The following is a 134,524-nucleotide window of genomic DNA, read 5'->3' on the forward strand; positions in this document are numbered from 1 at the left end:
TTATCACAGGACAAGAAATGAGGCCTCCGAAAGTTAACCGGAGGAAAAAGATTTTTTTGAAAAATCCCTAAGCCCCGGGGTCACAATTTCAGAAAAAATCTGACGTTTGGAAATTCACTCAAAAATGGTGCCAAACGCTTGCAAATGCTCCCCTGAAAGCTTTGGCTGTCGAAACAGAAGGCTTTTTATCACAGGAGAAGAAATCAGCCCTCAGAAAGTTAACCGCCGGAACAAGATTTTTTTAAAAAATCCCTAAGCCCCGGGGTCACAATTTCAGAAAAAATCTGACTTTTGGCAATTCACTCAAAAATGGTGCCAAACGCTTGCAAATGCTCCCCTGAAAGCTTTGGCTGTCGAAACAGAAGGCTTTTTATCACAGGACAAGAAATCAGGCCTCAGCTACTTAACCGGCAGAAAAAGATTTTTTTGAAAAATCCCTAAGCCCCGGGGTCAGAATTTCAGAAAAAATCTGACTTTTGGCAATTCACTCAAAAATGGTGCCAAATGCTTGGAAACGCTCCCCTGAAATGTTTGGTGATGGAAACAGAAGGCTATTTATCACAGGAAAAGAAATCAGCTATCAGAAAGTTAACCGGCAGAAAAAGATTTTTTTGAAAAATCCCTAAGCCCCGGGGTCACAATTTCAGCAAAAATCTGACTTTTGGCAATTCACTCAAAAATGGTGCCAAATGCTTGCAAATGCTCCCCTGAAATGTTTGGCGGTCGAAACAGAAGGCTTTTTATCAAAGGATGAGTAATCAGCCCTCAGAAAGTTAATCGGCGGAACAAGATTTTTTGGAAAAATCCCTAACCCCCGGGGTCAGAATTTCAGAAAAAATCTGACTTTTGGCAATTCACTCAAAAATGGTGCCAAATGCTTGCAAATAGTCGCCTGAAATGTTTGGCGGTCGAAACTAAAGGCTTTTTATCACAGGAAAAGAAATCAGCTATCAGAAAGTTAACCGGCAGAAAAAGATTTTTTTGAAAAATCCTTAAGCCCCGGGGTCACAATTTCAGAAAAAATCTGACTTTCGGCAATTCACTCAAAAATGGTGCCAAACGCTTGCAAATGCTCCCCTGAAATCTTGGGCGAGGGAAACAGAAGGCTTCTTATCACAGGACAAGAAATCAGACCTCCGAAAGTTAACCGGAGGAAAAAGGTTTTTTTGAAAAATCATTAAGCCCCGGGGTCACAATTTCAGCAAAAATCTGACGTTTGGAAATTCACTCAAAAATGGTGCCAAATGCTTGCAAATGCTCCCCTGAAAGCTTTGGCTGTCGAAACAGAAGGCTTTTTATCACAGGAGAAGAAATCAGGCTTCAGAAAGTTAACCGGCGGAAAAAGAGTTTTTTGAAAAATCCCTAAGCCCCGGGGTCACAATTTCAGAAAAAATCCGACTTTTGGCAATTCACTCAAAACGGGTGCCAAACCTTTGCAAATGCTCCCCTGAAAGGTTTGGTGATGGAAACAGAAGGATTTTTACCACAGGACAAGAAATCAGCCCTCAGCAACTTAACCGGCAGAAAAAGATTTTTTTGAAAAATCCCTAAGCCCCGGGGTCACAATTTCAGCAAAAATCTGACTTTTGACAATTCACTCAAAAATGGTGCCAAACGCTTGCAAATGCTCCCCTGAAAGCTTTGGCTGTCGAAAGAGAAGGCTTTTTATCACAGGAGAAGAAATCAGGCTTCAGAAAGTTAACCGGCGGAAAAAGAGTTTTTTGAAAAATCCCTAAACCCCGGGGTCACAATTTCACCAAACATCTGACTTTTGGCAATTCACTCAAAAATGGTGCCAAATGCTTGCAAATGCTCCCCTGAAATGTTTGGCGGTCGAAACAGAAGGCTTTTTATCAAAGGACGAGTAATCAGCCCTCAGAAAGTTAATCGGCGGAACAAGATTTTTTTGAAAAATCCCTAACCCCCGGGGTCAGAATTTCAGAAAAAATCTGACTTTTGGCAATTCACTCAAAAATGGTGCCAAATGCTTGCAAATAGTCGCCTGAAATGTTTGGCGGTCGAAACTAAAGGCTTTTTATCACAGGAAAAGTAATCAGCTATCAGAAAGTTAACCGGCAGAAAAAGATTTTTTTGAAAAATCCTTAAGCCCCGGGGTCACAATTTCAGAAAAAATCTGACTTTTGGCAATACACTCAAAAATGGTGCCAAACGCTTGCAACTGCTCCCCTGAAAGCTTTGGCTGTCGAAACAGAAGGCTTTTTATCACAGGAGAAGAAATCAGGCTTCAGAAAGTTAACAGGCGGAAAAAGAGTTTTTTGAAAAATCCCTAAGTCCCGGGGTCACAATTTCAGCAAAAATCTGACTTTTGGCAATTCACTCAAAAATGGTGCCAAATGCTTGGAAACGCTCCCCTGAAATGTTTGGCGGTCGAAACAGAAGGCTTTTATCAAAGGACAAGTAATCAGCTATCAGAAAGTTAACAGGCGGAAAAATATTTTTTTGAAAAATCCCTAAGCCCCGGGGTCACTATTTCAGAAAAAATCTGACTTTTGGCAATTCACTCAAAAATGGTGCCAAACGCTTGCAATAGCTCCCCTGAAAGCTTTGGTGATGGAAACAGAAAGCTTTTTATCAAAGGACAAGAAATCAGGCCTCAGCAACTTAACCGGCAGAAAAAGATTTTTTTGAAAAAACCCTAAGCCGCGGGGTCACAATTAAAGCAAAAATCTGACTTTTGGCAATTCACTCAAAAATGGTGCCAAACACTTGCAAATGCTCCCCTGAAAGCTTTGGCGATGGAAACGGAAGGCTATATATCACAGGACAAGAAATCAGACCTCGACAATATAATCTTCGGAAAAAGTTTTTTTAAAAAAACATCCATAAGCTCCGGGGTCACAATTTCAGCAAAAATCTGACTTTGGGCAATTCACTCAAAAATGGTGCCAACTGGTTGCAAATGCTCCCCTGAAAGCTTTGGCGATGGAAAAAGAAGGCTTTTTATCACAGGAAAAGAAATCAGGCTTCAGGAAGTTCACCGGCGGAAAAAGAGTTTTTTGAAAAATCCCTAAGCCCCGGGGTCACAATTTCAGCAAAAAACTGTCTTTTGGCAATTCACTCAAAAATAGTGCCAAATGCTTGTAAACGCTCCCCTGAATGCTTTGGCGATGGAAAAAGAAGGCTTTTTATCACAGGAAAAGAAATCAGCTATCAGAAAGTTAACGGGCGGAAAAAGATTTTTTTGAAAAATCCCTAAGCCCGAGGTCACAATTTCAGTAAAAATCTGACTTTTGGCAATTCACTCAAAATGGTGCCAAATGCTTGCAAATAGTCGCCTGAAATGTTTGGCGGTCGAAACTAAAGGCTTTTTATCAAAGGACAAGAAATCAGGCTTCAGAAAGTTAACCGGCGGAAAAGGAGTTTTTTGAAAAATCCCTAACCCCGGGGTCACAATTTCAGCAAAAATGTGACTTTTGGCAATTCACTCAAAAATGGTGCCAAACGCTTGCAAATGCTCCCCTGAAAGCTTTGGTGATGGAAACGGAAGGCTATATATCACAGGACAAGAAATCAGCCCTCAGAAACTTAACCAGCAGAAAAAGATTTTTTTGAAAAATCCCTAAGCCCCGGGGTCACAATTTCAGCAAAAATCTGACTTTTGGTAATTCACTCAAAAATGGTGCCAAACGCTTGCAAATGCTCCCCTGAAAGGTTTGGCTGTCGAAACAGAAGGATTTTTATCACAGGACAAGAAATCAGGCTTCAGAAAGTTAACCGGCGGAAAAGGAGATTTTTGAAAAATCCCTAAGCCCCGGGGTCACAATTTCAGCAAAAATCTGACTTTTGGCAATTCACTCAAAAATGGTGCCAAATGCTTGCAAATAGTCGCCTGAAATGTTTGGCGGTCGAAACAGAAGGCTTTTTATCACAGGACAAGAAATCAGGCCTCAACAACCTATCCGGCGGGAAAATATTTTTTTGAAAAAATCCCTAACCCCCGGGGTCACAATTTCAGAAAAAATCCGACTTTTGGCAATTCACTCAAAAAGGGTGCCAAACCTTTGCAAATGCTCCCCTGAAAGCTTTGTTGATGGAAACAGAAGGATTTTTATCACAGGACAAGAAATCAGCCCTCAGCAACTTAACCGGCAGAAAAAGATTTTTTTGAAAAATCCCTAAGCCCCGGGGTCACAATTTCAGCAAAAATCTGACTTTCGGCAATTCACTCAAAAATGGTGCCAAACGCTTGCAAATGCTCCCCTGAAAGCTTTGGCGATGGAAACAGAAGGCTTCTTATCACAGGACAAGAAATGAGGCCTCCGAAAGTTAACCGGAGGAAAAAGGTTTTTTTGAAAAATCATTAAGCCCCGGGGTCAGAATTTCAGAAAAAATCTGACGTTTGGAAATTCACTCAAAAATGGTGCCAAATGCTTGCAAATGCTCCCCTGAAAGGTTTGGCTGTCGAAACAGAAGGCTTTTTATCACAGGAGAAGAAATCAGGCTTCAGAAAGTTAACCGGCGGAAAAAGAGTTTTTTGAAAAATCCCTAAACCCCGGGGTCACAATTTCACCAAACATCTGACTTTTGGCAATTCACTCAAAAATGGTGCCAAATGCTTGCAAATAGTCGCCTGAAATGTTTGGCGGTCGAAACAGAAGGCTTTTTATCAAAGGACAAGAAATCAGCTATCAGAAAGTTAACCGGCAGAAAAAGATTTTTTTGAAAAATCCCTAAGCCCCGGGGTCACAATTTCAGCAAAAATCTGACTTTTGGCAATTCACTCAAAAATGGTGCCAAATGCTTGCAAATGCTCCCCTGAAATGTTTGGCGGTCGAAACAGAAGGCTTTTTATCAAAGGACGAGTAATCAGCCCTCAGAAAGTTAATCGGCGGAACAAGATTTTTTTGAAAAATCCCTAACCCCCGGGGTCAGAATTTCAGAAAAAATCTGACTTTTGGCAATTCACTCAAAAATGGTGCCAAATGCTTGCAAATAGTCGCCTGAAATGTTTGGCGGTCGAAACTAAAGGCTTTTTATCACAGGAAAAGTAATCAGCTATCAGAAAGTTAACCGGCAGAAAAAGATTTTTTTGAAAAATCCTTAAGCCCCGGGGTCACAATTTCAGAAAAAATCTGACTTTTGGCAATACACTCAAAAATGGTGCCAAACGCTTGCAACTGCTCCCCTGAAAGCTTTGGCTGTCGAAACAGAAGGCTTTTTATCACAGGAGAAGAAATCAGGCTTCAGAAAGTTAACCGGCGGAAAAAGAGTTTTTTGAAAAATCCCTAAGTCCCGGGGTCACAATTTCAGCAAAAAACTGTCTTTTGGCAATTCACTCAAAAATAGTGCCAAATGCTTGTAAACGCTCCCCTGAATGCTTTGGCGATGGAAAAAGAAGGCTTTTTATCACAGGAAAAGAAATCAGCTATCAGAAAGTTAACAGGCAGAAAAAGATTTTTTTGAAAAATCCCTAAGTCCCGGGGTCACAATTTCAACAAAAATCTGACTTTTGGCAATTCACTCAAAAATGGTGCCAAACGCTTGGAAACGCTCCCCTGAAATGTTTGGCGGTCAAAACAGAAGGCTTTTTATCAAAGGACAAGAAATCAGCTATCAGAAAGTTAACGGGCGGAAAAAGATTTTTTTGAAAAATCCCTAAGCCCGAGGTCACAATTTCAGTAAAAATCTGACTTTTGGCAATTCACTCAAAAATGGTGCCAAATGCTTGCAAATAGTCGCCTGAAATGTTTGGCGGTCGAAACTAAAGGCTTTTTATCAAAGGACAAGAAATCAGGCTTCAGAAAGTTAACCGGCGGAAAAGGAGTTTTTTGAAAAATCCCTAAGCCCCGGGGTCACAATTTCAGCAAAAATGTGACTTTTGGCAATTCACTCAAAAATGGTGCCAAACGCTTGCAAATGCTCCCCTGAAAGCTTTGGTGATGGAAACGGAAGGCTATATATCACAGGACAAGAAATCAGCCCTCAGAAACTTAACCAGCAGAAAAAGATTTTTTTGAAAAATCCCTAAGCCCCGGGGTCACAATTTCAGCAAAAATCTGACTTTTGGTAATTCACTCAAAAATGGTGCCAAACGCTTGCAAATGCTCCCCTGAAAGGTTTGGCTGTCGAAACAGAAGGATTTTTATCACAGTACAAGAAATCAGGCTTCAGAAAGTTAACCGGCGGAAAAGGAGATTTTTGAAAAATCCCTAAGCCCCGGGGTCACAATTTCAGCAAAAATCTGACTTTTGGCAATTCACTCAAAAATGGTGCCAAATGCTTGCAAATAGTCGCCTGAAATGTTTGGCGGTCGAAACAGAAGGCTTTTTATCACAGGACAAGAAATCAGGCCTCAACAACCTATCCGGCGGGAAAATATTTTTTTGAAAAAATCCCTAACCCCCGGGGTCACAATTTCAGAAAAAATCCGACTTTTGGCAATTCACTCAAAAATGGTGCCAAATGCTTGGAAACGCTCCCCTGAAATGTTTGGTGATGGAAACAGAAGGCTATTTATCACAGGAAAAGAAATCAGCTATCAGAAAGTTAACCGGCAGAAAAAGATTTTTTTGAAAAATCCCTAAGCCCCGGGGTCACAATTTCAGCAAAAATCTGACTTTCGGCAATTCACTCAAAAATGGTGCCAAATGCTTGCAAATGCTCCCCTGAAATGTTTGGCAGTCGAAACAGAAGGCTTTTTATCAAAGGACGAGTAATCAGCCCTCAGAAAGATAATCGGCGGAACAAGATTTTTTTGAAAAATCCCTAACCCCCGGGGTCAGAATTTCAGAAAAAATCTGACTTTTGGCAATTCACTCAAAAATGGTGCCAAATGCTTGCAAATAGTCGCCTGAAATGTTTGGCGGTCGAAACTAAAGGCTTTTTATCACAGGAAAAGAAATCAGCTATCAGAAAGTTAACCGGCAGAAAAAGATTTTTTTGAAAAATCCTTAAGCCCCGGGGTCACAATTTCAGAAAAAATCTGACTTTTGGCAATACACTCAAAAATGGTGCCAAACGCTTGCAACTGCTCCCCTGAAAGCTTTGGCTGTCGAAACAGAAGGCTTTTTATCACAGGAGAAGAAATCAGGCTTCAGAAAGTTAACCGGCGGAAAAAGAGTTTTTTGAAAAATCCCTAAGTCCCGGGGTCACAATTTCAGCAAAAAACTGTCTTTTGGCAATTCACTCAAAAATAGTGCCAAATGCTTGTAAACGCTCCCCTGAATGCTTTGGCGATGGAAAAAGAAGGCTTTTTATCACAGGAAAAGAAATCAGCTATCAGAAAGTTAACAGGCAGAAAAAGATTTTTTTGAAAAATCCCTAAGTCCCGGGGTCACAATTTCAACAAAAATCTGACTTTTGGCAATTCACTCAAAAATGGTGCCAAACGCTTGGAAACGCTCCCCTGAAATGTTTGGCGGTCAAAACAGAAGGCTTTTTATCAAAGGACAAGAAATCAGCTATCAGAAAGTTAACGGGCGGAAAAAGATTTTTTTGAAAAATCCCTAAGCCCGAGGTCACAATTTCAGTAAAAATCTGACTTTTGGCAATTCACTCAAAAATGGTGCCAAATGCTTGCAAATAGTCGCCTGAAATGTTTGGCGGTCGAAACTAAAGGCTTTTTATCAAAGGACAAGAAATCAGGCTTCAGAAAGTTAACCGGCGGAAAAGGAGTTTTTTGAAAAATCCCTAAGCCCCGGGGTCACAATTTCAGCAAAAATGTGACTTTTGGCAATTCACTCAAAAATGGTGCCAAACGCTTGCAAATGCTCCCCTGAAAGCTTTGGTGATGGAAACGGAAGGCTATATATCACAGGACAAGAAATCAGCCCTCAGAAACTTAACCAGCAGAAAAAGATTTTTTTGAAAAATCCCTAAGCCCCGGGGTCACAATTTCAGCAAAAATCTGACTTTTGGTAATTCACTCAAAAATGGTGCCAAACGCTTGCAAATGCTCCCCTGAAAGGTTTGGCTGTCGAAACAGAAGGATTTTTATCACAGGACAAGAAATCAGGCTTCAGAAAGTTAACCGGCGGAAAAGGAGATTTTTGAAAAATCCCTAAGCCCCGGGGTCACAATTTCAGCAAAAATCTGACTTTTGGCAATTCACTCAAAAATGGTGCCAAATGCTTGCAAATAGTCGCCTGAAATGTTTGGCGGTCGAAACAGAAGGCTTTTTATCACAGGACAAGAAATCAGGCCTCAACAACCTATCCGGCGGGAAAATATTTTTTTGAAAAAATCCCTAACCCCCGGGGTCACAATTTCAGAAAAAATCCGACTTTTGGCAATTCACTCAAAAATGGTGCCAAATGCTTGGAAACGCTCCCCTGAAATGTTTGGTGATGGAAACAGAAGGCTATTTATCACAGGAAAAGAAATCAGCTATCAGAAAGTTAACCGGCAGAAAAAGATTTTTTTGAAAAATCCCTAAGCCCCGGGGTCACAATTTCAGCAAAAATCTGACTTTCGGCAATTCACTCAAAAATGGTGCCAAATGCTTGCAAATGCTCCCCTGAAATGTTTGGCAGTCGAAACAGAAGGCTTTTTATCAAAGGACGAGTAATCAGCCCTCAGAAAGATAATCGGCGGAACAAGATTTTTTTGAAAAATCCCTAACCCCCGGGGTCAGAATTTCAGAAAAAATCTGACTTTTGGCAATTCACTCAAAAATGGTGCCAAATGCTTGCAAATAGTCGCCTGAAATGTTTGGCGGTCGAAACTAAAGGCTTTTTATCACAGGAAAAGAAATCAGCTATCAGAAAGTTAACCGGCAGAAAAAGATTTTTTTGAAAAATCCTTAAGCCCCGGGGTCACAATTTCAGAAAAAATCTGACTTTTGGCAATACACTCAAAAATGGTGCCAAACGCTTGCAACTGCTCCCCTGAAAGCTTTGGCTGTCGAAACAGAAGGCTTTTTATCACAGGAGAAGAAATCAGGCTTCAACAACCTAACCGGCGGGAAAATATTTTTTTGAAAAAATCCCTAACCCCCGGGGTCACAATTTCAGAAAAAATCTGACTTTTGGCAATTCACTCAAAAAGGGTGCCAAACCTTTGCAAATGCTCCCCTGAAAGCTTTGGTGACGGAAACAGTAGGATTTTTATCACAGGACAAGAAATCAGCCGTCAGCAACTTAACCGGCAGAAAAAGATTTTTTTGAAAAATCCCTAAGCCCCGGGGTCACAATTTCAGCAAAAATCTGACTTTTGGCAATTCACTCAAAAATGGTGCCAAACGCTTGCAAATGCTCCCCTGAAATGTTTGGCGGTCGAAACAGAAGGCTTTTTATCAAAGGACAAGAAATCAGCTATCAGAAAGTTAACCGGCAGAAAAAGATTTTTTTGAAAAATCCCTAAGCCCCGGGGTCACAATTTCAGAAAAAATCTGACGTTTGGAAATTCACTCAAAAATGGTGCCAAACGCTTGCAATTGCTCCCCTGAAAGCTTTGGCTGTCGAAACAGAAGGCTTTTTATCACAGGAGAAGAAATCAGCCCTCAGAAAGTTAACCGCCGGAACAAGATTTTTTTAAAAAATCCCTAAGCCTCGGGGTCACAATTTCAGAAAAAATCTGACTTTTGGCAATTCACTCAAAAATGGTGCCAAACGCTTGCAAATGCTCCCCTGAAAGCTTTGGCTGTCGAAACAGAAGGCTTTTTATCACAGGACAAGAAATCAGGCCTCAGCTACTTAACCGGCAGAAAAAGATTTTTTTGAAAAATCCCTAAGCCCCGGGGTCACAATTTCAGAAAAAATCTGACTTTTGGCAATTCACTCAAAAATTGTGCCAAATGCTTGGAAACGCTCCCCTGAAATGTTTGGTGATGGAAACAGAAGGCTATTTATCACAGGAAAAGAAATCAGGCTTCAGAAAGTTAACCGGCAGAAAAAGATTTTTTTGAAAAATCCCTAAGCCCCGGGGTCACAATTTCAGCAAAAATCTGACTTTTGGCAATTCACTCAAAAATGGTGCCAAATGCTTGCAAATGCTCCCCGAAATGTTTGGCGGTCGAAACAGAAGGCTTTTTATCAAAGGACGAGTAATCAGCCCTCAGAAAGTTAATCGGCGGAACAAGATTTTTTGGAAATATCCCTAAGCCCCGGGGTCAGAATTTCAGAAAAAATCTGACTTTTGGCAATTCACTCAAAAATGGTGCCAAATGCCTGCAAATAGTCGCCTGAACTGTTTGGCGGTCGAAACTAAAGGCTTTTTATCACAGGAAAAGAAATCAGCTATCAGAAAGTTAACCGGCAGAAAAAGATTTTTTTGAAAAATCCTTAAGCCCCGGGGTCACAATTTCAGAAAAAATCTGACTTTCGGCAATTCACTCAAAAATGGTGCCAAACGCTTGCAAATGCTCCCCTGAAATCTTGGGCGAGGGAAACAGAAGGCTTCTTATCACAGGACAAGAAATCAGGCCTCCGAAAGTTAACCGGAGGAAAAAGGTTTTTTTGAAAAATCATTAAGCCCCGGGGTCACAATTTCAGCAAAAATCTGACGTTTGGAAATTCACTCAAAAATGGTGCCAAATGCTTGCAAATGCTCCCCTGAAAGCTTTGGCTGTCGAAACAGAAGGCTTTTTATCACAGGAGAAGAAATCAGGCTTCAGAAAGTTAACCGGCGGAAAAAGAGTTTTTTGAAAAATCCCTAAACCCCGGGGTCACAATTTCACCAAACATCTGACTTTTGACAATTCACTCAAAAATGGTGCCAAACGCTTGCAAATGCTCCCCTGAAAGCTTTGGCTGTCGAAACAGAAGGCTTTTTATCACAGGAGAAGAAATCAGGCTTCAGAAAGTTAACCGGCGGAAAAAGAGTTTTTTGAAAAATCCCTAAACCCCGGGGTCACAATTTCACCAAACATCTGACTTTTGGCAATTCACTCAAAAATGGTGCCAAATGCTTGCAAATAGTCGCCTGAAATGTTTGGCGGTCGAAACAGAAGGCTTTTTATCAAAGGACAAGAAATCAGCCCACAGAAAGTTAACCGGCGGAAAAAGATTTTTTTGAAAAATCCCTAACCCCCGGGGTCACAATTTCAGCAAAAATCTGACTTTTGGCAATTCACTCAAAAAGGGTGCCAAACCTTTGCAAATGCTCCCCTGAAAGCTTTGGTGACGGAAACAGTAGGATTTTTATCACAGGACAAGAAATCAGCCCTCAGCAACTTAAGCGGCAGAAAAAGATTTTTTTGAAAAATCCCTAAGCCCCGGGGTCACAATTTCAGCAACAATCTGACTTTTGGTAATTCACTCAAAAATGGTGCCAAACGCTTGCAAATGCTCCCCTGAAAGGTTTGGCTGTCGAAACAGAAGGATTTTTATCACAGGACAAGAAATCAGGCTTCAGAAAGTTAACCGGCGGAAAAGGAGATTTTTGAAAAATCCCTAAGCCCCGGGGTCACAATTTCAGCAAAAATCTGACTTTTGGCAATTCACTCAAAAATGGTGCCAAATGCTTGCAAATAGTCGCCTGAAATGTTTGGCGGTCGAAACAGAAGGCTTTTTATCACAGGACAAGAAATCAGGCCTCAACAACCTATCCGGCGGGAAAATATTTTTTTGAAAAAATCCCTAACCCCCGGGGTCACAATTTCAGAAAAAATCCGACTTTTGGCAATTCACTCAAAAAGGGTGCCAACCCTTTGCAAATGCTCCCCTGAAAGCTTTGGTGATGGAAACAGAAGGATTTTTATCACAGGACAAGAAATCAGCCCTCAGCAACTTAACCGGCAGAAAAAGATTTTTTTGAAAAATCCCTAAGCCCCGGGGTCAGAATTTCATCAAAAATCTGACTTTCGGCAATTCACTCAAAAATGGTGCCAAACGCTTGCAAATGCTCCCCTGAAAGCTTTGGCGATGGAAACAGAAGGCTTCTTATCACAGGACAAGAAATCAGGCCTCCGAAAGTTAACCGGAGGAAAAAGGTTTTTTTGAAAAATCATTAAGCCCCGGGGTCACAATTTCAGAAAAAATCTGACGTTTGGAAATTCACTCAAAAATGGTGCCAAATGCTTGCAAATGCTCCCCTGAAAGCTTTGGCTGTCGAAACAGAAGGCTTTTTATCACAGGAGAAGAAATCAGGCTTCAGAAAGTTAACCGGCGGAAAAAGAGTTTTTTGAAAAATCCCTAAGCCCCGGGGTCACAATTTCAGAAAAAATCCGACTTTTGGCAATTCACTCAAAAAGGGTGCCAAACCTTTGCAAATGCTCCCCTGAAAGGTTTGGTGATGGAAACAGAAGGCTTTTTATCACAGGACAAGAAATCAGCCCTCAGCAACTTAACCGGCAGAAAAAGATTTTTTTGAAAAATCCCTAACCCCCGGGGTCACAATTTCACCAAACATCTGACTTTTGGCACTTCACTCAAAAATGGTGCCAAATGCTTGCAAATAGTCGCCTGAAATGTTTGGCGGTCGAAACAGAAGGCTTTTTATCAAAGGACAAGAAATCAGCCCACAGAAAGTTAACCGGCGGAAAAAGATTTTTTTGAAAAATCCCTAAGCCCCGGGGTCACAATTTCAGCAAAAATCTGACTTTTGGCAATTCACTCAAAAACGGTGCCAAACACTTGCAAATGCTCTCCTGAAAGCTTTGGTGATCGGAACAGAAGGCTTTTTATCACAGAACAAGAAATCAGGCCTCAACAACCTAACCGGCGGGAAAATATTTTTTTGAAAAAATCCCTAACCCCCGGGGTCACAATTTCAGAAAAAATCTGACTTTTGGCAATTCACTCAAAAATGGTGCCAAATGCTTGGAAACGCTCCCCTGAAATGTTTGGTGATGGAAACAGAAGGCTATTTATCACAGGAAAAGAAATCAGGCCTCAGCTACTTAACCGGCAGAAAAAGATTTTTTTGAAAAATCCCTAAGCCCCGGGGTCACAATTTCAGCAAAAATCTGACTTTTGGCAATTCACTCAAAAATGGTGCCAACCGGTTGCAAATGCTCCCCTGAAATGTTTGGCGATCGAAACAGAAGGCTTTATATCACAGGACAAGAAATCAGCCCTCAGAAAGTTAACCGGCGGAAAAAGAGTTTTTTGAAAAATCCCTAAGCCCCGGGGTCACAATTTCAGAAAAAATCTGACTTTTGGCAATTCACTCAAAAATGGTGCCAAACGCTTGCAAATGCTCCCCTGAAAGCTTTGGCTGTCGAAACAGAAGGCTTTTTATCACAGGAGAAGAAATCAGGCTTCAGAAAGTTAACCGGCGGAAAAAGAGTTTTTTGAAAAATCCCTAAGTCCCGGGGTCACAATTTCAGCAAAAATCTGACTTTTGGCAATGCACTCAAAAATGGTGCCAAATGCTTGGAAACGCTCCCCTGAAATGTTTGGCGGTCGAAACAGAAGGCTTTTTATCAAAGGACAAGAAATCAGCTATCAGAAAGTTAACAGGCGGAAAAAGATTTTTTGGAAAAATCCCTAAGCCCCGGGGTCACAATTTCAGCAAAAATCTGACTTTTGGCAATTCACTCAAAAATGGTGCCAAACGCTTGCAAATGCTCTCCTGAAAGCTTTGGTGATCGAAACAGAAGGCTTTTTATCACAGAACAAGAAATCAGGCCTCAACAACCTAACCGGCGGGAAAATATTTTTTTGAAAAAATCCCTAACCCCCGGGGTCACAATTTCAGAAAAAATCTGACGTTTGGAAATTCACTCAAAAATGGTGCCAAACGCTTGCAAATGCTCCCCTGAAAGCTTTGGCTGTCGAAACAGAAGGCTTTTTATCACAGGACAAGAAATCAGGCCTCAGCTACTTAACCGGCAGAAAAAGATTTTTTTGAAAAATCCCTAAGCCCCGGGGTCACAATTTCAGAAAAAAATCTGACTTTTGGCAATTCACTCAAAAATGGTGCCAAATGCTTGGAAACGCTCCCCTGAAATGTTTGGTGATGGAAACAGAAGGCTATTTATCACAGGAAAAGAAATCAGCTATCAGAAAGTTAACCGGCAGAAAAAGATTTTTTTGAAAAATCCCTAAGCCCCGGGGTCACAATTTCAGCAAAAATCTGACTTTTGGCAATTCACTCAAAAATGGTGCCAAATGCTTGCAAATAGTCGCCTGAAATGTTTGGCGGTCGAAACTAAAGGCTTTTTATCACAGGAAAAGAAATCAGCTATCAGAAAGTTAACCGGCAGAAAAAGATTTTTTTGAAAAATCCTTAAGCCCCGGGGTCACAATTTCAGAAAAAATCTGACTTTCGGCAATTCACTCAAAAATGGTGCCAAACGCTTGCAAATGCTCCCCTGAAATCTTGGGCGAGGGAAACAGAAGGCTTCTTATCACAGGACAAGAAATCAGGCCTCCGAAAGTTAACCGGAGGAAAAAGGTTTTTTTGAAAAATCATTAAGCCCCGGGGTCACAATTTCAGAAAAAAATCTGACGTTTGGAAATTCACTCAAAAATGGTGCCAAATGCTTGCAAATGCTCCCCTGAAAGCTTTGGCTGTCGAAACAGAAGGCTTTTTATCACAGGAGAAGAAATCAGGCTTCAGAAAGTTAACCGGCGGAAAAAGAGTTTTTTGAAAAATCCCTAAGCCCCGGGGTCACAATTTCAGCAAAAATCTGACTTTTGACAATTCACTCAAAAATGGTGCCAAACGCTTGCAAATGCTCCCCTGAAAGCTTTGGCTGTTGAAACAGAAGGCTTTTTATCACAGGAGAAGAAATCAGGCTTCAGAAAGTTAACCGGCGGAAAAAGAGTTTTTTGAAAAATCCCTAAACCCCGGGGTCACAATTTCACCAAACATCTGACTTTTGACAATTCACTCAAAAATGGTGCCAAACGCTTGCAAATGCTCCCCTGAAAGCTTTGGCTGTCGAAACAGAAGGCTTTTTATCACAGGAGAAGAAATCAGGCTTCAGAAAGTTAACCGGCGGAAAAAGAGTTTTTTGAAAAATCCCTAAACCCCGGGGTCACAATTTCACCAAACATCTGACTTTTGGCAATTCACTCAAAAATTGTGCCAAATGCTTGCAAATAGTCGCCTGAAATGTTTGGCGGTCGAAACAGAAGGCTTTTTATCAAAGGACAAGAAATCAGCCCACAGAAAGTTAACCGGCGGAACAAGATTTTTTTGAAAAATCCCTAACCCCCGGGGTCACAATTTCAGCAAAAATCTGACTTTTGGCAATTCACTCAAAAAGGGTGCCAAACCTTTGCAAATGCTCCCCTGAAAGCTTTGGTGACGGAAACAGTAGGATTTTTATCACAGGACAAGAAATCAGCCCTCAGCAACTTAAGCGGCAGAAAAAGATTTTTTTGAAAAATCCCTAACCCCCGGGGTCACAATTTCAGCAACAATCTGACTTTTGGTAATTCACTCAAAAATGGTGCCAAACGCTTGCAAATGCTCCCCTGAAAGGTTTGGCTGTCGAAACAGAAGGCTTTTTATCACAGGAGAAGAAATCAGGCTTCAGAAAGTTAACCGGCGGAAAAAGAGTTTTTTGAAAAATCCCTAAGTCCCGGGGTCACAATTTCAGCAAAAATCTGACTTTTGGCAATTCACTCAAAAATGGTGCCAAATGCTTGGAAACGCTCCCCTGAAATGTTTGGCGGTCGAAACAGAAGGCTTTTTATCAAAGGACAAGAAATCAGCTATCAGAAAGTTAACAGGCGGAAAAAGATTTTTTTGAAAAATCCCTAAGCCCCGGGGTCACAATTTCAGCAAAAATCTGACTTTTGGCAATTCACTCAAAAATGGTGCCAAACGCTTGCAAATGCTCTCCTGAAAGCTTTGGTGATCGAAACAGAAGACTTTTTATCACAGAACAAGAAATCAGGCCTCAACAACCTAACCGGCGGGAAAATATTTTTTTGAAAAAATCCCTAACCCCCGGGGTCACAATTTCAGAAAAAATCTGACTTTTGGCAATTCACTCAAAAAGGGTGCCAAACCTTTGCAAATGCTCACCTGAAAGCTTTGGTGACGGAAACAGTAGGATTTTTATCACAGGACAAGAAATCAGCCCTCAGCAACTTAACCGGCAGAAAAAGATTTTTTTGAAAAATCCCTAAGCCCCGGGGTCACAATTTCAGCAAAAATCTGACTTTTGGCAATTCACTCAAAAATGGTGCCAAACGCTTGCAAATGCTCCCCTGAAAGCTTTGGCGATGGAAACAGAAGGCTTCTTATCACAGGACAAGAAATGAGGCCTCCGAAAGTTAACCGCCGGAACAAGATTTTTTTGAAAAATCCCTAAGCCCCGGGGTCACAATTTCAGCAAAAATCTGACGTTTGGCAATTCACTCAAAAATGGTGCCAAACGCTTGCAATTGCTCCCCTGAAAGCTTTGGCTGTCGAAACAGAAGGCTTTTTATCACAGGAGAAGAAATCAGCCCTCAGAAAGTTAACCGCCGGAACAAGATTTTTTTAAAAAATCCCTAAGCCCCGGGGTCACAATTTCAGAAAAAATCTGACTTTTGGCAATTCACTCAAAAATGGTGCCAAACGCTTGCAAATGCTCCCCTGAAAGCTTTGGCTGTCGAAACAGAAGGCTTTTTATCACAGGACAAGAAATCAGGCCTCAGCTACTTAACCGGCAGAAAAAGATTTTTTTGAAAAATCCCTAAGCCCCGGGGTCACAATTTCAGAAAAAAATCTGACTTTTGGCAATTCACTCAAAAATGGTGCCAAATGCTTGGAAACGCTCCCCTGAAATGTTTGGTGATGGAAACAGAAGGCTATTTATCACAGGAAAAGAAATCAGCTATCAGAAAGTTAACCGGCAGAAAAATATTTTTTTGAAAAATCCCTAAGCCCCGGGGTCACAATTTCAGCAAAAGTCTGACTTTTGGCAATTCACTCAAAAATGGTGCCAAATGCTTGCAAATGCTCCCCTGAAATGTTTGGCGGTTGAAACAGAATTTTATCAGAGGACAAGAAGTAAGCATTCGACAACTTAACCGTAGGAAAAAGGTTTTTTTGAAAAAATCCCCGATCAAAAATTTCCAACCGGTTGCAAATGCTCCCCTGAAAGCTTTGGCGATGGAAACAGAAGGCTTTTAATCACAGGACAAGAAATCAGACCTCGACAACATAATCTTCGGAAAAAGTTTTTTTAAAAAAACATCCCTAAGCCCCGGGGTCACAATTTCAGCAAAAATCTGACTGGGCAATTCACTCAAAAATGGTGCCAACTGGTTGCAAATGCTCCCCTGAAAGCTTTGGCGATGGAAGCAGAAGGATTTTTATCACAGGACAAGAAATCAGCCATCGACAATTTAACCAGCGAAAAAAGTTATTTTTGGAAAAATCCCTAACCCCCGGGGTCACAATTTCAGCAAAAATCTGACTTTTGACAATTCATGCAAAAATGGTGCCGAACGGTTGCAAACGCTCCCCTGAAAGGTTTGGCGGTCGAAACTGAAGGCTTTACGTCACAGGACAAGAAATCAGCCCTCAGCATCTTAACCGGCGGAAATTTTTTTAAAAAAAAAAATCCCTAAGCCCCAGGGTCACAATTTCAGCAAAAATCTGACTTTTGACAATTCACTCATAAATGGTGGCAAATGGTTGCAAGTGGACCCCTGAAAGCTTTGGCGATTGAAACAGAAGGCTTTTTATCACAGGACAAGAAATCAGCCCTTGACAACTTAACCGTCGGAAAAAGATTTTTTTGAAAAATCCCTAAGCCCCGGGGTCACAATTTCAGAAAAAAACTGACTTTTGGCAATTCACTCAAAAATGGTGCCAACCGGTTGCAAATGCTCCCCTGAGAGCTTTGGCGATGGAAACAGAAGGCTTTTCATCACAGGACAAGAAATCAGCCCTCAGCAAGTTAACCGGCAGAATATTTTTTTAAAAAAAAATCCCTAGGCCCCGGGGTCACAATTTCAGCACAAATCTGACTGATTTCTGCATCCCATAAAAATGTCCTTCCTGAGATTCCTGAGATTCCAACCGTTGGTCTCAGTTACCCTTATGCAGCTTACAATAAAATAAGGTAAAGGTAAAGGTACCCCTGCCCATACGGGCCAGTCGTGTCCGACTCTGGGGTTGTGCGCCCATCTCACTTAAGAGGCCGGGGTCCAGCGCTGTCCGGAGACACTTCCGGGTCACGTGGCCAGCGTGGCAAAGCTGCTCTGGCGAGCCAGCACCAGCGCAGCACACGGAAACGCCGTTTACCTTCCCACTATAAAGTGGTACCTATTTATCTACTTGCACTTAAGGGTGCTTTCGAACTGCTAGGTGGGCCGGAGTTGGGACCGAGAGACGGGAGCTCACCCCACCGCGGGGATTCGAACCGCCGACCATACGATCGGCAAGTCCTAGGCACTGAGGTTTTACCCACAGCGCCACCCGCGTCCCACAGTACAATAAAATAGATTCATATAATTAGCTATATATTTATCTGGAACTCCTCCAACCAGTCCTCTGCAGTGGCTCCCGTCTGTGGAATGCTCTCCCCAGGGAAGTTCGCCTGGCGCCTTCATTAGGCCTTCACCTTTAGGAGCCAGGCAAAAATGTTCCTTTTTAACCAGGCCTTTCGTTGACCTGATCAACATCCCATACCTTTTTAAAATGTGGATCTTGGGGGGGGGGTTATTATTGGGTTATTGCGTTTATCTTTATTTTATATACTGTGATCTTTTTATGTGAGGCGTGCCGTATTTTTCCATGTATAAGACTAGGGGTTTTTTACCAAAAAAATAGGTTTAAAATTGGGTCCTGTCTTATACATGTGTAGTACTGAGTGATGTTTTCTTAATTTGGAGTCCCCCAAAAATAGGAGGCGTCTTATATATGGGGGCGTCTTATAGACGGAAAAATATGACAATAGAAAAATGACATTTTATATTGTATGTTCTTGTTCTTTGCCATACATAACCCAGGGATTTGCTGTTTAATCTTTCTTTCCTTGTGCTTGATGACTTGACATGCCATCTTTTAAAAACAATGAATAAAATTTTCTATAAACGCAAACAAAAAAGAAAAAAAAAATGAGCTCCCCGCTGGGGCAACACAAGCTCTGGAGAATTTGGGTAATGAGCCATGGCACTAGAAGGAGAGATCCACTCATCAGCACACAGCCTCTAAGACTCTCACCGAAGCCACAAAAATCCCCAAATTAAATCCAAATAAGGAGAGAGAATTCAAAGAGTTAGTGGAACAACTTTTGAAAAGTGTCTGGGAGTGAAAGAAGGGAGTCCACTTATCCAAGGCTGGTATTGACAGATCCCCAACGCAAATTCAACCCTGCTTCTTGCCCTTCTATAGCCTTTCAAATGACAAGTATTTGTTTATTTAGTGACAGCACACCATAGTATGTAATGCAGATGCTTTCAAAAAATGCATTTTGCTGCCACCACGTGGCCAGAGCTGGTTTCAGTTATCGCGTCCCTCGAATTCAGCTTTCTGAATTGACACTTCTGGAACTCCCTGATCCAAAATGCTATGCTACTCACCTCAGTGATGTTTTGAAAGCAGCTCTGTGTCCAGCAAGAACACAGCTTGGTAATAACACGTCAGGTGATGAGTGTTCAATTGGCGTATTTGTAATTGAGGTATTCTCTTCAAAAATAATGCATTATCCAGACTCGGGAGGCAACCCAATGGGTCCCACCACAACTTCCACTACTGCTTGAGGTCCCTCTTCCTTCCAATTTCTTGATCTCTCTTTCCCTCCCTACTCTCCTGACTTGGCTTCTAGCTCTTGATGTTTTTGCATTACCTGGATGTCAAGACGGATGAATGAAGCAGCGAGAAAACTAAAAAGGAGGTGCAGAATGCCAGCTGGTGGAGTACAGGTTTCTGCCACGGCTGCACCTAACCCAAATAAGGATCCTGTGTATTTCTGCATTTTTATGTTCTGTCTGTAGTACACAGCCCAGAAATCTTTAAATTAGGGATAACACAGGTAATTGCAGGGATAACACAGGTTCACCTGACCTGCTGGAAGAAGAAGAAGAAGAAGAAGAAGAAGAAGAAGAAGAAGAAGAAGAGGAGGAGGAGGAGGAGGAGGAGGAGGAGGAGGAGGAGGAGGAGGAGGAGGAGGAGGAGGAAGAGTTTGGTTTTGATATCCCGCTTTATCACTACCCTAAGGAGTCTCAAAGCGGCTCACATTCTCCTTTCCCTTCCTCCCCCACAACAAACACTCGGTGAGGTGAGTGCGGCTGAGAGACTTCAGAGAAGTGTGACTAGCCCAAGGTCACCCAGCAGCTGCAAGTGGAGGAGCGGGGAAGCGAATCCAGTTCACCAGATTATGAGTCCACCACTCTTACCCACTACACCACCCTGGCTCTGGAGTTCAGCATGCAATGGAGAAATTGGAATTCCTGGCCCAGATTTGCACCCATTGCTATTACATGGCTAAGTGGTTGTGTGGTGCTCACTGTGCACTGTTTGGTGGCTATATTATTTGGCTCTATGTCTGCATACACACTTATCGAGCAATTGTAGATCGTACAGGATCATTTGTAGATTCTGAATAATGCCAGCAGTTCTGCATGTACTTGCCAGTGCTAAGAAAACATTGTTGTTGAAATCCACCAAAAGTGAAATCCCAAGATTATGAAGAGTTCTTCAAATAGGGAACAGCAAAATAAGAGACAGGGGTTTGATGCAGCATGTTGTACTTTGGGATGATTTTGAAACACCACCACCTGGCAGGTACATTGGGATTTTAAAACAGCATGCCTTGTTGTTGTTTGTGTGTCTGTGTAGAACTGTGTTCATGCTACAACTCATGTACAAAACAACAAAAACTGCAGAAGGTACAAAATCCAGCTTCCTGCTAATCTTACCTTTTAAAAATATGAATAAATAAAAGGCAAATTTCTAGTCCTCATTGGCTTTGAACACTTGAAACTGTATAGACAACGCCTGATAAAATCTCAGACACCAGACGGGTTACTAAATAAGATTTTTGGTGGTTGTGGGTGGGGCTTTAACGTCCTTGGAATGCCCAGACAGAACAAAATTCCAATGCATCTGAACAGAATCAGAATGTTATGCAAAAGGAGGGGTTATGCAGATGGGCTCTGTTTGATCTCAAATCATCTTTTCTTGGCAGTTTTAAAATTGCGTTAAATGTTTTTGCAGAGTTACTGGTAGGGCTGCACTTGAAAGAAATTGAGAGATTGTTTGGGGGATGGGGAACGCTTAGAGAGCACACAAGGAACAAACTAGATAGGAAGTTAAATACAACAAGCAGCTTTTTAAAATGCAAGGAGGAGGAGGCTGATTTTTATCAGGATCACAGCAGATTGGAAGGACGTCTCCCCTGTTTCAGTCACAAGGAAAATTCCTCCTTTGAAACTACTACAGTATTGGGATTGGAAAGCTACTATCGCTGCTCAAGGGAACTTCCCTCATTGAAAGCGTTAAGCTGCTCACACACTCACCCAGCTGCTATTTGCGGGTTTTTTAAAAATGGTGCCTGTTAAATGCAAAGACGTATTCAATGTCACTTCTAGTTTCGGCCTCACTGAAAACATATATACACAGTAGCAGTTCTGTGGTACCAAATACAACGGCAAATCCTAAGGTGTCAAAACCATAGGATGGAAGATAATGCAATCATGATGCAATAAGCAAGTAGCATAATAATCAGAGAAATCCCTTTATCTAATTGCTGCCATAGATATTTCATACTCCACCACCAAGTCCGGAACAACATCCATCGCCCTATTGTCTTGAAACTGATAAGAGGCTTCAGCTCTTCATTGGGGTGAAGCAATTTGGGCCCCTTTTTGCAAAGCTTACGATTTTGTGGGCTAGTGATGAAGGAGAAAGAACTTGCAAAGCACAACAATGCCAGACACAGGAGCTGAAGGACAAAGTTGTAGCATTTATTACCATTTACAAACTGTCTTATTGATACAAATGTTTTAACCAATAACAATATATGAATATCAGAATATATTACAGCACATTAAAACATCATACAGGTTTGCAAACATACAGAGCGATTTGGCTTGTACCATATTAAAAAAATGTACAAAAAAGGTTGTTGGGGTGGGGGTGGGGAGCTCAGAAGAGAAAAACGTGAGGCCTTCCGTCGCCTTGGTCATTTCACTCAGTATGTACAAAGTTAATGCGCAGGTGGGAAACACCTTTTGGGTGTTTGAAGTCCAGAAAATCTTAAAACATGGCGCAATGCCAGTAGCAAGACCAAAGTTCGGTCTCGGCCAATGAGAAAGAGAGGAGCAATAGGACTGGTCAATAAAATGTGCGTGTGTTGCTGTAAATTCTTCCTGTTGGCCCCTCGGGGCCTCCTATACTTCCTTGTAAGGGGGTAAAAAAACTGGTTATCTTATGGGTTGGCGGTTGGAGGCGCCAGAACCAAATCCAGGCCACTGGGAGGTGTCGCCTTCACCCACACCAGTTGCCAACCTAGAGGCAAGAGATGCAGAGAAAGTGGCATTTTGCCAGCAGGCTGTTAGAGGAAACTGCCTTATTATACTGACCGTGGGTGCACACCTTGTTCGGTGTATTGTCTACACCAGTGTTTCCCAACCTTTGGTCTCGGGCAGCTTTTGGACCACAATTCCCATAATCCCTGACAACTGGTCTTCCTAGCTAGAGGTGATGGGAATTGTAGTCCAAAAACAGCTGCAAACCCAAGGTTGGGAAACACTGGTCTACACCAGCAGTGGCTCTCCAGGATTCCAGACAGAAGCATCTCCCAGCCTTACCTGAAAACGCTGCGGATTGAATCTGGACCTTCTGTCTGTAAGGGGATGCTCTACCACGAAGCCATTTTTAAAGGAGAACCACGGTTGTTATGTTCCCTACGAGGTGGTGGCATAAGGCATGCCTCTCCCCAGTGACTTCTGTTCCCCCAGATGAAGGAACCGTCACCTTCACAATAGAGCTTGTCAAATCAGGGTGTGGGTGGGTGTGGGTGGGTGTAGTTGTTACGAGGCTTCCCCCTACATACACAGACACCCTTGACATTATGGCATTGCTGCAAATGCTGCTTAGAACGGTGTGATAAAACTGCAAGTTTCTATTTTTTTTTAATATAAAGAATCTCAAGAAAACGAATGCTCAGCCTGCGGCCAGGACAAGCAGCAAGGAGCGGGAAATTATAAAGAGCAGATTAGGAAAAAGAGCCTTCCTCACTCTAAGAGGAGCTCAGCTGTAGAACAAGTTGCTTTTGGGATGCTAAACTTTTGGACATGTCTTCGGTTTCAGAGGAAGTGGATGTGCCTTCCAATGGTTATTAGCCACAATTACAAAACTGGAACCTCCAGGAGGCAACATCCCTTTCACTACCAGGTTCTGTCGACCACAGCTATGGCAACAACCCGAGCAGCAAGGTTTTGTTTCTCTCTGTCTGGAAGATGCCTTCCTCACTAGGCGGCAAACCGCCTTGGAAAGCAAAGGGAAACTAGTGAAGTGATCTGTGACACGGCGCAGGAAGAGGGCTATCAGAGGTGCCAGCTGTTTACAGAGAGAAAAGTTAACCAAAAATATCTCACTGGGCTGCCACACAAACCTAAGCAGCTCTTTGGTCAGAGTGTCGGGACAAGTAAACCTTGAGTCCGACCCAGCAAGACGATTCAGATGTGCTGGTCCTCTGTGAAGTGGGACTGGAAAGGAGGGTTTGGGGGGTCCTTCCCAGGACTATGATTTTTCCTCCTCACTTCAAATGCAGTATGTCAGTGGCAAGAGCAAGGGGAAATGTATTATTATTATAGTGTCATCCTCCAAATGTCACGTTGTGCAAGGCCTCACATATCCCTAGATCAGCTTCCTATTCTTAGCAGTGGCTTCTGCTGCACAGTGGTCCTGATGCAACAGCAGACTTGGACCCATCCTATTGCACCGGCAGATGACCTGTATCCCAGGTGTGTCCCTCCCCTTGATGGAAGACACTCTGATCCAGAAGCGAAAGAGGAATATATTTTTTGTGTTATTCCCCCTTCCCTCCACAGCCCTTGCCTCCCAATCTGCTGAAGATGGTTGAGGATCCCCTTAGAACAGTGTGGGAGGTAGTGCAAGGGGATGTTGGAGAAAGGGTGAATTAAATAAAAAAATAAAAAATAAAAAACACCTCCTCTCCCCCTCTGCTCAAGCAGGATCAAAAAACCCTTCCATCAGCACAGGTACACAAGTTTGGGTGACATGGGGTAAGACTTGGGAGTCCAGGTGCGTTGCCAGGTTGCCAAAACATGTGTTCTCCGCTGCACATCTTGGTCTCAGTGCACGTTGAGCACAACAGATCCCCCTGCAAAAACCTCCGAGGTTGGATTGCCTTTGTGAGGTCGGCCGCTCTTGTGAGCCAGCCGGTGGGGGGCGAGGAGCCTATCAAAAGTTCCTTTGACATTCAGGAATACAAAATGTGCTTGTGTCAAGTTAGCCCTTCCTAACTTACATTAAAAAAAGGAAGATGATCGCCCTGGCAGCTTTTGCCAACTTGTTGCCCCCTCCGGACTACAACTCCCATCAGCCGTGCTGGCAGGGGCTGATGGGAGTTGTAGTCCAAAGCATCTGGAGGTGAACAGGCTTGGCGAAGGCTGCCCTCTGGGATCGCTTTTCTTCCATTCAGAAAAAAGGGGAGAGGATTCAAGCTGACGGAAGAATAGAACTCTTCCCGCTGGAAGTTGTGCGTTTCCACCTGGCAGTCTTGAAAACACAAGTCAGCAAATGAAAAGACATTGTCTTCCCCCAACCCCACCCCACCCGGTTAAAACCACAAAACCCTCTTTTGTCACCCCAGCGGATCAAGCAGTAGGTTTCCTTTTCAAAGGCACTGTATTTATTTCTTTGAAACTCGTTTTACAAGCAGGGTGAATGAGAAAAGGGAGGCTTTGGGGGGAGGAGAGAGATGCAGCACAGGATCCCTCAAAGTCTACAAGTTGTTTCTCATCTCAAGAGCCAGTTCAAACAAAAAGTTGGCATGAGCCAAATCAGGCCGCCCCCCAAGCGCATCTGCTTGCGTAACTATAACGCAAACAGCTGCAAGAATGTGGGTCTTGGCTGCCCCAGATCTCACGAACTCAAGATATGCATGCTCCCAGCCTCCAAGATGGGCAGAAGTTTCCATGACCAAGTTTTATGGACTCCTGGTTTCAAAGTTACTGCTACTCCCTGAAAGCACACACGTGGGCCAGATCAACACCGCAAATCTAAACTGTTTCCAACTGTCATTGCTCCCAGCCAAGAGCCAAGAAATCATTAAGTGTGCGCAAGCTGGTTTTTGGAGAAGTACCCGCCTCACGTAACCATCTGTCTTTCGACCAGTGGAGGTGAACCTGCTGGTCTGTAACTCCCATCATCCTTCACTGCAGGCCATGCTGACTGGGGTTCATGGGAGTCAGGAGTCATACACCAGGTCACTGCAGGTTGTTCGCCACCCCTGCTCTTGACCATGGCCAGCCAATGTCCCTGGGCGGTTCACATTTTGGGTGTGAAAATGCTCTGCTCATTCTTCCCCAGTATACTACCTCTGAATATGGAGGGCTCCACTTCTGTCTTCTACGACTTCAAGCCCTGAGAACTGTAGGCCAGTAAATGGCCAGTAGCTATCTCTAATGACACATCCACACGGAGGGGTGTATTCAACTAAGTCCTGTTCAGAGAAAATCCAATGAATCAAGTGAAGTCCTGTCTATTAGCTTCATTCAATCTTTCTGCTCTGAGCAGGGCTAGCGTCAGATACAACCTCATGCCGTTAAAGCGCATGACATCCCCTCAAAAACCCTACAAATGATAGGTGTAAGAGTCAAAGGTAAAGGACCCCTGGATGGTTAAGTCCAGTCAAAGGCAACTATGGGGTTGTGGCGCTCACCTTGCTTTCAGGCTGAGGGAGCCGGCGTTTGTCCACAGATAGCTTTCCGGGTCATGTGGCCAGCATGGCTAAACCGCTTCTGGTGCAACGGGACACCGTGACGGAAACCAGAGCACATGGAAACATAGTTTACCTTCCCATCGCAGCTGTACCTATTTATCTACTTGCACTGGTGTGCTTTTGAACTGCTAGGTTGGCAGGAGCTAGGACGGAGCAACAGGAGCTCACTCCGTTGCAGGGACCCTAAGCACCAACCTTCTGATCAGCAAGCCCAAGAGGCTCTGCAATGCCATAGTTGCCTTTGACTGGACTTAACCGTCCAGGGGTCCTTTACCTTTTTTTACCTGATAGGTGCTACAATTCCCAGCACACTCAAGAAAACTGCAGTTTCCAGGATTCTTGGGGTGGGGCGGGGAGCTGTGTGCTTTAAACGTGCGTGAAATAGGTGGTGTGAATGTGTCCTAAGAAAATGCCCTCTCCATAAAACCACCCCCCCAAAAAAAAAAAAAATCCCAGGTCTGTTGGCGGGACGGCTGAAGTGGTTGGAAACAGAAGTGAAGATGAGATCTCCTGAGATACAGGCAGAGACGTCTGGCACAAAGGAACAGAATTGAGGGGTGGGAGTGGAAGGAGTCATAGTTCAAAATGTCTGGAGGACTGACCAGGAGGAAGCCAGCTTAAGCTCAAGGCACTATGTCCACCGTAACAGCATCACTGGCAATGCCACACCTGTATGGGTTTTGGGGATGTGACGCCAGTAGTGGTTGGCCTCACCAGATGCAACATTAAAGGTAAAAAGGTAAAGAACCCCTGGACGGTTAAGTCCAGTCAAAGGCGACTATGGGGTTGTGGCGCTCATCTTGCTTTCAGGCCGAGGGAGCCGGTGTTTGTCCACAGACAGCTTTTCGGATCATGTGGCCAGCAGGACTAAACCGTTTCTGGCACAACAGGACGGAAACCAGAGTGCACAGAAATGCTGTTTATCTTCCTGCTGCAGTGGTACCTATTTATTTACTTGCACTGGCATGCTTTCGAACTGCTAGGTTGGCAGGAGCTGGAGCAGAGCAACGGGAGCTCACTCCATCGCAGGGATTCGAACCGCCAACCTTCCGATCGGCAAGCCCAAGCGGCTCGGTGGTTTAGACCACAGAGCCACCCACGACAGTTGCCACCTGCAACATTGCACTGCTGCGGGCATAGAAACAGGTGGGAGAGGGGAATGTGCGGAACTCGCTGCTCTGAGGACATCCCAGTCCACATGTTGGGTTTGAAACGCAGACAGAAGAAGCGGCCCCAGCAACTAACAAAACAGCAAGACATCTTATCAGGCCTTGCTTGTGATGCGTGGCCTTGCTTGTGAAGCTCAGGGCGCCACGCTAGCCTGGGTCCCTGTGTGTGAGACAATTCGCATTGCATTTCATGGAACCTGTTCTTCCACCAATGGCCCACGGCCCACCTTCAGACCCTGAACCTTGTGGGGCTAAGCTTCTGGTCCTCAGCCCTATCTCAGCTGCCCCTCTGTTCCTAGCTGCCATGTTTTGTCACATGGCTGCTTGCAAATCAGCAGTGGCTGTTGGCCTTTCGCATCATTAAAGGAAGGAGACGGCGGCATCAACCCTTCCGATGTGTGCGGCTGTCCAGACCTCTCCTTCAGGCTTTATAGCTGCATCTCGGCTCTGCAGGAGACCACGAGAGGTATAGATGAGGGAATATGAGGCTAAAGCTGTGTACACCCTACACTTCTAAAGCACGCTCGAAGCACATTATTTCCCTCAAGGAATTCTGGGCACTGTAGTTAGCCACTCAGAGTTAGCTCCCAGCAACCCTTAACAAACTACAGAATTCTTTGAGAGGGTGGGGGGATGTGCTTTCAAGAAGGTGAGAGGAATCTTTGGCCCTCCAGATGAACTCCTGTCGCCTCTGGTCATTGGCAATGCTAGCTGCGGCGGATGGGAGTTATGTTTCAGCAACACCCGGAGAGCCAAAGGTTCCGCACAACTTTAAAGACATTGCGCTTGTGTAGCGGGGGGGGGGCGCTGAAAGGAAGCGTAGGTGGAGACAGCAAGGGTGCCCAAGGTGGAAGGCGTCCTGCCTTCCTCAACTTGGCGCCCTCTAAATTGTGTTGGACTACAACTCCCATCGTCCCTTTCCCTCAGCCTGTGCTGGTTAGGGCTCATAGGAGTTGAAGTCCAGAAACACTGGGAGGGAACCAGATTCCATGACGGTGCATAAGTCAAAGGACGAAGAAAGCATGAGAAAGCCACGTGTGCTTCTAAGACAGGAAGCCTGCTTGATTCAGGACTGTGCGTTTTTCTCTCTCGGGGACTGTGCATTAAATCTGACTACAAACAGAGGGCACAAATAAAAAAGAGTTTTTAACAGGAAGGGACTGCCGCTTTAACACAGATGACATCATGCAGTTACAGGAGCACTTTTTTTTCTTTTTTAAAATTAAAAAAGGGGGAGGACACGTCGGGGTTTTTTGTCTCTTTTTGCCTTTTTTTTCTTCTTAAATTAAATCAGGTCGATTGATAGAAAATAAGTATGTATAATTTCCCCACCCACCACCCACCCCACCCCTCCACTGCCCTTATCTACACATAATATACTTATTTATAAAACTCGAGATCCAGCCAAGAAGGAGAAGGAAGAAAAAAAAAAATGTCCTGTCCCTTTAAGTCAAAGCCGACATGGTGGGGCCGCCATTTACCATTGCCTTGCGCCCCCTGCTGGCCAAGGGTTGCATCTGGTGGCAGTTCGAAGTGCCGTTGAGCATGGTCCCGGGCGCAGGGTTGGTGGGGATGCTCACCGTGGTGGTGTTGGAGCTGGGCGAGCCGTGGGAAGGGGTGGCAGGGCTTGGCAATGAAGAGGAAGTGGTGGCCGGCAAGGTGGCTGGGCTGTTGGCCTTGTCACTGACGGACTCGCACTCTGACGCGCCGCTGGTGTTGGTGCATTCGGAGTTGGGGAGCTGGGAGGAGAGTTTTAGCCTCTTGCAGGCCGGCTGGACACGGTATTTCAGAGGGAGAGGGCCATTCTGCAGAGGGAAAGCGTAGACATAACATTTCATCTTCTACACAGCTTAGCTGCAACCATTTTAAAAGGTAAAGGGACCCCTGACCATTGGGTCCAGTCGTGGCCGACTCTGGGGTTGTGGCGCTCATCTCGCTTTATTGGCCAAGGGAGCCGGCGTACAGATTCCAGGTCATGTGGCCAGCATGACTAAACCGCTTCTGGCGAACCAGAGCAGCGCACGGAAACGCCGTTTACCTTCCCGCTGGAGTGGTACCTATTTATCTACTTGCACTTTGACGTGCTTCAAAACTTCTAGGTTGGCAGGAGCAGGGACCGAGCAACGGGAGCTCACCCCGTCGCGGGGATTCGAACCACCGACCTTCTGATTGGCAAGTCCTAGGCTCTGTGGTTTAACCCACAGCGCCACCCGCATCCTAAATCCCGAATGCTAATTTGTCATTTGTTTTCATTGTTATTTTCAGATGTAACAAACAAGACGTACCCTTCCATCCCACTTGGTGGGTTCTGAATGGAAGATACACTTGCTCCTCATTCTCAAATGAGTTCTGTCTCAGACCTTGAGCCAACTTGGGTCGCAACTCAAATTTCCTCTGCTCTTATTTGTCTCCTATGAATCTACGGAACACTGCCTTACTATGAATGAAGCCATTGATCCATCTTGCTCAGTCTGTACCAGGGATTTCCCCAGCTGGACTACAATGCCCATCATCCCTGCTAGCTGAGGATGATGGGAGTTGTAGTCCAAAAACAGCTGGAGACCCATGTTTGGGTAACACTGGTCTATACGAAGGTACAGCGGCTCTCGGGGGTCTTTCACTGGAGATGTTGCTATGTCAGTGCTAACAACACTGAACTAAATGAACCAATGGTCTGACTCAGGACAAGACAGCTTCCTATGGCCATCTGTCATTTATGATCTAGTTGAGATTCCTGCATTGCAGGAAGTTGGGCTAGATCACCCTTAGGGGTCGCTTCTCTCTACGCACTTACCCGTCGCCAAGGATAGATATATGTTATGTCCATTAGGGTATAGTATTCCTTCAGAGGTTCATCTTCATAGAGAACTTCCACCTAACAGATTTAATAACACAAGTAAAGAAATTCTGAGTTACATGGCAGGCACAGATGAATAAGTACTGGGCACAGATTTAAGTCTCCTGAGCATCTTTCTCACATATATATACACACACACACACACACATATATATATATACACACACACGCACACACACACACATACACACACACACTCTCATATATACATACACACACACACACACACACACACACACACACAAACACTTTTATTAGATTTTCTGTTTTGCAATTTAGAATACTCTTTTAAACAATCTTAAAATAGCAGTGACTTCTCTTCTCTATCCATGGTTCCTTCTGCATATCATAAATCCCTGCATATTTTACAAAAACTATACCAATCAGTATTCAATTATTACATCAATCAAAACTTATTTACACTGTTGAATTTATCTTAATGCTGCCATTCTTCTTTAAACATATGTTCTTCTTGTTCTCTTATTCTATGTATTAGGTCTGCAAGCTGCACATATTCAATCAGTTTAAGTTGCCATTCTTCTTTGCTTGGGACCTCACTCGTTTTCCATTTGGGGGCTAACAAAACACGGGCCGCAGTAGTGGCATACATAAATAACCTTTTTTTGACACCTGGGAATTTCTGTCTGAATTATCCCCAACAAAAAGGACTCTGTTTTTTCTTCTTCTTTTTTCCTTTTTTGAAAAGTACTTTCAACCTTTTTTTTAATTTCATTATAGATTATATACTCTTTTATATACTCTTTTACCCTTTTACAGGTCCAAAGTCTCCTGAACATCTTCATCTTTGTTGCTGTTTTTTAAAGAAGTAATTTTCTAGCCCTTAAGCAGTAAAGAAAGTTTGAAAGCATATGTCCCTTCCCCTAACTAGAAGTAAACTAAATTACGCAGAGCAAGCAAACAGAGACATGTTTTCTCAATCTGCACAGTTCGTTTGGTTTTGGAATTTGGCAAACCTCTGTTGCTAAAAAAAACTATATAAGCCTTCAGAGCGAAGCCAGTTCTTCGGCAGGGAGAAAGCATGCACACTTAAAATGCTGTTTGCACATTTTGCTGTTTCCTTATTTTATAATGAGTGTGGAACTGGAGCTTCCTTGATGTGCAAATAGTTTTGAACATGCAGCATCAACCTTGGCCCAGGGAAAGTGTGATAGCATTTGATAGCAACTCACTTTGTATTTGCTGGGAACATCCATCTTGTTGCGGAGGAACTTAGCCAGGTGCATGATCGTCATAGCGGCAGGGCAACGGAGGAATCTCATGCTGTTCTTCTAGGGAGGAATATGAGAGAGAAAGCGAGGGAGGGAGGGGAGGGAGAGAGAGAGAGAGAGAAAGTGAGAGAAAAGGTTTTATTGGGAGAGGGCTAGGCAGCTGGAGCAGGCAGAGTCGTTGAAATATGTATTGAAGCAGCTGTAAATCTGCCAACAGGCAAGGATACCGGGGAAGGGGGCAGGGGGAGGAGTCCGGGAAGGGTCAGAGGTCACAGGCAAAGGACACCCTCGCAATCTATATACCGTTGGAGGGGGGAGGGAAAGCACAACATCTGTGAGGGGAGGGAAACAGAATCCGAAATTTAAAAAGAGGAAAGGAGAAAGTTGGAGTATACCCTAGCACAGCCACAGAAACAGGGAAAGGGACACAGCAAAGGTGAAAGCAGGAAGGAAAGAAAAATGGACTAAACAGAAAAGAAAAATTGAAAGTCAAATTGAGGGGAAAGGTTGGAGGTGGGAAGCAAGAGGAGGGAGCGTAGGGGGCTTTTGAGGTATTGAGCGCTAACTTGATTCATCATGATTTACGCCCAGAGGACATAAAAATCCCAATTAAGATTGGGGTGCCTTGCGACTGGTTCCTAAATATGAAATATTAATGGAAAGGGCCACCCGATTGGAGGACAACCACCTTGAGCCCCTGCACCTCTCACTTTAGAGATCACCACCTATGGAACAACTCTGGGATCCCAGCTCAGAGGACACGGCTTCCAGGCAGCCCCTGAACCTCTTATTTTATGAATTCAATAATTTGAGGGCATGCAGGGGACATGGGATTCTCCCACATTTCTATAGCATTATTCAAGGGCAGAAGCTACATAGCTCACCTTGTCTTTCTCTGTGTTCCCATTCTCAACAGTCCCTTTGTTTTCTTCTCTGAGAGAGAGAAATAGGGGGAATTAATGAAACACACACACACAAGACCACACACAAGACGGACCAGTTTATCCAGGCCTCTGTGGGTCCAGAACTTTGGTTATTTCTGCCCACTTTAACCATATGTGGAAGATCACAATCAAAAGCAAGGTCCCAGGAGCAGCCAGTAGAGTGGGGCAGAGCCATCCTCCTGGCAGCAGTCTTGCTGCAACTTACCTGGGCTCCAGATTGGCTTTGCTGTTGCACCCACACAACCCCAACCTCAGCCACTGCTTCTGCAGTGCCGTGGTCAGGTGAGCAGCTTGGCAGCGCAGCTTGAGCACACCTGTGTGGCACCGCTCCAGATATGGTTGGATTAGATTCTTTCCCAGCAACAATCACTTCCAACCTGCTTTGGAATTTGCACTGGTAGGAGGTTCTTTTTAAAATGTTGTTGCACACTAAACTAGAACTCAGAAAGAGCAGGACTTCTTCGCTTTCTGCTAATATTTGAAGAGGGCAGGTTGTGGGGAGGGAGAATGGACACACTAGTACCAGCCATGTTTTTAAAAATCTTGGGAGTTCTCCAGTGATTTCTAGGGATACATTTGACTATTTTCTCCAGGAATATTTTACAATAACTTCTCAGAACGAAACAGAAAAGGACCTCTCCACACAACAAGATGGTTCCTTCTGTTTTATCTCTGTGTCTCTCTTCCTCCCTCTGTCCCCTTTCCTGCTCTGCTATCAGTCCCTACCCCCATTCAACCAATATTCTGTACCACTGAGCCTTTAGAAAGTGTTTGAGCTCCTTAGGTCTACTGTACTGTTTATTCTCTGTTGCCGTTTTTCTTTTGTTTTCATAGTGCTCTTTTTATTATTATTCTGTGATAAGTATTGTTCTGTACAGGTCGTACCTTGGAAGCCGAACACCTTGGCTCCCGAACAAATCAGCTACCAAGCAATCGAAACCCAGAAGTGAGTTTTTAGGTTTTCAAACAATTTTCAGAAGCCAAGCATCTCCTGAAGCCAATTGGAAGCCGCACTTTGGTACTTTGGTTTTCAAACAGTTCCGGGAGTCAAAGGGACTCCTGGAACGCATTCTGTTCAAAAACCAAGGTACCATTGTATTGTGGTCTTAGCCTTCATTGTAAACTGTCCAAAGAACAACACTGACTGAGCAATACAGAAGTGTAGGATGTAAGGGAATAAAATAATTAATTTGCAGCACATGTTCCCTAAGCCTAACCTCACCCAACAAGACCTTTAAGCCACAAGGGCGATTCCGTCTCCTGGTGGGTGCAGGGCAAATCAGATGCACACCTCTATTGCGATGTGTGTTTGCACTTCATCTCCATTGCACAGCCTATTAAAATCATGTTTTCATTAGCAATAACATTCAACAGTAGTATAGTGCAGATAGACTGCATCTACCCTGGGAGATTATAATACGCACATGCACACACATATGATTCCTATACTGTCTTTCAATAACAAAGTTTCCTCTTCTTTGTCCTGGCCACATCCTTCTTATTGTATCATGTAAGAAACAAACAAGCAAGCAAATGAAAAGCAATATCGCATTATGAAAACTTTGATTGTTCCCTGCACAGGCCTAGACTTGTTTATTATTAAATCATATGCATCCATTGCATTTTCAGTAACAGTAACAGTAATATGGTGACATATACAATGCCAAAACATAATGTTACACCACAAATACAATTAATATACAGTCGTACCTTGGTTGTTGAACACCTTGGAACTCGAACGTTTTGGCTCCTGAACGCCACAAAGCCAGAAGTGAGTGTTCCGGTTTGTGAACTTTTTTTGGAAGCCAAACGTCCGACGTGGCTTCTGCGGCTTCCAATTGAGTGCAGGGAGATCCTGCAGCCAATCAGAAGCCGTGCCTTGGTTTTCGAATGTTTTCGGAAGTCGAACGGACTTCCAGAACAGAATTCGTCCGACAACCAAGGTACGACTGTACGTAAGTGTGTGAGTGTAATACATACATTCTTTCAAAACATTAACCAAGCATAAATATATAAAATTTGTTAAAATATGTGTGTAGTAAAAAAAAAAAAACAGGGCAAATTAAGAAAATTAAGTGAAATTATTCCCCTCATATTTTTTTCTGTATTACCTGATTCCTTCATAGAACTCTATGGATAAGCTGACAATTTCATCGTCTGTCAGGTTCCCTTTCTCCTGTTCCGAAACTTCTCCCCGGTCTTCATTGGATCCATTAGGAACTACACAAGCAATTGAGAGGAAAGGAGGAGACAGAGAAAAAATAAAAATCACACCTTTTTTGTGGGGTGGTTTTTTTTTAATGAATCACTGTTCACATGTGGGAGGGAAATTCATGAGAGACGCCATACCATCTGCCAGAGGGTATGCTGCGTAGAAATCACGTCGCCTCTTCATTTCATCTGCAGGCAAAAGCAAACAGTTAATTCATTTATTAGCATTTCTATCTTTCACTTATTCTGCAGGTGGGGCTACACATCACAGTGAATAAATAAATAAATGCATTCATGTTTAGCAACACGCTACCATATAATTATTCGTATATTTTAAATCACTGACTGAACGGAAAACAAATAAAAGAACTAGAATTAAATTTGCAAAAGCACAACAGCCATAGTTTCGAAGACTATTTGTATTACTTAATGAGGTAATACTATAGTTGAATATTTGGCCCTATTCTGCTCAGTTATTTATATACTGTTCATCAGCCCTATATAAGAATCAGATGGCTTCTTTTTCTAACTGCATCAAAGTCAACGGAAGCAACTTCTTAAAAACAAAACAGAAAAACAGCCACAAAATCTGAACATGTTCACACCTTTGAAAAGTCCTGGTACCAGCTTGTAGACTATGTCCTGTAGGGTTTTATCTGATCTGAAACATGAGGAGAAAAAGATGGGTTAGCAAAGGTCAATTGCAAGGGGAAAAGTGGGGGAGAATATTAAAATCCCAATTCAAATTCATTTTTGCTGTTGATAATAACAGAAACATAGAGCAAGCCTCTCTTGCCCCAGCCCCACTGTACGGGCTTATTAAAACGAATAGCTACTCTAGTGCAATCCCCTCTGCAAACTGAACAGGAGGCATTGCAGCAAAGGCAAGAAGAAGAGGATTAACATTTCAAAACAAAGCGCTCACCAGTGGCGTAGCGTGGGGGGTGCAGGGGGGGGCGGCCGCACCAGGCGCAACATCTGGGGGTTAGGGTTAGGGGGCGCAAATCCACGGGTTAGGGGGCGCAAATTACTCGCCTTGCCCCGGGTGCTGACAACCCACGCTACGCCACTGGCTCTCACTATCTCTGTTGCTTAATCGGACTTAGGGTGTTCCAGCACACTTGCTACAAAATCTTTTTCTTTCTTTTTTAGTGCCAAGCGAACAGAAGTGTGCCTAACTTTAGAAAATAAGCCTTTAGCCCCAGCATCTCTCATGCAACCAATTCAGGACCAAATTCAGAACTGAATATTTCAGCAGATCAGTTCAGTTGGTTAAGAGAGTGGCTATCAATAAAAGCTATTTTCAGCTACAGGTTTCCCAGTCCTGACCTACACTTTAGCCAAAGTTTTTTTCTTCGTGGTAATGGAACTTACAGCCCAGCCCACACCCCGTACCAGCCAGTCAGGAAGATTCATAGTTCACCCTTGCCTGCCGTGAGAAAACCATTATGCAAAATAAGCACATAATGAAAACTTGTTGTAAGTCACATAATGGGCAGGGGTGCCAGAGTTCAGGTGTTCTTGGCACCAAGTTTTGATTTCATTTAATGCACAGTTCCAGTGTTGCAATACTATTAACTGCTGCTTTGATCTATTGATGAAACATATAAATGTGTCAAAACCCCTCTGAATTTGGATTTACTGGGGGCAAGGGAGGCAACACACAGTTATTTCTGTGTTGAACAGCATGCAGAGTTTGATTTAAAAGGCTGTGTGTGTGTGTGTGTGTGTGTGTGTGTGTGTGTGTGTATACACACACCCACACACCAGGCAGTGTTTGTTTTAATTTACAGCATCACAATCTTCACACCGTTGGGCTGTCCTGAGCGCCCCCCCCCCCATTCCAATTTGGTAATGTTCTTTATTACACATGCATATTGACTTTGTTTTGTGATTTATGGCAAGCTAATGAAAACAAGCTTTGTCCAGGGGCTGCGTGACTGGCAGCTAGGTTACAAGGAAAGCCATTATATTTGCTCGAGTCAATAAGACACTTAAGACATCCAGGACACCCTATTATTCCTGAGCTGCTATAAAGTGTGACGAGTCATGTCTCCGCAACAGAGCCCTGAAGCCACCTGTTGCAACCAAGGGGCCTGGTAAAATAAAATATAAAAAGCCTTCCCCCCCCCCAAAAAAAATGCAATCATTCTAAGAAATCATTGGTGGGAAGGGAAGAGCAACCATGAATCACTGAGCCATTACACTTTGCCATACTGCTGCCTATACAGCTCCTGCAAACCCACCCAATTCTTCCAATCCATAATAATAATAATAATAATAATAATAATAATAATAATAATAATACCCTGCCCATCTGGCTGGGTTTCCCCAGCCACTCTGGGTGGCTTCCAGCAAAATATTAAAATACAATAATTCATCAAATCTTAAAAGCTTCCCTAAAGAGGGCTGCCTTCAGATGTCTTCTAAAAGTCATATAGTTGTTTATTTCCTTGACATCTGATGGGAGGGCGTTCCACAGGATGGGTGCCACTACCGAGAAGGCCCTCTGCCTGGTTCCCTGTAACCTTACTTCTCACAGGGAGGCAACCGCCAGAAGGCCCTCGGAGCTGGACCTCTGTGTCTGGGCTGAACGATGGGGGTGGAGACACTCCTTCAGGTATACTGGGCCGAGGCCGCTCTGCCCCTAGCAGTACATCAAAGCAACCCATCAAAGCATACCTGCTTCACAGATCAGTGCCTTATCAGTTTCCTTGTGAAATAAAGTAAAATACTGCCATGTACTCCAGCATTGAGGCATACGCATGGCTTTTTAAACATCCTCCCTAAAAATCATAAAACTGCTTGGAGATTGGGGACATTCAGGGAAGCTGGAGAGGAAATCACAACTAATATACCCAGCACACCTGCTCTCAGTGGCGCATTTGAAATCAATCAGAGACTGCGGTCTCGCCATGGGGTCGCTAAACCCCAGTGACATTTCACTGCACTTTTAACCTGGCGCGTTTTCTCCCCTCTCGCATGCCTCTTTGCACTGGCAGCTCGCATCTGCCGGGTGGATGGGTGGGCGCATGCATGCGTCTGGGAGCGTGGATGTTTGTGGGCCTAAGAGGAGACGCTGGTGGGAGCTCAGCTTGTAAATATTTTGCAGAACGCTTGAAGTGTTACTAGAGAAATTAATTTGCACAGCGCAGGAGCTAAAAATACAACCAGAGAGATGCATCTGTGAGAAGTCGCCTTCTTGGTTTCTATGCCAACCATCTGTAGAGTTCAGCAAGGTGCGTCTGGCTTCCCCCAAAATCCAGACTAACAAGGAAGCAGCCGGATAACCACTTCAAAGCCAAGCATTGCTGGGCGGGCTTACTTTTGGAAAAGAAACGTTTCATCAAAAAAAATGCAAAGCCACAAAGACAGGAGAGTTGGCGATAGGGGTGGGTCTCAGTGCTCTGCTTAGCCCATTGACTTTCCAACTTGCTAAAGCTGAATAAATTGCGTAAAATCCATGAACGTGTGCAAATATTCTGCATTTTAATCTTGCATTAGAGGCAGGCTCTCCGCGACGCACAGCGGGTTTAAATTGACGCAGAATTGGGGAAAGCGTGACGTGTGCATGCCTCGGGCAGGAGGTTAATGCAAGAGCTCCAAGACAAATGGATCGATACATCATAAACCACAATCATACTCGGATTTAATAATTCTTAGAGCTTCTTCAATAGCTTGCTCATCTGTGATCCAAAGACTGTGGTCCAAAGACATTATCAGAGCCCATTAATTAGCAGTGCAGCTTTGCCATACAGAAATGCAGCCATTCGTCGCCCGATAGAGAAACACAGCCACGTTAGGCTGTGCATGCATTGGATCAGTGCCTGAAAGCAGTGACAGGCTGGGTGGGGGCCAAAAAACTGAGGCTGAATCCTAATAAGACAGGGTGTGCTGTGGGTTCGCTGGGGAGGAACTGGATCTTGCCAGCAGGCTGGACTCTTAACTCCCTCACATCCTGCATGCCAATTTAAATAATAATAATAATAATTTTTATTTGATTTTACAAATGTAGAATTATAACAATCCAAACTGCAGAACCATATCTAGAGATTTCTTCGAATCTCTGGACTCCCAACCTTCCCCTCCACGGGTCCTTATTGTACACCTTCTCAACTGCATATTATTTCATAATCCATCTTTTATATCTCTCCATATTGTCCATAGTATTGCTACATTACAAGTGTCATTAGAATCCGGCTAATGTTTTCATCTGCTTACAGTGGTCTCCTAGATAAGTTATAAATTTTTCCCATTTCTTATTAAGGTTTTGATCTACTTGGTTCCTGAGCTTTCCTGCCAGTTTTGCCATTTCAGCACAGTCCAACAGCTTCCTGCATGCCAAATTTGATAGGCAGGTTGGGCTGCCCACCTGTCAATCACATGTCCCAATAACAGCAGGTGACCTGCTTTTGTCCTCACCTGCGGTTCAAGCCGACCGTCAGGTTTTGCCTAGCTCTGTGCAAGTCTCTTTGGGTCTAAGTGACAACCTCTCCACAGTTACAGACATTACAGGGCAAGCTCTAGCCCAGGGGTAGGCAACCCCAATCGCCTTCTCAATCCAGCCCGAGGACGGTCCGGGAATCAGCATATTTTTACATGAGCAGAATGTGCCCTTTTATTTAAAATGCATCTGGGTTATTTGTGGGGCCTGCCTGGTGTTTTTACATGAGTAGAATGTGTCCTTTTATTTAAAATGCATATCTGAGTTGTTTGTGGGGCATAGGAATTTGTTCATTATTTTTATTTTTTCCCCAAAATATAGTCCGGACCACCACATGGTCTGAGGGACAGCGGACCAGCCCATGGCTGAAAAAGGTTGCTGACTCCTGCTCTAGCCGCTTACATGCTGCTCCCATCCATATGAACCCATCCTTGGTTGCAGGGGTGCCAGCTAGGGTGAGCCGAGGAACCCGCCCCGAAATTTTCAAGGTGACATGAGCATGTTGCTCGGCTACTTGCCTGACACAGATAACTGCCCCAGCTGACATATAAATGAATATGACATACCTGATGCTGAGCAGTGGCCTTGTTTTATGCACTTGGACATCGCACATCGGGCAGTATTTGTTCGTCTCCAGGTAACGGACGATGCAGGTTTTGCAGACTGTAAAGGAAAGAAGGCAACAGGGGTGGGAGGACAAAGTCACCACAGCGGAAGATTTACGACACAGCGGACAACAGCCATGGCCGGCCCTACCATGAGGCAAAGCCTCACAAGACTGACAGAACTGAACTTAGGAAGCCACATGGAGTGCCAAAATTCCAAGGCTTGATAGTCTCAGGTAATGCCCGTGTCTTGCTACTGCCTGGACTTTTTTGTGGAGAAAGGCCCTGGTGGCAGAGGCAGCCAAGGGGGGAAGCATGAGATGCCACCCAGTCGATAGTGAGGAAAATGCCCTTTTCATATGCTCAAAGGGGGGTGATTATTGTTCTGCATATTTCAACAGCTGAAAAGAGAGCCCAGGGATAAGGCACGTATCCCATTAATCCTCAGGAGTTTCCAGATATGGTTTTTAAACTTACAAGAGTGTAAGCATTCCACAATGGTTGTGGCATCGATGAAGTAGCCTCCGCACAAAGCACACATCAAGTGAGGGTTCAGCTCTGTGATTTTTATCCTGGTGGTCCTGTGCATTTTGGATCCTGAGAAGCTCAGCAGATCCTCTCTGGAAGAAGAAGGGGGGGAAAGACCCGGGGTAAGTAAGACAACCTCAGTCATGCTGAAAATTTGTGGCAATAGCCAAATATTTCAAACCAGGGTATCGGAGCAGGCTGCAAGAAACTGTGTGCTTTGAAGTTCTCCTAGGGGCAGTGATGGGTATCAACTGTGCTTTTTTAATGTGTGTGTGTGTGTGTGTGTGTGTGTGTGTGTAAATAATTTTGTGCCCTATACAGGTTATTCATCATTTATTAAGCTGCCTCTGAAGAACAATAAAGAATTCTGCACATAAAAGACAGAGTCACTGAAACCCTGACTACAGAAAAAGCTTGCTCAGTTCCTCGCTCTCTGGTTTTTGGAGACCTCACCCAATATTGCTCTTACACTTCCAGAGCAATACCACACCCTGAAGTGAAAAGAGGTTTGTTTTTTTTCAATCTTGACTCGGGATGCTATTTTCTGTACACCTATATGCATAGTGCTGTCACAGTCTGTACATGGATCTCGGTATACTTGCCTATCAAATGCAGACTGCAAACCATCTGGGGAACGAACAAGCTCTTTCCATATTGTATCCTGAGTAGTGCCATCAGATACAATAGGGATGGGATATAGTAGTCCTTGCTGTCCCCAGAGCTGGGGGGCATGCAAACCACATTACTCACTGAGGTTTTTCAATTCCCAGAGGACCAATACAAAAAGTCGGTGTGTATAATGGTGTCATAGAAAATTATTTTTAAAACCCTACCTTTTCTTCCAAAAAAGGAAGCCCAAGGAATCTAAATAAATCCATAAAATAAAAAATGCAATGCGCAGAGTATATAATCTGACAGAATTTTGACTTTTTGGACATTATTCTGTAGCAGACTGCAAACATACACCAATTGCAAGCCCCACACATGTTCAGGCTAAGTAATGTCTCCTGTTAGGAAAGTAGTTTGCCAGATCCACTGGCATGGGGAAGGGGTAGTCTAGGTGACACCAAGTTAAATTAACTTTTGTAAGCATTTGCGAGACTAGGGGAGCCTCTCTCCCTGACTCCAATGCATCATTGAGGTACCAGATGAAGAGTATCATAAAATACTTATTCTAAAGCTGATCTGGCACAATTTTGAAAACAAGGAGATGCTTTTTCTAGAGCGTTGATCACTAGCTAAACTGAATAGGGATGAAAAATCCATCCTTGATGGATTTTTAGTGCTCCATTAATATTAACCCAAGGGCACTAGCTCACTGCTGATCTGCAACCAGGTCTTGTGCCACACATTTTCAAAGACCACCTCTGCATCCGTAAGGGCAAAAAAGTGCACCCCACCCCCAGAAGACCCTGCAACATTACCAGACGCTGTGGCTGCAACTTTGGATTGTGTGCCACGCTTCTTTCCCACATCCGCATATGGTAAAGGTAAAAGACCCCTGGACGGTTAAGTCCAGTCAAAGGTGACGATGGGGTTGCAGCACTCATCTTGCTTTCAGTCCAAGGGAGCTGGCATTTGTCCACAGACAGCTTTCCTGGTCAAGTGGCCAGCATGACTAAACCGCTTCTGGTGCAACAGAACACTGTGACGGAAACCAGAGCACACAGAAACGCCATTTACCTTCGCACCGCAGTGGTACCTGTTTATCTACTTGCACTGGTGTGCTTTCAAATGGCTAGGTTGACAGAAGCTGGGACAGAGCAATGGGAGCTCACCCCGTCATGGGGATTCAAACCACCGACCTTCCAATCGGCAAGCCCAAGAGACTCAATTGTTTAGACCATAACACCACACACATCCCATTCCAGCATACTGAACAAAGGATGGCTTAACGTTGGGCCATTTGGTAAATTTGGCTATCGGGCACAGTAACAATCGCATAGCCTTCCATTGCTCCCTAGATTCAGACCAATACATTCTTCTTTGACGATCACTCATAGCCAAGTAAGATTGTCTTCCATAAACACGGTGTATATCCCACCCCAGGTCTGCCATTTTGTTTGTTCTTCTGCCGTACTTCTCTTCATATTCTTCCTATCTTTTAAAAAAATGTATTAGAAAAAGAGAGTTGGTTCCCCCCCCCCTATACTGACTAAAACAAAACCCTATGGCAAGCCTGAAAGTAATTATACAGAACCCTAGAGCCAGTCCTCTCATTAGTCAGAGTAAGGCAGCTGCCTCGGGCGTCAGGTCCTGGGGGGGGGGGCAGAGGGAGCACTGCGGCTGTTCTTCTCAGCCCCTACCCCTAAGCTGTTCCCCTCTGCTGGAGGACAGAGCTGTTTGTGCCCCCAGGCTATATTGCCCATCCTAAACAAGCCTCCTACCCCCTCATCTGTGTTGAGGAAATATTCAACTGGCTTCTCTATGTGAAATGGGGAGGGGAGGGCATCATGTTGTCCTTTGCCTCAGGCAGCCAACTGTTTTGGGCCATCCCTGGGCCCAGTCAACACGACATAACGAAATAATTGTACAGAAACAAATAAGGCTTGAAGATCCCCTGAACACAGTCTGCTGGGGCGGGGGGCAGAGAGGAAGGGCCCCATAAGGCTTATGTAGCCTTACCAGATTAACATTTAAGCCTCTGGGTAGGGTCTGCCTCACCTTCTGTCATAACCTTTCTATGGCACCTTGCCATGGCAGGTACCTTAATAACAACTTCATGGGTGACCCCCCCACAATCGGGACCCCTTCATGCGCCACAATTAGGTGCTATTTCTGCAAAACAACAACAACAACAACACATCAAGGGGGAGCCACAGAAACATTTTCAAAAGGATCCTCCCTGTCGATATTAAAATGCAAAGAAGAAAATAAGTTGTTTTCTCCTTTGTGGCTGATGAAGAAATTTAGCGGCATGTCGGGTGTTTTCAAGGATGGGGAAAAGGGAAATAGGCCTTTTCTCTCCCCCCCCCCCCCAATTCTCTGTTTCTTCTAGGAAATGCAGCCTTGTTTTATACAATGAAATGTAGGAAGGGTTTAAATGAAGGGGGGGGGGAATCCTGTGATTATAGTTCTCCCTCTTTTCCTCTCTACTATATACGGCTGAATATATACAATAGGAGACATTAGAAGCCACAACCCCTCCTGGCTCACCAAGGCAGCTTTTCTGTTTCCATAGTAACGCCTATACTTGGCAAGAAGCCAGATTATTATTGCAACTACCCAAGGTGGAGGTGGGAGAAAAAGAGGGGAAGGAAGGAGGAGGAGGAAGATGGGGAAAGCAGGGAATGAAAAAAAGAATAAGAAAGAAATGCCATACTGGTGTGGCGTTTGCAAACTGGTTTGAGACCCACATCGTTTCTGAGCCTAGGCGATCCCTACCACCACCCAAAGCAAAGGATAAAATGCCCCCTCAGATGCATGTTATGGAAATCATCCAGATAACTAGTTGAATTTTACATCAGCAATGGTGGCAGAACATAACTGCAAAAATGAGTCCCTATTTCATTTCAAGGCTTTTGGGCTTCCAGATGTTTGCTGGTCTCTAAAAACTGTCAGGCCCAGGCATAATCCAGAAATATCTGGAGGGTCACAGATTCCTCAGAGCCCAGCTCTTTGCAAAAGGGGCGCACCATTCTCGTATTGCTTTAAAAAAACCTTTACAGGTCTGCTGATGAAAAGCAAAAACTGCTCAGGACAGAAGTCAACCTTTTCTCCCTATACGGGAGAGAAGCATAAGAGAAAGGAAAGCTGAATAAGGGATAAGCAGCCCTAACAGATGGGGGAGCAATTATTTTGCTCGCTCTGTTTGTTTCTACAGCAAAGGGTCTGGATATGAAATTCGATGGAGGCGACCGTCTCAGGTTTCATCAAGGAAACCAGCTTGTTAAAAAAAGCTTCCTCTCCACACCACGGCTAGGCCAAGTTTTGGGATTCTTTAAACCGCCAACAAACCAGTCACCTTGCCACAAACATAGGCGCACATGCTAATTTAGGGGAGAGAGGTGAGGAAAGGATGTTTTGAGTCTCTCTCTCTCATACACGCATTTTGCTTTGATTCATTATGATACACACATAGCTTCCATTTTTATTTACTCATCGCCCCCAACCTCATTTGCCCCCCGCCATTTTCTAGGGGCACACAGAGGACACCACTGGGAGAAACTCTTGATGTGCTTTTTACTTGCCATTCACTTGCTATTGTCATTCACTTAGCTATTAAATTGTCCATTGCGGCTTCCAGAGGGTGGAGAAACTTAGTATTTGCCAAAACTCTGCCTTAACATTTTCACTTTGTATGGAGAACCTAAGAAAAAGTGCAAGAGAATTTGCCGTCCTTTCCCCCTCCCGGAGCCTAAATCTAGAAGATATCCATGATAGTTCCTTCTGCTTCTTAAAGAAGTTCCTCAAAGGGTCTTTTCCAACTGGATCTCTTGCCCTTCCACCTTTTTGGGGTTTTTTCCCACTTTACATTTAAAAAACAAGAACAACTTTTATCACAAGACTGCTTTCCTTCCAAAACCTGGTCTAAATTTGTTTCCGTACACATAAATTAGTATATGTGCATTTAATGTACATTTGTGCCATGGGCCCAAAGTCATCCTGAGGCATTTTGCTACCTGAGGTGAGGAACAAGATGGAACCCACACATTCCAAGATGGCATCCACACATTCCATGCATGGCATCTGCCCAGGGTGTTGCCTGATACGGCTGGTCTTGCATGGGCCTGTGCTCAAAGTACGCCACAAAATGGAGGAAGACATTGTGCTTTGGGGGGGGATCACATTCTAAATAATAATAATAATAATAATAATAATAATAATAATAATAATAATTTATTTATACCCCGCCCATCTGGCTGGGTTTCCAGCAAAAAATTAAAAGTACATTAAAACATTAAAAGTACAATAAGGGCTTCCTGCACCCTTATTTATCCTTTTCCCTAAACTTTTTTCAAAGAGGGCCAGATTTGATGAAGTGAAGGGCCGTGAGGGCCGACCTAAGGGCCAACCAAAGTTGTTAACCTTTGCTGAGCTTTTTTAAGGATTGAAGTTGTTGAGCTTTTTTTATTATTTTACCCCAGGAAATAAACTGCCACGGGGGCCGGGTTTGGACATGCCTGCCTCGGGAAAATAAGAGCCATGTTAAGAAAGCTGCCATTGTCTTCTTCAGAGTAAACCATAAGTTGGGGTGGATAGGAATTAGCAGAATCCCACAACAATTGGAAATAGAGTTTATAAAGAGACATTAACTTTCATGACAAAGAGAGGGAAAAGGAACTGTCTCTCTCTCTCTCTCTCTCTCTCTCTCTCTCTCTCTGTGTGTGTGTGTGTGTGTGTGTGTTGTTTTTCTTTTAAAAAGAAATGTTCTTGGTAACAGATTTCACATCAACTGAAGCTAAATCCCCATACTGGGCTCTCATGGATGGTCAAAAACATAAAAACGATTGCCAAAAACAAGCAGCAAACCATCGGAGAAAATAAACCTGGTGCTTGAATTGTAAGGGGAGAGGGTAAGGGTCCCTTACAGAAACCCACAGACCCCACTTTCTGACTCCTACCCTGTAGTTTTCTAAACTGCTGTTCCCATGTAACTTTAAAAAATAAAAATAAAAGTTAAGGGGCTGTAAAGGGTAGAGTTCCCCCCCCGTACCCTCCCTATAATATAAGCACTGCCCAAAAGCAGGGAGTGAGGGGTTTTGTGACAAGTCTGCAAAACACAATATAGGCACACTTATTTCCACCTCTGCCATATGCATTCCCAGGTTTAGAAGGAGTAATAATAATAATAATAATTTGTTATTTATACCCCACCCATCTGGCTGGGTTTCCCCAGCCACTCTGGGCAGCTCGCAACAGAATATTAAAAAACACGATAAAACATCAAACATTAAAAACATCCCTAAAGAAAGCTGCCTTCAGATATCTTCGAAAAGTCATATAGTTGTTTATCTCCTTGACATCTGATGGGAGGGCGTTCCACAAGGTGGGTGCCACTACCAAGAAGGCCCTCTACCCTATGCTACAAGCACACATGCTTTCATCCCTCTTTTCCCTCCAATGTCTAGCTTTAGAATTATTATTTTTTTAAAAAAAAAATTAACAAGCACAAAAAATAGCTTAACTTGAAGGGTTGGAGGGGAAACAAAGAAAGAGAGACACACAGCCAATGATTAAAAAAAAAATCACAAACCCATCTTCCTTTCAGAGGGTGGTATTCAAACTTAAGTTTTACTCAGAGTAGTTCCACGCGAATTCATTTTTGTCCATTCATTTCAATGGGTCTACTATGAGGGAAACATAGTTGAATACCACCCATTGTTTCATGGGAACCTATCAGCCACGAACATACAGGTCCCGAAGACCAGAAGCTGTGATAGCTCAATCGGCAGACTCCTAATCTCAAGGTCATGGGTTCGAGCATTGCAGAGGGTTGGGCTAGATGACCCTCGGGTTCCCTTCCAACTCTACTGCTTCTCCTGCTTCTAACCCCCCTAAATGTTATTTGCCACGCACACATTTTCCATTCCGCAATTTCCTTGGGGGACAGAGACACCCCACCTCGCCCATGAGCTCTTCCCCTCCCCGCTTCACAATTTTCTCCCTACCCCCCAGCTTTCCCCTAATTTCACTTAATAGGAACAGCAAAGAAGGAATGGCGGGCTGGCTCCCTCCCTTCACAGCATCAACAAAGTGGCTCTCTCCATTGCATTCTCAGGTGATGTTACATTTCCTGATTGGTGTAAGGCAACGAGCCAGTTTCTATAGTTACATGGCTGCTCCAGATGGCAGGATGCCAGCACCGGAGAAAAATCCAGCCGATTACATTGCATCTTTGTGGTCCTGCAACGCAATTCCCCTATCTGGTACCCTTGGGAGCTCCCCTATTCTCCAGATTGTGTGTCTTTCCCCTTCCCTCCCTCCTCATTTTTATTTTCTGGGAGAGGTCTGCTTTTGCAATCTATTCTCTTCCTGGCCGCCCCCCTCCTCTCCTCCTTCACGGCAAGAAATTCGCTCCTTCCATCTGCAAATGCTGTCAAAGGTAGCAGGCAAGGAAACGGAGAAGGGGCGGTCCGGTTTACTGCAAAGAGTTTTAGTAAAAGCCCATCAGTTCTCGGAACCGCTGACACACTGGAATTGCAACAAAGAACATGCAATTGCAACCGATGCACTTAAAAGAAAAAATGTACCTGAACATGTGCAGAATGCCACTCTTGACTATCATAACTAGCTCCCCATTAACTCAAATTCAGGGGAAATGGGCTTCAAAGTGAGCCCTGAACATAGAATTGCATTGTTGGAAGGGACCCTGAGAATCACCCCCTGCAATGAAGGGAAATACAGCTGTCCCTTATGGGGATCAAACCTGCAACCTTGGCGTTATCAGCACCATGCTCTAACGAGTAGGCAAACTAAGGCCTGGGCCAGATCAGGCCCAATTGCCTTCTAAATCCGGCCCACGGACAGTCTGGAAATCAGCGTGTTTTTACATGAGTAGAATGTGCGCTTTTATTTAAAATGCACCTCTGAGTTATTTGTGGGGCATAGGAATTTGTTCATTTTCCCCAAAAAAATATTGTCTGCCCCCCGATGAGCTCTGAGGGACAGTGGACCGGCCCCCTGATGAAAAAGTTTGCTGACCCCTGCTCTAACCAACTGAGCTATCCCGCTTACTAGGCTCAGAACTTCTATGGGGATATATGAGGTGTTAAGGGAGGGATAGTATAGTGTTGGACACGTTGTGCTCCTCTGGGGGTAGTTTGTCCACCTTTGGTCCCCACCCTCTCTCACCTGTGGTTCTCACCTCTGGCTCCTGGGAGCCGTCAGTACGTTTCCTAGCACAATTCAAAGTGTTGGTGCTGACCTTGAAAACCTTAAACGGCCTCGGCCCAGTATACCTGAAGGAGCGTCTCCACTCCCATCGTTCTGCCTGGACACTGAGGTCCAGTGCCGAGGGCCTTCTGGCGGTTCTCTTGCTGTGAGAAGCCAAGTTACAGGGAACCAGGCAGAGGGCCTTCTCGGTAGTGGCACCCACCCTGTGGAACGCCTTCCCACTAGATGTCAAAGAGAAAAACAACTACAGTGGTACTTCGTGTTAAGAACTTAATTCGTTCTGGAGGTCCGTTCTTAACCTGAAACTGTTCTTAACCTGAAGCACTACTTTAGCTAATGGGGCCTCCCGCTGCCGCCGGAGCATGATTTCTGTTCTCATCCTGAAGCAAAGTTCTTAACCCGAGGTACTATTTCTGGGTTAGCAGAGTCTGTAACCTAAAGCGCCTGTAACCCGAGGTACCACTGTATCAGACTTTTAGAAGACATCTGAAGGCAGCCCTGTTTAGGGAAGCTTTTAATGTTTAATAATTAATTTAATTTAATTAATGTTTAATTAATGTTTTAATGTTTAATGTATTTTAATATTTTGTTGGAAGCCGCCCAGAGTGGCTGGGGAAACCCAGCCAGGTGGGCAGGGTATAAATAATATATTGTTGTTGTTGTTGTTGTTGTTGTTTAGCATGCAACAGCAGCTACACCCAGGGAATGGCTTTGACTGGCCAGCTAAACCAGGTGAGAGTAGCCAATGGGTCCAAAAACCCTTGAGTTAGACTTGCCCTGCATGCGAAGACAAGAAGGGGGGGTCTTGTCCTCTGGGCAACCCAGGACCTCCATACACACTGCCTAGGCTTGTGCCCCGGGGTGGTCACTTTGCAGTGGTTTGACTTCACCCCCTAAGGCGCACTCCATTGTCTCTCGAGTCCTTTTATTGTTGGGGGGGGGCTCTTTCTCCCAATACATGGGAGAAGGAGGTTTGCATGTGAAGACTGTTTTTTCTCAGCCCTCACACATCTGGAATTAGGGGTCGGGGCTTAAGAGCATGTTGCCTGAGCACCGCTCTTTTATTTCTTAAATGGAAATTAAACGCTGGAAAGAAGCCAGCCAGCCAGCCTGCCAGTGCAAGCTAGTTTTAATAAAATCCTCATACTAGAAATCAATACCTCATTCATGCTACATGGAAAGATCAGTTTCTCTCTCTAAGGACACCCAACAAGTAACATTAATTACGCGTCACATGTACATACATATATGCTACAAACCCGCATGATACATACATGACATAACTTCTAGTCTATGAGACTTTCCCTACACTAATTAACTCCCCCAATCAGCTTTTTCACCCTAGCACAAATTACATTGGTTTCTGCTCTCCGCAGAAAAATCAAATCAAAACAAACTCTTCGAATAATGTTTCCTTTCAGTATGAAGCCCCAACGTCTCCTTTGTTATGTACATATACAGTACAATCCTATGTACAAGGAAGACCATGGAAGTTAAGCCAGTCTAAAGTTAAGCCAGATCCAAACTTCAGCAATGGGGCTGCTGTTCTACTTAAACCTGGCAGATGGAAAACAAGACTTTGAAATGGTTAGGTAAAGGTAAAGGGACCCCTGACCATTAGGTCCAGTCGTGACCGACTCTGGAGTTGCAGAGCTCATCTCGCTTTATTGGCTGAGGGAGCCAGGGTACAGCTTCCGGGTCATGTGGCCAGCGTGACTAAGCCGCTTCTGGCAAATCAGAGCAGTCACGGAAACACCATTTACCTTCCTGCCGGAGCGGTACCTATTTATCTACTTGCACTTTGACGTGCTTTCGAACTGCTAGGTTGGCAGGAGCTGGGACAGAGCAACTGGAGCTCACCCCGTCGCAGGGATTCGAACCGCTGACCTTCTGATCGGCAAGTCCTAGGCTCTGTGGTTTAACCCACAGCGCCACCCGCGTCCCTTTTGAAATGGTTATGTGTTGACAAATCATGCAACCAAGATGAATGGGTTTAGGATCCAGCCCAAATTCTCCCTCTCTAGTCCCTGTCTCCACCGCCACCCTTTTTGAAATTTAAACCAGCCAGCAATGCCACTGTATCTTTGGGTTTTCCAGGGTTAGGGACTTAACCCTGGTTGAGCCTGGCTGAGTCCGGATCTTCCCACAGCATTGCCCATAGCAGTTTGAGCTGAGGTTTCTCCTAGAATTTGTTCCCCGTGCCAACATTTCAAGTACAATTTGATAGACAAACGCATCTTTTAACATAAGCAGAATGAATTCCCTACACTATTCCTCACTGGTGTAACAGCTCACATATCTGGAATTAAAGAGCACAACTTCTTTAGCAAGGGGAATGGGATTTCCACAAAGTCTAGTGTCCCAGTACAGTGGTACCTCGGGTTACGTACGCTTCAGGTTACATACGCTTCAGGTTACACACTCCGCTAACCCAGAAATAGTGCTTCAGGTTAAGAACTTTGCTTCAATATAAGAACAGAAATTGGGCTCCGGCGGTGCAGCAGCAGCGGGAGGCCCCATTAGCTAAAGTGGTGCTTCAGGTTAAGAACAGTTTCAGATTAAGCACGCAGCTCCGGAACGAATTAAGTACTTAACCCGAGGTACCACTGTACCTCTCTCTGTAGCGCTGCAAACTTTAACTGGCAAAACAAAGCAATTACAAGAGATTTAAATCGTTCAGATTTTAGATAAATGAGGAAAACCAGTAAAAATATTCTAAAGGGGGGGGGGGAATTGTTCAAATCCTTTAGCTTCTTTTGAAAATATTAAATACAGTCTTTCCATCTAGCAATAAGTACTAGCTTATTTACAGCATTATCAATCCCTCTCACACTTCAGAGAAACACTGCAGGTCTCCTCAGGAAGAAACCTATCAAGACTTTTGCAATATGCTTCTTCCTTTAAATGAATTAATGGGAAGCCAGGAGATAAGTCAACTGAAAATCTTTTAATCAATCAACAGCCCTTTTTACAGATTAATCCTGTAAAAGAAATTAATTTCTGTGAAAGCCTCTTTGAAAGATAATTAATTAGCAGATACTAGTGGGTTTTGGAAGAGAAGTCTTTCAACTCTACTCCAGTGACACCCATCTGGTCTTTTCACAAACGTTTTCTCTTTGTATGGCACCGTGCCCTTTTATTAGCTATCTCCCATTTGATGGCAGCTCTGCGAAATTGCCAGTTTCCACCAATGGGATCTCCTCACCCCAGTCTTTTACAATCCAGCTAGCATTATAGATCTTTCAGTTAATGTATTGATTTAATTTCTTTATTAATTTTATGGCAGATTGGGAGAAGTTACAGAAAACTTGAAATTTACAGCATGTTGCACGCTGAAAGAAAATTATATGAAAATGATGTATTTGACACCTAGTACGTTAGCAAAAATGTACAGAACAAGAACAAATACCTGCTGGAAATGTAAAGAAAAAGAAAAAGAAGGTACCTTTTATCATATGTGGTGGTCGTATAAGGTAATAAAAACTTTATGGGAGATGATATATAATGAAATAAGGGTGGGGGGAGTTTAAAATAATGTTTGTTAAAAAACCAGAAGCTTCTTTATTAGGAATTATAGGTACCGAGATTCCAAAAGGATCAGAAAAGAATATTTATGTATGTGACAACAGCCGCACGGATGTTACTAGCCCAGAAATGGAAAGAAGGAACAATTCCAACCAGGAAAGAATGGCAAACCAAGTTGATGGACTATGCCGAAATGTCAAAATTAACTGGAAGGCTCAGGAACCAAAACGACAAGAACTTTAAAAAAGAATGGGGAAAATTTATAATTTATTTAGGAGACCATTATTAGCAGATGAAAACACTGGCAGGATTTTAACCTCACTTGTAAGGTAACGACGACTATGGATAATTCAGATGGATAAGAAAATGTGGGTAATGAATTGATATGCAGTTGTAAATGTTGACATTAGGACCCATGGAGGGGATGGGGGGAGGTTGTGAGATTCAGGATTAATCTCTTCATATAGATTTGTAGCAGTTCGAAGGCACGTCAAAGTGCAAGTTGATAAATAGGTACCACTCTGGCGGGAAGGTGAACGGCGTTTCCATGCGCTGCTCTGGTTCGCCAGAAGCGGCTTAGTCATGCTGGCCACATGTACGCCGGCTCCCTCGGCCAATAAAGCGAGATGAGCACTGCAACCCCAGAGTCGGTCGCGACTGGACCTAATGGTCAGGGGTCCCTTTACCTTTAATTGATTTTGCTATAAGTTTATATCTGTAAAATCAAATAAAAACTATATAAAACTAATGAGCTAAGGGCGAGTGTACATGATGTCTCCCTCCACGCATATTATCCTCACAATAGATTAGATTAGATGAGATAGAGGGAGGGGCCAAAATCATCCTGTGCCCTTCACCATTGAGCAGGGATGTGGTCTCACAACCCCTAATCCAAGACTCCCCCCTTCAAAACTGTACCATAAAAACCACTTAAGGAGCACTGAGAAACCAGGAGCCTTGCTTACTTTACCAACCTTACCTGCTTCAGTTGAATATTTTAATTTGAGCTACTTACTATCTCCTGGGGACACAGGTGGCGCTGTGGGTTAAACCACAGAGCCTAGGACTTGCCGATCAGAAGGTCGGCGGTTCGAATCCCCGCGACAGGGTGAGCTCCTGTTGCTCAGTCCCTACTCCTGCCAGCCTAGCAGTTCGAAAGCACACCAGTGCAAGTAGATAAATAGGTACCACTCCGGCAGGAAGGTAAATGGCGTTTCTGTGCGCTGCTCTGGTTTGCCAGAAGCGGCTTAGTCATGCTGGCAACATGACCGGGAAGCTGTACGCCGGCTCCCTCGGCCAATAAAGCAAGATGAGCACCGCAACCCCAGAGTCGGCCACGACTGGACCTAATGGTCAGGGGTCCCTTTACCTTTACCTTTACCTTTACCTTTAACTATCTCCTGAGCTGGAGAGGTTAGGCTCAATGGTGCCAATCAAGATAAGACTTTGTGACAGAGCTGCAAGGCCCCACTCAGAGGAAAGAGAAGCAAAAAACAAACAAACCACACAGCAGGGCGGGCTTATCACATTTTGCAGGAAGTGAAGTTAGAACAACAATCATCTAAAGACGAGCTGTGGCCCACAAGACCTTTAAATCCAGACGTCTAGCATTACCTAACTGTGCAACTGATTGAGTTAAGGAAGATGGACCAAGGGAATAGAGCAGGGGTCAGCAAACTTTTTCAGCCATGGGGTGGTCCACCGTCCCTCACACCATGTGGTGGGCCGGACTATATTTGGAGGGGGGGGGGGGAAATGAACGAATTCCTATGCCCCACAAATAACCCAGAGATGCGTTTTAATTAAAAGCACACATTCTACTCATGTAAAAACACCAGGCAGGCCCCACAAATAACCCAGAGATGCATTTTAAATAAAAGGACACATTCTACTCATGTAACAACACACTGATTCCTGGACCATCTGTGAGCCACATTGAGAAGGCAAATGGGCTGCATCTGGCCCATGGGCCTTAGGTTGCCTACCCCTGGAAGAGAAGCAAGAGGAATGGCTAATGTCCCCAACCCAGTCGGCCGCCACCGCTGCCTGCATTGCACCAGCCAATTCTAGGCTAAGTGGGAAAAGCTTTATTAGCTGAACACAACCATGGAACCAATCCGACACAAACAAACATCTGAGCATTTCTCAACCTCCCCATTCCTCTCTACAGAGGGATACCTTCCTCTTGCATTCAGGTAGGCCCGCAATTTATGCGCATTTAACTCACACATGTGGCAAAATAAACTTTTAAAAAGGAGCGGGATTCCTCAAAAAAGTGACTTGGGCAATCCCACCCGCCCCTGAACCCAATGTGTTTTGACTACAGTGGTACCTCGGGCTAAGTACTTAATTCGTTCCGGAGGTCCGTTCTTAACCTGAAACTGTTCTTAACCTGAAGCACCACTTTAGCTAATGGGGCCTCCCGCTGCTGCCATGCCACCGGAGCACGATTTTTGTTCTCACCCTGAAGCAAATTTCTTAACCCAAGGTACTATTTCAGGGTTAGCAGAGTCTGTAACCTGAAGCGTATGTAACCTGAGGTACCACTGTATGCACAATGTTTGCTTTAGGTGCAATCCCTGGAACGTAACCCCCTGAAAAAATTGCAGGCTTACTGTAATGCATTTAAGATGTATCTCCACTGTTATTCCACACAGATGTTGCTGGACTACAACTCCCATCATCCCATGCTGGCTGGAGCTGATGGGAGTTGGAGTCCAGCAACATCTGCAGGGCCGAAGACAGCATATCCTGGATCAAGGATGAGAATATATAGGCAATATTTAAGGAAGGGCTAATCTCATTCCAGACAAAAGAGAGGAGGAAAAACAAGGAGCTTGGCTGATTTCCCACCCAGTCTATTATTGGGATGTGGAGTTAATTTGTTTCTTCAGACACACACACACACACAAGGTTATAAACTACAAGTGATCCTCCCATCTTAAAGTAATCAAACAGATCCTTTGCACACAGGAAAAAAAAAACTGTGGAAAATGGGGCTGTGGAAAAGAGACAGACATAAAGAAATAAATTTATCAGATTGAGGGATGAGTGGATAATTCCAGAGAACTGATTGCACAGACAATTTGAGATAGGAATGTATTTTACAAAAGTGCAGGTGAAAAGCCCAGAGCGTCCTCCCCACCCATCCTGTGGTGTGCAAATAATAAAATAAAATAATATAATATAATATAATATAAAATGAACCACCTTTCCCATTTCCTCAGCCTTCCCGTTTTGTAGTTTTCAGATGTGCTTCAGCCCACGCGACCTTCCAGCATGGAGATGGATAGATCAAACAGCCTTTGGCTAGACATATCAATGACCCGTGAATCAACACCCCTGGGCTGAGAGGCAGCCATCCATTGCTGCTCTTTTTCTCCCCAACCTGCTGTTTTACTCTTAGGTCACTGAGAGCATCAGGTTCCCCTCCCCTCGCCCAACTTGCTAAGGAACCAGGAAAAATATTTGCACAGATGTGTAGCCAAAACCTCCCAAATTATTGCTTAGGCTTTTGCACAACTCCCAGCAGTGCTTTCGCTTAAAGGCTGAAATCCTATATGCATACTTACCTGGAGGCAAAACCCCACTGAACTTAAAGGGGTTTGCTTCTAACTAGAAGCGCATCAGGCTGAGAACCTGCATCTAAAGGAACCTTGAAATTTACAGCCTAATCGCATTTCAGTATCTTGGGGACAATTTGTTGAGATGGGATCTCAGAAGCATTTTTTCCCCCTTTGGAAAGAAAGGAAATCCAAGTAACAAGGCTGTTTTACAACCCGGACCCAGGGAGTGTGGAGAGATTTTAGCTGCAGCGCAAGAGAAAGGAGTTGGATGGGAAGCTGAACAGAATGGTCTCTTATGAAACTTGTGACTTGCTTTAGCGTTTAGAAAGCCAGACGAGCAACAAACTCAGGCTAAACTATCCTTTTACGCGTAAACCTGAGAACGCATTCCCATCTTATTTTCTGGCAAGATTCTTTTGTTGAATGGGCTGTGGAGCAGCTTAAAATCAATCGACTTTTCTCTGTCCCTTTCTCTCTCTCTTATCGGTGATCAAAATGGCCTTTTCTTTGTCACTTTTGGCTAGCTAAGAATCAGGCGACCTCAACTCATCAAGCCAGCCTTTGACGGACGCGACCCACTCGAGTTTGCAAACCATCTCACGCCCACTTTCCCGGGCAGGGGGAAAAGTCCCATCGGAGAGGAGGCAATGGGATTTGCTTCCCAATACAGTAAAATGGGCAGAGAGGTCTCGCCTGCTACCCCTGCAAAGGGTGAATCTCAGCAGGATCTCACTTGATCAGCAAAACGGATCCAAACAACGCAATTTTACGCACGCTTACCCGGAAGCATGACCTACTGGCCACACTTGCGCGCCGGAGTACAGAGGTTCTACTGTAATTATGTGCACAGGATATTTATTTAATAAATCGGGCTCCTTTAAATGGTCCCTTGTACACATGTTTGGGTGCGTGGATGCGTCTCGTTGGTTTAGGAGTTACACTGCATGGTGGTAAACCTTAGTTGTGCACCCTGATTTGAGGGAGCGCGTGTTGTTCATTTACTTCCGCTCCCCAAATGCTTTAGAGGGAAGGAATTTTGTCAGGAAGAGTAAGAACTGAAGAAAGCTTCCTTCCACCTGATGTGCTCCTGTCTCCTGCGCAAGTACTGCCGAAAGCGCAGGAGCACTAGCAAGGGAAACAGGTACAGAATGCCTGAAGAAGAGCTCTGCAGAGCCTGAAAGCTGGCGCGCCTTCTCACAAACCTCGCCTGGGCCGGGACTTCCCTGACAACTCAGCCAGAGTTATGCACTTTTAAGAAATGCAATCCTGTACAGGCTTAACAAGGTATACGTAACCGATTGAACTCGCTGCCTTCACTTTTAAATAGACATGCACACAACTGCTCTAGGAATTCCTCGTGTTCCAATGCGAAAAGTATATGCTTGCCATTATTATTATTATTACATTTATTTACATTTATACCCGGCTTTTCTTGCAAGGCGCTTGGTTCTCCCCCTCCCCATTTTATCCGCACAGCAACTTTGTAAATCTGGTTAAACTGAAAGATTGTAGCAGCTCCAGGGTCACGCAGCGAGCTTCATGGGCGAATGGGGATCGAAACCCGGATCTCCTGGCTCCTAGGCTAGCGCACTAACCGCTACACCACACTGGCTTCCCCGCACCTCCAGGTAGGGGATTTTGCTGCAGATTTGTTACCCCCCAAAGGAAGCCTGCAAAGCAACTCCTATTCAGCTCAGTGGGGCTTACTTCTGAGCAAGCCTGCTTAGGTTTCCGCTTAACGTCCCATTCAACAGACTTGGGTTTTCTTCCGATTTACAGAAGATCGAGCTCTCTCCTTTGAAATCAAAGGGACTTTTCAACGTGAAATATCGCCGGACAGCCCCTTTCACCTACTTTGCATTAAATTATTTAGCTCCTGAAACAGGCAAACGGCTCAAGATTAGAAACCAAGAAGACCAAAATCCTACACAGGCAAAAAAAAAAAAAAAAAAATGAAATCGGTGCGTGTGTCGGGGAAAACCAATACATTTTTGGAAACAGGCCACCATCGCAGATTTTATGCTCCCCAGAGGACAAGAGCAATGGAGGTGCCGGTCTTGCCAGTGGTCAATTTTCGTTTAAAAAACGGCTTCCCTCCTCACCCCCCTGCCGCCCCAAAGAGTGCTCAAGCTTCCCCAAAGTTGGATCGTCCGTCTTGGGTCCAATCCTAATCCTTGATGCGCTACGATCAAGGAAGAGCTGGTTACACGGGCCCTGAAAGGAAAGGCCTTCTGCACGTGCTCAGACGCACTCTCTACTCTACTAAAACCACTCCCTATGAAAACGAAACTCAGCGCTTCGAGAAAATATCCAGCGGCGGCGCCAGACAAAATAGTGGGTGCTGGGGATAGGGCGGGGGGCGCAAAGATGGGCAGAGGGAGTTTCTCTAGGCCCCTTCGAGCTACTGATGTTCCCATTCTACACCTCTTTTGGGAGAAGGCAGTCCTATTCATGATGGCGGCCTTTACATACAAATAAACCATGCTTCATATTTTAAATTTCCATTTAATGTTGGGGTCACTCAAAACCTGAATCTCTCCTAACTGGAGTGGTCCGTGGGGGGCGTCCTTGCAACCCCTTGCCTTCTTCCCCCCCCCCCCCAATGAATCGAAAACTCATGTGATAAAGGAACTACTTTAAGATAGTTCCCTTTATCATTGCACCGCTAGGGACTAGAAATCTCTGCCCCCACCGAGTCAGATATTGGACCCCCAGCTCTCAGCATCCCCAACCAAGCGCGGCCAATGGGCAAGGATGATGGTTGCAGTCCATTGTCATCTTGTAACATTGCAGAAGCTGAACAGATCTGGGTCCGGTGAGCTCCACAGCCAAGCTATACATTCAACGAATACATTTGCAGAATTTGGCAGCTGAAGACGGATCGCGCCTTCCTGCAACTGTTAAAGGAGCAAGACCCTTCAAAGGGGCTCCATTTGGGCATTTATTTATTTGCTTAAAAAAGGACAGGATCGGTCGGAAAACGCTGCCAGACAGCGCGCAGCTGTGGATTCCGAAGCACAGGAGCCGACTTCAACCCCCACAATAAAATATCTGAGGGGGCCCGGCCCCCACAAAGTTGATGGGCATCCCCCTTCAAATGGTGTGTGTGCATTGCATCATGCGATCGATTGTGCGGTGCGGGGCTTACCTGGGCGCCCACAATATTTTATTCAAATTGGCACCCCCGCTCCGAAGCACGTCCGGCTGAGTTTAAAGAAAGTGGGGTTTTGCTCTGAAAGGCAACCTTCAGATAAAATAAATAGCAAGGGTTTCTCCCGGGTGAATGGGCGGGAGGCAGCCTCCTTCTCTAAGCCTGCAAACTTTGGAAAGCCTGTTTTGCTGGATGCAACCAACCAGGAAGTGAGGAAACGGAGGGACCTTCAAAACAACAGCGCAGCGCTTGAGGCGGAGCAGATCCTACGAAGGTCTATTTCAAAGGGGAGGGGACCCAGCAATGGGGCTTCCCCGCATGTAAGTGTGCAAGAGACTGTAACCAGCCCTGGCTGCAATCCGGGTTGTCGCGCTCCCATCCTATGCAAAGAGGGCCTGAACGCATTCCGGCTTACCTCTGAGTAGAGAGGCATAGGATTGCGCTGCGCAACAACGGCTCCAAGATGTCCTACCCCTTGCACCGAATTGCATCCTAAATACATTGGCCTCTTCCCCAATATAAAGGTTAGCATTCACATTTCTTTAATCCTTCTTTTATTTTAAAATTTACCCCGGGGCTCCGACTTCCCCGAAGCCCGGAAACTCTTCTCTCTAATCCCAGTCAAGGTTACTACTATTTTTGCGTCAACCTGGTGCCTCTTCCAGGTGGTTTGGAATACAGTTCCCATCATCGGGGCCGGATCTGGAGGGGCAAGCTAAGGAACTATACCGAGCTTAGATTCAGATCTGTAAATTTAGGGCAACGCCTCCTGTCTCTCTCTCCCGCAGCCCCCAAACTTCAAGGCAAGCCTCCAGAAATCTGAGGACCACCATCTCGCACACCAAGCCGTTTCCGAAATATATAATACTTAGATCCCTAAATAAACGAGAAAACAAACGGGTGGAGCGAAAGGATCTTTCAGATGGTTTATTAATGCCTCCTGGTCACTTGCCTAGTTGTTGCTGGTTTGTTTTTTAAAAAATTGGCCAGGGTTTCAGACATTTTCCTCTAAGATGTATGCGGACAGCGATTACTCAATAGTTAAGGGGCACTCTGCATGTGCTCAGAGCCACTCTTCATTGCTCCATATGCTCAGGGACCCGAGAAGGGCCCTTTGAAACAAGTTCCGAGGTTTCCCGGAGAGTGCATGTAATATTTCACCAGGCAAGAGTGCCAAACACTCCACGCCCCCCCCCCAATGTTTCTTTAGCATCCAATAATCCAGTCTAGAACCCGTCCATTCCAGAGTCTACTGATTTCTGCACGACGCAGCCCCTATTCTTGTACATCAATCTATTTCTCGAGATCTTCTTATTGATTTCTGCGCTGGGAAGAGGCCGGCTTTCTGTGCACCACACAGAAATTCAAGGACAGTCCCTTCATTTTATTAGCTTCTAGAATTCGGCGAAGGAAACAGATCCGGGTGTTCGTTACATCTCCAGATCCACTGCTAAGCTTGCGCTCTCCATTCAAGCCCTCCCGGTTTTCTGGAGCACTGGGATTTGTTGTCCAAGCTGAAGGCCAATTGAGAACCTAGAACAGAATACCTATCCGCAAAACCCATGTCCTTTAGCCCTGAATCAAAGCTATTGGGATATTCCCTGTTGATGCCTTAGCCACGAACATGTACACCAGCCTGCGCAGCCCCAGCCACTTGCGTTTCTTCGCATGCCATCACTCCATCGAAAAGCGGCGTATAAATCTTCAAAACAAAAAAAGGAATACGCTCCCACTGAAGTCAATGGGGTGTTTTAAAACGCCTAACTTTGGCTACATCTTTGCAACACCTCTAAAAAAATCCCAAGTCAAAGTGGAATAATGTTTTCAAAGGATGGGGTGGGATTTGAGACTATAAAAAATTGCAATCCGGAAAGAGATTTACTTGGGAGTTACGCCTGTATTGGGCCTTGACCTCCGGGGAGCAGGGCAAATACCTGCGTCGGATGCTTCCCTTCTGAAGGCAAGAGAGAGAGATCCTAAAATCCTAGCCTTTCTGCAGCGGGGACGCGCGCCACCCCAGCCCCATTGCACGCGCTCTCAGAAGCGATCTCCCTCCAGCCCAAGGGGATTCCCTGCAGCTCTCGATCCCACGTGGGTTCAAAAGGCAACTCGCTCTCCAAAGCAGACACAACAAACCGCCAGCAAGACGCAACAAAAACCCCAAGCAAGACTCAGCAAACCGCCAGCGAGACACAACAAACCTCCCACCCACCCACCCCACTGCCAGCAAGACTGGGTCTCGGCGCCGATTTAAACACACGCCAGTCCAAAGAGCAGGAAAAGAGCCAAGCCAAAATCAGCTCCGACCCTCGCCTCTCTCCTGGGCAAGGGGGTGGCTGCTTTCAGCGCGATCCTGGCCAGTTTCCTCATTAGTAAATCTCCCTGTGCGCAGTGCGACTTACTCCCAGGTCAATGGGTAGAGGAAGGAGGGGAGCCCTGGGCTGGTATCCTTTATGTCACTCTGGCCTGGGAGTAAGCCCATTTGTACTTACTTCTGCGTAATGCTGTGCATAGGATTGCGCTGCCACGGGCGCTCCAGCAAGCACCACTTGGAATAAGAGCGCGCGATCCTGCGGGAAACGCTCTTGCGCGGCCCAAGGCCAGGGCAGGAAGGCGCTTAGGATTCACCCGGCCTCTGCGCAGGGGAAACGGCGACCCTTTCGCCATCAGCCGACGGTGCGCGATCTTAAGCGTAGGCAGAAGATGCGCACATTGTCCCGTCCCCACCACCATCCAAACACCTTCATAAGGCAACTTGAGAAGACCTCTGCTGGATCCGACCAAAGAAGACCCACCATCGAGCCCAGCCGAACCAGATGCCTCTTGGGAAGCGCAGAAAGCGAAGCGGGAGCGCCAGGTACCCTGGGCTACCCAAACCCTACCACTGGGCAACTTCTGGGAGCTGAGACGCGCAGAGGGGGCCGCTTGGAGGGTGAAACCCACCGGCAGAGAGACGAAGAAGCTCCGCTTCCAGGACAGCGCTTTGAACTGATCGTTCACTCCATCCTTCTCATAGAATTGCAGCTTTGGGAGGGACCCCCCGGTCATCTAGTCCAACCCCCTTGCAATGCAGGAATTCTCTTTTCAACGACAAAGCCCAGTCTATAACCTAAGATCTGGACTTGACGCTCCATCCTCGTCGCGCTAACACAACGGCAAAGCAGAGAAAAACGCACAAGCTTTGCTCCGCCTAAACGCAAGAACACCAGCCTTTCTCTCTCTGCTTGGGTGGCCTACACTGCAAGGTTAGCGTTAAGAAGGACGTGCAGGCATCAGGAGACATTGGGAGAATGACCTTGTCCGAGAACAGAGGAAAGGGAGATAATAAAGGAGGAATAATACAGCCTCTCCTCCTATTCCCCTTGCTACCACTTTCGTGAAGGACTTTCAAGCCATCTGAAGGCGGGGAATTATTAATTAATATTTTTAAGCCAATAATTCCCGACATTTAAAGGTAGAAAAATGAAACAAGGCACGAGGAAGGTTGAAAGTGGATCTCTTTAGACTCTGGAGGCAGAAGCATCTCTATTTTAAAAAAGGTCCAACCAATAAATTAAGCATTTTTAACAGACAATGAGCAGTGCTGAACTTTATCTGGATCTTAGCCCTATCTCGAGTTCTCTAGAAACTTATCTTGGAATTCTAGAGGGGAATGTTCTATATAAAAGCTTGGAGCAAAACCTGTCCATGAAACCTCCAGCAAAATAGACAAATGGAAATCCAACCCTTAATTTTCCCCGGACATTTCCTTGCATCCTAGAACCTCCCGTTTTTTTAAATCCCCGTTCCGGATTCCCAGAATTTAAGAGGCAAATACTTGGAAGGAAGGCCACTTCTTCCGTCTAAAGGCCCACATTGAAAACGGTGTCTTTTCCACTCTGGAGTAAAATAAAGAGGTGGTGGCAATCCTTTTCTCCTTGCATTCTAGAAGCTAATACGGAATGCAAAGTCCAGAAAGGTACTTTCTCCCTGCACTCTAGAAAATACCAACACGGTGTCTGCTTTTATGAGACGCCTTCCTTCCTCGAATTCTGGAGCTACATACCAGAAGTTGCTTTGAAGGGGCTTACAAAGAAGAAATCAGAATTTTGGAGGGAAATACGATTTTGATCCGGTGACCAAGGAGAGGTTCCTCCCCCCCATCCTTAGTGGGGCAGAAATGAATGAACCATCGCAAACTGAGAGTAGGAGAAGGTACTTTTCTGAAAGTCCACCCTCATGTCTGTTCTGACATTGCATCCTATTTTTGCAAGGGCGTCAAGAGCAACTGGCTAATTAAATTACCACCAGGTGTCTTTTAAAAGGGAAAAGAAAGGCAGTAATGGAGGTAGATGGGGGAAGTTTAGGGTGTTGTTCTAAACATACGTAGCGCCCCATTAAACCCTGTAGTGTTCCTAGCAGGCATCCATAGGATTCTGCTCTTATTTATGTAGCCACACAGTGAAAAATATGTAGTGATATGGCTTTTCCACTACAGCTGTTCTCTCATTCATATTTTACACACACAAAAAAAAAAAAAATATTCCACCTACTTCCCTTATTTCGTCCACTCGCCAAACATCGCGACAGCCAACCATAATAATAATAATAATATCAGCAAATGTTGCTTCGGCATCTCCAGCCTCAAACTGCCCCAAGCCCGATCAGCTTTCCCAACCCCCTCCCCGCATTTGGAAACAACTATGTTGTCGAACCTCACCCCCCCACACACACACACACCGCAAAAACACCACAACCATATTCCCATGTGATTTGGGGGAATGACAGAAACACACACACCCCTTTTCTGGCTCTAGAGTTCCCCAAATCAGACTTTTAAACCCCCTCCGGTTTGAGACCAAAGGAAGCATCATCACCGCCCTCACCTTGCTGGTTGAAACACAAAGCAGAAGAAATATGTCCCTTTCCCCCTACCATTTATACACACACACACACACACACACACACACACACACACACACACCAGACCAACAACGCTCTCCACAACATCCTGCGCGCCATGTTGTGGTTCTTCCCCCCCCCCCTTTTTAAATTATATATATATTTATTTTTACAATATAAATCCCAGTTTTCTCTCCAAATCACCCGGGCCTGCTGCTGCAGCTGCGCGCCCGAAGGAGCCATTGCGTGCGCATTTCTCTTTGGGGCTCCCTGGATCGCCTGACATTTGGATCTCTCGAGAGATCCAAAGGAGTGGATCTCTCGAGCTCCACACCAGAGGAGAGTCTTATTTCCACCGCGGCCTGCAAGATGCTGGCTGTCAAAACCTCGATCGCCGTTTGCGCGCACACCCAAACACACACAAAAACCATACCCACACGCCCCAGACGCACAAGCGAAGCGGTAAAGGCCTCTCCGGGGAAGCCGGAGCTGGTGGCTGCAGCAGCCGAGGAGAGGCAGCCCTGGGCCGGCGAAGGGAGCCACGCTGGCCGCCGGCTTCCTGAGTTGCGAAGGGGGGGACGCAGACGCGCAAACACACACTCACACACAAGGGAAAGGGGGTCCCGGGGGGCGGAGCTGAGCTTTCCAAAGGGGGAACCCCGAGGAGACCTTTTTGGAGAGCCTCCGGAGGTACCCCCCTTTCGCGATTTGGGGAAGGGGAAAAGCGACCCGCGGCCACAACAACAACAACAAAGGCGGGCTCCTCGGAGCCGGAGAGGGCTGGCAAAATTTCGAGAGAGAGAGAGAGAGAGAAAAAGAGAGAGAGAAAAGATCGGCCATCTTGAAAGCCAGGCAGGGTGAGGGGGGGGGGAGAGAAGGAAAAGAGGAGAGGGAAAGAGAGAGAGAGAAGGAGTGACAAAGGGAAAGGAGGGAAAAGGCGCCAGGGGAAAGCAAGCGGGGGAGTTCCCGGGAGCAAATAATGCTAATTTTTAAAAAAGGGACACACACACACATAGATTTCGGAGGGGGAAAGTATAACAGCCCTACCTGATCCCCGGATCCTTTCTAGAGGGGCGCACGGAGGCAGCGAAAGACCGGATGGGGAGAGAGAAAAGAGAGAGAGGAGAAGCAAAGGGGGGAGGAACCGACGCCGCCCCCCCTTTTCGCCCCACTTACACTGATCAGACTGGAATGTTTAAATATATACATATAAATATATACAGTATAGATAAATCTCTCTCTCTCTCCAGAGGCAGAGAGATTCTCTGGCCAGCCGTATCTCTCTCCTCTCTCTCTCTCTCTTTCTGCCGGGCTACAGAAAGAGGGAGGGAGGGAGAAATCTACAAAATGGCCCTTCCCCCTCCTCCTCCTCTTCCTCCCCCTCCCCCCCCCACCTCTTTTCCTCCGGACAAAAAGCCCCGCCCCCTTTTGGGAGCCTCACGTGATTTCGTTCCTTCAGGGGTGTTTGTAAAAGAGCGAAGTCCCTGGAAATAAATAAATGAGGAGGTGGAGAGACTCGGGATCTGGGGGTGGGGTGGGGGGAGAGAGAGGGGGGAGGAAAATGTGCGGGTTTCCCTTCCGCCTCTGTCTCCAGACAGACAGACTTCGCATCCAGAGAATACAAAAACAACCTTGCCACCCGTTCAAAAGCAAAAAGGAAAGCACACACACAAAAACGCGTCGATCGAAGTACTTCCACGATTTGGAAGAGAAAAGCCTGCGATCGCGCGGGGAACAAAAGCGACGGCTTGGGGGACCGTTTGACACAAACACACACACAAGACACACACACCCAGAAACACACACACACACGGTCGGCCCGGAGTCTTTTATTGCTGGGAGGAAAGACGCGCAGGAGGGAAAGTGGAAAAGACAACCGGTGCAGGCAAAAAGGACAGGCGCGCACACACCCCCTACAAAAAAAAGTTTAATTAAAAAAACAACAACCCTGGTGTTTGATCTCTGGAATATACAAAAGGACCATACTGCAGTTCTCCGATTTTCTGCTCTTCCACGAGCTACGGGGGGAGATGCCTAAATCTGTGATCCTTCCAAGAAGAAGGCGTGCACTGGTTGGAGGCTTGAGGAATTGTCACGTGTATAAAAGAATTCGAATTCTAAACAGGAGTCGGCTTCAAATCCACGACGCAGTTCGATGCAGCCCTTAAAATTCAGAACTTGGGAAAGGGGGAGAGAGAGAGAGAGAGAGAGAGAGAGACTATGGACAATCTGAAAACGAGAATTATATTTCTTCTCCCAGGTGTAAGTATTTGTGTGTGTATGTGTTACTTTATAACCGTGACTTGTACCAGGCACTTTCTTTCGGACACCAAGGAAGGGCTAACGTCCTCCTTTCCCCACAGAATAAAGAGTTCGCTAAATGTTTGCAATCTGTATAACGAATCCCAAAGAACCAATTAAAGACGCGTGCAAAAAGATAATGGAAAAGCAGCTTTGTTGTTGTTTTTTTTAAAAAAATTACAGCTTTTTGTTTCTGTTTTACAGCGAGGAATGACCCACTTTTTTACAAAGAGCGTGTGAATTAAAACGCAGGGCGTCAAAACTAAGATTAAAACAAAAAGACCTAAATCAGAGGGTGCATTGCAGCCAGTAAACTTTAACTACCAACCGTTTCGTGACTAAACAAGACAAACTGGACTCCATATAGAAGCTGCCTGCTTCCCCCGCGTGTTTTCAAGCACGCTTCTCTCGGAGACGTCGCCCATGCCCAAGGTGGGATTTGCACCAAGGAAATATTTTTGGGGAGGGGTGAGCCGGTGGGGTGTCGATTGTTTCTAAAATACTTTAACTTTTTCTATGGAGGGAGATTCGAAGCCCTGATTTGCTTCGCAATGTTAGATCTTTCTGAGATGTCCTTTTCCACATGCACTTTACCTCTTAGGTGGTTCCCCCAGTGGGGAGTGAGACTTTGCTGGAGAAGGGCGTGTTCTTCAGTGGCGCCACCGGTTTAAAGTCACAGAATCGTAGAATGGGAAGGGAACCCTCGAGTCATCTAGTCCACACACCCCCTGCAATGCAGGGATCTCAGCTAATATATCCATGACAGATGACCTACAAGGTCCATTCCGGAGAGGTAGCAGTGGGCATAATCTGCAGCAATGTCATCCAGGAGTTTTCTCCCACCAGTTATAGACCAAGCGATTTTTTGTGTGGCACCCGTGTTCACGAAAGCTTAAGCTCTCTGACTGAGGACAGGGGCATAAAAAGTGAAGGTGGCCGCTCCAGATTGCCTACAAAAGCCACTTCCTCGCGGCCAGCGCGCAGCTCTTAAGCGCTAGTAACTAAAAAGCCCGATCGCATATATCCCAGCTTTCTTGCAAGCACATTTATTTGCGGACAGACGATGAGAATCCCTAGGAATCGCGATGGCGTGGTGGCCGTCACGTGTGAACCCTCTGGGTCGCTCTCGTGTCTATGCTGCCATCAGAAATAGGAGGAGGGGGTGGTTACTGCGGAATGAGTTAATCCTGGTTCAGGCAGGCTTGTAAATCGGTACGGGGCACAGGAACCGGCAGGGAAGGAAGATGACACGCGATAAATTTTTTGATCCGGATTTTTAGCAAGCGGTGAACCACGGATTAAGTGGAGCGTTCCAGCTTCCCATCCACAGAGGTGAGGATCCGAAGCCACAAGGTCGTCGCCAACGTCGCCGGATCCTTTGGAGAGCCTAAACTCGTGGCAGTCCAGAAAGAAACCAACGCGCGCCTAATCCGGATCGAGCGGCGAATTAGCGAATCGCCGCTTCAACTTGACCTCGCGTCCTAGCAGAGCATTTTTAGGATGGAGACGGAAGGAAGAGGGGTGTCTGCGAGGAGGTGCGATAGCCCATCGGGCAGGTGCCAGGGGCTGCAGCAACAGTGGGGGAAAATAAGGTGGTGAAATAATTTGGGAGGGCGCAATAGAAGCGAAGTCTTTGGAGGGGAAGAATATGCGAAGCGCCTGGATTTAATGCACGCACCGGAGTCCAGTAGCAAGACAGGGGTGAGACACTAGTTTGCAGTTGGGGTGGGGGGGTCTCTGGTACAGTCTGCATCCCCGAAAACTGCAGAACCACATCTATCTGCCTGTTCAGGATCCGGAGCAAATTGGGAGCAGTCCTTCCCCAAGGTACTGGAGAGACAATGGAGCGCGCCTTCGGGAGAGAAGTCGTTGCAATTTGTACTAACAGCATCTCCTTGGGGCGCAAGTCTGGGCGGTGGATACGGAGGTACTGGGGTGCCCAGGCAAAAAGACGCCCTTCTCCCTCAGCCTCACTGATGTGGTCCAAAGGCAAGCACAGCAATATATTTGGCACCAGCCTGGCTACAGGAGTTGCCGAAGGAGGCGTACAAGGCGCCATGCAACCGTCTTAGGGACTCCACTCCGGATATGAGTAGCGTTTGCCTTTTCTTCTTCCCAAGATACCCGGTAAGGCAGCAGAGGTTAAGGATCAGGGTCTTCCTTCTCCTAGGTGGGCGACCTTCCCACGTTGGCGACCCCTAGGAGCCTGCTTCTTGGGAGAAAAGCAATGCCAAACCTAGACAGCATCTTAAAAACCCAAAACACCTCCGCTTGACTTAACCTGATTCCTGGAAGAAAGTGCTGAAACCGGTGGGTCCGACTTCCTTTGGCTGTGGTTTGGTGGCACTTACTCTAGAGTAGGCGTCTTGCTTGTGGTGGCCTTGCGGGGGCGCTGATCTCCCGTCTGGCACCCACAAGCCCTTTGCATTTTACACCCATCTCAGTCTCTAGGACTGAAAGCGGTGAAAAGCCTCAAATAGGGGCACCAGGGGATGTTGCTAAATTTAAAAGGGCAAATGATGCAGAGGGGCGTGGCACGAGGAGCAGTTGCGCACCTGAATGCCATTAAAATTGTGCTGAGTAGAGTGGGTGGGAGGAAATGATTTCGGAAGTCAACATCTGGGTGCGCCTCACCGCACAGCGCTTTCACAGCGAAGAATGCTGTGTAACTTGGAAGCTTGCTCGCTTGCAACAGAATGCGCGGCACAAGGCTATTGGGAAGTAAGTTCCTTTGAACTGGCTTACTCCCAAGAGAGCGGAGCACAAAAGTGCAGCCCAACGCAGTCTCCTGTCTTTACACACACACACAACCCAGTATATGTGAATGGAAACCACAAATGAGGTGTGGATCTCGACAAGCGTTCAACCAGCTAAAATATCCTGCATACTTCAGACTAACCTTCTTCTCACTTACGTGTTTGTCTATACTGTGTGAATAAGCTGAGCTCTTGTCTCACACAAATACAACTCAGAGGTTTATTGATAGGAATAGGAAGATAAAGGAAAAATAGGAGAATGTATGTCTCTAGATGCATCTTAAAAAGCAGAGACACCCCCTTGCCGACAAAGGTCAGTATAGTTAAATCTATGGTTTTCCCAGTAGTGATGTATGGAAGTGAGAGCTGGACCATAAAGAAGGCTGATCGACGAAGAATGGATGCTTTTGAATTGTGGTGCTGGAGGAGACTTTTGAGAGTCCCATGGACTGCAAGAAGATCAAACCGATCAATTCTGAAGGAAATCAGCCCTGAGTGCTCACTGGAAGGACAGATCCTGAAGCTGAGGCTCCAATACTTTGGCCACCTCATGAGAAGAGAAGACTCCCTGGAAAAGACCCTCAAAGCTACCAGCATGAGTTTGACCAAACTGCGGGAGGCAGTGGAAGACAGGAGTGCCTGGCGTGCTCTGGTCCATGGGGTCACGAAGAGTCGGACACGACTAAAGGACTAAACAACAAATGTCTCTAGATGCAATTTCCTAAGCTTTTTTATCAACAACGACCCGCCTCCCACAAAAGACCAGCTGATCTCCTCCCTCGTCTCTTTTAGGTACAAATTCAGCTTCGCTCAGTAAAAGATGGTCTGGACGCTCCCCGGGGTTTTGATAACGACCACACGCAAATGGGGACGCAGATTTAGGATGGGGACCATTTTAACAAAGCGACGCGTGCCTTCGGGGTTTGTTTTTCTCTAAGACTGAGGGAGGAAATGCGTGATCATGACAATCACATGCTTGGCTAGCGATAATTCTCTCTTGGCTACAGACGCGCAGTTCTTTGAAGAGGAGTAATGTTTTGGATACTATTCCCACGACCCTCAAGATTCGGGGAAGGGAAGACTCGTGTAAGACGTTCTGATTGAGAACGGCCATAAAACCGGATTTCCTCTCGGAGGGAAAAGCGACAAGGAGAATTGGCACACCTTGAAGATTGATTATACCATGAACTTTCGTGGACCACAGTATATAACCATATGCATTAAGGTGTTTTTTTCCTGAGGCACAGAATGCACGTTGGTCGGGGTGGGGTCTGTGAGAGACCAAAAAATAAAAAAATGTGGAAAGTGCAGAGAGAGTGAGAATTACCTACTGAGCAGTGGGGATTCGCAAAACAGCTGTTGATACCACAGGCATTCTGGCATTGGTAAGTCAATTAGCACACCCTTTGGCGCGATTCAGTCCATCAGCGGTGGCGCAAAACCTCAAATATGACTACTTTAATGTCAATTACAGGGTATTGTGGGAAAAGAGAGCCTTCTGCTCTTTTGAGGGCTGGATTCTACCCATCTTATCCACCCCATAACCCTTATTGAGTCAATTATTTTATCAAACTTTGAGTAGACTTTTTTATTTTCTGGGAAAAGACGCATTGGAGAAACTTCGGGCTGGCCATATGTGCATGAAAGCAGGGCTGCCAGCCAGACTTTTGAAAAGGTCTCTGCCCCGTGTCTTCCCCTCAGCCCCATATTTCAAATAATATACACCCACGGGCGGTATCTCAACTCTCCTCGCTCCTTTCAGAAGCCCTTTTCAGACTACATTCCCCAAAGGAACCTGGCCGATTCACGCGTTCAGCAGAATCACGCGTACCACTTCCACTTACTGGTGAGAGGTATCGCATTAAAAATAAAACGCTTGCCTGCAAAACCAGCTCCTGGAACAGAGAAAAATATTGCATGCTAAGGAGAAAAGGATCAGCCTTTCTCTCTGAGAGTGGTTGTTTTCGGGGGGGGGGTCCTATGATGGCAGACGGACCCTTAAAACAGGCGATTTCTCTCCACACCGGCAGCACGAAGTGGTAGAGTCCTGTTGTTGTTTAGTCGTTTAGTTGTGTCCGACTCTTCGTGACCCCATGGACCAGAGCACGCCAGGCACTCCTGTCTTCCACTGCCTCCCGCAGTTTGGTCAAACTCATGCTGGTAGCTTCAAGAACGCTGTCCAACCATCTCGTCCTCTGTCGTCCCCTTCTCCTTGTGCCCTCCATCTTTCCCAACATCAGGGTCTTTTCCAGGGAGTCTTCTCTTCTCATGATGTGGCCAAAGTATTGGAGCCTCAGCTTCAGGATCTGTCCTTCCAGTGAGCACTCAGGGCTGATTTCCTTCAGAATGGAGTCTCCTCCAGCACCATAATTCTAAAGCATCCATTCTTCGGCGATCAGACTTCTTTATGGTCCAGCTCTCACTTCCATACATCTCTATTGGGAAAACCATGGCTTGAACTATACGGACCTTTGTTGGCAAGGGGATGTCTCTGCTGGATCACTGCCTTGCCGTGGCGAATAACTCAGAGAAGCTATGAGCTATGCCATGAAGGGCACCCAAGATGGACAGGTGATAGTGGAGAGTTTTCACCAAACATGATCCACCTGGAGCAAGAACCGGCAAGCCACTCCAGTATCCCTGCCAAGTAAACTCCCTGGACAAAGACATCAGGTAGAGTCCTAGCAAAGTTTTAATAACTTAATTTTCCGAAGCTCAGCAATGAGTCTCCAGTTTTCTGTCCTCCAGTCCTCGGTCTTGTCAATAACAACCACACACACACACACACAAGTGCAAAAATAAGTGCATTTTAAGAGCTCCTGGGTGAGCTGATCGATGAAAGATCACAGTAATCTCGGTGTGGCTTTGAACGTCATAATGCACACGATTCTGAAGTTGCAGACTCTCCGTGCAACCACCAAGGGGAGATATTTTTTGACGTTTTGAATATGAGGGAGTGTGACAAAAACATAACTCCTAGGCGATTATGGGGAACGACAGTACCTTGAAAGGCTGGAATTGTAGTTATTATGATACTCTTTTATGTGCAGTAAGAAAACGACAGGAGCAGAACAGTTGAGAATCGATGCAGAAGTTGGAGAGGATCTGAATTAATCTAAGGCAGGCCACACCAGGGTGAAGTTTTCATCCCCTAAATCCGCAATCTTATTTTTAAACATTATCTTGATCCAGAGGCTCTGTTCCCTGGGGGACAAGCGTCACATTTTGCCACGCTGCAACGGGAAAAAAGCTGCACCCGTTGAATTTCTGCCTGTCGCCTGACAAGTGAAAGCAAAGGGCTGTCTGTATCTGATGTCCACACCCCGCAATGGACTCTAACCGATTGAGGTTGTTGATTATACATACAGGTCACCTCCATAGACTGGGCGCATCACTTTATGAATTGTGATCATGGTCGAAATTCTTTGGCTAGACAGGTCGCTTCCGAATAATGGCGTGGAGAAGTGAAGTCGTTTTATCCAGGTCTGTGGCACAGCCCAGAAGGACTCTTCATGCTCTAATTCTGCACCCTCAACTGGTGCAGAGACTGACAGTTTAGGGACAGCCTCTCCACCGTCTTTGCTCTTCTGCCTGACCAAGAATTCTGTGTAACACAAAAGCTTGCATACCAACCCGGGTTAGGGAACTGCAGTTCCCACGCTGCTGGGGGCTGATGGAGTCTTAACACCATCCGGAACTCACCGCTACAAGTTCCCACAGCCCCCCAACGAAACCAAAACGGACTCCAAGAAAGATACCACCTACATTTATCTACCTGGAACAAGAAGTTCAACAGCACAACTGGCAAAGGATATTTAAACAAACATACATTGGAGGGGGGCTGTCGAAAAGGCACGATGCAATAGTAATAATAATAATAATAATAATAATAGCCAGCAACTACACAGGAAAATAACCTAAGTCAACAGATACTCAGGAACACAGAATGGGAGAGTTGGAAGGAACAACGAGAACCATCTAGTCCAACCCCCCTGTAACGCAGGAAATTTTTTTGCCCAGAGTGGGGCTCGAACACACGAACCTGAGATTAAAACTCTCATGCTCTACCGACTGAGCTACCCCAACTTTTTTTGTTTTTGAATATTTTTGCTCTGAGAGTGAGCAGACTTTGAGAATCACCCAAGGGTAATAAAGCAACACAAGAAAATCCCCAACAAATGCTAATTTAAACAAAAACAAAGAAAATAAAGGTGGTGAAGGAGGAATAAGGGAAATGAAAATAAAATAACAGGGAAAAACTGAAAAGAAAAGGTTGGGGAACAAAGAGCAATGGAAGAGGATTTTATAAAACAGGCTTTGCACGCTGAGCTTCGCGGAGGAGTTTTTCCTCGCTGCTAACCAAGACCTGGATAGAGACCTGCTATTGCGCCAGTTCTAGGGATGCTGTTCAAAGGGCAGGAAGGAGGCGCGCCCTCTGCTGGCCCACCACGCACATGACACAACAAGACACGCGTGGAGCAGGATCTTGCGTGGAGAGAGCGCCTTTATCTCTGCAAGAGCGATGCCAGCGCAGTGCGTGGCGCGTGAACGGCAGCTGTAGAAGAGGAAGCTGATTTTGCAATCTGCAGCAATGCCAGCTCTTGCATGCGAAGATTGCTTTAAAAAAGACAGCCATGTAACTCTCCCCCCCCCAAAAAAAAATATTCAGAAAAAGGAGAATAGAATATGGTATACCAATTTTTTTGCATGTATTTTCTTTCTGCAGTCTGAAGAGGAGGAAGCTGATTTTGCAATCTGCAGCAATGCCAGCTCTTGCATGCGATGATTGCTTTAAAAAAGACAGCCATGTACACCTCCCCCCCAAAAAAAAATATTCAGAAAAAGGAGAATAGAATAGAATATGGTATACCAATTTTTTTGCATGCATTTTTTTCCTGCAGTCTGCCTAGTATCCATTGCACTACCAGCCACAACCTGAAGATCGTGTTGCGCGCTGGGTTTCCTTCCAAACCTTTCCAATCTCACTCCGCCTCCAGCGGTCGAATCCAGAACCGTTGTCTATTTTTATTTTTTTTAACTAGGCTTCGGAGTTAGCAATGCAGGGCAAGCACTTCCCCGCCGCAAGCCGGTCTCTGTGGCGCAATCGGTTAGCGCGTTCGGCTGTTAACCGAAAGGTTGGTGGTTCGAGCCCACCCAGGGACGACGGTGTCTTTTGTTTCTCAACTGGCTTCCCATCGGTTTGCAAAACGAGGGGCGCCCCCATAAACGCAGCTCCCCCGTTGATCCCAGGGCAAGTCTTGCCGCTCCTCTAGGATTCGTGCATTTTTAGTTATTCCTGCTCAATTTGGAATAAAAGGTGGTAGAGGCCACAAAGAATAACCTGGAGCTTTCCATTCTCCAGAGGCAGGTTTTCTTTTTCTTTCTTTTCCCCCCAAATTTTTTTTATTGGTTTTCACAACATTATAAACAAACAAACACATAAGACAAACAAACATAAATCATAGTTGAAAATTACTCTTAGTAACATTGTAAAGTGACTTCCTCGCTTCCCCTTGGTTGAATTTCATGGCATTATCCTTTTAACGGTTTTCCAAATCGCAGTTCTTATAAAATTTAACTTAGACATTAACATCCTCAGATCTTCACATTATGAAATTAAACATATTAATTCATCACTTAACATAAATAAAATCCTAAGCCAACTAAGTATCTGCAAGCTGTTTTCAGTTCATTTAACTTAACATATTTAACTAAGTAATCATTAAATTTTATCCATTCCTGATACTCCTCCTCCTTCTGGTCGCAGACTCTTCCGGTTAGGTCGGCTAGCTCCGAAAAATCCATCATCTTCATCTGCCATTCTTCCAAACCAGATGCAGGTTTTCAGACATTGTAGGTGGGGGTCCTGATAGGGGGGGAAATGAGTTTTCTCCCCCCCCCCAAATTATTTTTATTAATTTTCCAAATTATTACAAATCAAACCAAATCGCTTTAATTGAATACAATTTCTTAAAATCAGGTTTCCCTCTCCTGTTGCAAACATATGTCAGATTGTTTCTTCCCTTAGCCGCAACATCTCTTATTTAATGAAAATGAGTTTCCATTTCCTTTTATTCGGAGCCTTGCAAGGTTTCATCCTGTCCCAATTGGCCTTTTCTGGCATTCCTTTTAGCAATCCCTACTTTCCTGAATGTAGCAGGTTGAATCTTCTTGCCTTTACTGCACAAGAGGATGGAAGCCGGCAGAATTAATCTGAAAAGTATAATTTGCCAGGGAGATTTAAATGCTTCCTTTCGTTTAACAGATTTGCAATAATCAAGTAACCTGCCAAAACGCAACAAATAAACCCAATCCTAGACAAAGATGTTGTTGTTTCTTTCCTGACTGGGTCCCAGTGTTTTAAAATGCCTCATAGCATCAGAGAGGCAATGATAAGAGGCTTTACTTGTTGATTTTCTACCCTTCGTTTGAGAGAATGATGGGCAAACTTCAGGATTGCAGGAACTACTTTGTGTATGCCTTGAATAGTTCTAGTTACAGGTAGGTAGCCGCGTCGGCCTGCCATAGTCGAAACAAAATAGAAAAAGTCGTTCCAGTATCACCTTAGAGACCAAGTAAGTTTGTTATTGGTATGAGCTTTCGTTTGCATGCACATGAAAGCTCATACCAATAACAAACTTAGTTGGTCTTTAAGGTGCTACTGGAAAGAATTTTTTTAATTTTACTTTGTGTATGTTTTTAACATCAACATCAAAAAAACTAAGATCATAGCCACTGCGCCCATCGCCTCCTGGCAAATAGAAGGGGAAGAAATGGAGGCAGTGAGAGATTTTACTTTCTTGGGCTCCATGATCACTGCAGATGGTGACAGCAGCCACAAAATTAAAAGACGCCTGCTTCTTGGGAGAAAAGCAATGACAAACCTAGACAGCATCTTAAAAAGCAGAGACATCACCTTGCCAACAAAGGTCCGTATAGTTACAGCTATGGTTTTCCCAGTGGTGATGTATGGAAGTGAGAGGTCGAAGAATTGATGCTTTTGAATTCTGGTGCTGGAGGAGACTCTTGAGAGTCCCATGGACTGCAAGAAGATCAAATCTCTCCATTCTGAAGGAAATCAGCCCTGAGTGCTCACTGGAAGGGCAGATCCTGAGGCTGAGGCTCCAATACTTTGGCCACCTCATGAGAAGACTCCCTGGAAAAGACCCTGATGTTGGGAAAGATGGAGGGCACAAGGAGAAGGGGACGACAGAGGACGAGATGGTCGGACAGTGTTCTCAAAGCTACCAGCATGAGTTTGACCAAACTGCGGGAGGCAGTGGAAGACAGGAGTGCTTGGCGTGCTCTGGTCCATGGGGTCAGGGGGGAAAGGGGTGCTTTTTAGTTTATTTAATTTATTAAATTCTATACCACTCTTCCTCCCAAAGAAGCCCAGGGTACCAAAGTATAGAAATAAAACACAGAAAAGTCTTTAAAATCTATTTAAAAAGCAATTGCAGTGCAGATGCAAATTGTTCTCGATTTACAAGCCTTGTAGAAGGAAGGCTTTCGGTAGGCCGTCAAAATACAAGACAGACAACATATTTGCCATTTTTAACCAGTCGAAAGTCAGAAACCCTTCCTGATTTGCTGTCATTTGGGCAACCAACAATGAGACATCTCTCTCATTTATTATCTCTGCGGATACTTGGTTGAAAAAAAAAAGCAGCATTCAGGCTTACAATTGGATCTTACGCCACTTCCGGTTGCTTTTCATAGAGATAGGAATCAAAGGCAACAGAAGAGTTCTGCATCATTTCCGAATCCCTATTCCTTATTTATTTGAAATATTATTAAGCCTCCTTTCTGCCACTTTTTTAAAAAGCGGTTTTTTCCTGTTAGGTGTTTGTTTGCAGAAATCCATAATTTTAGCGTGCGATTAGATGGCAACGCGTGTTTCTTTTCTTTCTTAACTCAGCCCTTATTCAGTCAGTTTATACCTGAGTTTTTTTAGATGTAAAAACACATTGTGGGTGTATTCCTGCGAATGGAACACAAGACAAATCCAGATATATTATATCAGACAAAGCGCAGAATGTAATCCTGAATTTCCCCCTGGGAGTTTCCCCCTGGGGCTGGGGCCTGGGGAAGGTGGGTAGTCTAGAGATTCGGAGAAATATCTAAATATGGGTATGTTATAACTCTGCACTTGTAAAATATATAAAAAAAAAAAAATTGGAAAAAAAAATCCATTGCGAACCCGGAAGCTATCTCTCCACGAGAGAAGATGCGTCTCTCTCTATTTTTTATCTCTACGTGCGAGGGTACTGCGAGGGAGGAGGAACCATGACTCTTCACATCCTTCTGCCGCCCACTCCGAGGGTGGAGGCCGAACCTTGACTGACGGCGCCCAGCTACCCAATGGGAAGCGGCGCGAGTGGCCACGCTAGCCAATGGTAGGGAGGCGGGGGCGGGGCTTAGCGGCAGCGAGCGGCAGGAAGCGAGAGGAGCGCGGAGATAAGGGCTCGTTTTCTTACCAGCGTCCATCATGGTGGGTTCTAAAGGGGAGCTGGGGGGGGGGGCAAAAAATGACCAGCGGAACGGGGTGCCACTGGACTAAGGTGGTCGAGGCGCTGATCGGCTGCTCCTGGCTGAATCCCGCCTCTGCCAAGATGGGAGGCCTCGGCCAGGCTCTGGGTGCGAATCGCCGGGGGACGAGGGAGGGAGAGGCCGGGGAAAGGCGGCTCCCCTTCCCGCAGATCCCGTGGGAAAGAGGAGGGTGGGTGCGCTGGGCTCTGGCCTGATCCAGCCCGGGAGAGTCCTCGGGCTCTGGTAGAAGCGATAGCGAAAGTTGGCCCCCGTCCAGTGGTTCCAGGCACCCACCCGGGGTTGGGCGAATCCAGGCTTTCTTTATTGTCCACATAGGGCAGCGGTTCTCAACCTGTGGGTCCCCAGTTGTTGTTGGACTACAGCTCCCATCACCCCTGAGCTCTGGCCTTGCTAGCTAGGGGTGATGGGAGTTGTAGTTCAACAACATTTGGGGACCCACAGGTTGAGAAAGGCTGACATAGAGGCACATGGGGCTCTATCTGGGAAGGTAGTGCATCTGGGACAATGTTTTCCCCAAACTTGGGCTTGCAGCTGGTGTGTGTTTTTTGGACTACAGTTCCCATCATGCCTGACCACTGGTCCTGCTATAGCTAGGGATGTGGGTGGCGCTGTGGTCTAAACCACTGCGCCTCTTGGGCTTGCCGATCAGAAGGTTGGAGGTTCGAATCCTTGTGACGGGGTGATCTCCCATTGCTCTGTCCCAGCTCCTGCCTAAGTAGCAGTTTGAAAGCACACCAGTGCAAGTAGATGAATAGGTACTGCTGTGGCGGGAAGGTAAATGGCGTTTCTGTGCGCTCTGGTTTCCGTCACGATGTTCCGTTGCGCCAGAAGCAGTTTAGTCATGACCCAGAAAGCTGTCTGTGGACAAATGCCGGCTCCCTCGGCCTGAAAGCGAGATGAGCGCTGCACCCCATAGTCGCTTTTGACTGGATTTAACCATCCAGGGATCCTTTACCTTATAGCTTTCTCAACCTGTGGGTCCCCAGATGTTGTTGAACTACAACTCCCATCACCCCTAAATAGCAAGGCCAGAGCTCAGGGATGGTGGAGTTGTAGTCCAAAAACAGCTGGAGGTCCACATTTGAGAAAGAAGGAAAATTCTCATCCTGCCTTGCGGAGATATCTTTGGGAGAAGAAAAGGCTAAGGAGTGCACAAATCTGGAGTGGGGTCCCTAACACAGTTGGGCAGCGCCTTATATGCTTCTTACTAACCACAACTGCATGGGACGCGGGTGGCGCTGTGGGTTAAACCACAGAGCCTAGGACTTACCGATCAGAAGGTTGGCAATTTGAATCCCCGCAACGGGGTGAGCTCCTGTTGCTCGGTCCCTGCTCCTGCCCACCTAGCAGTTCGAAAGCACGTCAAAGTGCAAGTAGATAAATAAGTACCACTCCAGCGGGAAGGTAAACAGCGTTTCCATGCGCTGCTCTGGTTCGCCAGAAGCGGCTTAGTCCTGCTGGCCACATGACCCGGAAGCTGTACGCCGACTCCCTCGGCCAATAAAGCAAGATGAGCGCCGCAACCCCAGAGTCGGCCACGACTGGACCTAATGGTCAGGGGTCCCTTTACCTTTAACCACAACTGCAGCCAAGCTGGTGCCAAACATATTGCTCTGCTTTCACCTGGACCGCATCAGCAAGACAGGGGGGGGGGGGTCTTGTCGTCCATGCAGCCCAGGACCTCCATATGCGCCGCACAGTCTTGTTCTCCAGAGAGGTCACTTTGGTGTTGCTAGCACAGCATTTTGACTTCGCCCCCAGAGGCGTACTCTATTCTAACAACATTTGGAAGAAATGTGTGTAGTTGACTGTCCTACCGAAGAGGCTCACACATAGTGGTCTGATTTGGAAAATCTCCATCCTGGTGAAAAAGTGTTGCCGAATTGGTTTCTTAATAATGTTGACTAACCAGCCTGCCTTCTCCCTCCTTTCCCAGTCTATTATGTCCTATAACGGTGGGGCCGTAATGGCCATGAAAGGGAAAAACTGTGTTGCCATTGCTGCTGACCGGCGGTTTGGCATTCAAGCTCAGATGGTGACTACGGATTTCCAGAAAATTTTCCCAATGGGAGACAGATTATTCATCGGTTTGGCTGGACTCGCCACTGATGTTCAGACAGTGTAAGTATTTGTTCTTGCTCAAAGCAAGAAAATTGGTCTTGTCCAGTGCTAGGGGCCTTGGGAACTGTTTTTGGGAGGTTCGTGGCTAGATTTTTGTGAATTGCTGCTCTTTCGGTCTTGGTATCCCCAACTCTTCCAAAATGGGAAGAGTAGCTGTGGCAACCACACACAGGGCCCCCAGACGTTTGACGGTCTATTGACCCTGTGCCACCACTGTGATTGCTTTTTCCGCTGCCACAACCTCGTATCTCATGGGGACACACGGAGTCCAGTCAGTTGTTAACATAAACAAATAATCAAGTTTATTTTTAAATGCAGGAACAAGCTTATGGTTTCAGTTAGTTTTACTTGGCAGTTTCTTATTCTTAGTTCCTAACAACTCCAAACTGATTATTCCAACTATCTGACTCCACCTAACAATTCCTCTCACTCTCTCACAATACAACTCTACCAACCCACACCTAAACGTCCCTCTTCCTTCTTCAACTCCCAAACCTCAACCCCAACTCAACTCAACTTCAACTGCCTTTTAAAACCTCCCTCTCTAACTTTTATTCCCCCCTGGCATTCTCACTGGCCAATCACATCACACCTACTTTAACCCTTTCCTTATGACCCATCCTAGGAGGCAAACGCCACAATGGCTCTCTTGGCAAGGTTGCTTGGAAGTTGCGAATATCAGAAAATAGAAAACAAATTCAGATAATGTTTTCTAGTTTTTCTCATCACTTGTGCTGTTGGACAGGGACAGTTTTTTCCAGAGGCAAAAATTCCCTGCAGCTGAGCATGTTATAGATCATCAACACACACACATCCTGTGAACTGAAAGTTAAAATATTCAGTACCTTGAGGGCTTGTTTTTGCTTTGCTTTTTTTAGAAAACAGAATCCAAGTTCCTAAAAAAAATGAGCTACATTTTCCCCTCTTAAAACAGAGATGGGAAACCTGTGCACTTTAAATATTTTTGGACTCCTGATTCCCATTATCCCCAGCCAGCATGGCCCATGGTCAAGGATGATGGGGTTTGTAGTCCAGCAATATCTTTGTCTTAGAACAATGCAGTTTTGAATTGAAACTCAAATCAGGTCAAATGCAAACACGTTTTAGGAATGGCTTATTAAATAACATTGCCTAATTTTTTCCACAGGGTGTGTGTTGAAGAGCAATAACATATTGGCATTAAATAATCTCCCCCACCCCAATTCATAGAGACAATAGGTTCGAAGTTCTAAATTTTAAGTTGAAGTTATCAAATTGTGAGTAGTAGAGAAGTCTGGGCTTCCAGCCGGTTTTGCAAAGTACTTGCATAGATCTGTGTTGTATCCTGCAACAACTAAGACATGGTCTTATAAATGATCTTGGTCTTATAAAAAAGAAAAAGAAAAAAAGGAAACTGGAGATTACTTAAATTAGTCCAAAATTCTCCAATAAACAACTGTCCGCCATGCCCTGGGGAGCAGTTACAGAATGTCCTGAGATATGTACATTGTGCTTCCTCAGCCACCAAGTGGAAAACGGATTTAGGGCCTTAAAATTGAATAAACACCATTTTTTGTCTCTTAACAGCGCTCAAAGGCTCAAGTTCCGGCTGAATCTTTATGAGCTGAAAGAAGGCCGTCAAATCAAACCGCAGACCCTGATGAGTATGGTGTCTAACCTGCTGTATGAGAGACGGTAAAGGATTTAAAAGAATTGCATTTCAGCTAAGAAGTTCAGTAACATTGGAGGGGGGGGGGGCGTGAATGCATGGGATTGAACTGAAGATAAATCCTAGAACAGATTGAAGCCCAAGCTGCAACTGAACTCCTGGAATCTCTGCTGGCTGGTGGGTTCTCTTGAAGCTCTGCTGGCTGGTGGGTTCTCTTGAAGCACCAGTTTGATTTGGAAGAGACAAGGAGGTCCTGTGGCCCATTCCTCCTGCTCAAAGCATCCATCCTGTGGTCCTGTGGCCCATCCCTCCTGCTCAGAGCCAGTGTGGTGTAGTGGTTAAGAGCGGTAGTCTCGTAATCGGGGGAACCGGGTTCGCTTCCCTGCTCCTCCACATGCAGCTGCTGGGTGACCTTGGGCTAGTCACACTTCTGTGAAGTCTCTCAGCCCCACTCACCTCACAGAGTGTTTGTTGTGGGGGAGGAAGGGAAAGGAGAATGTTAGCCACTTTGAGACTCCTTCGGGTAGTGATAAAGCAGGATATCAAATCCAAACTCTTCTCTTCTTCTTCAAAGATGGGATCATCCGTCTGCCAACCCCCTCAAATTGTCAGGGAATGGTCTGAATCAGGGGATGGGGGAATGCATTCTCAGGCAGATTAGCTTGTCTCTGAAGAGGAAGAGGGGAAAATTTCGCCTCCCCTGTTTCCAGCGGTTTCAGGAGCAGAGAGACACAGACATGGAGCAGCTTTGACAGGAGTTGCCTAGTTACGAGATAATGGAAAGAGAAACAGAAGGGAGGGAACAGCCAGCAGAGATGTCATTAGGGCAGCGGTTTTCAACCTGTGGGTCCCCAGATGTTGTTCAACTACATTTCCCATCATCCTTGAGCTCTGGCCTTGCTAGCTAGGGGTGATGGGAGTTGTAGTTCAACAACATCTGGGGACCCACAGGTTGAGAAAGGCAACATTAGAGAGTGTGGGGGACCCTCCCTCTCCAAGAACTAGGAGGTCCATCCGTATTAAAGAACAAAGAATGCAGAGAGGAGGAAGAGGAACTTTCCATTGGCGTCCAGGATGTTGCTGGGGACGGAAGCGGGAGAATTTAGGGTCGCCAACTGCTCTCCGCGTGGAGAGATGTGGATTTTTGCGTGCAGCCAATTTAGATGACTGAATTAAAAAGGACTATAAAATAAAAAAGGACTATAAAATGGGCTGGATGAATCCCTAGCTGGTATTAAGATTGCCGGAAGAAATATCAGCAACCTCAGATATGCAGATGACACAACCTTGATGGCAGAAAGTGAGGAGGAATTAAAGAACCTTTTAATGAGGGTGAAAGAGGAGAGCGCAAAATATGGTCTGAAGCTCAACATCAAAAAACAAAGATCATGGCCACTGGACCCATCACCTCCTGGCAAATAGAAGGGGAAGAAATGGAGGCAGTGAGAGATTTTACTTTCTTGGGCTCCATGATCACTGCAGATGGTGACAGCAGCCATGAAATTAAAAGACGCCTGCTTCTTGGGAGAAAAGCAATGACAAACCTAGACAGCATCTTAAAAAGCAGAGACATCACCTTGCTGACAAAGGTCCGTATAGTTAAAGCTATGGTTTTCCCAGTAGTGATGTATGGAAATGAGAGCTGGACCATCAAGAAGGCTGATCGCCGAAGAATTGATGCTTTTGAATTAAGGTGCTGGAGGAGACTCTTGAGAGTCCCATGGACTGCAAGAAGATCAAACCTCTCCATTCTTAAGGAAATCAGTCCTAAGTGCTCACTGGAAGGACAGATCCTGAAGCTGAGGCTCCAATACTTTGGTCACCTCATGAGAAGAGAAGACTCCCTGGAAAAGACCCTGATGTTGGGAAAGATCACAAGGAGAAGGGGACGACAGAGGATGAGATGGGTGGACAGTGTTCTCGAAGCTACCAGCATGAGTTTGACCCAACTGCAGGAGGCAGTGGAAGACAGGAGTGCCTGGCGTGCTCTGGTCCTTGGGGTCACGAAGAGTCGGACACGACTAAACGACTAAACAACAACAACAAATATAAACTTCCCATTAATTCTTGTCTGTGAAGTTACCGAAGGGAGGGGAGGACTCTGCACACCTGACACAAATCAATACATATGCCTAAAGCAGGTGTACCGCAAAAAGTGCTCTGGGTAGCTCTAGCGAGCCACATCTGAACTGGAGGGGCTGGGGAGTTCTGCCCTTCTCTCCAGGTATTTGAAGATCTGGCCAATTCTAAGCATAACCTAAACTTGCCTGCTTAGGCATCCCAACGGAAATGTGATTGGACGTATTTTCCTGCTGCTTCCCCTTTTCTCAAAGTTGCGTTTGCAATAGCTTTTTTTTTAGCACAGCTTTGTCATGTTTAGATGGTGTTTGGGATGAGTTTACTGAATGGATAGCTAACACACCTTTTCCTGCTGTTTTCAGGTTTGGACCTTACTACACGGAGCCCGTGATAGCCGGCTTGGACCCGGTCACGTACGAGCCCTTCATTTGCTCCTTAGACCTGATCGGCTGCCCAATGACAACGGAGGACTTTGTGGTCAGTGGGACTTGCGCAGAGCAGATGTACGGCATGTGCGAGTCCCTGTGGGAGCCAGACATGGTAAGAGGGATGCCGCCTTAGCCAGGAGCACACAAGAAGCATGGGCATGAGTGTTTCTGCTTTCATTACCTTGGCAAGGCCAAGATTTTGTGGGGCTGCCTCTAAAAACGGCTGCTCTCACTAATGCACAGTGCCTCTTAACGGTGCCGAGGGCCTTCTGGAGGTTCCCTCACTGCGAGAAGCAAAGCTACAGGGAACCAGGCAGAGGGCCTTCTCGGTAGTGGCGCCCTCCCTGTGGAACGCCCTCCCAGCAGATGTCAAAGAGATAAACAACTACCTGACATTTAGAAGACATCTGAAGGCAGCCCTGTTCAGGGAAGTTTTTAATGTGTGACATTTTGATGTATTTTTAATCCTTGCTGGAAGCCGCCCAGAGTGGCTGGGGAAACCCAGCCAGATGGGCGGGGTACAAATAAATTATTATTATTTTTATTTGTTTATTTATTATTTATTATGATACCGGGCCTTTGGCTGATTAAACATTTTATGGGCTTTGGGGTGTGTTTGTGGGGTTTGTGTGATTGGTTTGTTTTTGTTTTGTTACGTATTTTGTGCTGTCATTTAGTATTTTTATGTTGTGAACCATCCTGTGATCTTTGGATGAAGGCCAGTATACAAATTTTAATAATAATAATAATAATGATGATGATGATGATGATGTTGTAATCCACCCCACCTCACGTGTTGTCAGATTACAAATTTAAGGGCCTTTAAAAAATGCCACGTGATCTAATTCCTCCTTGTGCAAAGCTCGTTCTAGATACAACACACCTATAGGAATTCCAAATACAGTGGTACCTCTGGTTACGAATGCTCCGGGTTACGAACTCCACTAACCTGGAAGTAGCTGCTCCTGGTTGCAAAGTTTGCCCCAGGATGCAAATGGAAATTGTGTGCCAGAGGCAGGCGTGCAGCAGGAGGCCCCATTAGCAAAAGCGCACCTCAGAATAAGAACGGTTTCAGTTTAAGAATGGACCTCCAGAATGAATTACAGTGGTACCTCGGGTTACAAACACATCAGGTTACAAACACTTCAGGTTACAGACTCTGCTAACCCGAAAGTAGTACCTTGGGTTAAGAACTTTACCTCAGGACGAGAGCAGAAATTGTGTGGCAGCAGCGGGAGGCCCCATTAGCTAAAGTGGTACCTCAGGTTAAGAACGGTTTCAGGTTAAGAACGGACCTCCGGAACAAATTAAGTTCGTAACCAGAGGTACCACAGTAAAAGACACAGTAAAAGACAGTAAAAGACTCTTCCTCTCTTGAATGCAGGAACCAGACGACCTCTTTGAAACCATAGGCCAAGCCATGCTCAATGCGGTGGACAGAGATGCCGTGTCAGGCATGGGTGTGGTAGTTCATGTCATGTAAGTATGCTTTTGGTTTGTTGTGGTTGGGTCTCTTTTTTTTTTGTACGTTTGCTGCAAAACATGTCCAAGAGGTTGATTGATCTTCACGGCTTAGCTGCAGGGAGAGTAGCTCTCCACGTACCAGCAGCAAGGCTGACCCAGAAAAATTAGTCCCATGGAAGTGATGAAGTTAATTTAGTTTCCCCTCCTGCTTGGGGGTAGGTTTAAAGAGCAGCGGGCATTCCTGCTTGCACCAGTGAGAAAATGATCGGCATCTGCGACAAGGGAGCTGGACTAACCTAGCTAAGCTCCTTGTTTTTCTAGTGAGTGGCCGATGCTTGATGGAAATTCCCCAAGAGGTAAAAAATATGATTTACACTGCAGGGCATCAGTGTGAGATTTCACCTCCGTTTCTCCTCCTCTTTTCTCTCTTCACCAGTGAAAAAGACAAGATTACTACCCGAACACTGAAAGCTCGTATGGACTAAGCAAAAGGCACAGTTGTTTTGGGGTGCTCAGTATTTGACTTGACATTGTCTTGAGCGGCTGGAATGCTCTTCTGTTAAGAAAACCGTGTATGATTTTGTTGTCGGAGCTCAAAATTATATATGATGGAAATGAGATGTATTGTTGGCAGAATAAATGTTTTCACTAAGAATTCTACTAGGTTTTTCATTTATAATACACAAACTTTATCACTTCTGAAAGCAGTAAGCAGTAGGGTATATGGTCATTAAGAAAAATCCATTCGAAGATGATTACAGTGGTACCTCAGGTTACATACGGTTCAGGTTACATACGGTTCAGGTTACAGACTCTGCTAACCCAGAAATAGTGCTTCAGGTTAAGAACGTTGCTTCAGGATGAGAACAGAAATCAGGCTCCGGTGGCGCGGCAGCAGCGGGAAGCCCCATTAGCTAAAGTGGTGCTTCAGGTTAAGAACAGTTTCAGGTACGGACCTCCGGAACGAATTAAGTACTTAACCTGAGGTACCACTGTACAGTGGATCCTTGGGTCTTGAACATTTTGGCTCCCAAATGCCGAAAACCCAGAATTGTGTGTTCCGGTTTTTGAAGGTTTTTCGGAAGCCGAACGTTCAGTGCAGCTGTAAGCTATTGTTTCCGGGGCGCCTGCACTAATCGGAAGCCGTGCCTTGGTTTTCAAACATTTTGTAAGTTGAACAGAATTCTGGAACAGATTATGTTTGAGAACCAAAGTACCACTGTAGTGTTTATCAAGTTTCAGCACAAAGCAGTATTCTGGGTAAATTATTGGGTTGATAATATTAAAGAAACTTGGATCTTCCACTAGCCCAGCTGTCAACCTTTTCATAGGTTATATTTCATCATATTTACATATTTCAAGACCATTGAAAGAGGTAATTTTGAAAACCCCCCAAAGTCTCTTGTAAGATAGTCTTCATTTTTAAACATAAGGGTAGTTTTTATTAAGGCTCTTTTTTGTCAAGTGGAAAGTCTCACGTACAGAATATTCCTTATTTATTATGTTGCAAGTCCCCCCAGAACTACCGAAGGACTAGAGTTAGATGATGACATAATAAACGAAAATCTGCCCTTATTCCCTTATGGGGAACACAAGAGCCCTTATAGAGTCCTTTGCAGGTTCTCCATCAGTCAGAGAAAATAACAGAGGCCAACCAGAGAATATTGAGAAGCAAAGCAGCAAGTACGGTAAGCCTGATCTTTAATTGAACTGTTGCAACAGGGTACCCGCTTCACATGCAGGAGAAGGAGGAGGACCCCAAACCAAGGTGTTCCCGCCCTTATGTAGACATTTTAAATTGACCGCCCTGGAGTCCAAGACCACCCCCAGACGCATCATGCCTACATCACAGAAAGGGCGGTCTACAACAGAAATCTGAGTGCGTTGTTTACCTCCTGTCTGGCAGATTACCTGTTAATGCTTACTTGATTGGATACCCTGGGGAGCCTGGCCAGTCTTTTGTAATTCCTTGACATCTGATGGGAAGGCGTTCCACAGGGTGGGCGCCACTACCGAGAAGGCCGTCTGCCTGGTTCCCTGTACAGTGGTTCCTCCGGTTACAAACTTAATTCGTTCCGGAGGTCCGTTCTTAAGCCGATACCGTTCATAACCTTTTGCTAATGGCACCTCCCGCTACTGCCGCACTACCAGCGTGTGACTTCCACCCGCATCCCAGGGCAACGTTCACAACCAGTAGCATCTACTTCCAGATTAGATAAAGGGACTCCTGACAGTTAAGTCCAGTTGCGAACGACTCTAGGGTTACAGTGCTCATCTCACTTTACAGGCCGAGGGAGCCGGCGTTTGTCCACTCTGCAGAGTTTTTCCAGGTCATGTGGACAGCATGACTAAGCTGCTTCTGGTGCAACGGAACACCAACACCAGAGCAGCGCATAGAAACACCTTTTACCTTCCCGCCAGAGTGGTACCTATTTATCTACTTGCAATTTTGGCGTGCGTTCGAACTGCTAGGTTGGCAGGAGCAGGGACAGAGCAATGGGAGCTCACCTTGTCACGCGGATTTGAACCGCTAACCTTCTGATTGGCAAGCCCAAAGCTCAGTAGTTTTTAGACCACAGCGCCACCCGTGTCCGTGTTAGCGGAGCTCTTAACCCGCAGCGTTTGCAAGGAGGACAGTACGTAACATGAGGTTCCACTGTAACCTCACTTCTCACAGCGAGGGAACCGCCAGAAGGCCCTTGGAGCTGGACCTCAGTGTCTGGGCTGAACGATGGGTGTGGAGATGCTCCTTCAGGCACACAGTGGTACCTTGGGTTAAGTATTTAATTTGTTCTGGAGGTCCGTTCTTAACCTGACTGTTCTTAACTTGAAGCAGCACGGTAGCTAATGGGGCCTCCTGCTGCTGCTGGAGCCCGATTTCTGTTCTAATCCTGAAGCAAAGTTCTTAACCCGAGGTACTATTCCTGGGTTAGTGGTGTCTGTAACCTGAAGCGCATGTAACCTCAAGCGTATGTAACCCGAGGTACCACTGTACTGGGCTGAGATCCTTCCCAGCCCCTGCTATTTTGACAGAGTGTGTGACTGGGCACCTGTCAGTCACTGGGTGACATCAAGCGAAACACTTCCTTTGCCTGCAGGGATTGAAATCACATCTGTGGGTAAAGGGCACTGGGCTTTTCAGGCACCAACCTTCACAGTTTCAGTGGCACTTGCAAACCCTGCTTTGGTCAGGGCACCGTGGCTTTTCCTGGGTGCAGTTTCTCCACTGCTGGCTTGTGGCCAAATATTTGTTGGCCTGTGGTGCTGAATGAATGTGAAAATGAGTTCCTCCCACCCTGCTTCCCTTTTGAGACCCACCTCCCCAGTTCCCCCCCGCCTCAGAAATACATTTAAAAAAAGAGAACTGTACACAAAGTTTTAATTTTATTTCGTTTGTCCCACCTGGGAGACTTCACCTTGTTAACATGCATGCATTTCAAAACACTAAGTGTCTCATACTTCTTCTAGCAAACAGATAAGCACATTGAACTTTTAATCTCTATTTTAAAAAAAAAAATGTTGTGAAAATTGAAACGGGTGCGTTTTTTCATAGTTTTTTGTTTACTTTTTTGTCACCAGCTACTTGAACCTTTTGTGATACATCTTTAAAAACACCTTTGAGTCCACTGCATATGCAGCACAAAAAACAGGCTTTTAAAAAAATGTAGCTCAGTGGAACTGGCTCATGATTCCTTCACCCTGACTAGGAACACAGGAGCTGCATTTACAATTCGTACAATTAAAAAAAAAAACTACCTGTGGTGACACTGTGCAGACTTGCGCTACGATTTTCATTCTCAGGGCCAAGTGAGACTGCATAGCAGCTTGTTGGATGTCTCGCTCGCATACAAAGTGTGTGTGTGTGTGTGTGTGTGTATGTGTATATGTGCGTTTTTAACAACAGGAGCCTAAGAACAAGGGGTACGAACATAACCGTTCCCAGGCTGGCTCAGATGTGCTGGAAACAACTGGCTGAAACAACTGAGCACAAAGTGGTACCCATGACCTTTGCAATAATCAATTAAGATCCGCCCCAACCCGTTTTACATTTGAAGGAGGCAGACATGATTAAACAAACTTGGTTGCCATCACCAGCCCTTAAAAATCCCACAACAGTATCTTTTTCAAGTGCTAAGTGCCTGAATATAACCCACCTCCCATCAAATCACTAAAAGCATGGGATGGATGTGTATAATGGCTGTCAAAAACCAGGCTTATCCAATTTACCTTTGGTCCCTGCTCTTTCCAGGTGGTTTAAAATTCCTTGTCCGAGCATTTTGTTTTTTTAATTTTGCCCTGGAGCTTTCACCGCAAAAACTCGCTCTTTAGTGCTCAATCAGAGCAAACGTTCATTCTGGTTTTCTGCGGATTGCTGTTTGCTCCGATTGAACTTTAAAGAGCAGGTTTTCATGGAGAAAGCTCTGGAAGAAAAACAAACGCTTGGACACAAAGCTTTAAGGTGCGGACTGTGCCTGGAAAGAGAGGAAGTAAGTTAAGTGTGGATAAACCCTCACTCTGCACAGAAACCAACTCTCATCAAGATTTTCTTCTCCTGAGGAGATGACCTCATCTTCTCCTTTGTGATGACCAAAGCATGCAGGTTTAAACTATGAGGACCATGTAGCTAGTAGCCACCAATAGATTCCTTAACAAATATGTCTAACTCCTTAGGGTTCGGGCTTTGGCATCACCAGAGAGCATATACCCAAGGCAAGAGAGCAGACAGAAGCAACATGCACTCTGGCTGGACACAATCCAGCTGAGAATGTGCATCTTGAGAGCAAGACTGTTCACAGGAGCAGAACTAACACACACACACACACACAGAGAGAGAGAGAGAGAGAGAGAGAGAGAGAGAGAGAGAGAGAGAGAGAGATCCTTCCAACTGAAATTGCAATTAGGCTGCCTTTTGCTCTCTTTTTTGAGAAAGCACCACCAAGGTGTTTTCCAAGAGCCAGAAAATACTTTGCTTCTGTGGTGCATGTGTGTGTGAGATTAAAAAGAAGGCTCTCAGCTGACCTCTCTTGCTCAGGGGAAAAGTGCTGACTGTTTACAATTCTTTGCCTGGACCGATTACGGCCGATGCTGGCTTTTGAAAAGGGTGTTCTGTCCAGGCAAGCAGATATTGTTTTGCTCCACCTTGCACTTATCCACACTTCTCTCTGCCTTAAGGATCTTGGGGGGGAAATGACCGTATAAATCACTACTACTAAATCTGCCGGTGGTGTTCAAATGCTCAGTGACAACAGAAGTGTCCGGTGGCTGTTAGGTTCAAGAGTAAGCCAGCAGCCCACTGGCTGTGCAGACAAGCTGCGCCCTTCGTGGAAACAGCTCACACTTAGAAAAGGACAACAGGGCAAGTGCAAAAGTTTCAGAATAGACTCCAGAGAAAAAGTTAAGCACCCTTGATGCGGATGCAAAGTTGCATCGTCAGTGCCGTCACCTTGGGCTACACAACAAAACTTAAATACACCATGACACTGGCCTCCTTATGGTTATGGATGCAGACAGTTTTAATGTCGGGGGGAAAGGAAACCCAGAGGTCACCAAAATCCGAGGGAAAGCAAAAGGTTCTTGATGGAGTGGGGGAGAAGCTTGGGGGGGGGGAATTAAGACTGTTCAGCAGCTGCAATTTCAGCAGCATATCATAGTCATGATGGCAGGGGGCACTTCCACAGCACCAAAAGAAGCAACTGCCTTGATTAGAATATCCTTTACACATAATTCATGTTTACCGGATTGCCAGGTTCGTCTGATGTGCCATAGGAGGAAAATAATAATCTAGTTCTGTACTATGGTGACTCAAATTCTGCCATGAACAATAAATATCCTGCCATTCTAGAACTAACTGTGCAGTTTTCTGCTTATTTCACAAAATATACTTCCAAAATTCATCGGAAGAAGAATTTGGAAATGCTTGATACTAATCCGGCATGGAAGAAGATGAAGATGAAGATTGGCAATGGGCAGTGGGCCAGAATCAGACCAGCATGATGGAGCTCTCAAGTCTCCTGCCCTGGTTTCACCTGTTTTCAAGATTTCTATCTCTTAAATTGGAGGGGAGGTCTGTGGGGAGGCAAATCTAAGGGAAAAGCTTTGTGAGGAAGGGAAAACCCAACTGCCCTTGACCTGTCAATCAAACCCAACATTAGCAGGAGAGGAGACATGGCCAGCCACACAACCGTCCTGTTGAGCCCAGGAATTATCTCCAAAGGCTCCACATTAACAGCCAACAGTTAATCTGGTGCAATATGCAGAAGTATTGCAGAACTGACCGCATCCTCATCTACATGCAGTGGTTGGGAGCAGAGCTGAGAGGCTCCATACTTAGAGTAGGGTTTGGTAGTTGGGGGCGAGAATGAATGGGGAGAAGCTTTGCTGAAATGGGACTTGCAGAAGAGAGGAAAAGGGGAGATTAAATTGGACCGGGTGAGAGACACAGCAGAAGGCTACAGCTATGAGAGCGGGAGGGAAAGTTTGCTGGTGGGGTGCGATTAGGGAGAAGAGGCAGAGTGTTGGGGGTTGGCAGGAAGCCAAAAACAGACAGGGGCTTCATAGCCACGGAGCAGAAAACAAATTTAGGAGAAGCAAAGGTAAACGGTCTCAACAAAGAGGTTGGCGCAGGAAAGGGCGTTAGTGAGAGGTTCCGAGTGGAGAAACTTGGATAAGTCACCTAGCACCTGCTCATAACTCCCCCTGGAGAGCTCTTTGGGCTTAAGACTTCTCATATTTAGGTCTCCAAACAGCATCCAATAAACAGCTGGCAGTTTTGCCTACAGGTGTGCGACACTTAGGAGACCCCAGATACCAGTGGGGTGGCTTGAATGGTTAGAGGAGTAACTGGCTGCCTGCACTCACTCCTAATGGGAGCTGCATGCTTATTTTAAAGAGCATTGTATATGCTCATGGGCTTTGACAGGAAAAAGAAATTTCAGTGCTTGCCCCCCCCCCCCAAGGGCATACGATCAAAAGGATGACTGCAGGGAGAAAGTAAGGCTAGCAAGATATGGAAATGACTATGTTATTCAGGCTTTAGCTGGGCTAGGGATGAGACGGAGGGGATTGTCTCAGCCCCTGAGGGTGTATTCTCTGAAAGATTTTTGCTTTTTGTCAGTGGAGAGGTGGGCAGACACAACCCATATCCATGGATCACATTCCTCACCTTACAAGAGAATGAAGAATTGGCTTCTGAAGGGAGACTGGGAGAAAGAGAAAGAGAGAGAGAGAGAGAGAGAGAGAGAGAGAGAGGGTACTGTTACAGGGAACTAGGCAGAGGGCCTTCTTGGTAGTGGCACCCGCCCTGTGAAACACCCTCCCGCCAGATGTCAAAGAGAAAAACAACTACCAGACTCTTAGAAGACACCTGAAGGCAGCCTTGTTTAGGGAAGCTTTTAATGTTTAATAGGTTATTGTATTTTAATGTTCTGTTGGAAGCCGCCCAGATTATTATTATTATTATTATTATTATTAGCCAGGTTGTTGAAGGAGGGAGCTTCAAGCAAATTAGATGAGAACGGAACTGACAAAGATGTTTGGGAGCAAGGGATTTTCGGGGGGGGCGGGGGCAGAAGAGAGGTCAATGGGAATGCAATGGGAAGAGACAAGGGCAGAAAGACAGGTTGGGCCACAGATACTTAAAAAGAAGAAGTGTGCCTTGAGCTCCCAGGACGGTCATTCCATGCGTGTGGGAGCCTGCTTCCGTATACCGATTGAGTTTGATAGACTGAATATTTAGGCCATGATGGGCTAGATATGGCCTCTGGTTATCAGAGGCAGGAAGCCTTCAGGTGCCTGTTGCTGGGGCACACAAGCAAGAGAGGACTCGTGTCCTCCTGCCAGGCTTCCCAGGAGCATTTGGTTGGTTGGCAACTGTGAGAAACAGGAAGCTGGGCTAGATGGGCCTTTGGATCGGATCCCAGCATGTCCAGGAAATGTATCCCACCCCCCCAGGGCTAACTGTACTGCCAAGCTTCGAAAAGGACAGACATTGGTAGGAATATCGTCACCAGTGTTTGGCGCGGATGCTTGCGTATTTCTAATGACAACCTAGCGGAAAGTAGGGTGAAATGGCTTTTAAGAGTCGAGAAGCAAGTGCCCAAGAAATGGATCCAAGAGTGGAGAATCTTCCCAGGCTGTAGGCTCTTATTTCACAATGGGTTTCGAGCGCATGCTTCTAGAGAAGAAAGGGGCCCTTTCAAAGCTTTCAAAGCATTTCCGACCTGCCGACATCCCCATTCCCACTCTGAAAAGTATGCTCACATATTCACAACCAGTTGTAGTCAGCTGGGCTGGATCTACACTGATCTTCTATAAATAAAACAATCTATAATTCTTAATGGCAGTTTCCCATTGCCGGTGGAGTTCTGCTCTGCAGTGCCCTCTGGTGTCACATTTCAATAACACGTTTTTAACATTATAAATGACAAGTGTAGATCTGCCCCACGATGCTCAAAACATAGCAGATGGTTGCAGCTGATCTGATAAATTAAAGTCACAAGTGAGAAGAGGAGGGACTTTCTTATCCTATTCCTAATGAAAGGTTTCATTTAGGCTTTTAAGAAACCTCAATCTATTTACAGCATACTCCACCATTTTCAAGTTTTGCAAAACTTTCTATGTCTTTACAATTGTGGAATCAATTGTCTTTTTAATCAGGCGAGGCGGGGGGGGGGGTCCCATCAGAGAAGAAGGGGCATATACTACAAGGGAAGGGGAAAAGAAGGAAAGAAAACATTCACCACATTCTCAACAAGACAGAATCCACAAATCAAGAACTATACTACACAGCAAAAGACACAAACTCCCCAACAACCACATTCAGGGTAAGAAAGGCCTATGTGAGAAACAGTTTCAAGGCAGAGTAAGCAAAGTGTCTTGATTGCAAGGTGACGGCTCAAAAACTGTTATATCCATCTTAAAAAAGAAACCAACCCACAAACAACCCCCCCACCCCACCCCACATAAGATTTAAAACATGGAATCAATGCGTTGCATTCCAAATCTTCGGCAGTTTCAACAAGTGTGGCTGTTCAATCCAACGTTACTGTCTGCAGACGTAAAAAGGGGGGAAAGTTGCAATTCAAATGGGGCAAGAACAGTTTGCTTTCTTGAAGAAAACCGACCAAGCACAAATTATTCCAACGTTCTGTCCTAGCTCACAGACAGTCTATCTTAGTGGTTACGGAACAGTCAGCTGCATCGATTTATAATGTTTTTCCCCCTAAGTTCTAGGATCATGTTCTTCCCAAAACTCCAGGCAGACAGATTTCCAACACACTGATTCACAACACAATACGCTGCTTTAAAAAGTGGCAAGCACCGTCTTATGGGATTTGCAACCAGATCCAGGGTTTAAAAAGTTGGCTGAACCATGATTAGCTTAACACTGCCAGAACATCAGTTATGTTACAGAGGCAACTGAGTCCAGGTGCTCCAAAAGAAATGTCTTTGCAACTTGTCCAGAGAATGATTTAATGTTGCCACATCCCCTTCAGAGTCAGTCTCTTAGCCAAGGGCCTTCGCCGTGGTCCAGAATGACAGGTGTTAGAATTCTTCTGTAACTGCTTTCCTCCCATTGACTTGCGTGAATTTTTAAGCAGCCAACTTGCCATCGTATTCCACCCCATCTCTTTTGAAATGAACATTGGTGCAAAATAATAATAATAATAATAATAATGGGGAAATGTAACCCAAAGGGGAAAGTCTCTGTTTCAATGGACTTAAAATGGCTTTTGCACATCGCTGTAACAGTTTCCCCTCCAAACGGCAAACGGTTATTCCCGTCCAGTTCTTAGAGAAAGAAGCAACAAGGGGTTTGTTTTTTTCTCGCTCGGAGTGAAGAAAAGCAGATCCAATCGAAGGGAGAAATGCCTGTGGAGTTTCTGCTATTTATTCACATTTGCGCCTGACCATCAGGAGACGGTCGTACTCTTCAAAGATAATTCCTCAGGTTTATGTTTGGATTTTTTCACAACCAAAGAGAGAGAGAGAGAAAGAGAGAGAGGGAGAAAGAGAGAGAGAGAGACCTCCACTTTTCCACCAGGTCAAGCAGAGTATTTGGAGGCCTACAGCTATGAGTTAGTTTTCGGCTAGGTCACACGGTTATCGCACATTCACTGAACATCACACCCCAGCAGAGTGGGGGTGCGTTCCTGTTGCTCTAGAAGTCACATCCTGCACCCACCCCCACTTGTCTTCTCCCTCTGCTTTTTTTTTTTTTGCCAAGGATGGGAAGGCAACTATGTCAGGATATTGGACATAAATTCGTTGAAGCGTTTTGAATACTGCTCTGGATTGACTGTGGAAATCTCTGCTCCGGCCTGGAAAACAAAACAAACAGATTAAAGCAATGAAACCCCCTTCGGCGCTCCTGACTATTGGCTTTTAGTCATCCTGCTGTCAGACAATTATCAGTCATCCTGCTGTCAGCCGAAGGCACTTGTCCACCTCTGAGCCTGAGCACCAAAAGCTTGGGAAGACGGAGCGAATGATACCCTGTGTGAGTGGGCACTCTGGCCTCACTCAAAGCTCTAATTCAAACATACCGTATTGTAATGGTTATATGGGGTTGCTCGTGCGTAAGTTGCCGCCACTCCTGGCTAGGTTGCCTGGTTAAACCTTTTCCTGGCTGGACAGCCTTTCACTTCGTGGCTGTTTCAGTCGCTAGCAGAATCCGTCAGTGGGCGTTTCTTGAACTTCTTCCAGCAAAGAAAGTTCTTTGACGCCAAGTCTACGCCTACTTTCCCTGCGTGGAAGTCTTCTGCGCAGGGTGGGTGTGGGTAGCGGAGGACCTGTGCTCTCCCCGCTGGTCTCCGGCGAAGAGTCCTGGAACCCCCTTGCCAATTCCCCCATCTGCCCCCCTTTATCCCTGGTGTTACGCTGATTTCCTTCCCCAGCTGATGAGTTCCCTCTCTCCCTGCTGGGCCCTTCTCCGGCATCGCTTGGGAGCCTTGCCTCCACCTCTGGCTCCGATGTCAGTTCCCTGACACGTATATACTCAAGTATAAGCTGACCCGAATATAAGCCGAGGCACCTAATTTTAGCAGAAAAAACTGGGAAAACTTATTGAATCGAGTATAAGCCGGTTCACCACACCACAAACTTGGTGGCGGCGGCAGCAGCAGCGGAGGAAGAACAAGCAGCCTGAAAGGGCTCCTTTTGGGCTGCTCGTCCCTCCGCCGCCTGCCTCACTCGAGTATAAGCCGAGGGGGGGCTTTTTCAGCATAAAAAATGTGCTGGAAAATTGGCTTATACTCAAGTATATATGGTACTTCAATTCATGTCCATAAGCGTTCTAACTTACAGGGGTGAAATGAGTCAGCAATGAAACCCCCTTCACAGGCAAGGGTTGGTGCTACAGCAAATTCTACATTGCTACCAAACATGCATCGCTTTGAGAGTTTGGAAGCCGGAAGTTTTGTGGAACTGGAATATAACTGTTACTACAAATGTAACTTTCTATATGGAAAAAAGGGATAAAATATTATTATTATTATTATTTTAAAAAGAGTCTGGAAGACTAGCAATTTATTTGCTTGCTTGTTTAATTTCTATACTGCCCTTTATCAAAGGAATGCAGGGCGACTTGTATATTTTTGTGTTTTTGTATTACAACATTGTAACGAATGAAAACAGTAACTCCTGCCACACATACACAATTTAAAGGCCGTAAATTGTATAATTAGCAATATAAGAGGAATGTTCTTGCCTGACCCCTAATTCCCCCCCCCCCCCACTGACCCACATCAATCACCCACTGAAAGAAGCTGGAGTTTTGCTTCCTCAAACATGTTCAGTTACAGGCAAGCTATCTAATCAGCCACGCCACGCTGCGCCAGTTTAGTGCAGCACACGGGGACTCGCCAAGCAGGTAGCTCAGTTCATGGGTGGCTCATGGGCCGGTTAAATGGCCTCTGTGGGCCACTTCTGGCCCATGGGGCTTAGGTTGCCGACCCCTGGTTTAGACTTATTACAAGTTATTGTGAAGTTTAAGTTAGGTCTGCTGCAACTGGATTTCTTATGGACAGTGCCAATCCTGAATGTACTGGATTTGTGACCATTCTGCTCCTTTGCCTTCAGTAGCAGTAAAGCTCTGCTGCATGAAATGCCTGTGCTCTCTTTGGGAATCCTGCACATATTTAAGTTGTTACTCTGCTAACTATACATTGGAATCTACTCCGGATCAATATTGAGTAGAATTTACGGTAAATGACAAACATAACTTGTTTAATTGATAAAGACGGGAGAAAAATGCCCCCCCCCCCAACACTAGAATTGCATTCCATGAAATTTTCCAGCAATAGGTTCTGAACGAGCAAAAAGAAATGGTTTTGTCTTACCCCGTGTTTCACAGTTTTGGCAGCGTGCGCCGCTTTTTTCTTTGTGTCATACGGTGTGAGGATATCTATAATGGCCATGAAATAGACCTCCTTTTTAGGGGCACCTGATTACAATGAGAGAGGGAGAGAGAGAAAAAAACTGGTTAATCAGGCAAAGAGTCATATTTAGGGCAGGCCGCCTACTTTTTGGCTAGCAAGCGCAGTTCAGGTATGGCCAAATGTTTTTGTGGTTAGATCTGTGAGTTGAGGCCACCTTTCCAGCCCAACAGAGAGGGTATGTGACTGTAGTATCTTGCTGACAATCTCAATGTGGCAGAGCATGACCAGAAGTCAGCAGCTGCTCTGAGCATCTGCAGAGCGCCTCTCCAATTGGCTTCATGATGCTTGAATGGCAGTTGATTTGTTTTGATTCCCCCCCCCCCGCCCCCCAGAAAAGGGCCTTCCCACTGCCAATGCACCAGCCCCCCTGGCTTTCGAATGGAGGGCGGGAGCAAGAGAAAGGAGCACAATAATATGGAAATGAAAAGCAAGTATTGCTCAGACACACCTAGCAGAGACCAACAGCTGTTAAGAGACAGGAGTTCTCTCCACGGAATTATCATGTTATTAAGATTAGCGATTTCCCAACTTTTAGGGAACCCGTAACAAACAGAAACCTGTGTGCATTTCAAAGGATTCTGGGACACAGTCTAGGCCACAGTCTGGTTTATGCAGGACACTGGCCAGACCTGCTGGGCCTTACACGATTGATCCATGGGCACTGCAAGTGTGCCCAAAAACAGACCCAATGCTCCCCGCTGTGGTTGCACATTGCTGTGGAAAGTCAGGGCTGTGTACACACACACACACACATAAAAGCTGCTTCCTATCCAGTGCACTCCCATCACTGGTTTGTGAAGACACATTATGGTACGCCGGCTGAGACCTTACCTGCCTGCGCACTGCCTCGCCAGACTGGTGCATGCTCTGGTTATCTCCTGCTTGGACTACTGCAACATGCTCTACGTGGGGCTACCTTTGAAGGTGACTCTGAAACTACAACTAATCCAGAATTCGGCAGCTAGACAGGTGACTGGGAGCGGCCGCTGAGACCATATAACACCGGTCTTGAAAGACCTACATTGGCTCCCAGTACGTTTCCGAGCACAATTCAAAGTGCTGGTGCCGACCTTTAAAGCCATAAAGCCTGTGGTCTAGGAACCTATCAACACAACACTCTGGCTTCCATCCCATCATTGTAAGACGGAGTTGTTCCGCCTGGCCTTTGGCTTGGAGCCAATTTGATTCCCTCCCTCTCTTTTTTTCCCTTTCTTTTCCTTCTCCTCCTGCGATGAGGCTACATTTTAATATTTTAATGTTCCATTATTTTAATGTTGTATTTTATTTTTGTTTTTAAGTTGTAATCATCCATCTTGTTTTTATTATTGCTTGTAAGCCGCTCTGAGCCCGGCCTTGGCTGGGGAGGGCGGGGTATAAATAAAAAAATATTATTATTATTTATTATTATCCCAAGGACTTTAGACTGGGCTTCCCATCTCCTCCTTTCCACCCTATTCACCCATGCCGAACCCAAACACTCACTTTCATGGCTTTTCATAGCGTAGACATCCACGGAGGGATCAAACTCCCCAGGCCCAAAAAACCGGGGGAAGTTGAGAAGGTTGCCGGGACTGTCAGGCGGGGTCCCGTAAGAGCCAATGGGGTTCCCACCAATGCCGTCGTTCTCGCATTCTTCGTCTTCTGCCCGGTCCTCAACTTCCATCTCTTCCTGCTCAGCACGGTCCACGTCGTGAATCCCCACCAGCAAACTGTAATCCATGATCTTCAGCTGAGCGAGAAACTGGAAGCCAACAGAAAGACATTCTCTCTCTCTCTCTCTGTCTCCAGCTGCTCTGATCTCAAACTATGATCCTTTTCAAACTCCCCGCATCAGCTTCAAGACTCTAGACCTCTTACCCTGGACTCCTGCATACTCCTGTACCTTTCCGTTCTTCCTAATCCTTCCTTCTGTCCTGTTTTCACTTTCTAGAATCAATTCAGAACGTATCTACCAAATTCACCCTTTTGCTCCAAAAGCCCCCATTCTCCAAACCAGCAAATGACAAAGGCAAAGGCAAACTTTATTCTGGAATTAAGACTGGAGGAACACTTCGTTCACACCCCCAATATATATATGTGTGTGTGTATACATAATGTATGGATAATGTATACACACACACACACTTCCAGGGTGTGTACACTCCATCTCTCTCTCTCTCTCTCTCTCTCTCTCTCTCTCTCTCTCTTCCAGGGTGAAAATTGAGGCAAACTCTGAGGAGAGGCTGGGCTTCACCTCTTTGAGGTCAGGCGATTGTGCTGCTTTTTTGTGTTGGCCCAATCCTACCGGGAGCGCAGAGGAAGGGCAGTTACTGTATTTTTTGCTCTATGACTCACTTTTTCCCTCCTAAAAAGTAAGGGGAAATGTGTGTGCATCTTATGGAGTGAATGCAGGCTGCGCAGCTATCCCAGAAGCCAGAACAGCAAGAGGGATTGTTGCTTTCACTACGCAGCGATCCCTCTTGCTGTTCTGGCTTCTGAGATTCAGAATATTTTTTTCCTTGTTTTCCTCCTCCAAAAACTAGGTGCATCTTGTGGTCTGGTGCGCCTTACAGAGCGAAAAATGCGGTATTTGAACCCAGAGGAGGCTGACGGGAAAGAGGCAGAGAATCATGCCCTCGGGAGCTGCCAGGATCAAACCGGTGCATCAAAAACAGAGTTCTTGTTGCCACCCGGTCAGGACTGCACACGGTTCTGGCTGGAACAGTCGCACAACAGCCCACAATCCTCTTATGTCTGGGAAGTCAGGTGACACCAGATAACCACTCCAGTGCCACTGACTGGCTGATACAAAACTCCTGCCTTTGTCCAGCCCGGGCAATTTGTCCTTGAGGGAGACCGCTGCATCTACCTTCTGCGTTCCTGACTATTGGCTTTTAGTTATCCTGCTGTCAGACAATTAATCACTAGCCGAAGGCACTTGTCCACCTCTGAGCCTGAGCACCAAATGCTCAGGAAGACAGCAAATGAAACCCTGGGTGAGTGGGCACTCTGGCCTCACTCAAAGCTCGAATTCAAACATACCGTATATACTCGAGTATAAGCTGACCCGAATATAAGCCGAGGCACCTAATTACCGTATTTTTCGCTCTATAGGACGCACCGGACCATAGGAGGGGGAGAACAGGAAAAAAAAATAATTATTGTTCTCCCCCTCTAAAACAAGGTGCGTTCAAGGTGCATTCACCCAAAGCCTCCAGAGCACAGCGGGACTTCCTGCTGCGCTCTGGAGGCTTCAGGCGGCTACCTTGGAAGCCTGGAGAGATAGAGGGGTCGGTCTGATCCTTCTCGCTCTCCATTCTTCAGTGAAGGCAACCCAAAGCCTCTGGAGCGCGGGGGGGAGCTCCCGCTGGGCTCTGGAGGCTTCAGGTTCCTTTCGACCTGCTCTTTGGGGCTGGCGGTGGGGGGGGGAGGCGCTGCTTTCCCCCACCGCCAGCCTCAAAGATCCCTGAAGCCTTTGGAGCGCAGCTCCACAGGCTTCAGGGATAGCTTTGCGCAGCCATCCCCAAGCTAGAAGAGCGAGACGGAGCCCTCCGTCTCGCTGTTCTGACTTGGGAACAGCCTTTCTAGCCTCTGCAGGGCAGTGGGGTGAAGGCAGCCCGCTGCCCTGCAGAGGCTTTGCACGCAGCCATCCCCAAGCTAGAACAGCGCTCCGCCTCCCTGTTCTGGCTTTGGGCTTAGCCGCGCAGCCAGCATTCACTCTATAGGACGCACACACATTTCCCCTTAATTTTGGGAGGGGTAAAGTGCGTCCTATAGAGCGAAAAATACGGTAATTTTAGCACAAAAAACTGGGGAAACTTATTGACTCGAGTATAAGCCGGCTTACCACACCACAAACCTGGTGGTGGCGGCAGCAGCGGAGGAAGAACAAACAGCCTGAAAGGGCTCCTTTTGGGCTGCTCGTCCATCCGCCACTTGCCTCACTCGAGTATAAGCCGAGGGGGTGCTTTTTCAGCATAAAAAATGTGCTGGAAAAGTCGGCTTATACTCAAGTATATATGGTACTTCAATTCATGTCCATAAGCATTCTAACTTACAGGGGTGAAATGAGTCTGCAAAGATCCCCCTTCTATCCTATCCAGCTTTGTGGACAAGCTTCTCACTCGTTTGCATTTTCGCTCAGCAAACCCTACCTCGACGTCTCGCTTCAACTTCTCCAAAAAGTTCTTTTTGCTTTCCTCTCCAACGTGGAGCTTTTGGCCTTCGTTCAGAAAGTCGTTGTCCTTGAAGGTCGGCAGGTCCTTGGCCTAGAGAGAAGACGGAACTGGAATAAGTGCAAAATATATATATAAATCCTTCAATTTCACGTCGAGGCTGGATGAGATCCAAAGAGGTCACATCTAACCAGGAAAGAGGCCTTGGTCTTAACAGGATGCTCACCCAAAAATGTCAGCTCTCTGAGGTTATGGGAAAGGCAAATTCGACGCTGGAAGCGTTTAGGGTTAAGATGAAATATACAACGGGAATTATCGGCCGGGAGCTACTGGGGGCTAAAGCTCAAACACCCAGAACAATGCTCTCTCTGACGCTTATGGCACAACTCTTCTGGCAGCAGACTGAAAGGCACCAAGGGCTGTGATGTCTTCTGAGGCCGCAGGGTGACTTTTCCAACCCTGGGGAAATTTTGGTTTCCTCTGGTTTGTTGGGACCACAAAAAGCTGCAGTGCTGCCACATTTACAGTACACGAGTCCTGGGTGCAGTTTTTTCTCACCCATCTCAAGAATGACAGTGTAGCCTTGCGGACGGGTCAAAGCGGCCTGTCTACAAAACTCTTATTGCTGGCTGTCAACAACGCTAGCCAGAAATAGAACTTTCCTGTTTAGGGACAAGCTCTTGGATCAGCCGATTCTGGAGACAAGGAAAAAGGGAAGATGTTCTGGTTGGGAGTTTCCCAGAGTTATCTGTCTAGGTGCCTGGCAATCAGATATTAGGAACACCTAATAGGGCTCAGCTGTTCAGGATTCTTAGGTCAAAATCGGCACAAAGCAGAATATCAAAATCCTACGGCCTTATATGTAGCATCTTAACTGCTCTTAACATGGACAGAACCTAGGACTTGCGGATCAGAAGGTCGGCAGTTTGAATCCCCGTAACGGGGTGAGCTCCCATTGCTCGGTCCCTGCTCCTGCCAACCTAGCAGTTCGAAAGCACGTCAAAGTGCAAGTAGATAAATAGGTACCACTCTGGCGGGAAGGTAAGCGGCGTTTCCGTGCGCTGCTCTGGGTCGCCAGAAGCGGCTTAGTCATGTTGGCCACATGACCCGGAAGCTGTACGCCAGCTCCCTCGGCCAATAAAGCGAGATGAGCGCTGCAACCCCAGAGTTGCCCGCGACTGGACCTAATGGTCAGGGGTCCCTTTACCTTTACCTTTAACTGCTCTTAGTACAGATTTAGAAATATGACCCATTTGACTCTCTTACTCACATATATCTCTTCATCTGAATCTTCATCACCAATATTCATCAAACATGAATATTGTATCTACCGTGGGCTCAAGTACTAGTGGTAACGAGGGCCTGAAGTTCATGAGCAGAAGCCTAGACCTTCCTCTTCTGCATTTTTCAAAAGTCAGCAGGTACGCTAACAACTATAGCCAAATGGGCAATTTTATTCCTTCCGCAACTTCCTTATGTGTGAGTGAAAAGACTTCTCCCCACTGCACTGCTCGTGATCTTCTGCTTATTTGGCAGGGTTAAATGCCATTTTCAATAACCTGCAATCACAAAAGTTTGATTTTCAAAAACCAACTGAGAATCGAAATCCAAAACAACACTTGTCAATTCTTTAGCGTTCTTTTGGACATACCACCAATATGATGGGTGTGAGTATTTCCCTACAGCAGAAAAGGCCGGATCCAAAAGACATTTTTGATACAACTGTTTAGGGCTCTGCTGCACAGTCTGAAAGGTTTATACTCCCGTCAGGTTAAAAATATTCGGTAATCTGAATATCTAATCAACTGGCAATCCCTAAAATAGGAGAAAAGCCATCTGGCTTTTCCGGATTAGTACGAAAAACAGGACAGAATGAGGGAGAAGAATTAAAATACTTCTTAAATAACCAAATGGAAAAATAAAACATTGCATTAAAAAAAGAAATCATTTCAGGCATTTGATAAGATTCTCGTTTCTAACATGAAGGAAGCCGTTTAAGACACACACACACCCCCGCTCACTGGAGACACATGTTTGTCTAGCATAATTATCTAGCATAATTTGAGAGGTGGAAGGGAAGCCATAGGAATTATGTTTGCTTATAATTACAAAGAAGAATAATCCTGGATGAGATACACACACACACACACACACACACACACACACAGAGTTTGAAAGGCCTGGACAGGCGGGGTAGGCAACCAGCTGCCCATTGGACTATCCAGTCATTGGAGATCTCCACCTGACCTTACTTACTCACTTATTCCCCCCTGCTCCCTGCCCAATCTTATGGCTCAAACGAGTCAAGTCCAGCCAAACTGGATCAGATCCTCTGGTTTGGGGAGGAGCAACTTTCTAGAAGCGTACTAGCTGCACAGTCCACATATATCCAGCAACCACGATTACCAGGAAACCCGTGCTGAACAGCCTCGATAACCAAACTAGAGTGCCCTTTTCTCTGTCACCCATCAAAAAGGGTACTCGCCTATTAAACGAGCTGAAATATAAAAAGTGGTGCCTTGGGTTACATACGCTTCAGGTTACACACTCCACTAAGCCAGAAATAGTGCTTCAGGTTAAGAACTTTGCTTCAGGATAAGAACAGAAATTGGGCTCCGGCGGCGCGGCAGCAGCAGGAGGCCCCATTAGCTAAAGTGGTGCTTCAGGTTAAGAACAGTTTCAGGTTAAGTACAGACCTCCGGAACGAATTAAGTACTTAACCCGAGGTACCACTGTAGTTGGCTAGTCTGGTGATTAATGCAAGGGTAAGCAACCTTTTTTTTCTGTTGTGGGCTACATACCCTTAGGAGCAATCCAGCAGGGACTACATGCTAACAGTGGGTAGGACCACAGCCAAAGATGGAAGCATCCTGTCCCTCCATTTCTTTCTGCTATACCCCTTTCCCCTTTTCTCCTTCTTTCTCTCTCTGCTATACCCATTTCTGTCTCTCCCTCTGATTCACTCTTTTATTTTAAATCAACAGAATGAAACTTCAAGAGAGGCTGTTGCTCCCTGCTCTCTCTAACAGTGGCAATCAAAAGTTATGAGTTAAATGGGGAGATGCAGCTATATAGCTTATTCAGCCACCTCTCCAACGCCCAGCACGCTTCTAAAGCTAAGGGGGAACTGCACCCCCTTTCCTCTAAGCCTACCAGAATTATAGCCACGGCGGTGACATTTGTAGATTTATTCAGAATGCCTTCCCCGACTGTTGCTCTTACCTTTTCCTTGTCGCTGGCTTCCCTTGCTACCGTTGAACCCTGGAAAGAAAAGGGGCGGAGACATATTTTAGAGCCAATAAACTTAGTATTTAAAGAAATAATAGCTCCCAGTGTTGAACCTTAGATAACCGAGTGCCTTTTTGAAGATTTCCAGCAGTGAGAGACAGAGAGACTTAAAACCAAATTCACAGTATTAACAACAAAAAAGCAAACCCATTTTATGCAACCAGTGGGATGAAAATTCAGATTTTAAGATTGCTTAAAAGTTGGGGGGGCCTATGTGAAATACAGTTGCACACGTGATACACAAGTGCAGGAACTTAGTACACAAATATTTAACCTCCGGCTACCACATGTGTAACATATGTAGCAATTCTATGCAGGCAGATATTCTATGCATCGGTCAGGAGACTCTCTCACACTGCCTAGAGGGGCCCCAGAAGGCTAATGTAGAAATCCCTAAGAAAGCCACAGCACAATAACACTGCAGTGTTAATATCCGGTACCCTCAAGTGGTCTCCAATAACCTCTCACAAGCCTAAACTCTACCATGCGGTGTCTGAAAAGGACTTCTGGCACACTAGATGCAATTGTACAAAACCACCCTACAGCTAAAAGGGACGCGGGTGGCGCTGCGGGTTAAACCATAGAGCCTAGGACTTGCCGATCAGAAGGCTGGCAGTTCGAATCCCCGCTACGGGGTGAGCTCCCGTTGCTCGGTCCCTGCTCCTGCCAATCTAGCAGTTCAAAAGCACGTCAAAGTGCAAGTAGATAAATAGGTACCAATCCGGTGGGAAGGTAAACGGCATTTCCGTGCGCTGCTCTGGTTCACCAGAAGCGGCTTAGTTATGCTGGCTACATGACCTGGAAGCTGTATGCCGGCTCCCTCAGCCAGTAAAGCGAGATGAACACTGCAATCCCAGAGTCGGCCACGACTGGACCTAATGGTTAAGGGTCCCTTTACCTTTACCCTACAGCCAAACCCTCGAAAGCTAAGATTCTCAGGATACCACACTCCCATGACGAGAGACAGGATCCACATGCAAGCAGGTAACCTGTGAAATATCTAAAAGCATCTTTCCCCCTCTTCCTCATCCAATTTGTTTATTTGAGCATTTCTAACTATGCTCTCTCTCACGTGGTATGCAATAAAATAATTAAAACACCTCCAATGTCCATCTCCTCAGGAAGAAAACTGTCATACTGTCCACTACAGGAAAGAAGTTGGAATGTAATAAAATGTAATAACAGCACCCTGGATCAGGCCAGCGGCTCATTTGGCCAAACATCCTGTTTTCAGGATGACCAGTCAGATGCGCAGAATGTGGCTCCACGCAAGAATGTTATAACGTCCCTCACCTTGAGATCGTATTTTCGATGGACAGTCAGCCGATGGCTGAACACGTTCCTGGTGACCACCATGTATGTTTCCACGCCGTCTACAGTGAGCCTGTACATACCAAGGAACTGGGGGAGAAGCGTATTCCCATGGCATTCCACAATGAACTAAAGAGGAGAGGAGGCGAGGAAAAAACAAGAACAAGAAGTTCGTCAGAATCAGGCCACAGATCTTCAGCACAGCTTGATCAAAAGGGACAGGACGGCTTCAAATCTTGCAAGTGTATTTGAGACACTTAAACATACAAAAAAAGGTAAACATTTCACAACAAGAGTTTGGAACCTGAAAGGATTCTTTCTTTTTAGATAAAAGAAACCTTTGAAGGTGACCCGGAAACTGCAATTATCCGGAATGCGGTAGCTAGACTGGGAGTGGCCGAGACCATATAACACCGGTCCTGAAAGACCTACATTGGCTCCCAGTATGTTTCCAAGCACAATTCAAAGTGTTGGTGCTGACCTTTAAGGCCCTAAACGGCCTCGGCCCAGTATATCTGAAGGAGCGTCTCCTCCCCCATCGTTCTGCCCAGACACTGAGGTCCAGCCCCGAGGGCCTTCTGGCTGTTCCCTCATTGCAAGAAGTGAGGTTAGAGGGAACCAGGCAGAGTGCCTTCTCAGTAGTGGCGCCCGCCCTGTGGAACGCCCTCCCATCAGATGTCAATGAAACAACTATCTGACTTTTAGAAGACATCTGAAGGCAGCCCTGTTTAGGGAAGTTTTTAATGTCTGGTGTTTTATCATGTTTTTAATATTCTGTTGGGAGTTGCCCAGAGGAGCTGTTGTTGTTATAGATAAGTGATGATGATGATTATTAATGATTTCTCCTCCTGGAACTGTCATACACTCAGGTATACATCCTCCAGTACAGATTTGGGTTTCTGTGGCGGCTGCTCCCAATATATGTTTAGAGAGCAGTGAGCAAAGGCTTATAAGGAGTTATGGGAGAGTGAGACCTGCGGCATTGTATTGGCTGTGATTTCCTGTGGCAGAGATGGCTAGACTGTGGCCCTCCAGTTGCTGCTGAATGTGGAATGCCCAGGGAAGGTAGCCTGGCACCTTCATCATACACCTGTAGGCGCCAGGCAAAAACGTTCCTTTTAACCAGGCCTTTCCTTTGGTTGATCTGATCTACATCCTATGCCCTTTTAAAATGTGGCTCTTTTTTGGGGGGGGGCTATTGGGCTGTTGTTTTTATTTTTATTATGTACAGTGGTACCTCTGGTTACATACTTAATTTGTTCCGGAGGTCTGTTCTTAACCTGAAACTGTTCTTAACCTGAAACACCACTTTAGCTAATGGGGCCTCCCGATGCTGCCGCGCCGCCGGAGCACAATTTCTGTTCTCATCCTGAAGCAAAGTTCTTAACCCAAGGTACTATTTCTGGGTTAGCAGAGTCTGTAACCTGAAGTGTATGTAACCTGAAGAAAATGTAACCCGAGGTACCACTGTATTTTGTGGTCTTATATCTTGAATTTATTCTGTGAACCGTCCTGAGACCTTCAAGTATAGGGAAGTATATAAACTAATAATAATAATAATAATAATAACAATAATAATAATAATAATAGTGTCCCTGGATTCTTTGAAAAAAATCTGGTAACCTTATGGGGCTCCAAGATGAAAGCATTGAATACCCTGCATTGGAAAACCAGAGTAGGAACTAGCTCAATTCAGTACCAGAAATGTCAATTTAGACTGCAGTGGGACTGAGGAGGACAACCTGGCTCTACTGTGGGAACCTAGCAAAGCAGATAATCAGAACTGCTTTCTTGTCCAGTGCTGGGAGGGCAGGAAGCTCCTGTAGAGAAATGACCCAGAATACAGGCATTACCAGAAATAGCGCTTCCCAGTCATGCTAGGTTAGTGCTTAAGACGCCCTTTTTCTCTCCACCTCCCTTACTTGGTGGTACTTCTTCAGGATGTTGTGCATCTCTGCGACGTCTTCACTCGACACCGCCTTGATGACAAACCGCCGGTCGTAGGTGGTGAGGAAACGGACCCCGCAACGGCCGTGGCTGTCACTGTACACTGGGGCGCTCCGTGTCACGGAATTCTACAAAGAGGAAAACAAAAGAACAAGGAGGAGATGCACCGGCCGCCTCTTCAGAGCAGCCCTGTGAAAGTTGGAGCAACTTCACTTGATGCAGGAGTAAGAAGGACATTGAACGCTGCATCGGAAGCACATCGTGCCATGCCAGTAGGGTGCCAGGCCTTGTGCACAACAGAGCTCCATTATGTTGGCATGCCTGAACTTTAATATAGGTAAAAGGTAAAGGCAAAGGACCCCTGGATGGTTAAGTCCAGTCAAAGGCGCCTTTGGGGTTGCGGCGCTCATCTCGCTTTCAGGCCGAGGGAGCCGGCGTTTGTCCACAGACAGCTTTCCGGGTCATGTGGCCAGCAGGACTAAACCGCTTCTGGCACAACAGAACACTGTGATGGAAATCAGAGCGCACGGAAATGCTGTTTACCTTCCCGCCGCAGCAGTACCTATTTATCTACTTGCACTGGCATGCTTTCGAACTGCTAGGTTGGCAGGAGCAGGGACAGAGCAACGGGCGCTCACCCCATTGCGGGGATTCGAACCGCTGACTTCAGCGCCACCTGCTCCCCTTAATATAGAGTACTGTGAACAAAGCAAAACACTACGTCCCTCATCTTTCAGATCCTTGGCATTGCAATCACCCCATTTTTAAACTTGGCTTTTTTTGCAATATAAACCAAGAGTTGCTGTCTGTTTGTTGCTGCTGACTTTAAAAGGTAACCAATCAGAGGAATGCATTTTGAACCAGCAAAAAATGGCTGCCCCTTAGGAAACCCCACTAACCACTGGCTGGAATGTTTATGAATATTCTAACTGCTCAGCCAAGGGGAAAGGTTAGCAGTAAAATATCGAAGTAGCTAACTCTTTGGAATCAGTTCCCCAATTTTACCTCGATCTAGTTTTAGCAGTCCTATTTTCTTTCCACGTTTGAAGCCAGTCCCTGATGACTGACAGAGCTAAGGTTTGGGGGTGAGGAGTGCGGAAAGGGGTGCATAGAGTACACTAGGGAAAGGGAACAGGGGGAAGCACATAGACGGCAAACGTCATGTCCCATTGTTCACTGAAAGCTCACTCACAATGCATGAACACACACACACACACACACACACACACCCCTTCTGGGTATTCAGTATATTTCCAAAGCTGCTTTAAACAGCTGCAGGTGTAGAAACCTCTTCTGTTTTCCGATCAAAGCTTATATACCAGGATTGCATTCCGGAGCAGCGATCGATTTCTAGACCAGACCTTTGCCCCTGAAAACACACTCAAACACAAGCCTGTCCGGGAAGAGGTTGGCACTCTGGACTGTGCCGCACATCCACCACAGATCTTCACTGTGTCTAGTGGTGTAGTGGTCCAGGGTCACGGGTCATGGGGCCGGGGTCAAAGACCTATTAGCATTTCTGCAGCAGGGCCCCCGTCTCTAATGTCTTAGAGCCACCTAAACAGCACAAAAGGGGAGATTTATAGCCCCTGTATGCCCCAAGCCGAAGCATTTAGGGGCACCGAAAACACAAGGTGGTTCCATTTCAAGAGAGCAGGGTATGAACTCTGTTGCAGACAATGGGACATCATGGAAAACACAATTTAGGTCACTCCATAATGAGTACTCTAAATCAATTGCCCATGTACATGCACAGAATACAGTAGATTTAGCTGAAAGGCAACATATGGAGAACTGCACCAATCATTGCACAGCATCCTTAATTACGATTATTGTATAATTGTAAGATTATTGTACAATATAAGAAAGGGATGCGGGTGGCGCTGTGGTCTAAACCACAGAGCCTAGGACTTGCTGATCAGAAGGTCGGTGGTTCGAATCCCAAGACAGAGTGAGCTCCTATCGCTCGGTCCCTGCTCCTGCCAACCTAGCAGTTTGAAAGCACGTCAAAGTGCAAGTAGATAAATAGGTACCGCTCAGCAGGAAGGTAAACGGTGTTTCCGTGCGCTGTTCTGGTTCGCCAGAAGCGGCTTAGTCATGCTGGCCACATGACCCGGAAGCTGAACGCCGGCTCCTTCGGCCAATAAAACGAGATGAGCGCCGCAACCCCAGAGTCGTCCACGACTGGACCTAATGGTCAGGGGTCCCTTTACAATTATTGCACAATATTAGAAAGTTGTATAATCTCAGAAGAGGCATGGCTGTGGTTATCATAAAGGGGCTCAGCACTTCTGAATTTGCCACAGCGCTGCAGGCTTTCCTTTCCATTCCTTGAACGGTCAGCTATTGCTATCTTCTTCTTCCTCTTCCTCCTCCTCCTCCTCCTCCTCCTCACTGAACCTCCCCACTTCCCGATCTCATCCCCATGAAAAGTAACCCTGCTACTTCCCACCTTGGCCCCAGGGACTAGTATCTTTGGCCCTTGGCTCATCCTTCACGCTGGATCTGTCTTGCTTCCAGTGAAGCAAGATTCCTCCTGCAAGGACTTCCCCACTGGCCTCACCCTGCAAACAAACTCCAATCCCCTGAACAAAACCACACAAAAAACCCTCTGCAAAAACCACTCCCAACATATTGCAACCTTTTGTTTTGACTCATCCATTTGCTTGAATGCTCCGTACCTGATAATCTTGATCATCAATCGCAAACCTTTCGCGGAGATTTCGGAACACCAGCGGGCAGTACTCCTTAAATTTGAAGCGACTTGGGAGATTTTCCCTGGAAGCAGATGCAGAGAAGCTGTCTTTCTTTCTTTTCATTTAAATATTCTTTATCAATTTAATCTACACACTTATACAAAGAATTTACAATCTCATACTACAAAAAGAAAATTAAAGGGGGAAAAATTAAGGGGAAAAAATACAGAAAAAAGAAAGAAGAAAAAGCAAATTTACGTACATAAAAAAAACCCTTAATCTTCCTAATTAATACTTAATTAAACACTTAAATAAAAAAGACTTCTGACAAAACGGGTCTTCCAATCTTTCAGCATTTAGATGTAATTTGGTTTTATATACGCACTAACTCACCGTCTCCATGCTTTATGGAGCACAAGTGAAAAGTGTTCTCTAATATTAAACCTTTGTTAAAAAATGGAATCATTACTTCTGCCTCTTCATGAGCAGTCCTTGAGATCTCCCCTTCGCAAGATGGCAAAAACTCATGTCAACCTCTTTCAGTATGGGACTGGATCCTCTTAATTCCCATAATTTTGTGTAGTGGACAGTCACTGTTCTTTTGCCATAACTCGACCCAAAGCTGGTAGCAAACGAGTTCTATGACCCGGGCATGTGCAGGCGTCCAAGGAGGAAGTGTGGTCTGCATAATTAGGCTCTATCACTTAGTGGCTTGACATACTAGTTCACGTTTAGCTTTTATCCTAATAACAAATGCCACAAATCAGCCAATGTCATCTTGTATCACACCTTGTGACACTGGAGGGATCATCTAAAGAACGGAACAACCATTCATGGCTGTAACTGGTGCATTTGGCAATGTTCAAGATTGCAGAAAGAGCCCTCCCCTCCATTCTGTTGATGGAGATCTCTGCTGGATCAAAGAGAGAGCTGGTTCAAATCAGAGCTGCATTTTTAATGCTGACATTGTCACTGTAGTACTTGTGACCCAATTATGTTAGTATTGGTACCAGCTCATAGTCACAGGCCACCGTGAGAACACAGAACCCTGGACTAAATTGGATTGGTGTGAAACCACATAGCAACTCCAGCTTTTAATGTGGTTTTCATTACTGAGGTCCAGCTCCAAGGGCCTTCTGGCGGTTCCCTCACTGCGAGAAGCCAAGTTACAGGGAACCAGGCAGAGGGCCTTCTTGGTAGTGGCGCCCTCCCCTGGAACGCCCTCCCACCAGATGTCAAAGAGAACAACAACAACCAGACTTTTAGAAGACATCTGAAGGCAGCCCTGTTTAGGGAAGCTTTTAATGTTTGATGTATTACAGTATTTTTATATTTTTTGGGGAAGCCGCCCAGAGTGGCTGGGGAAGCCCAGCCAGATGGGCGGGGTATAAATAATACATTATTATTATTATTATTATTATTATTATTACTACTGTGCCTTTTGCTAGATAGCAGTTTGTCAAAGCCTTCCATAACCTTGTGTTTATCACTACCCAATTACCATTGCATCATGCCTGCTCATCTCCTTTCTTGGCATATTTTCTCAGACAATGTTTACTATTGCACCACAGCAATACTCTCTAGAGCTGATGTAACCCATAGATAAAAGTTCAGCCTCTCCCTGATTTTAAATCCTGCCAATCGAATCCAATGGAAGACAAGCGGGTGATTCCTCTTGATGTGTGCTGTGACACTCTTGTTAGGACTTGCATTTTCACTCTGCCCAGCAACTTAGAAGAGTTGGCAGTGTTTGTGCAGACATAACCCCCAGCTTTTCACTGGCTTAATCTTATACAGCAACCAGATCCATTTACATCTGTACCAAGTAAAGGTCTTTCCCCCTTGTGTCTCTGCAGAATCACGTTGGTAGGTATGTGCCAGCCAGAAATCTTAACGTGCTGCAGAAGTTATGGCACCTATACCAGCACATGTCTGACCAGATCCCATCCCATAAACCTGAACTGGGGCGCATTACATGTGTTGGGATACTGCCGGGGAGACGGGGGCAGCAGGCAGGCCCCAGCTGGCTCCAGCCACTAGACAGCAGCCGGACGATCACCAGTCTCCCTTGGAACAGCATCAATCAGCGACACAAGCCTCAGATACGTTTAGAGACTTCATATGGAAGGAGGTGCTCCTTTTAAGGTATGCAGGTCCCAAACCATGATAGGCTGAAAATGTAATCAGAACATCAAACTGGGCTTGAAAGTTCCAAAACATATAAGTAGCCATATGCAGCTGGGCCTGAATAGGAGTTGTAATGTTTCCCATGGCTTGTCTTTCTCAATAGATGAGCTGCAGCTTCCAAGCCATATCCACACACCAGCAGGGTTTAGAGTACACAGACAGACATGTGGGAAATTGTATATAAAACCATGCTCCTCTACGGTCTATGCTTCTCATTTATTTCAACTCCATTGCAAAGTGACTCCTGTGAAATTATGGACGATACATCATTGTACATCAAGTAAAAAGAAACCAGCTATTTATATACTGAAGTTCCTACCAAGGGAGGAATCAGATCAAAAGTTACGTCCATTACTCACTTGTTGAAAAGATGATTGTCCACCTTAATCTTGCTGTAGGCCTTAAAGTCATCTGGCATTAACATAACTGGGACAGGGACATTACTCAATTCGTTAATCTGGAAAAGAAACACAGAATCTAAATAGGCAGTGAAGGGAGAAGGGAAAGAAAACCATCTGTACTGAGCGCAGAGCCAATAAACCCCATTAAACTTTCACTGGGAGAGTCAGCGCTAAGTGAGGACCTGCAGAATTCTGCAGAACAGAAACCAGATTTATATTCAACCACACGCTTAATGCATTGCCACACTGAATTCCCTGCTGCGTTTACTGAGCAGGTACAATCCTGAGGCTACAGCTGCCTGTGCCACGCATTTGTGGGAACTGGAATCCAGTCTTATGAATTCATTGGCCAAGCTTGGATGGGTATATCTTGGCGTATAAAGCTGGGATGTGAACAAACATGTTGCCCACATACACAACCTCTTTGCTCCTCCTTTGCAGCAAGCCATGGTTCCTCCCTTTGAACTACTTCGTATTAATGAGACCCTAAATAATAAGGGAGGGGACACGGGTGGCACTGTGGGTTAAACCACAGAGCCTAGCACTTGCCGATCAGAAGGTCAGCAGTTCGAATCCCTGCAATGGGGTGAGCTCCCATTGCTCGGTCCCTGCTCCTGCCAACCTAGCAGTTCAAAAGCATGTCAAAGTACAAGTAGATAAATAGGTACCACTCTGGCGGGAAGGTAAATGGCATTTCTGTGTGCTGCTCCGGTTCGCCAGAAGTGACTTAGTCATGCTGGCCACATGACCCAGAAGCTGCACATCGGCTCCCTTGGCCAATAAAGCGAGACGAGCACCGCAACCCCAGAGTTGGTCACGACTGGACCTAATGGTCAGGGATCCCTTTACCTTTAAATAACAAGGGTAGGGCTTCCAATAGCTACAAAATTCTACTCAGTAAAGTATCGGGCTCTTCCCAGGGGCTATGTTCAGTGTGAGAGAGTAATCTGGGCCTTTGGAGAAAGGATCAAGTATGGGAAGCAATATGGTCTAAACCCCCACTTAAAACCATCTCTGTAAGAATACAGGAAGCCACGTTAAAAACATTGCTAAGATGGCATCGGACTCCACTCCACCTAGTTAGAATTGGCAAAGGCTACTTCAGTTTATGTTGGCAGGGTTGTGGACACGCTGAAGCATTGCTTCACATGTGGTGGGATTGTTGCATAGTTCAGAGATTCTGGATCCAAACTTTTGACGCTACAGTGGTACCTTGGGTCTCAAACTTAATCCGTTCCGGAAGTCCGTTCCAAAACCAAAGCGTTCCAAAACCAAGGCGTGCTTTCCCATAGAAAATAATGCAAAATGGATTAATCCGTTCTAGACTTTTAAAAACAGCCCCTAAAACAGCAATTTAACATGAATTTTACTATCTAACGAGACCATTGCTCCATAAAATGAAAGCAATGAACCATGTACTGCAGCCACACAATCAATCAATCAGTAGCTGAACTGGGTTCCACACAGTCACAAAAACAAAACAAAAAAGAGCCGCGAAAACAAAAACACAAAATAAATAGCAAAAACAGACCTCAGCGGTAACACTCAAAACTGAAGTGTTGGCACTCAAATCGTCAGCGTAACACTCAAATCGTCAGCATAACACTCAAAACGGAGTTCAACTTCTGAAAAAAGTTCGCAAACCGGAACACTTACTTCCGGGTTTGCAGTGTTTGGGTTCCAAGTTGTTTCAGTACCAAGGCGTTTGAGAACCAAGGTACCACTGTATCTCCATAATTACTTCACAGGTACTTTTCTCAGACCCAGCTTTGGCACTGCTATCCTTGGAGTGTGGGACCAACTCATCTATCACACATAAATCTCTTGTGCTCATACTTCCTGTGGCAGCCAGTGGCTGCCCATTGGAAATCCAAATCACTTCCTTCTCAGGAAGAGTGGCTAGTGAAAGAGTGGGACATTGCATTGTCAGAACATCTGACATAAAACCAGAGAGTCCTCAGCGGTTCATCAAAAATGGATCCTTTCTACTCAATATGGCATAAGTTTTTCCTCCTGAGCTAACTCAACTGAACAGCCCACTACACCCATTGCTTTACAGTCAAGTATGTGGAGAGGTTTTCTTGAGAACTGAATTGACCCACCTTTTTCTGTTCGTGCAACAAGTGAAAATGACATTGCACTTTCAGTAGTTTATTGGGTTTTTTACTCCACCCATGTATCTGTGTTTTATTTTTGTATTTTTACATACCGTATTTTTCGCTCTATAACACGCACCTGACCATAACACGCACGTAGTTTTTAGAGGAGGAAAACAAGAAAAAAATATTCTAAACAAAACAGTGAATGTATGATTTTTGTGGTTCATGCTGTGGCCACAGACATGTGATCTGACGGTGAGTTTGGGGTAGCCCAATGCAAAAATCCTGAGGATCCATGTGGATCCATGCTTTGTAACCACGTTTTTGCGCCATTGTGGCCCCATGAAACAGTGGGTGCGTGTGTTTTTTGGTGCAGGCTGTAGCCATGGATATGCTATGTGATCTGATGGTGAATTTGGGGTGACCTAGTGCAAAAATCCTGAGGATCCATGTGGATCTGTGCTTTGTAACCACGTTTTAAGTGGGGAGGGAAGGAAAAGAACTCAAGGGACAAGGAGCACGCGTGGGGGGTGTGGAGAAGGATGCTGCTGATAATGCAGGAGAGTCTCCTCTCCGGCTTTGCTCCTTTAGAACAAGCAGGCTCTGCGTCTCTCCCTCCTCCCCGGCAAGGAAACCATGATAGTAACCACTCTGAGACAAATCAAGAAAAATTGCGACCAACACTCTCCCCCAACAAGCGCAGTGAGGTCAAAACACACACACACAGAGAGAGAGAACTGGCCCTAAAGTCGCAGGGCGCTGGGGGAGTGAACGGGAAGCAAGAGAAGGAGAAGGAGCCCTCACACAGAGAGAGACACACAGAGTGTCAATTCTAAAGTCGGAGGGAGAGCGCAGGGGCGCAGGGAGAGCGAAGGGGAAGCAGGAAGAGGAGAAGGAGCCCTCTCTCACACACACACAGACACACAGAGTGTCAATTCTAAAGTCGGAGGGAGAGCGAAGGGGCGCAGGGAGAGCGAAGGGGAAGCAGGAGGAGGAGAAGGAGCCCTCTCTCACACACACAGACACACAGAGTGTCAATTCTAAAGTCGGAGGGAGAGCCAGGGAGAGTGAACGGGAAGCAGGAGGAGGCAGGAGGAGGAGAACGATAGCTCAAGCACACACACACAGCCCCCCTAATCCAAAATCGGACAGCAAAAAACTGCAGGCAGGGACAGAGAGCAGGGGTTGTTTTAAAGCAGCCAAGCCCGCTCTGCTTCTCTCCCTCCTCCCCAGCTCGGCTCGCTGACAGGAGCGCTTACACCCGCTTTGCTGTTTCAAAGCGAGCCACGGACTGCTCATAACTGCAGCAGATTCCCCCGCCATCTGTAGGCATTCGCTCCATAACACGCACAGACATTTCCCCTTACTTTCTAGGAGGAAAAATCTGCGTGTTATGGAGCGAAATTTATGGTATATTTTTACTCACCGTATCTATCATTTTTATTGTATTCTGTATGTGTTTATACCAATAAACATTTATTTTTTTAAAAAAAAGCCATGATTCAGCTAGGAAGCCTTTGATTAACCACAGTTTCCCATTTCATCTAAACCAGGAAACTATGGTTACCCACAGCACATATTAAACCAGTTTGAATAGGCTCACATTGTAAGATAATTTGGGACAGTCACATTTTAAAGGCAAAGCCCATTCACTGTAGATTTGCATGACACTCTTCCATGGACATAAACAGTCCACATTAGAAAAAATAAACTTATCTGTAGCCAGTCAATCATAATTCTGTGTCATGAAATGCAGAATACTACAACCTAAGTAATGCAATTATTTCTCTCTCTCTCTTGTGTAAGATTTATTCTCATTTAATATTCAAGGGACTATAACAGGAAGGGACGGAGGGCTTGCCCCCTGACTACTGGAAAGATTTTCAGTTCCTTACATTACAGGAGGCATTCACCTACCCACTTTCAACCACGAGGGTGGAAAAACTTGGGCGCTCTCTCTCTCTATATATATTTACAGTGGTACCTCGGGTTACATACGCTTCAGGTTACAGACTCCGCTAACCCAGAAATAGTACCTCAGGTTAAGAACTTTGCTTCAGGATGAGAACAGAAATCGTGCTCTGGCGGCGCAGCGGCAGCGGGAGGCCCCATTGGCTAAAATGGTGCTTCAGGTTAAGAACAGTTTCAGGTTAAGAATGGACCTCCGGAACGAATTAAGTACTTAACCTGAGATACCACTGTATATAAAAAATTGTCCAGTAGCACCTCAGAGACCAATTAGGTTTGTTCTTGGTATAAGCTTTCGTATGCATGCAGACTTCTTCAGATAAAAATATTAAGTTGCATGCTTATCAATGCACCTTAGGGAAGCTTCTTCCAACTGCCTCCACCCCCTTCTGCCCTGATGCTTGCAACCCAAAATTCGAAGGTAAGCTAGTGGCCAGCATGACTAAGCCACTTCTGGCGAACCAGAGCAGCTCATGGAAACACCGTTTACCTTCCCGCCAGAACGGTACCCATTTATCTACTTGCACTTTGACGTGCTTTTGAACTGCTAGGTTGGCAGGAGCAGGGACCGAGCAATGGGAGCTCACCCCGTCACGGGGATTCGAACTGCCAACCTTCTGATCAGCAAGCCCTAGGCTCTGTGGTTTAACCCACAGCGCCACCCATAAATGCATCTAATCTTTAAGCCTTTTATGCTGGTGGCCAGCATCACCTCTGGCAACAAGAAACCCCACAGATTAACAACTATGTGACCCCTCTGTCCAACCCAAACGTACCCAGCCGATTTGGCAGGATTGGTCAAAGCTATTCCTTTTTATTCACTGCCATTTACCTGGCAACTTTCCTATTACTTGAGGCAACTTAAAACAAATTGAAAAACGCAGTTGCAACAAAACACACCATTAAATCAATATTACAAAATTACAGGTCAGCTGCGGCAGGTAAAAGCACTGCTTGTAAATTCAAGCCGTCCAGTTTCTTTACTCAATTCATCAAACCCTAGACAAAAAATAATAATAATCCAGGTTCTCTCTACTTGCTACTGCATTTTGTCTCATGCTTAGCAGAGGCAGAGGAATATCCAATAATCTGAGAGTGAGGTGTGGTTTCACAGAGTTTATGCATGACACATAGGACAACACTGCCATATTTATCACAGGGAATGTGAAAGTCCTGGGGAAGGGGGCACTTTGCTCATATAAATTATGCATGGCGCCAATATTCACACCACTGAATAATCCAGCTCCCTCTCACAAACCGGTACATGCATATATACTGTAGACCAGTGTTCCCCAACCTTGGGCCTCCAGCTGTTTTTGGACTACAACTCCCATCATCCCTCGCTAGCAAGACCAGTGGTCAAGGATGATGGGAATTGTAGTCCAAAAACAGCTGGAGGCCCAAGGTTGGGGAACACTGCTGTAGACAATTGAGTTTTAAGATTCCTGAACAGACAGCATTGTTCCCACTCCACAAGAGGGGGGCTCTGCCAGGCATAGGCAAACTTGGCCCTCCAGATGTTTTGAGACTACAATTCCCATCATCCCTGACCACTGGTCCTGTTAGCTAGGGATGATGGGAGTTGTAGTCCCAAAACGTCTGGAGGGCCGAATTTGTCTATGCCTGTGCTACTCAATAAATGCCCCGCCAATTATCTGGGGCCATTTTATCAACCACAGCTAGCAAACACCTTTAGGGCACAGGTGGGAAACGTGGAATTTGCAGTCCTCCAGGTGTTGGACAACCCCTTTAAACCGCCTGGCCCTGCCTGTTGGCTTATGGGGACTGGAGTTCCACAACACGTGGGTGGCTGGTGTACAAATGATTGCAACCAAAATGACTATTAAATTGCAACAGTTGATAAGATGTTTGTGTAGCATTTATCTGGCACACTGTTGCATATTGAAAATGTTGCCATCTTCTCTCGTTCTCCACCCAGATACTTGGGAAGGTACTCTTCCCATTTGACACAGGTGATCAATAGAGTAGCAATAAATTGCAACAGAGCGAGCTCAAGATGAATGGGGATTGGAGCCCAGATTCAGCAAAACACTTCTGTCCTCAGGAGAGGAAGTGACCACTCATTTCTGTTATCTGGTGTAAAAGGAGGGGTTTTGAATAAGGCTGACAAAATCTCATTTGCCTGGTCACCGTAGCACCAATAATAGTTGGGGAAATATTTGGAATATTTTACAAGCCTCATCAAGCGCCAAACCACCATCCAAAAGTATGCATGCATGTTTTAAACTGTGAATTATTAAACCCAAGAAATCAGAATTCATCATGGCAAAATAATGTATTTATAGAAACAAGTTTGTGGTGTGCAGCTTACTCCAAACAGACACATCCAAGCCAATATAAAAGTGGAAACTTGCTTGCTTAGATCTGATTTAGGGTGCAATCGTACTTGCACTTTTCTGGGAGTAAGTCCTACTGCAGGAAATTGGGCTTACTTCTGAGCAGAAACATGTAGGACTGTGGAGTTAATTGCTGAAGTGGCTGAAAAACCTTTTGTCTCTTCTTCCCATAACAGCTGAAGAGAAGGGTCAACAGGGAAAGCAACCCTAGATAAGGTAAACTGGGAGGTGGACTTGTGCCTGCCTATCTCACTGTGTGAAATCGATATGGAAGACATCCACGTAGAAGGGCCCTCCTTCAAGTTCATTAAACACAGTGCTGTTACCCCTTCACACAGCATTTAACAAGAACATAGAAGCCCTGCTGGATCAGACCAAAGGCCCACCAAGTCCAGCACTCTGCTATCACAGTGGCTGACCAGATACCAATGGGAAGACCATAAGCACAACATGAGCACAATAGCCCTCTCACATTCGTGATCCCCAGCAACTGGGGACTTACTGCCTCCAGTACTAAGGTAGTATGTAATCATCATGACTAGTAAGTACTGATAGCCTTATCCTCCATGAATTTGCCTAATCCCCTTTTGAAATCATCCAAGATGGTGACCACCACAACATTTTGTGGTGGCCTCTTCCAGAATTGAACTATGTGCTGTGTGAAGTCCATCCTTTTGGATGTTCTGATATTCAGCTTCAGTGGATGACCCCAAACTGTTGTATTATGAGTATTATAACCTGCTCCACACTCTACCAGATTATTTTAAAATATAGGTTGGGGAATGGTGACCCTCCAGATCTTGCTAGACTATATCTCCCATCAACCCTGACCATTGGGCTGATGGAAACTGCAGTCCAACGAAACCTGACAGGCCTCCCGTTTCAAAAGATGGGAACTTTTAAATTCTCTTTCCGTAAAGCATGTTCTCCTGCAGAATATGGATCTTAATCCATGTTGGCAACAGGACCTGTAAGAACTGGTTCTTCCGAGCTTAGTCACTGAAAACAAACAAACAGGTGATGCGAAAGATCTGCCACTAAGACTCATGGCATGAGAAGGTGTACCTCTCCTAATGGAGATGGATGAATGCCACATTTCGTCTCTCGCCTGTGCGTGACTCAAGGGAAGTGGGAGTAGGGATCTACCGACGTTTGCATGCCTCTCTTACTCACCGTGTGGTTGATTCCCCACATCAGGACGCTGAGGAGCGGCTCCGAGGCTCGGAAGAGCTTCACCTTCTGACACACAAAATGCTTCTTCTTTGTCTTGGTCTTGGAAGCGCTCAGCGCCGCTCCGATGGCCGCGCCGACATTCGCCGAGGCCGTGCCTCCGGTGCAGTTGGAGGCCATGGCAGCGAGGGGGTCCTCCGGGCTCCTGGCTTGCCAAAAAAGACCACCGCCGCCGCCGCGCACCCCTCACAGCCAGTGGCGTAGCGTGGGTTGTCAGCACCCGGGGCAAGTAATTTGCACCCCCTAACCCGTGGATTTGCGCCCCCTAACCCCCAGATGTTGCGCCCGGTGTGGCCGGGCCCCCCTGCACCCCCCACGCTACGCCACTGCTCACAGCCCCCTAAGAGCAGTGGGGTCTGGGCATGGTCCCTTTCAATACCCGCTTATTGATGCTCTTTGGGTGAAAGGCACACCCCTTCCGCTACCAAAGCTCAAAATGGCACCACTTGCCCCATGCGCTGGCACTGCCTGGCATTCCCGGGAGAGGCACCCCAAAACCAAAAGTTGCCCCCCCTCAGTCCCCTAAGTGGTACCTCCTGCCTCCCTCTGCCCCCCTTGCTGAATGCAGTGGTATCACCCTCGACGGGGCCCTCCAGAAGCACCACATGGAGCCTTCCTCACCCACGCGCAATGGAACATTCCCCCCCTCGCAGACACGCACACGTCAAGTCTGTGGCATGCCTCCCCGCCCGCCTCCCCCGAATGGTACCGCCCGGCCACGCCTCCTCAGAGCTGTTACCATTCCAAGCCCGTCAGTAGCACGCCCTCCCTCGCTCTCTTGCCCTCTCCCCCCCGCGAGAATTGAGTGGTACCGCCCGCCGCCGCACCTGTATCACCTGAGCCGATGGCTCGCAGCAGACCCTCTCTCCCCCCCCCCCCCGCTGCGTGCCACCAAGTGGTTCCGCTCAGAGACTCGGGCACCGCGCTGCCACCCCCGCCGTCCGCATAATGGTCGCGCCCGCGCCCCACCCACCCGCTGTCAGCTGCCGAATAGCGCCGCCCGCCTCCCTAGTGAACCGAATCCGGGCGCTTGCCCCCCCCCCCCGCCTCACACACACAGACACCCCTCCGCGGCCGCCAGAAGTAGTTTCGTCCGCGGGCAACACGTCGCCCCGCCCCGCCTGCCCACCTCCCTTCCACCCCTCCCTCCCCCCCGCGCTTCCTCCTCGGTGGTTTGCTCCACCGCGGAACGAGCACCCCGCGCGCTCGGCTCCTGCGCAGAGGCGTCAAGATGGCGTCGGCCGGAGGGAGGGGGGCGGGCGGCGGAGCGGGATGTACCATTTGCGCTTCAGTTGGGGGGAGAAAAGTGCTGTGAGGATAGTTAAAGTCAAGGCACGCGGGGGTTCCCCGTGTGGAGGGGAGAAAAAATATCAATCTGAGACAGGTTAATGGGAGATTCGAGCAGCGGAACCAGAAATATTTCCTCCACATCCCTTTCTTTCAGTATTAGTACGCTCCGGTAAAGAAAAAGTGACGTACAGATGGGAGGGACCACGCCTCTCCGTTTTATGACCAATCAGCGGAGAGGCGCCTGGAAGTATGAATGGGGAATTGCGATGGTACGTCAGGGACGTGGTGTTTTTGCAGACAGCGCCGCCTGTGGCTGGAGTGAACCTCACGCAATTATTGTCTCCCTTTTCACTCATAGCTGTCATGCCTTCAGTTAGCCCATCCACCCCATTTGACAACCTAGAGAGAAAAAAGTGCCCAGTGTATGGGTAAATTTGAGCCCTTATTTCTTTTCTCCTCCATTAAGCATCGTCTCCCCCACAACTACCCAACTTCCAGCCCATTTTGGGCTGGCGGGGAATCATTCATAAATAATAATAAAAATAGCAATTTTATTATTTATATCCCGCCCATCTGGCTGGGTTTCCCCAGTCACTCTGGGTGGCTGACAGCACATAAAAAAATTGTAAAACATTAGACATTAAAAATTTCCCAATATAAGGCTGCCTTCAGATGTCTTCTAAAAGTCAGATAGTTGTCTATTTCCTTGACATCTCAAGGGAGGGCGTTCCACAGGGCGGGTGACACTACCGAGAAGGCCCTTTGCTTGGTTCCCTGTAACCTCACTTCTCGCAGTGAGGGAACTGCCAGAAGCCCTTGGAGCTGGACCTCAGTGTCCGGGCTAAACGATGGGGGTGGAGACACACTTTCAAGGTATACTGGGCCGAGGCCATTTAGGGCTTTCCAGGTCAGCACCAAAACTTAAAGAAGCCTAAAGAAAAAGGGTGACTCCTCCCAGGTAAACCTCATGCCCACACACAAGACTGAAATCAATCAATCTAGTCCAATCCCATGCAATGCAGGAATCTTAGCTAAAGCATCAATGGTTGATGGCCACCCAACCTCTGCTTAAAAACCTCCAAGGAAGGAGAGTCTACAACCATTCCACTGTCGAACAGCTCTCACTGTCAGGAAGTTCTTTCTGATGCTTAGTCGGAATCTCCTTTCTTGTAACTTGAAGCCACTGATTCGAGTCCTACCCTCCAGAGCAGAAGAAAACAAGTTTGTTCCCTCTTCCATGGGACAGCGCTTGAGATATCCGAAAATGACTATCGTATCATATTCATAAGCTGGTCCACTTTATTTCTAGTTTCACAAAGTAAAGAGCAGCTTGGATGGGACAAAGGCCTAAAAATAATTGGGCTGGGGTGGAAGTGGACAGTGGTAATAATTATTCAAAGAGGGTGCAGTAGCCAAGAAGAAGGAAGCAAACATGTAGATGCTTGAGAATCCGGATCCTGAGGGAAAGGAGAAGGAGAGAGTCTGAAGATCAGAAACAAGAAGCGAAGGAAAGAAGAGGAAACAGAGAAATCTCATACAGGGCTATGGGCCAGGAAGGATTCCTGGCAGGTATAAAGTGGCCATGTTAACTTTAGAGACAGTTGCCAAAACACTAACTTTCACTCCTGTGAATTATACAATCATTGTACAGTGGTACCTCGGGTTACATACCCTTCAGGTTACATACGCTTCAGGTTACAGACTCCGCTAACCCAGAAATAGTACCTTGGGTTAAGAACTTTGCTTCAGGATGAAAACAGAAATCGTGCTCTGGCGGCGCGGCGGCAGCAGGAGGCCCCATTAGCTAAAGTGGTGCTTCAGGTTAAGAACAGTTTCAGGTTAAGAACGGACCTCCGGAACGAATTAAGTACTTAACCCGAGGTACCACTGCACTGCTGATTTTCTTAAGGGGCCCCTTTTCACCATTAAAAATATAAGAACACAGCCAAAAGCAGCCAAGTAGTTTCTGCTATCTCTCTTCAAATTTTGTGCCATAAACAATGGTACGTAGATAGTAAAAATAAAAATAATAAAAAAATCTCATACTTAGTAGAAATTTTCTGGCACAACAGTTAACACATCTTTACAAATATAGAATAATTTGAAAGGTTAAAAAGCAGGAAGAGTGAGTAGTCTTTCTTCTAAACTGTGCCTTGAGTTGAGGCGCTGGCTGCAGGGCACAGAGAGGCTGCTCCTTCATCCTCTCATATAGCTCTTTGTACCCATCCCAGGAGTGTTTTAAAAGCCTCGTGGGTGAGGATGGTCACTGTCCTTGTAAGCAGAGTGTTTTGGGAACATACTTGACAGCCCTCTTTTCACTCTAAAAGGGCCTGTTTCCAAAGCCAGTTGCTACAAAACAGGGATTTGTGTGCTTCTCCCAGCCCTACAATCACCGCACATTCTTCTCCAGTTCCACATGAAACACAACAACATTTCAAACGGCCTGCGAATGCGAACTGCTTATTAAGATAAATCACCACAAAAAGGTTAAAACAGCTGCTTAAGAGAAACTATCTCTATTATTCCAGCTGGATTTTATACAAAGATCAGCATTTACACATCACAGACTACACAAAGACGGCTGTCCCATTTGGTCAGGTGTTACTTTTTTTGTCTATTCTTCAGAAAGCTAAGCTTCACCACTTAGGAAAGTGCATCTGTCTCCACTAAAACGCTTTACGTAAAATAAAGCCTCGTTTCATGAAAGGCACCCCTGTCTCTACGGTATTAGGTACCCAGCACAAAATCTTATTTAAAAGTTGTTTTAAAAATGGACTGGATAGAACACCAGTCTTGGGGGTGGGGGAGAATAACTCAACAAAACGGAAGCATAAGCCAAAGGGAAACTATAATCCCCAGAATTTCCCACTTGCCTCACTAAATTTTGGATGGGTCCAATACCCAATAATATCAAGTTATTTAAGAAACCGAAAAGGAATTATGATCAGCCAATAAAATACATGTGGTTTTGGCAGCTGTGCTCCTTATAAGAAGCGATGACATAATCAGAAGTGAAAGGACTGCCTCTTCTTTCTTTCTGTTCAATTACTGTGACTGCAAATCTCCTCTAGCTGATGCCCTGTAGCCTAAATGTGTTAGCTCTATGGAGCCTCAAGGCAGGGCCTACCATCAAAAAGCCTTGCCAGGAGTACATAAAACTCTTCCAAAAGTTGGGACCCCACAGGCCTTTACGACATCCTAGTTTGGGAAAAAACGACCCTTATAGCAAAGCATCAAAGATAACATCTTCCTCATGATACCCAGGTATAAGTCCTCTCACACAGTGAGAGGGCAGCTGGCCTGAGCTGTGGAGTTTATACGAAGGTTTCCCTATCTGGTCCAGTGGTCCGGTGGAGGAAGACAGAAGCAAGTCTCATCTCTGCATGAAGTTTTTTTCCAGGGCTGCCGCTGTCCTTTGGATGGAGTGAATGTTCCTCTTGACCCTGTCTTCAAGGGAAGAGGTTGACGCACTCTCAAGCTTTATGTGGCTGCAGGAAAATCGAGAGAGAAAGAAACGTTATGGGTTGGAAAAAGCAGCCTCCTGCCTTGTACCCCAAGTGTGTTTCCCACCAAAAGGAATTTTAGGCAGGAATGAAAGAGGTGGAAATGGGCTCAGAAGAGGCAAGGCCTCTTCTTAAACCACATACCAACTGCATATGGTATATTTCCTGAGCCACGTGCAACCCTTACTTTAGTTTCGGAACTGAAATTTTATAGGAACACGTGAAGGTGTTTAAGTCAAACCACTGGTCCATGTAAAAAAAAAAAAAAAAAAAAAAGGTAAGGTAAAGGACCCCAGGACAGTTAAGTCCAGTCAAAGGCGATGATAGGGTTTCAGCACTCATCTTGCTTTCAGACCAAAGGAACCGGCATTTGTCTATAGCTAACTTTCCAGGTAAGGGACGCGGGTGGCGCTGTGGGTTAAACCACAGAGTCTAGGACGTGCCGATCAGAAGGTCAACGGTTCGAATCCCCGCGATGGGGAGAGCTCCTGTTGCTCGGTCCCTGCTCCTGCCAACCTAACAGTTTGAAAGCACGTCAAAGTGCAAGTAGATAAATAGGTACCGCTCCAGCGGGAAGGTAAACGGCGTTTCCGTGCGCTGCTCTGGTTCGCCAGAAGCGGCTTAGTCATGCTGGCCACATGACCCGGAAGCTGTACGCCGGCTCCCTCGGCCAATAAAGCGAGATGAGCGCCGCAACCCCAGAGTCGGTCACGACTGGACCTAATGGTCAGGGGTCCCTTTACCTTTACCTTAACTTTCCAGGTCATGTGGCCAGCACAACTAAACCGTTTCTGGCACAACAGAACACCATGACGGAAACCAGAGCGCACGGAAACACCATTTACCTTCCCGCCACAGCGATACCTATGTATCTACTTGCACTGGCGTGCTTCCGAACTGCTAGGCTGGCAGGAGCTGGGAAAGAGCAACAGGAGCTCAGCCCATCACAGTGATTTGAACCGCCGACCTTCTGATCGGCAAGCCCAAGAGGCTCAGTGGTTTAGACCACAGCACCACCCGCATCCATGTAGCCCAGTGACGTCTAATATTTTGGGCAGTGGTTCTCCAAGGTCTCCCATCACTGAATCCTTTTAACTTGAGATGCCAGGGACTGAACCCAAAGCACATGCTCAGCTATAGCTCCCCTCCCCCCCCCAAGTTTCAGAGGAAGGGAGGAAACTCACTGTATAAACTTCCCATTGCCATTGTCAAGTTTATCCCGTGTGAGCTCTCGCTCCTCTTCTTTTCTGTGTCTGTTCACATTCTTCGCTCTCTCCTCTTCCCGCCACTTGGCATTGTCCATCATTTCTCGACGTTTTCTCTCCAGCTCTTCCGCAGAGAGTTTTCTCCTAAAGGAGATCAAATTCAGTTTCAGTCTGCCTAGCCTCCAGTGCTGGAGCTACAGCAGAATGTTGTAACTTTGATCAGTGTTATCGGATCTGAACACTATTTGTTTTTTTTTTTGTTTTTTTGGTGAACCAAGGAGAACATGGGTTGATGGGCGGTCATACAAATAGGGTAAGTGAAAAGACCTGGGTTCAAATCAATCCCTGCTTAACTGGGGAACTCCGAGCAAATGGATTTCTCTTAGCTACAGCAAACTGCCTCTGGCTACTTGCAGTATGTCAAGCTCATTTAGAGCACATGGGCAATCTTGAATGTGCCCAGAAATGAAAAGGAAGCCAGGGCAGAGAATGACACGTGGGCATTAAGGGATCTACATTTCACACCCACATTAGGATTCTTCTGGTTTTAACCAGGTCTACTAAGTACATTGGACCACCCAGGGCACAGAACTGAAGTCTAAAACCTAAAAAAAAAAGCACCTAAGAGCAGCTTTCTGGCCTTCAGCATCCAGGAAGGTGGACTTGAATTAAACACCAAGTGCGGGACTTTGAATATCGTCGCCTTGCTTTGCCAATCCATTTTGAAGCCTCCTGCATGAAGGATGCAGCCTTATAGAGCTCTTTCCCTTTCTTCACAATGCACCCCCTGGCGCTTTACCCACTTAAACATACCTTGAGGTCTGTGGTCTTCTATAGACTTCTTGCTTCGGAGAAGGACTCCTGCCTCCCGTTTTTGCCTTCTGTTCCTTGATGTTGTGGCTGCAATTCAGGAAGATCCTTTCTTTATATCCGCCACGAAAATAACCATTTGGTCCCAATGAGTCTTGGACCTATTCCATTCTCCTGCCCCTTCCCAATCTTGTACAGTCCTACCTCGGGTTGAAGTAGCTTCAGCATGAGTATTTTCGTTATGCTCCGCAGCAACCCGGAAGTAACGGAGCGCGTTACTTCCAGGTTTTGCTGCTCACACATGCGCAGGCGGCCAAAATGACGTCACGCGCATGTGTGGAAGCGGTGAATTGCGACCTGCACATGCACAGACGCAGGTTGTGTTCGCTTCAGGATGCGAATGGGGCTCCGGAACGGATCCCGTTAGCTTCCAGAGGTACCACTGTACTATTACTATTATTATTATTGATTGAATTTGTACAGCACCCTTCATCCGAAGATTACAGGGCAGGTCACAAGATAAAAATACAAAATGAGAACACAAAATACATAATAAAAAAAATTTGAACAAACCAATATCCCCCCTCCCACAAAAAGGCCACAGAATGTTAATCAGCCAGAGAAGTGGTAATAAACTTTTTCTGTCTGGCACCTAAAGCTATATAATGAAGGCGCCTGGCAAGCCTCCCTGGGGAGAGCATTTCACAAACAGGGAGCCATGGCAAAAATGGCGCCTTCTTCTGCTGCCACTCTCTGGACCTCTTGCGGAGGAGACACACAAAGAAGGGTCTCGGGTGATGAACACAGGGTGGGTCAGACACATGCTGAAGATGGGATTATCTCCCTTCAAGTACACTCAGACTCCATTCTGCTTTCTAACGACACTCCACCACAAGCAAATGATTCTAAGCCAGAAATAGCCTGGCTTCCATAGCACTATCAATAGGCACCCAGCAACAGCTGCCCCCATCTCCTTGCTTACTGTTTATTGTGCCTCGGTGACCTTGACCTCCTGCGGCTGCTCTGCTCCGCCTCGTAAGCGTTCTTCTTGCCAGACGTCCTCTCTGGTGACAGGTCATGGCTCTTCGACCTGGAAGTCTGTTGGACCTTGTGGCCAAAGGTGCTTTCGCGGCCGGCGTTTTGGATCTGAAATGGGAGAAAGGTGCGACTGGTGATGGAGGCAACCATGCCTGCCAGCCGTGGTCTTCACCCCTTCCATTCTGCTCACTGTAAATGCTACCCCAGGGGGGAAGTCTTAAGGGTAGACAGCTTGGGCGTACCTGCAAGCCATACCCGGGTATTTTGGGGTGAAGAGGCTCCAAGGAAGAGCGGTCCGTTTTCTCCCGTGACCTAAAGCAAAAGACAAAAGCAACATTTATGCCAGCCTCTTTGTCAGCCTGGTTATTACTGAACCTCTCCAGGTGGTCTAATAGCTATGGAGCCTTCAGATATTAAAAAGGTAAAGGGACCCCTGACCGTTAGGTCCAGTCACAAACGACTCTTAACCAGTACACCACACTTGCTCTCTCTAAACGTACTTGGCTTTTGCCTGTTCGTCTTCGCTGCTGCTGGGGCTGTGGTGCTTGTGTTTCTTGTGCTTCTTCTTCTTATCTTTCTTCTTCTTTTTCTTCTTCTTCTCCAAACTGCTTTGCAACTGGGAGGGGGGGAGGAGAAAGGTGCCAGCTCCGTATCAAACGACATAGTGATTTATAATGCAGTTCTACCCCATGAAGTAATTCAAGAACAAAGACCTTTTCCCACCACCTCTCTTTGTCCTATTCTGCATTAGATAAAGCTGGAATAATTATCTCTTGATAATATATGGGTGAAAATTGCTGCTCCAACCATAATCAGGCATTGGAAAGGGGGCGGGGTGGAAAGTCACCCTTCCCTGTACCAGTCTTTAAACCACCTTGGTTGTGAGCACACAATTAAAAGATGAAGGTTACATTTATACTCAATACATTTACATCAGCACCAATATAATGCCAATTAAATCAGCACTGATATAATGCCAGGGTCCACACCTTCACACCCAAACATTTCAAGTCTTGGAATTAAAAGGCTATTTCCCCCCCACCCCAAGGACAGAAGACATTTTAAATGTTAATCCTTCCTATAGGGATTGGTTACAGACTATAGCACAATTCTGTGCATGTCCCATGGAATATTAGCTAAGGGTACATAGGATTGCAGACTTAACATACCAGTTCTTTGATCTTCTTCATTTTTACAGGGTTGTTCAGAACTTCACGCTTCTTCTCTTCCTCCCTCTTCCTAAATAACAACATTAAAAACCGGGGGTGGGGGGGTGGAGAGAGATGTCAAGGTTATGATGAGATTTCCCCATGCACAGCACTGTTAACCCAACATTGCAATGAAACCTAACTGCAAGGTTCGCATCACTGCAAGTTTCTGCGATGTAACGTAACATCTCAGCTTTACATTTTTCTTACACCTTTGTCTTACCAGAAAGGTAAAGGGACCCCTGACCGTTAGGTCCAGTCGCAGACGACTGTGGGGTTGCGGCACTCATCTCACTTTATTGGCCGAGGGAGCCGGCGTACAGCTTCTGGGTCATGTGGCCAGAATGACTAAGCCGCTTCTGGCGAACCAGAGCAGCGCACGGAAACACCGTTTACCTTCTCACCACAGCGGTACTTATTTATCTACTTGCACTTTGACGTGCTTTCGAACTGCTAGGTTGGCAGGAGCAGCTCACCCCATTACGGGGATTAGAACCACCAACCTTCTGATCAGCAAGCCTTAGGCTCTGTGGTTTAGACCACAGCTACTACAGTGGTACCTCAGGTTAAGTACCTAATTCGTTCTGGAGGTCCGTACTTAACCTGAAACTGTTCTTAACTTGAAGCACCACTTTAGCTAATGGGGCCTCCTGCTGCCGCCGTGCCGCCAGAGCACGATTTCTGTTCTCATCCTGAAGCCAAGTTCTTAACCTGAAGCACTATTTCTGGGTTAGCGGAGTCTGTAACCTGAAGCGTATGTAACCCGAGATACCACTGTACTGGTCTTTTAAAGCTACTTTTGGGAGTCTTTTCAGCAAGGTAAAAAAACCCACTTTAAATAAATACATATTAAAGTGGGGAACTGGTGACGCTAATGAAAACAATGTTGTCGTCCTCCCACTGCATGGTCACACTAAATAGGCCTTGACTCCCCTGTACTTTACAAAACTTAAGAGCACCAATTGGTTCCATATAAAGCTAAAGATTTTTGCTACCTTATCATGAACAGCGGGTCTTCTCGGATCTTGCTGGCCATATCCAAAGCAGAGTTGGCACCTGCAGGGGCAAAGATAGAGCCTGGCAGAAGACCGGTCTCAGAAGAACAGCCTGTTTCCTTGTCCTCCATGGTCTCAAAGACGTATTTGTCAACTGGGCGGCCCATAAGGTATTCGTCTCTGTTCACCATGCCTCCTGGTCCTTGGTACATCCACTCCAGCTTCTCATCTTTTTTCCTAATTCATTGGCGGAAAAGGACATTAAACATATTTTTCAGACCAAGTGGGCGGGAGCTGAGAGAAAAGCAAAAGATGTCTCCTCTACAACAGAAGCATTTCTCAAACTGTTATAAGGAAGAGTTGACCAAGGAAGCGACTGAGTAGCCGACGGAAGGTGAAACAGATCTGGGGGTAATTTTAAACTTTCTAAAATACTTTTTTGTGCCTGTGCTTTGTTTAGAAATAGTGCAAGTTAGAAACAGAAATAAAGACACAGGCACACATATATACACAAGTCAGTGTTAGAAATTACTGAACAATGTAACACAACACGATGGCCAATAACAATGGCACTAAACACTATTTATAGACTAATATAAATGATCAGAACTTACAACCAAAGTCTCTAAATCTTCCTCACCAGTCGCGGTAGAATAATTCAAAAGTTCGAAACATACATAATCACATGTCACCAAATATCGCCAGAATTCAAAAGTTCAGTGACTACAGTATCATATGAGCACTGATCCAGAGTATATTTTCTACAGTATTTATATTTGCTTACATGTAAGATTGTCTTGTTAAGAAATTTAACTACATCATTCTCATACTAATTCTTACAAGTCTGGCTGAAGAAGCATTGATCAAGATTGGCTGATGAAGCATTGAAGGAAACGGATTGGTTATCCGGAAACTCTGTTCCAGCGATATTTGGTGACAGATTATGTATATATCAAACTTTTGAATTATTCTAACCGCAACTGGTGAAGAAGATTTAGAGACTTTTGTTGTAATTTCTGATCATTTGTATTAGTCTATAAATAGTGTTTAGTGCCATTGTTCTTGGCCACTGTGTTGTGTTCTATTGTTCAGCTTTCAACACAGGGGTTTGTTTACGGATTAGTGTTAGAAATTAGCCAGGCACCAGGTGCAATTTGCTACTGGCACTGGTACAATTACTATTTTTTTCAGCTGGGATTCAGCGGAACTCAAGTTCTGTCACCTCTCAGGTGGGCGTCATTGCCATTCTAAGAGAACGAGGAAGGCGATCTTGGTGAGTTCTGGCACCTCTTTTTCTAGAAAAATAGCACTGTTGCGACTATATGGAGATCTCTGGATGCTAGGCTGGTAACTGACATTTCTGTCTGGCTGGCCCCTCCAATTTTCTTAAGCAGGCACGCAGAAGAGCTTATTTAATGCATTTATATCCCACCTTTTTCTCCAAGGAGTACATGGTTCACCCCACTCCTCAGTTAATCCCTAAAACGACCTTGTGAGGTAGGTTAAGAGGCTGGGACTGGCCCAAGGTCACCCAGTCAGCTTCATGACTGAGTAGGGATTTGAACCCCAATCTTCCAGTGTAGTGGTTAAGAACAGTAGACTCGTAATCTGGGGAACCGGGTTCGATTCCCTGCTCCTCCACATGCAGCTGCTGGGTGACCTTGGGCCAGTCACACTTCTCTGAAGTCTCTCAGCCCCACTCACCTCACAGAGTGTTTGTTGTGGGGGAGGAAGGGAAAGGAGAATATTAGCCGCTTTGAGACTCCTTCGGGTAGTGATAAAGCGGGATATCAAATCCAAACTCTTCTTCTTCTACTGGTCCAACACTCTAACCACTACACCACACTGGCTTCCTAGAATACTTCTGTTATGGGGCTGCTATATAAGTTAAGTGGATAAACAGATATGGGGAAAGCAAAACGTCACTTAGAGAGGGATCCGAAATATTTTCCTTGAGGCTTGAATTTGTTTTATTCTGCATTGACGTTTCAATGTGTTGTAAAGCACTCTGAGATTTTTTTCCTTTAAAATATAAAGCAGTATAGAAATGAAATGAATAGAAATAATAAGCCTCACAGGAGGGGGAAAGGTGAACAAGTATAATTTCACTCCAAGTTTTCCCCAAAGAACCTGAGAAACTGTCATCCTATGAGGCTGTTTCTACTAACTGATTCACATTTCTGTGGCATTTTGGTCACCAGTGAAGCTGCTTGGAGAAGAAACGCTAAGCATCTGCTCATTTTAAGCCCTAAATATGTCTGTCGGTCAAGGAAACCCTGCCCAACATACTTGACGGCCCCCACGTCCTCCGCATAGCGCTGCATTTCCTCCCGCGCTCGTTCTTCATGTAACTCCCGCTGCAGCTCCTCGATTTTCTTCCGTTCGGCTTCATGCTTCTGTTCTGCCTTCCAAACTTTCTCCACATTGCGCAAGGTTTGTGGATGCCAGCTTTTCTTGAGGTTCTGCGAACAGGAATGAGACCCTTGAATTGAGGTACTCTGGTCGGCTTCCAACAAAGTATTAAAATACAGTAGTCTGTTAAACATTAAAAGCTTCCCTAAAGAGGGCTGCCTTCAGATGTCTTCTAAAAGTCTGGTAGTTGTTCTTTTTGACATCTGGTGGGAGGGCGTTCCAGAGGGCGGGTGCCACTACCAAGAAGGCCCTCTGCCTGGTTCCCTGTAACTTGGCACAACAGGTGATAAGGTTTCCCTTGCAAATGGTGTACCAAAACAGCAAACACTGCCAGGAACAGGAAGGAGAAAGAAAACATTGAAGTGCAAGTTTCCCCGATTCATGAGTGGCAGGAATGACCCTTGCTATTGTTTTTAATATTCTGTTGGGAGCTGCCCAAAGTGGCTGGGGAAGCTTGGCCAGATGGGTGAGGAATAAGTAGCAATAATAATAATAATAATAAGCAATAATAATATTTACACTGACTGGCAGCTGGTATCTAGGGTTCCCGACAGGACGCATTCCCAGCCCCAGCTGGAGCTGCCAGAGCTTTCACACACACACACACACACACACACACACACACACACACACAAATTTAAGCAACTGAATATTGATACAATTAAAATGAGAGTTTTAATTCCATCAATATTCAATTGTGCTTTAATGATTGCTTTCTCTTTTAGCATTTCTTATTTTTATCTGTAAGCTGCTTTGACTCCTGTCTGGGAAAAGACAGGGGCACAGTATTAATAAATATATAACAACAAGTAACCTGACATAGCTCACAGCAGAAGACTCTTCATCTCAGGGTCATGGGTTATTGCCAGAATTGGGCAAAATATTCCTGCCTTGCACGGGGTTGGACTAGATGAACCTTGTGGTACCTTCCAACTCTACAATTCTAAGATCCTATTATTCTAACCTGGGAAATTCTAAAAGCAAGGCAGACCACAACCATCGTTTCGTTTTTATGTCACCTTTCCATAGTTAGAAACATGCTTCAAGGCAACTTACAATAGCAAGAATTTTACTTGCCCAAAAATGGAAAGAAGAAAAAGTCCCATCAAAAGAAGAAGGGATACCAAAACTTATGGAATACGCAGAAATGGCAGAACTTATCGGGAAAATAAGAAATCAAGATAACAAACTTTTTATAAAAGAATGGAAATGGTTTATGGAATATTTACAAATAAACTGTAAACAGATAAGAACATTGGCGGGATTATGGAAATAGCCTGCAGTTTTATGTGTATATATTTAAAGTAGATGAGTAAATTTGGATAAATGAGTAAATATAGTTTTTAAGTAAATGAGTTAATTTGGATATGCAGAAGATATTAAAAATAAATTTAAGGAACTGCAGAAAAAGGGGGTGTAATAATAATAATAATAATAATAATAATAATAATAATAATAATAATTAATAATAATAATAATTATCCTGGAAGGACTGGATTGTGAAGCTGAGGCTCCAATACTTTGGCCACCTCATGAGAAGACTCAATTCCCTGGAAAAGACCCTGATGTTGGGAAAGATAGAGGGCACAAGGAGAAGGGGACGACAGAGGACGAGATCGCTGGACAGTGTTTTCGAAGCTACCAGCATGAGTTTGACCAAACAGTGGGAGGCAGTGGAAGACAGGAGTGCCTGGCGTGCTCTGGTCCATGGGGTCATGAAGAGTCAGCCACGACTAAATGACTAAACAACAACAAACTTATAACTCGCCCTTCTAGCTGGGTTTCCCCAGCCACTCTGGGCGGCTCCCAATAGAATACTGTAAACATGATAAAACGGCAACCATTAAACACTTCCCTAAACAGGGCTGCTTTCAGAGGTATTCTAGAAGTCAGATAGTTGTTTATTTCCTTGACATCTGACAGGAGG

General features: G+C 45.7%; 4 protein-coding genes and 2 long non-coding RNA genes across 12 annotated transcripts in view; 2 read left to right on the forward strand and 4 right to left on the reverse strand.

The window, feature by feature from the left end:
• Nucleotides 1–21,740: 21,740 nt before the first annotated feature.
• LOC310830276 lies at nt 21,741–24,026 on the reverse strand. The gene is made up of 2 exons (XR_014557523.1): nt 22,550–24,026; nt 21,741–22,392 (listed from the first exon to the last, which is right to left on the reverse strand). It is a non-coding gene; the product is annotated as an uncharacterized lncRNA (long non-coding RNA).
• A 627-nt stretch (nt 24,027–24,653) lies between these two features.
• PCGF2 (polycomb group ring finger 2) lies at nt 24,654–64,043 on the reverse strand. Of its 6 annotated transcripts, none has more exons than XM_083709702.1 (10): nt 63,762–64,043; nt 39,705–39,847; nt 39,189–39,285; nt 34,784–34,839; nt 34,317–34,367; nt 34,079–34,187; nt 31,908–31,956; nt 30,985–31,083; nt 29,732–29,812; nt 24,654–28,742 (listed from the first exon to the last, which is right to left on the reverse strand). In XM_083709702.1, exons 2-10 carry the CDS (start codon nt 39,814–39,816, stop codon nt 28,383–28,385), a joined length of 1,014 nt encoding a protein of 337 aa, XP_083565828.1. In that variant the 5' UTR covers nt 39,817–39,847; nt 63,762–64,043; the 3' UTR covers nt 24,654–28,382. The 6 variants fall into 6 exon arrangements, with proteins under 6 accessions (XP_083565828.1, XP_083565831.1, XP_083565830.1 ...); XM_083709705.1 differs by having other exon boundaries at nt 30,985–31,080; nt 63,762–64,042; XM_083709704.1 differs by having other exon boundaries at nt 63,891–64,041.
• Nucleotides 48,179–93,034, forward strand: LOC310830354. The gene is made up of 2 exons (XR_014557616.1): nt 48,179–48,249; nt 91,504–93,034. It is a non-coding gene; the product is annotated as an uncharacterized lncRNA (long non-coding RNA).
• PSMB3 (proteasome 20S subunit beta 3) lies at nt 76,105–84,716 on the forward strand. The gene is made up of 6 exons (XM_083709956.1): nt 76,105–76,262; nt 78,258–78,442; nt 80,009–80,116; nt 82,532–82,709; nt 83,982–84,076; nt 84,498–84,716. Exons 1-6 carry the CDS (start codon nt 76,260–76,262, stop codon nt 84,544–84,546), a joined length of 618 nt encoding a protein of 205 aa, XP_083566082.1. The 5' UTR covers nt 76,105–76,259; the 3' UTR covers nt 84,547–84,716.
• PIP4K2B (phosphatidylinositol-5-phosphate 4-kinase type 2 beta) lies at nt 92,689–120,923 on the reverse strand. 2 transcript variants are annotated; one of them, XM_083709648.1, is made up of 11 exons: nt 120,466–120,923; nt 120,080–120,321; nt 112,441–112,538; nt 109,880–109,976; nt 107,174–107,326; nt 105,234–105,380; nt 103,875–103,913; nt 100,632–100,745; nt 97,981–98,239; nt 96,400–96,503; nt 92,689–94,380 (listed from the first exon to the last, which is right to left on the reverse strand). In XM_083709648.1, exons 2-11 carry the CDS (start codon nt 120,254–120,256, stop codon nt 94,300–94,302), a joined length of 1,269 nt encoding a protein of 422 aa, XP_083565774.1. In that variant the 5' UTR covers nt 120,257–120,321; nt 120,466–120,923; the 3' UTR covers nt 92,689–94,299. The 2 variants fall into 2 exon arrangements, with proteins under 2 accessions (XP_083565774.1, XP_083565775.1); XM_083709649.1 differs by lacking the exon at nt 120,466–120,923 and having other exon boundaries at nt 120,057–120,179.
• Nucleotides 120,924–123,926: 3,003 nt separating this feature from the next.
• The window catches only part of CWC25 (CWC25 spliceosome associated protein homolog), a 12,184-nt gene continuing 1,586 nt past the window's right edge, over nt 123,927–134,524 (reverse strand). The window contains exons 2-10 of the mRNA XM_083709684.1: nt 132,475–132,647; nt 130,186–130,422; nt 129,152–129,221; nt 128,483–128,598; nt 128,225–128,294; nt 127,927–128,090; nt 126,948–127,034; nt 126,114–126,278; nt 123,927–124,914 (exon numbers count right to left, since the gene is read on the reverse strand). Of these exons, the coding sequence (XP_083565810.1) occupies nt 124,800–124,914; nt 126,114–126,278; nt 126,948–127,034; nt 127,927–128,090; nt 128,225–128,294; nt 128,483–128,598; nt 129,152–129,221; nt 130,186–130,422; nt 132,475–132,647 (1,197 nt within the window). The 3' untranslated portion in view covers nt 123,927–124,799. The remainder of the gene's footprint in view (nt 124,915–126,113; nt 126,279–126,947; nt 127,035–127,926; nt 128,091–128,224; nt 128,295–128,482; nt 128,599–129,151; nt 129,222–130,185; nt 130,423–132,474; nt 132,648–134,524) is intronic.

The sequence above is a fragment of the Podarcis gaigeae genome (genome assembly GCF_964106915.1).
Source record: "Podarcis gaigeae genome assembly, chromosome: 13".
Taxonomy (NCBI): Eukaryota; Metazoa; Chordata; class Lepidosauria; order Squamata; family Lacertidae; genus Podarcis; species Podarcis gaigeae.

What these genes read in the sequence shown, in the direction of transcription:
- PCGF2 (XM_083709701.1), bottom strand. Translation starts at nt 41,975, where the DNA reads ATGAGAGGACTGGCTCTAGG. An exon ending in ATGAGAGGACTGGCTCTAGG is followed by an intron (nt 39,848 to 41,955) that starts GTTCTGTATAAT and finishes TTCTTCTTCCAG; the next exon opens with AGAGGATCTGCTGAGCTTCT. An exon ending in GGTACCAGGACTTTTCAAAG is followed by an intron (nt 34,368 to 34,783) that starts GTGTGAACATGT and finishes TTTTGCCTGCAG; the next exon opens with ATGAAATGAAGAGGCGACGT.
- PSMB3 (XM_083709956.1), top strand. An exon ending in AACCTGCTGTATGAGAGACG is followed by an intron (nt 80,117 to 82,531) that starts GTAAAGGATTTA and finishes TGCTGTTTTCAG; the next exon opens with GTTTGGACCTTACTACACGG. An exon ending in GGTGTGGTAGTTCATGTCAT is followed by an intron (nt 84,077 to 84,497) that starts GTAAGTATGCTT and finishes TCTCTTCACCAG; the next exon opens with TGAAAAAGACAAGATTACTA.
- PIP4K2B (XM_083709648.1), bottom strand. Translation starts at nt 120,256, where the DNA reads ATGGCCTCCAACTGCACCGGAGGCACGGCCTCGGCGAATGTCGGCGCG. An exon ending in GACAATCATCTTTTCAACAA is followed by an intron (nt 109,977 to 112,440) that starts GTGAGTAATGGA and finishes ATCTGCTTCCAG; the next exon opens with GGAAAATCTCCCAAGTCGCT. An exon ending in CCAAAACTGTGAAACACGGG is followed by an intron (nt 94,381 to 96,399) that starts GTAAGACAAAAC and finishes TTTGTTTTCCAG; the next exon opens with GCCGGAGCAGAGATTTCCAC.